This window comes from Balaenoptera acutorostrata, chromosome 11, assembly GCF_949987535.1.
Source record: "Balaenoptera acutorostrata chromosome 11, mBalAcu1.1, whole genome shotgun sequence".
In the NCBI taxonomy this organism is placed as follows: Eukaryota; Metazoa; Chordata; class Mammalia; order Artiodactyla; family Balaenopteridae; genus Balaenoptera; species Balaenoptera acutorostrata.
Window position 1 is genome coordinate 61377178 of NC_080074.1, and position 142824 is coordinate 61520001.

The 142824-nt window shown below is 46.6% G+C and overlaps 4 protein-coding genes and 2 long non-coding RNA genes across 8 annotated transcripts in view; 4 read left to right on the plus strand and 2 right to left on the minus strand.

The window, feature by feature from the left end:
- Positions 1 to 35008: 35008 nt before the first annotated feature.
- PPP1R1A (protein phosphatase 1 regulatory inhibitor subunit 1A) lies at positions 35009 to 42666 on the plus strand. Of its 2 annotated transcripts, none has more exons than XM_007179524.3 (7): positions 35009 to 35228; positions 38751 to 38811; positions 39811 to 39848; positions 40215 to 40248; positions 40841 to 40996; positions 41881 to 41987; positions 42535 to 42666. In XM_007179524.3, exons 1-7 carry the CDS (start codon positions 35145 to 35147, stop codon positions 42538 to 42540), a joined length of 486 nt encoding a protein of 161 aa, XP_007179586.1. In that variant the 5' UTR covers positions 35009 to 35144; the 3' UTR covers positions 42541 to 42666. The 2 variants fall into 2 exon arrangements, with proteins under 2 accessions (XP_007179586.1, XP_007179585.1); XM_007179523.3 differs by having other exon boundaries at positions 35011 to 35228; positions 40185 to 40248.
- A 971-nt stretch (positions 42667 to 43637) lies between these two features.
- Positions 43638 to 71043, minus strand: PDE1B (phosphodiesterase 1B). 2 transcript variants are annotated; one of them, XM_028165790.2, is made up of 16 exons: positions 70889 to 71043; positions 70678 to 70800; positions 53780 to 53893; positions 52703 to 52885; positions 52449 to 52515; positions 51986 to 52102; positions 49589 to 49729; positions 49076 to 49176; positions 48869 to 48994; positions 48650 to 48751; positions 47491 to 47611; positions 47099 to 47180; positions 46671 to 46779; positions 46110 to 46240; positions 45482 to 45601; positions 43638 to 45014 (listed from the first exon to the last, which is right to left on the minus strand). In XM_028165790.2, the coding sequence occupies exons 2-15, from the start codon at positions 70785 to 70787 to the stop codon at positions 45498 to 45500; spliced, it is 1608 nt and encodes a 535-aa protein (XP_028021591.1). In that variant the 5' UTR covers positions 70788 to 70800; positions 70889 to 71043; the 3' UTR covers positions 43638 to 45014; positions 45482 to 45497. The 2 variants fall into 2 exon arrangements, with proteins under 2 accessions (XP_028021591.1, XP_007179582.1); XM_007179520.3 differs by lacking the exons at positions 70678 to 70800; positions 70889 to 71043 and adding an exon at positions 58979 to 59136.
- Positions 62762 to 65399, plus strand: LOC103005730 (uncharacterized). The gene is made up of 3 exons (XR_450773.2): positions 62762 to 63118; positions 63445 to 63564; positions 64185 to 65399. It is a non-coding gene; the product is annotated as an uncharacterized LOC103005730 (long non-coding RNA).
- Positions 71044 to 71202: 159 nt separating the features above from the next.
- Positions 71203 to 75194, plus strand: LOC103004885 (uncharacterized). Its single transcript, XR_450772.2, has 3 exons — positions 71203 to 71351; positions 74001 to 74149; positions 74233 to 75194. It is a non-coding gene; the product is annotated as an uncharacterized LOC103004885 (long non-coding RNA).
- A 1122-nt stretch (positions 75195 to 76316) lies between these two features.
- NCKAP1L (NCK associated protein 1 like) lies at positions 76317 to 118350 on the minus strand. Its single transcript, XM_007179519.3, has 31 exons — positions 118211 to 118350; positions 117047 to 117157; positions 116227 to 116319; positions 112335 to 112391; positions 111688 to 111830; positions 110767 to 110857; positions 110539 to 110676; positions 109678 to 109726; positions 109426 to 109582; positions 105249 to 105305; positions 104861 to 104957; positions 104333 to 104442; positions 104029 to 104161; positions 103548 to 103629; positions 103309 to 103367; positions 102947 to 103092; positions 100533 to 100665; positions 100124 to 100243; positions 97873 to 98018; positions 97433 to 97564; positions 93979 to 94197; positions 92326 to 92456; positions 89852 to 89949; positions 89626 to 89719; positions 89392 to 89474; positions 89016 to 89096; positions 85533 to 85626; positions 84509 to 84625; positions 83747 to 83856; positions 81793 to 81882; positions 76317 to 77722 (listed from the first exon to the last, which is right to left on the minus strand). Exons 1-31 carry the CDS (start codon positions 118310 to 118312, stop codon positions 77591 to 77593), a joined length of 3405 nt encoding a protein of 1134 aa, XP_007179581.2. The 5' UTR covers positions 118313 to 118350; the 3' UTR covers positions 76317 to 77590.
- An 18546-nt stretch (positions 118351 to 136896) lies between these two features.
- Positions 136897 to 142824, plus strand: part of GTSF1 (gametocyte specific factor 1) — a 16057-nt gene continuing 10129 nt past the window's right edge. Inside the window, exons 1-2 of the mRNA XM_007179518.2 lie at positions 136897 to 136940; positions 141770 to 141870. Of these exons, the coding sequence (XP_007179580.1) occupies positions 136925 to 136940; positions 141770 to 141870 (117 nt within the window). The 5' untranslated portion in view covers positions 136897 to 136924. The remainder of the gene's footprint in view (positions 136941 to 141769; positions 141871 to 142824) is intronic.

The window sequence follows — 142824 nt, forward strand, 5'->3', positions numbered from 1 at the left end:
TTTGACCACCCAGCCAGCCAGCCTCTTCAGACTCCCCGCAGGGCCCTGGCACCCACCCACAAATGGAGTGAGGAAAACCCTTCTCACCTTAAGCTGCTGTTCTCAGATTGGCCTGAAATGCCTTCCAGGGAATACCTGTTGGGCATTTAGGGGTTTTTCTGCTCTTGAGTTTGCAAGGTTTCCCATCACTTGTCTCTGTTCTCTCCCTTCTAGACACCAATAACACATTCTCATGTCAGAAGGTGACTTGCCCTCATCCCCTTGCATTTTGGAGTTTGTGAGGATATTGTAGCCTAATTTTGTTATAATTATTGTTCATGATTTGGGGATTTTGCCATTTAGTTACTCTGTCTTTAAGTGGGAATTCGGAAAAATTCTGAATCTATGCTACAGCTGCCCCATTTTCTCAGAATCCCCTAAAAAGGGGCTAGTTTTTTAAAAGCCTTAATGCCATGCTAAGGAGTTTAGAATTGATCCTGCAGGTAACGGGCTGACAAAGATTTTTAAAGTGAAAGCTGGCATGACTTGATATGCTTTTTCAAAAGCTCATTCTGGCAGAACCATAGGTGACAGAAAGATTGGAGGCAAGGATTCCAGTTGGGAGGTTAGTGTACATAGTTATAGCAGCCTGGACTTAGAAAGTGGCAATGATGATAGATGGAATTTAGAGAGTCGATGTGTCAGTGCCCCTAACAACATGACATGAATATTGCTTGGGCACGCTCCTTCTTAGGGAATATATATCCTTTTATTTTCAGACCCCCCCCCCAACAACAACAATAACATTTTTAAATTGAAGAAAAATTTACCCCTTTATATATAATCTAGCCACAATTACACAATTGCCTATCCAGAGTCATCTCCTACTGGCCTCCAGCACATCCTTTCTGTAGACTGAGGGGATACCTCCTCATGACCACCACCACCAATCCCCACTAAGCCCCACTCTCAATTGCCATCGTAGGAATCACCTGCCGCCTCCTCCTTAAGTCAGCCATATCCTCTGCTTGTCCCCTGAAGCCTCCTCACTCCTCCTGTGGCTCTTTCCTTCTTGCACCTGGAGTCTATATTCAACACAACAGAGATCACCTATGAAGTGGCCTCCACTTCATCTTCTCTCCACACTGCTCACCTGCAAGCTCCCTAAAAGCCCAGAACAGTTCACTGGTGTATCCCCCATGGTGTTCAAAGGAAAGAATGCACAACCCAAACAGCCTGGGTTCTTCTCCCAGGGGACCAGACTGCAGAGCTCAGGCCATGACCCCATCCTCCTTCACCCCAGGCCTCACCCAATGCTGAACCCCAGAACCACCTGGAGAGGAGGACACGCTGCCCCACGACCCCAGGTCCTCCAGGACCTCAGTGCCTTGGTTATTCTCCCATCAGAGACAGCAGGAGGACAGCCCACCTTCCTTTGGTGCATGGTCCTGGTCTCAGGCTTCTGACCCTCTGTCTACTGGTCTCTCTCTCAAAGATATTCTTGACATTGGATGGCGCTTCGTGGGATTTAGTCAAATAAAGAACAGAGCCTGTGCACAACCAGAAGAGTGATTCAAGACCGCTGCTCAGGACTCAGCACTGCCTGCTTGCAAGTCTCTAGGCACTTGGAAGCAACAGGCCTTACAGGGAGACCTCCGTATTCCAGCAAGGTTAGGGAGGGACAGGAAACCAGCTGGGGCAGGAGCGCCTCTCCTTTGTCCACAGAAGTGGGAACTGAGAAGAGATTTCTGTTTCTTTCCATTATTCATTCATTTGACAAACACACACCAAGTACCTTCTGTGTACAGGGCACTGTGAAATTACAAAAATGAAACAGGCTAGGGCTGGACTGGACTGGATGAGGGGAAATCTAGTTTAAAGGCAGGCGTGGCCTGAGATGACCTCCGGAGGGAAAGGAAGGCCGCGGGGACCGTCAGGCTGCTCCCACAGCACCCTCTGCTGTTCCGGATTTGCTGCAACTGTCAGACAGCGGATCCCCCGGGATATGCCTCCCCCAGAGCACTTGCATCCTCGTTCATGAGAGGGCAGCCTCCACGGGACCAGCGAGGGCAGAAAACACACAAAGCTGGCAGGAAACTGTTCTTAATCCAGTGTTTCTCGCAGGCAGAAGTGTCCTGGGCCTGGGGAAAGGAGGAGGGGAGGGTGAGGGGATGCGAACACTGTCAGTCCAAAGCATGGACTCAGCACCCTCCCTGGAAAGGGAACTTTCCACTCAGGCCCGGTTCCAGCCCCCAAGTCTCAGGCAGCCTTGCATCAGCCAGAGAGCGCTGGGAGAGCTGGCAGGGGCCAGTCCACCCACTGGGACGCCGGAACTGGCAGGGGCCTGAGAGGGGTCTAATGAAATACACTTGCTTTACACAGGAGGGGGCAGAGGCCAAGGGAGGGGTGGTGGCTTTCCAGAGAGAGCCAGTGAGCCAGTGGCAAAGCTGTGAGGAGAATCCAAGTTCTCCCAGCTGTTCGGCAGAAACGTTCCGAGGGAATGACATTCACAGACTAAAGGTAAACACGTGGCCAGAGGCTTCCTGTGGACGTGATATAACCAGGGACCAGAAATGCACAGCTTACAAGCATCAGCTGCGGCAAACGTGAAAAACATTCTAAGACAAAGGGAAGGGAGGTAGGACCAGGTGACTGCTTAACAGATATGGAAACCCAGGCTGTGGCCCTAGAGAAGCCCCCCTCCAGAACCACAGCACACAGTGCCACTTTCTGGCACTGTTATTAAAAACGCATCTCCCCTGCCCTCCATTCATACTTTGTACACTGGGCCAAAGTGAATGGCAATGGCCAGTTAGATCAGATCAGTAAAATAATGAGCCACTGCAGTGATGGCTGGCACTTGACTGAAAAGGTCAAGTGAATCCATCACAATTACCCACGTATTTATCCTGTATCCTCTCCTTCCCTCCACCGCAGGCCAGTGCTGCCATTTGCACACAGGTGGACAGGGAAGGACACTCCTGACTGTAGACGAAGAGAGAACCAACAGCTCTCCCGCCAGCCCTCTCCCCAAGCCCAGCCCATAGCATGTCTGCGTTCTAAAGCCCCCAGAGTCATTGATTCTAGACTGTCTTTCTCCCACCCCCATCAGATTCCCTCCCCTTCTATCCTGGGCGCGAGGGGCATTCAACCCAGACCCTGTTTTAAATAAATGAAGCAATGCATCCTCCAACTCAGCCCCCCCCACCTCCACCATACATCTTTCATTTCCAAGAACACTGCCAAGGAAACAGAGGGAGACTCTCAGGAATAGGCTCCCTTGGAGCACCGATTATGATCAACACTGAGTATATAAGGCATTTCACACGCAAGTTGACTACCACCCTATTCATGGGTTGAATTGTGTCCCTCAAAAAGGTCTGTTGCAGTCCTAACCCCTGGTCCCTCAGAATGTGAGCTTACTTGGAAATTGTATCCTTGCAGATGTAATTAGTTAAGGTCATACTGGAGTAGGGTAGACCCAACAAACCAATACGACTGTTGTCCTTAAAAGAAAAGAGGAATTTTGACACAGAAACACACAGAGGAAAGGTGACGTGGAGACACACAAGGGTAGCTGGTCATGTGACAACAGAGGCAGGGACTGGAGTGATGCATCTAGAGGACAAGGGAGGCCAACGATCGCCAGCAGACACAGAAGCTTGAAGGGGTCATAAGAAAGGAGACTCCTCCACAGCTTTCGGAGGGAACGTGGCCCTGATGACACCTTGATTTTGGACTTCTACCTTCCAGAACTGTGGGACAATAGATTTATGGTTTTTTAAGTCACCCAGTTTATGGTACTTTATTATGGCGGCCCTAGGAAACTAACACACACCCCCATTCCTGGATTCATCCTCCCATCAGGCTACTGGCTTCATCTTCTACCTGGACATTCAGACCCTTTGACACCCATCACCCATTTCTCCCACCTCCCAGCCCCTGGCAACCGCCAATCTACTCTGTTTTGTTCTGTTTCTTTTTAGATTCTCCGTATAAGTGAGATCATACAATATTCGTCTTTGTCTGATGTATTTCACTTAGTGTAATGCCCTCAAGGTCTATCCATGCTGATGCAAATGGCAGGATTTCTTTCTTTCTCACAGCTGAATAATTTTCATAGAATATTATAATATATTCATATAGTAAATAATAATATTGATATATATGTCTTAAATTTTCACCACACAGGTTTTTCACTTCCTTGGTTAAATTTATCCCTAACTATTTTATTCTGTTTGATGCCATTGTAAACGGGATTGTTTTTTAAATTTCTCTTCCTTATAGTTTGTTCTAAAAGAATTTTTAAAAACGAAGTTTTTCACACATGTTAAAGCTGGCATCTAGAATTTTTTATTCAGGGTTTAAATAATTGCAAAAGTTATATATAACAACTGACATGTAATCTAACGGCTCACCCCTTCACTGACATCAGATCTTTGTTCAAATGCTGCTTTTTCAGAGAGGCCTGTCCTGACCAGCCTGTCTGAAATTGCAACTTCCCCCCACACAGTCCCTACTTTATTTTTGTCCTTAACATTTCTTTTTTTTTTCCAGCTTTTTGAGGTATAGTTAAAATGTAAAAAGTTGCACATATTTCATATATACATTTTGGTGAGTTTGGACATAGGCACAGACCCATGATATCACCACCACAATCAATGTAATAAATATATCCATCACCTCCGAAAGATTTCTTGTGTCTCCTTGCAGTGTGCGTGCGTGTGTGTGTGTGTGTGTGTGTGTGTGTGTGTGTGTGTGTTAAGGACGCTTAGAATTTTAGCATGAGGTCTACTCTCTCAGCAAGTTTTTATGGGCACAACGCCATATTGTTAACTATTGATATTATGTTGTACAGCAGATCTCTAGAACTTATTCATCTTGTAGCATTTCTCACTATCTAATATACCATATAATTTACTCATCTGTCTCTTTTCATCACTAGAATTGAAGCACCATGAGGGCAGGGATTTCTGCTATTTTCACTGTTGTATCCCCAGGGCCTAAAACAGATACTAGAACATAGAGGCATGTTCTATGAATGTTGAATGTTGAATGAATTCACCACTTCCACCTACCTCTCCATTCTCATCCTGTGAAGTTAATGTCTCCATCTTCTTGTTTCGTGCCAGTCTCAGCCTATCAGTAAGCAATGTTGTGGCTGGACCAGCCCTTGTGGTTCTTATTATGATTGCAAGATGCCCCTCAGCAATAACCATCAGGAAACTTTGGGGAGAAAAATTTATTACTTACAGGACCTGGAAATTACACGGCGCACCTAGGACCACATAATGCATTCATGACAGGGGCAGGGGGTGACGCAGGCCTGGAGTTCTGCTTTTATTGAGGTCGAGAGTGCGGGTCTCTAGGGTTTCGAGAGCTCACTATTTATTGGTGAATTTAAAACATAAGCGCCGGAATTTAAAGCATGGGAAGAGACAAAACAAGTGACCCAAAAGGCCAGTTATCAAAACCAGCCAAGTTCTCTAAAACAAAGGCACCAGGGAGGTGGCCTGGTTCTTTAGTCCTGCAGCTAGGAATTGTGTTTATTCAGGATAGCCATCTTTGAAGTGGATGCCCTGGCAATAAAAGCTTAAGTCAGGCACGTGCGTTACTGAACCAGGAACTAGATTCCTTTGCCCAACACACAGCAAGCCAAACGCTGGGACACCAAGAGATTTGCAGCAGAGAAAGGGTTTATTCACAAGGCAGCCAAGTGAGGATAACAGATCTCAAATCTGCCTCCCTGAAGGCAAGGAGCTTGGAATATTTATGGGACAGAGAAGCAGAGTGGTCTGAGGTATGGGGAAATGTGTTTGGAGGCAGGGAAAAGGTGAGGCAATCGGTGTTCTGCGCAGGCATATCTGAGTTATATACTTCTTCATGGGATGCGTGTTTAGAAAATAGCTATGTTAGCATGATCTGAGGGTGGAGTTTTTGGCCCTCTGACGTCAAAAGGTCATGCATTGTACACTTGCACAGGCCCAGTTTGAGGGTCAGGGTCCCAACACAATTCTATATGTAAGGAGCAGGAGTAAAGACATATCTACCAACTTCTTATCTCTGAAACCAATTGAATTGATTACAACAAGAAAAATAAATACAGATGTGTAAATTCCATTTTGGATGAAAATAGAAAGCACTTACAACCCCAAATAACACTTTCTATGACAAACTTCTGCCAACTCCAGTGAAACTGGAACCAAATTGAGGGAGAATGCTAACACAGTGTCCCATAATGACAGATCATGGGCAGAGCTGGCAAAGGACAAGTTCGCTGAAGACATGATATACTCAGAGGAGTAAAATCGAGGACACCTTATTTATAACTAGATCCACTAAGTGTATAACGACTGCTCCTGCAAAAAAGAACTGAACACCTAGAAAAGAAAAACATGATCAAAGACAGTGTTTCTTAAAGATAAAGAAAACTTGAATCTGGCTGGGGGGAAGGGGGGAATGGGGAGTTGTTTAATGGGTATAGAGTTTCAGTTTTGCAAGAAGAGAAAGTTCTGGAGATGGGTTGCACAACAACATGAATATACTTAGCTCTACGGGACTGTACACTTAAAAATGATTTAGATGGTGTCACCTGAAAAAAAATGCACAACCTAAAAGTTGAGAATTATGTTTTATTCGGCAGACTTGCTGAGGACTTAAGCCCAGAAGTCAACCTCTCAGATAGCTCTGAGGGCCTCCTCTGAAGAGGTAGGGGAGGAGCCAGGATATATAGGAGTTTTTGCAAAAAAAAAAGATAGTCAGAACATCAAAAGATTACTGTTAAAACAGTAATCTCAGACAGTTAAAACAGACATCTCCAGTTAATAAAGTTAGCACTTTTCTATGTATGGAAAGATTCCTTTGATATGAACCTTAACTATCTAGGGCCACTATCGTGTTCTTGCCCATCCGGAATCCACTCAGGGTACACTGCTGGGGACAGCTGCAGAGGCTGACAGCTTGCTGGCACGCATCCTGTTTGTCTCCATCCAGAGTTCCCTCAGGGCTCACCACGGGGGAGGCAGGGCAGAGGCTGCTGTAGTGGCTGATGGCTTGATGGTCACAACACCTTTTGTTTGCTGATATGGCAAGCGGCATTCTTTGTCCACATGGTAAATTCTGTGTTATGTGTATTTTACTATACTTTAAAATTTAAATTAAAAACTAAAAATTGAATCTACAGATTGAAAGGAAAAACTGATTCAAAATGATCAATGCTGAGACTGGCCTAGTAAAGTTCCTTATCTTCAAAGACAAAGAATCATTAGGCATTCAAGCAAAACTATCAAATACCCCGCTGAGGTAAGGAAAAAAAAAAAAAAATACACATACATATACATAATTCAGGCTGGCTCCAGACTTCAACAAGAAAAGATAGTGGAGAAATCCCTACGTAGTCCTCCAGGAGAAGAAAAGTGAGATCCAAGCGTTTTGTGCTTAACTATTTTACTGGGCTAAAGGCAACAGACAAATATTTCCAGCATGCAAGAATTCAGAGAATTTCATTCCTATGAACCCTTTCAAAAAAAGTATTAGGCAATAAACTCTAGCCAACCAAGAGAAAACTAGGTAAAAGGATTAGCTGTGAGTGTTAAATCCACTTTAATGCAAGAAAAAAGCTAAAATTGCTGTGGGAATTATGGTTACAAAGCAGAAGGTAAATGTTATAAACTATGAGAATGTAACCAAAGATCAGAATAGGACTGGTAGAGATAGAAGACAGAGTGGCGTTAATATAAGTAGGCAGACTTACACAACTGGTATAGGTGGAGTATCAAAAACTATTTTTAACCTGCTAAATCAAGTAATAAAGATAAAGGAAATTAGTAGGAAAATTAATAATAATAATAGTATTATCCATGAAAATCAGATGGTGAAGAGGGGGGGAGAAAGGAGAAGGTACACTATTTTTTTAATTGAAGTATAGTTAATTTACAATATGGTGTTAGTTTCAGGTGTACAGCAAAGTGATTCAGTTATATATATATATTTTTCAGATTATTCTCCATTACAGTTTATCACAAGATATTGAATATAATTCCCTGTGCTATATAATAAATCCTTCTTGCTTATCTATTTTATGTACAGTAGTATCTGTTAATCCCATACTCCTAGTTTATTCCTTCCCTCCCTTTCTTTCCCCTTTGGTAACCATAAGTTTGTTTTCTATGTCTGTGAGTCTGTTTGTTTTGTATATAGATTCATTTGCATTATTTTTTTAGATTCCACATATAAGTGATATCATATAAATACTTTTTCTCTGACTTCACTTAGTATGATATTCTCTAGGTCCATCCATGTTGCTGCAAATGGCAATATTTCATTCTTTTTTATGGCTGAGTAATATTCCATTCTATATATATATACCAGAAAGTGCACTATTTTAATCATTGCTAGTAGAGGAAGTCAACTCTAAATAATAAAGCATTGAGTATATCATTTGAAGTTATGGTTATGAAGATAATCAATAGGACTATAAACAAATTATAAATCTTTCTATTACCAGAAGAGCTACACATAAAAGAGGAAAGAGAAACACAAATCATATAGCAAAACACAGATGATAAAAAAATTGTTAAAAAGGGATAGTATTAAGAAGATAAAACTAGTACCAAAACACCTTTCATATGAATAAATAAATAGCACAAATTCATGTATTGAAAGCAAAAGATTCTTAGATTGGATCACAAAGCAAAACCAAACTATAAACAATGGATTAAAAAATATATCAATAATAAAGTAAGTGCTTCATTTTGTCTTCCTTCCAACTTGCCTGCACTCCTGCCTTCCTCCCCGGTAATTCATCACAAAAGCCCGTAGGTAGAGCCCAGCAAGGTAGGCATCTGCATGGTCAGAGGATGGGGGATTGCTAGAAAGCTAGAACATGGTGTTGGAACTGGAGTGAGATGAGGAAGGTGTCTGCCCACGGGTACAGGGGACAGGGAGGAAGTAGTGGCCTGGCATGGGATGTCAGAACTCAAGCAGGGTAAGGAGCGGGTCTACATGCTTCAGGGTGACTGAGTCTGAATTCTGTGATGCCAAACTATATATATATATACACACACACACACACATATATATATATGTATATATATATACTCACACACACATCTAGCTGTAAAATGTGCATGTGTTATTTATTTGTATCAACACACATCCATACATACATATGTACATAGATGCATACATACATACATACAAATGCCCATTCCTTAGCTTTAACCATTGGGAGGGCCTGGAAGCAGCGACATCCCAAGAACAATGAGCATACCTAGAGCCGATATCTTCGTTTCTAAGTACCATTAAGAGAACAAAATTCCTTGAAGAAATGGCTGAGACCAGGGTTGGGGTAGAGAGAGTACATGATGAGCCTGGAATGCCTTGTTGTGCCAGAAAGTTAAAAAATGCTCAAAGAATGATGGAGACATATCGAAAGAATACAGAAGCTCCAAAAGGCTAGCTTAATTCCCTTACTGTCAAATTGTTTCAGACTAACCAAGTTCAGTGGAAAAGAAAAACATTATAAAAGATTATAATTACAATAATCATCATAATAACCATGATAAATAATGATAGTAACAGGATAATAATTCATTGACTAAATAGAAAGTCATGAGTCCATATTAATATAAATAAGTGAATAAATAAATGGGGAAGTGAGAAACTCTGCTGTTTTCCTTCCAGCAGAATGACAGCTAATGAATGGAGAAGGAATGATTGAACTAGAAAATCACTATTTGGCAACCACTACAATAATAAAGAATTCAGCCAAGAAATATCAATGAGTGCAAAACTAACTGGTAAAAGTTTGATGAGGAATAGGATATTTACATAGCCTCAAAGTACCTTGCCACAAAATACTTATTCATTACAAAGAGGGAAAAGAGTAACTCCCCAGAGGAGACACCTGACAGACTTCACATTAATCAGTGATCAAAGTTAACATCACAAAAATAAGACAAATCGAAATTGTGTCCCATCTGATAAAACGTAAATGTGAAGAATACAGTGTCACTTCTTGATATTCCTGACAAAAAAATGCAGAACCTGAATCTAATTATGAGGAAAAATCAGATGAGCCCAAACTGGGGAACATTTTACACAACTGACCTGTAATCTTCAAAAGTGAAAATGCCATGAAAATCAAGGAAAGACTGAGGAACTGTGACAACTAAATGTTCTGCAGAATCTTGGATTAGATCCTTTTGTCATGGAGGACATTAATGGGACAACTGGCAACATTTAAATGGGGCCTGTGGGACTCACAGATACAGAGAACAAACTAATATTTACGGGGTGGAGGGACAATATTGGGGTGGGGGAGTGGGAGGGGCAAACTATTGGTTGTAAGATAGGCTCAAGGATGTATTGTACAACTCGGGGAATATAGCTGATGTTTTATAACTGTAAATGGAAAGTAACCTTTAAAATTGTATTAAAAATTAAAAAAGAGATCAATGAAATAAAATAAACGGGACCTGTGGTTTAGACAGTAATAAGGTATTAATAGTATATAAAATGTAAATTTTCTAGGCAACCCTCCTACACTGTTGGTGGGAATGTAAATTGGTTCAGCCACAATGAAGATCAGTATGGAGTTTCCTTAAAAAACTAAAAATAGAGCTACCATATGATCCAGCAATCCCAATCCTAGGCATATATCCAGAGAAAACCATACTTGGAAAAGATACATGCCCCCCCGTGTTCATAGCAGCACTATGTACAATAGCCAGGACATGGAAGCAACCTAAATGTCCATCAACAGATGAATGGATAAAGAAGATGTGGTACATATATACAATGGAATATCACTCAGCCATAAAAAAAAGAATGAAACAATGCCATTTGCAGCAACATGGATGGACTTAGAAATTATCATACTAAGTGAAGTAAGTCAAAGACAAATATCATATGGTATTACTTATATGTGTAAGCTAAAAAATGATACAAATGAACTTACAAAACAGAAACAGACTCACAGACTTAGAAAACAAACTTCTGGTTATCAAAGGGGAAAGGTGAGAGGAAGGGATAAATTAGGAGGTTGAGATTAACATATACACACTACTTTATATAATATAGATAATCAACACGGACCTACTGTATAGCACAGGGAACTCTACTCAATACTCTGTAATAACCTATATGAGAAAAGAATCTGAAAAAGAATGGATATATGTATCTGTATAACTAAATCACTTTGCTGTACACCTGAAACTAACACAACATTGTAAATCAACTATACTCCAATATAAAATAAAAAAAATTTTTAAATGTTAATTTTCCGATTTTAGTGCTGGTATTGAGGTTATGATGAGGCTGTCCTTGTTTTTCAAAATTACACAAAATTCAATAGAAAAGAAGCCAGAAATATTGAAAGTCAAAGGAAGGGGAAAAGCACATAGGCAAATTTTTTAAAGGAGAATATTGATCTTAATATCAGATAATATTTATGTCAGTACAAAGACATTAAATGAGACAACGAAGAGTATTTATATGAATAAGGTTTGCAATCCACAATAAAAAAACTTAACAGACACAAATATTTCTGCACCTTCTAAAAGAGCACCAAAACTTGAGGACAGGCAAGATGAGTAGTTGGAGAGGCTCTAATTACCTGTCTCAGTCCCCAAAGGTCAAGTAGAGCAGAAAAGCATGGCTATGGGGTATGTAAGTAACTTAAATAGTAAGAGAGAGCTAATTTAATACTCTTGAAAACAGAGACTATTCCTTCATTTCAAAATCTAAAAAAAAAAAAATGCATAAAAATTATATCATGGTAAATAACCACAACAATAATTATGACTAACACTTCTATAGAACTTAAAGACGGGTCAGGCACTGTTCTAAGCACTTTACAGATTTCAATTTTTTTAGTCCTCATAACAATTCTATGATGAAACTTGAAACAGAAAATTTGAATAAGGTCACGTAGCTGATACAGGGTAAACCAGGATTGGAACTGAGTCAGTCTGACTCCAGAGTCCACACTCTTAGCCAATACTTTAATAAACTCTAAAATGTGGAAGAAATGCAAATGGACATTCTCTAATCATAAAACAATAAAACTAGAACTAGATAATCCCCCCCTAAAAAATTCTTATCCAAATAGGAATTTATAATCTTCTTAAACAACTGTTGATTTAAAGGGGAAAATAAAAATACTCTGTAATTGCCTATATGGGAAAAGAATCTAAAAAAGAGTGGAGGGCTTCCCTGGTGGCGCAGTGCTTGGGAATCCGCCTGCCAGTGCAGGGGACACAGTTTCGAGCCCTGGTCCAGGAAGATCCCATGTGCCATGGAGCAACTAAGCCCCTGCGCCACAACTACTGAGCCCACGTGCCACAACTACAGAAACCCGCACGCCTAGAGCCTGTGCTCCACAACAAGAGAAGTCACTGCAATGAGAAGCCCGTGCACCACAACGAAGAGTAACCACCACTCACTGCAACTAGAGAAAGCCCGCACGCAGCAACAAAGACCCAATGTAGCCAAAAAATAAAATTAATTAATTAATTAATTATTTTTAAAGTGAAAGATTATTTTGCTTCAATATGTACAAATAAAATTTTAAACCTGAATAAGATGGATTGTTTTCTAGGAAAATATGCAAGAAATTGATCCTGGAACAGGAATCCTAGAGGTCCTTGGAGATCCCTCTGGACCCTTCCTCTCCTTGCTGAGGAGGAGAATGAGGCCCAGAGAGGGGGAACGGCTGGCCAAGAGCCACACAATGAAGTAATGGCAGATTGACCCTTGGACGTAGGTGTCCCAACTAAAAGCTAATTTTTTAAAAAACAAAATAGACTTTTTCAAGTTTATAAGACTCGCTCAGGTTATGTCAAGTGACATTGGGAGGAAGGACGACCAGGAAAGCATCTCAGGAGGCCTAGTGGAGTGCTGTGCAGGGTACAACCGGGGCTGGGCCGTGAGCCCCTCCGGCGGCTCTGGTGACAGTCATCTAGCCCTAAATATCAGCCCAGGACAAGTACTGCACACATAATGACCTCTCTCTGTCTCGCTGGTGTCTCTCTGCCTCTCCTCTCCTCCTCCACATCTACTGCTTTTACATCCCGTTGAGTTGTCGTTCTCTCCGTCTCACATTCCGAATTCACTAAGAGGGATCTCGTTGACTTGGTTAGGGACCATCCAGTATGGAGCACCGGAAATGGACACGTCTCTCACCCTGGCCTCCTCAGAAGCCACTGGTCTTCCCTATGTCCAGCCTGGTGATGGGTGCCTCTGGATAAAACCCAGACTTCCTCACCAAATAGGAGTGGCCAGAGGAACAGGGTCAACTGACACAAAGTTGGGAACTTGTGTGTAAAGAACCACTGTGACCTCTTTTCTCAGAAGGGAGCTACAGGCCTGGCAGCCGGGCTCCACTCCTGTCCATCTTCTGCTTACTCCTGAACCCTTAAGTACAAAGGACAAGTCTTCGTCTTGAAGGGATAGATGGCGGAGGGTGGAGGCTGGTCTGGAGCCTTGGGGTAGGATTGCCAAACTTGGCCAGCAAAATACAGAACACCCAGTTAAATGTGTTTTTCAGAAAAACAATAACTTTTTAGTTTAAGTATGTCCCATGCATATTTGAGACATATTATACTAAAAAGAAATTATTCACTGCTTATCTGAAATTCACACTTAACTGAGTGACTCGCATTTTATCTGGCAATCCTACCTGGGAGAGCAGGGATCCAGTCTGTTTTGCTCAGTGTTGAATCTCAGGTACACATAACATGCCTGGTATATAGCAGACACTCATACAATTCTTGTTGAAATATTCAATTATTGAAGAAGGCCTCTCAGAGGTCCCTCCCTCCCCATTAATGGTAAACATATCCCCCAGGGCCAGCTTTGACCGGACAAATTGACTCATTCAATTTACCAGACTGGAGCACTTAGCAAGTGTCAGGATCTGTGCTAACTAAATTGAGATTCAGAGATAAACCATGGCTCTTGTCCTCAAAATGGTAATTGACCAGTAGGAGCAATTGATCTAAACAGAGAATTACAATCGAGTGTGATAAATGCTAAACAACAAAGGCCATCAGGCCAGGGCCAGGAAATTTTGCTCACCACCATATCTCCAAAACTTGCAACATGGCAGGCACTCAATAAATAGTAGTGGGATGGAATCACAAAAAGGTGAAGATATGAACAACATATCATGGGACCACAGAGGTGCGCAATTAACCAAGAGATTGGTCATGGTGAGAAGGTGGGGTTCACTCCAGGGAGGAGGTATTATTTGAAGTGGATTATGAGGTAGGAACACAGCTGGCAGATGGAGAAGAAAGAACATTCCTGACAGAGGAACAGCTTGAACAGGAATAACACTTCAGTGAGCAGGGAATAATTCAAAGGGCCGAGAGATGAAGTCAGAAAAGTGGAGAGCCTCAAACACATGGCCAAGGAGTGTGGACTTTATCCAATGGATAATGATGGTCATTAGAGACTTTTGAGTAGGGAAGTGGCCTGAACTTCAGGGATTCCTCCAGCAGCAGCACAGAAGATGGACTAGAGTGGAGACAGACTTCAGGCCAGAAGGGCAGTGAGAAACAGTGAGAAATAGCCTAGACTGGAAACGGTGGAGGCCCAAACTTGTGGATTATTAGGGGTATTAGCAAATAAGCCTATAGGGCTGCAGCCGTGTCCTCGAGGACACTGTGAATGCCCTCCCCGTCCATGCCCTGTTCCTAAGTGCCCCAGGCTGCAAGAGGGGTGGTGGCCAGTCAGTGGGGGAAACCGGGGAGGAAGGGGAGGCAGGAGGCAGCCCAAGACAAGCTTCCTTCACTTCACAGCCTCACCTAAGGAGAGAGCAGCACCCGGGCCATCACAGGATTCCGGCCAACCCCCGGGCTCTTCCCTCTTGCTTGCAGAGGGAGGAGAATGCCCCAGCTTGGCTGGCACAGCCCAGAGCTCTCTGTGATCTACAAGTGGGACTTTACCCTCCGTGGGAACCCCACATGCCCAGCAAGTCGTGCTCCCTGCTGAGGACAGGAGATTCCATCACGGGGCGGGTAGCAGCCCTCACCTTCCTGGAGATGATCCAAAAAACAGGTTCCGGAGAGATCTTCGAAACCTCCAGAGAGGAGGGCACAGGAAGTCAACTAGTTCAGTCCTAGGCCCAGAAGCAGGCCTAGGACGTTTGAACATAAACCCCCTCCTAATTTCAAAAGTAACAAAGAACAAAATTTAAATACACTTTCTTTTAAAATAAAATACAAGGAAATGAAAGTCCAAAATTCTTCTCTTTCCAATTTCTTATTCTGCTCCAGGAGGTCTCACTCCAAAGGAATCTGGTTTTGTCCATTTGCCTAGACATACCTGTTCCTAAAGATTATCCATTTCCAGGCTTCCCTGGTGGCACAGTGGTTAAGAAGCCGCCTGCCAATGCAGGGGACACGGGCTCGAGCCCTAGTCCAGGAAGATCCCACATGCCGCGGAGCAACTAAGTCCATGCACAATTACTGAGCCCGTGAGCCACAACTACTGAAGCCCGCGTGCCTAGAGCCCGTACTCTGCAACAAGAGAAGCCACCACATTGAGAAGCCCGTGCACCGCAATGAAGAGTAGCCCCCGCTCGCCGCAACCAGAGAAAAGCCAGCACACAGCAACGAAGACCCAACGCAGCCAAAAATAAAGAAATAAATTTAAAAAAAAAAAAAAAGAAGAAGATTATCCATTTCCCGCAAGGTCACTTCTCTGTTTCCCCCAACCGGCTGCCAAGTCTCTGGCTGGGCCTCCCCACCTGAGAAAACTCTGACCTCTTGGGATGGGCTGGAGAGAGTGTTCTTTCTGCTGCTCCAGCTGTTTGGTGGATTAAGGTCTGATGTGAAGGGAAAGGTTGGGTACACACGCTCTCCTTATAATGTTAGCTTCCCAAAGTGTGGGGAGGGGTTAGGGACCTGTGTCTCCATCCTCTCCCTGGCCTGTGGGGGGAGCCGGATCTCCAGACCTCTAAGGTGTGACAGTAGCAGGGAGGGTGGTGAGACTGCAAACCTCCTGAGGATGAGGAGGGTGGAGAGCCAGGAGCATGGGAAGCGTCCCCTTGGGGTCAGGAGAAAGGCTCTTATGCCTAGAGGCAGGGGGCCAGCTGCATCCTGGTCTTTTCCCCCCATGAAATGTGAGCAGTTCCTCCAGCACCTCCAACGCTGACTTAGTCCACCCCCAAGTAGCTCCTGGGTTCTGCTTTTTCAAAGCCAGCGTAACTGGGGCACAGAATACTATGGCACCAGCTCCACATCACAAAACTTAGAAGCACAAGCATTTCCTCAGGCTCCAGGGCAATTATGTGCCCAGAACCTAGTGCATGGCTTTTTCTGGGGTTCTTTTGCCAGGGGAGGATGGGGGCCAAGAAACGCTTAATGGGGGTTCAAGGTGCAAGAGAAAGATGTTGTGGAGATGCCTCATGAGTGCATACTTCACGGAGGGTCTCCAGTGCTGCTTCGGCTGCCGCTTGGGGAAGAGCCTGTCTCATCCATGCTCCCCTTGAATGTGACCTTCAGTGGGCAGCTCATGGCAGCACAGGGGCTGGAAGGTGGCTCGCTCAGCCGGGGCAGAATGCAGTTGAAACACAAGAGGTGATGGCCAGGCATGTCCATGACAGTCTCCTCCTGACACGTGGGGGCACTGAACTCAGCCAATCAAGTTGCCAGTGCCAGCACCGCGCCATAGCGGAAACTCAGTGGTACCCAAGAGAAGAGCACCTCGCCAGGATGCTCTCAGTCAGTGCCAGCTTTTTCCCAACATGTGAGCTTAAACCTCAACTGGGAGAAACCTCCCTCGGAGAGGTTGATTTGGGCATTGTTTACCATGGGGTGAGGGCCAGGGCATGCTTACTATCTCTTCTCTCAAAGAGGGGCCTTTAAGACACTTCTGGGTCTTCCCTGGTGGCGCAGTGGTTAAGAATCCGCCTGCCAATGCAGGGGACACGGGTTTGAGCCCTGGTCCGCCAAGATCCCACATGCCGCGGAGCAACTAAGCCCGTGCGTCACAACTACTGAGCCTGCGCTCTAGAGCCCATGAGCCACAACTACTGAGCCCGCGAGCCACAACTACAGAAGCCCACGCGCCTAGAGCCCGTGCTCCGCAACAAGAGAAGCCACCGCAATGAGAGGCCTGCGCACCGCAAGGAAGAGTAGCCCCCGCTCGCTGCAACTAGAAAAAAGAAAGCCCGCGCACAGCAACGAAGACCCAACGCAGCCAAAAATAAATAAATAAATTAATTAATTAATTATTTTTAAAAAAGACACTTCTGTCATCTTGCGATACGTAGAAATTTAAAATAATGCTGCCAATAGTACTAATTTAACTCAGATGGGACTAGAGCTATTTCTTTCCTGTATGAATTCCCCTTAGTGTGCGTTTCATCTTCTCAGTAACTATGTGGAGGGTCAGTCCTGACTCTACAAATTCCTGGGCTTGGCCCCTCAGGATGTGAGCAATACACACACACACACACACACACACACACACACACACGCACGCACACGCACACACGCCCAAATAACTGTGACCCTTTGAAACTTATATAACAACACTCACAGTGCTCCACCTGGTCCTTTCTTCCCTCATGCTGGGCAAGCAACTGTTTACACTAGTTTCCCGGGTCCACACTCCCTCTAGCGGCCTCTCTCCTCTTTGCATCGTTGTTAAATCTGCCCATTCATCCTCCCTGATCTTGAAATGAATAAATATTTTGCTCTTTTCTAGTTCTGTCCTTAAAAGCATTTAGGTGTGGAAACTTCCTTTTTCTCTTCAAACATCTCAAGCATGCCCTCTAAAAACTCAAACTATTTCCCAAGAAAATCTTACCTTTTCCCCCAGCTTGAACAACAGAACTTCCTTCTTTTTCTCTTTCCCTTTCTTGCTGACTTTTCTCACCACAAGACCAAGACTTGTATCTCTCATGGACCCCATGCCTCCTTGACGGCCTGAGTAAGTCTGCTTTCTAGAGACAGAATGTTCCAGGTACAAGACTTGTTCGTTTCTCTCTTATCTTTCAGGTTTGCGATAATTCCAAATTGAGTTTTCTCCACTTTCACGCACATTGGCATTTCCTCCATTTAAGGGGTCCTGGTCCTTTTTATTGGTATGAAGTCTACCACACCTCTGTGGTTAACCCCACAGCAGGCGTCTGAAATACACAACTTCTGAAATAGGCAGCGCTTGCTTTATAAAGGTACAACCCGAAGCCAACTTGAGACTGTGTAGCAGGAAATAATTCTAGGAATCTATGGACAGTCCATAAATAAAATCCCTCCATGGTTCCTTCTGTGGCCCTCAGTGAAGTTCATAACAAAGTAGACAATCAGGATCTGGGACAGCCAACCTAGCCTCACTTACTAAAGATTAGCACAAATAATCTGAAGCCAAAATTTAAGTCTTGTGCTCTGTACCCACGTGGAACTGGGGTAATTTCATTCCGGCTTCAACTGTACCTATAAGGCTGCAGGTCAGAGGTAACTTCAAAGCCTTTTACCTTTTAAAATCCACTGTACTGTGTCTCCCAAGGCTAGTCCTTGATTTTATCATCAAGGCTCCAGAAGGGAGCCTCCCCACCTCTGAATCCGGCCAATGGAGAAAGCGCCCAGAGAACAGAGGGCAAAAAGGAGACAAAGTATCAGTTTCATTAATGACCGGATCAGCTCCAGACAACCCACAGCACTCTGACCTCCCTGGCAAGCTGAGCTGGAGAATACAATTGAGACACGAGTCCAAAAGGGGCCTCCTCTCTTTCCTGCCTGCCTGCCACTAAACAGAGAGGGAAACAGCAGACATCCCCCAGTGGAGAGGAGGCGAGGGGAAGCCTGTCCAAGTGTGTATGTTTGCATCAGGAGAGGGTAGCAGAGGAGGAGGATGTTATTTGGGAACATTCCCGTTCGTGCATTAACTCCGCTTCCTGGTGAAACATGGTCCAAGAAATGTTCTGCCTCACCAGCTGCCATAGCATCTCGCCCAGCAGTCACCCAGAATAGGAGACCCTTTCATCTTGTATTACTTTTCTTTTTTTGTAATTGAAGTATAGTTGATTTACAATGTTGTACTAGTTTCAGTTTCTGGTGTACAGCAAACCATTATGGTTTTTCACAGGATGTTGAATATAGTTCCGTGTGCTATACAGTAGGACCTTGTTTATCTATTTTATATATAGTAGTTTGTATCTGCTAATCCCAAACTCCTAATTTATCCCTCCCCCATCCGCTTTCCGCTTTAGTAACCATAAATTTGTTTTCTATGTCTGTGAATCTGCTTCTGTTTTGTAAATAAGTTCATTTGTATCATATTTTAGATTCCACATATAAGTGATACCATATGGTATTTGTCTTTCTCTTTCTGACTTCACTAGGTCCATCCATGTTGCTGCAAATGGCATTATTTCATTCTTTTTTATGGCTAATATCCCATTGTGTATATATATACCACATCTTCTTTATCCCTTCATCTGGCCGTGGACATTTAGGTTGCTTCCTTGTCTTGGCTATTGTAAACAGTGTTGCTATAAACAGTGGGGTGCATGTGTCTTTTTGAATTAGAATTTTCTCTAGATGTATGCCCAAGAGTGGGATTGCCAGATCGTATGGTAGCTCTATTTTTAATTTTTTAAGGAATCGCCATACCATTTTCCATAGTGGCTGCACCAACTTATTGTACATTCCCACCAACAGTGTAGGAGGGTTCCCTTTTCTTCACACCCTCTCCAGCATTTGTTATTTATAGACTTTTTGATGATGGCCATTCTGAGCAGTGTAAGGTGATACCTCATTGTAGTTTTGATTTGCATTTCTCTAATAATTAGTGATGTTGAACATCTTTTCATGTGCCTACTGGCCACCTGTATGTCTTCTTTGGAGAAATGTCTATTTAGGTCTTCTGCCCATTTTTTGACTGGGTTGTTAGTTTTTTTTGTTATTGAGTTGTATGGACTGTTTGTATATTTTGGAAATTAAGCCCTTGTCGGTCACATCATTTGCAAATATTTTCTCCCATTCCAGAGGTTGTCTTTTCATTTTATTTACAGTTCCCTTTGCTATGGAAAAGTTTATCCGTTTGATTAGGTCCCATTTGGTTTGGGTTTTCTTGTTTGTTTGTTTGTTTGTATTTTGCTTTTATTTCTATGGCCTTGGGAGACTGACCTGAGAAAACATTGCTACGATTTATGTCAGAGGGTGTTTTGCCTATGTTCTCTTCTAGGAGTTTTATGGTGTCATGTCTTATATTTTAAGTCTTTAAGCCATTTTGAGTTTATTTTTGTGTATGGTGTGAGGGAGTTGTATTAGTTTTCTAATTACAATTTCTAATTACCAATTACCACAAATGTACTGGCTTAAAACAGCACAAATTTATTATCTTGTAGTTCTGGAGTTCAGAAGTCTAAGATGGGTCTCACTTAGGCTAAAACCAAGATGTCAGCAGGAACACAGTCCTTTTTGAAGGCTCTAGGGGAGAATCCATTTTTGTGACCTTTTCAGCTTCTAGAGGTCACCCACATTCCTAGGCTCATGGCCCCATTCGCTCACTTTCAAACCCAGCAACATCCAGCCAGGTTCTCACTTTGCTATCAATCTGTTTCTCTCTTCTGAATCCCTCTTCCACACTTAAGGATCCTTGAGATTTCATTGGACCAAACCAGATAATCTAGGGTAATCTCCCTATTTTAAACCAGTTGATCAGCAACGTTAATTCCATCCAAATCCTTATTTCCCCTTTGCCACATAATCTAATATATTCACAGGCTCTGAGGATTAGGACATGGACATCTTTGAGGTTTTTTTGTTTTTTGTTTTTTGGGAGGGGGGGGTTTTGGCCTCACCGCATGGCATGTGCTATTTCCCCGACTGGGGAATTGAACCCACACCTCCCTGCAGTGGAAGTCTTAACCACTAGACCACCAGGGAAGCCCCGTGCGTTGTTTTTTGGGTTTGTTTGGGGGTTTTTTTGACATGGACATCTTTGGGGGCCATTACTCTGCTACCACACATCTCCTGCTCCTATGGGATTGGCCACTACTCACACCCCCTAGTTCTTGGTACCACAGGAATTGGTTACCCCAACCAGAGGTCCCAACCATCCAGCTAGATGCTCAGGTCTTTATCCTATCCCAACTGCTCTTAGAGGAAGATGGTCAACTGAGTCCCTCTTGTCAAGCCTGTTCTGTTTTCCTCAGTCATCACCGGAACCAAACCATAGCCTCTGGGACCCTATTATCCAGACGCCCATCTCCATTTGACTCTGTCTGTTCCTAATCCAACCCAGTCCTCTGCCTCTCTCTCCCAAACTCTTTTACTGTGCCCTCTAGAATTGCTGATCTGTGATCAGCAAACTCCTTGAAATTGCCAATGTCTTGTTTTGAATGTTCTCTCAGTTGCCTGATCTTAAGTGACATTTTAAGATTTCCTAAGAATCCCACAGTGCCTACAAGACTCCCAAGTGGAAGCTGCTGTCTCCCTTAACACCATTAACCTCAGAGCCAGAAGGTGGGAAGGGACGTCCTCCTTGCTCCCCATCTCTGCTTCTACCCCACTGCCCCTCATTGACTGACACCCTCAGCACTTGGTCTTCCTCTCCCCACCTGCTCCTCTCACCATTCCTGATGTTCAGCATTCACACAGATGACCTGTCATCCACTCTGGTTTCTCAGCCCTTGACTTTTGTACCTCAGCCTACTCTTTGCTACAGTAATCTCCTAAATCTCCAGTTCAAGAATCCCATCCTCCGTCTACAACCTCTGGACCTTTCATCTCCTTTGCTCTAGAAGTCCAGCTGTAACAACTCTTTCACCTTGTCCGGACCTCCAATCTACTGACTCTGCTATTGTTTCCATGTAACTAATGACTACATTTCCCAGGCTTCCTTGCAGCTAGATGTGGCCATGTGACTAGACTGTGGCCAGTAGGATATGAGCAAATATGATAAGGGCAGTTATGGGTGAGATCCTTGATAGAAGAGGAGTGTGTCCTCCCCTTCTCTTTGCTCCCCTTCCCACTGATGGGAATGAGATGAAGAGGTGGGAGCTGGAGCAGCCATCGTAAGCCACTAAATGGAAGCCACATATTAAAAAAAAAGTTGTGGGACTTCCCTCGTGGCACAGTGGTTAAGAATCCACCTGCCAATGCAGGGGACACAGGTTTGATCCCTGGTCTGAAAGATCCCACGTGCTGTGGAGCAACTAAGTCTGTGCGCCACAACTACTGAGCCCACGTGCCGCAAATACTGAACTCCCACACCTGGAGCCCATGTTCCACAACAAGAGAAGCCACCGCAATGAGAAGCCCGTGCCCCGCAACGAAGAGTAGCCCCCGCTTGCCACAACTAGAGAAAGCCAGTGAGTGGCAACGAAGACCCAACGCAGCCAAAAATAAATAAATAAAATAATTAATTTTTAAAAAGTTGCAAAATAGAAAAAGCCTGAGTCTTGAATATTGTGGAGCCACCATAGTACCCCTGTTTAACTTCTGTTAAAGCTGCAGTGTTATGACCTTATTACTGCATCTGAACTGGTATCTTAATATACTTGTCCACTTCATCTTGCTAGCTCACTAAATATAACCTCCATATAATCAATTATTCAAGCCAAAACCCTGAGTCAGTCTTGATTTGTGCTTTTCCCTCAATGCCCACATTAATAAGGCCTTGAACTCTACCTCCAGAGTACATCTTGACTTCCTCCCTCTCTCCCGTCTCCCTAGTTCCACCACCATGATTCATCACTCAGATGTCTGCAGTGGCCTCCTGACTAACCTCTCTGCCTCTACTCCTACCCCTTCCAAACCACCCTCCATTCAGCATTTAGACAAGTGATATTTTTAAGGTGTGTATCATGCCATGTCAGCCAGTCTGCTACTTAAACCCTTAGGTGTTTTCCAGTTGCACATCATGTAGAATCCAACCCCTTTCCCAGGGCCTACAGGTTCCCGCCTATATCGCCCCAACCTCTCACGCTCCACTCTCCTGCTCAGCACCTCATGGCCACGCTGGCACCCTTCATGGTCCTGGGACACACAGCGTCGTTCCCAGCTCAGGGCTTTCCTCCTCAGGGCTGTTCCTGCTGCTTAGAACCCCGTTCTTGCTCTTTGCTTAGCTGACTCCCGCTCATCCTTCAGGTCTCAGCTCAAATGTCTCTTTTCAGACAGAGCTTCCCTGGCCACCCCATTCAGTGCTTAGCCCCACCTCCCTTCCCATCTGTTACTTCTGTCACCTCACTCTCTTTACTCCCTCATTGCACTTACCATGGTCTGAAATTATCTTATTTATACCCTTGTTTACTTGTGTATATGCTTTCTACCTCAGAAAAATGTGAACTCCATGAAACCTGGGAACTTGTCAATCATTAGTATTCACCATTTTCTCCCTGATGCCTTGAACAATAATAACTGGGCAAACAGAGTTCAATGAATGAAGCCGAATTGAATTCATGAGTGAACTGAATGAAGGAATGAATGAATGGTGAAATTAGCTACTCCTTTCCTAGGAAGGAGCAAGTAAGGGACAGAGAGAAACAAGAAGGGTTCACTCAGATGCCCACCCCTTGCGGAAGAAGGGAGGAAAGTCCTCTCCTCTAATGGAAAGGGGCACAGGGAGGGGGCGGCAGAAAAGGGTCTCCCTTCCTCGGAGTGGTTGGGAAGAAAAGATCCTGGGAAGGGCTGAGAAGCCTTTGTTCAAAGGCCCCGTGCTCTCTTCCCCAGCCTCTACAGGGTTTACGCAGAGATGAAGAGACCACATTCCCAGAGAACAAGGTACAGCATCAGAGGTTCAGGCACTGCACTGCAGAAGCCTGAGGTTGTGTCTCGGAAAGGGCTTCTCAACACATGCACAGGGAGGGGGACCCCGGAATTGGGAATTTCTTTTATTGGGGGTGAGAGAAGGGTCTTTAAAAAGAATATTCCCCATCACTCCTAGACTTCCTACACAGAATATGGAACTCCATCACGTGGAGGCAAGAGGAGGGACGGGACAACCTCCACGGAGCTTCCTGCTTGCACCCTCTCACCCGAGGAGACAGGAAAGCTAAGGCCTCCGGTCATCTGGCCTTGGACCAGGACAGACACTGGTTCTCTCCACTGCCGGTTCCATCTCCCCTGTTCCAGGGGCCCTTCTCCTCCAAGGGAAATCACAGAATCTTCCATTCATAGACACTGATGCACAGTTTCAGAACAACCCAGGATCCCAGAGAATTGAGTTAGGAAGAGTCATTAAAGGTCCAGCTTTGGGCCTAATGTAAGGAGCTCCCAGACAGCCTCTGGGTACTTCAGAGACTGAGCTCTCCTTACACATAATGCAGCCTTTCCCAGGCTTAGGCAGCTCTGATTATAAGAGGTTCTTCCTCCCAGCCAGCCCAAATCTGTCTCCTTCACACCAGCGTTGCTAGTTCAGTCTGGTGGACCAGCACGGATGAGCTGGTTGTTCCCATGTGACAACCTTTGAAACATACGAAGGCAATTATTCTAATAATAAATGCTGCCATTCGATGAATGCTTACCAGGCACTGTGCTAAGCATTTTATGTATATTATCTCATTCAATCCTTGCAGCATCCCTAGCATGTACGAATTATTATTCCCATTCTGGGGATTAGGAAATAAACTTGAGAAGTAAAGCCATCAGCCCAGGGTCACCCAGGTATTGGAAGAATCAGGATTTGTTCCAAGACCCATCTGACTCCATCCAAAGCCCATGCCCTCACTTCTCCTGTTATGCAAGATCACCCATCCCTAACAGAGTCGTCTTTAATCCTGGCTAGACAGCACCAAATCCTTCAAGCGTTTCTTCTCTGAGAAGCTCAAGGCGCCCATCTCCCCATTTTCTCCGATAACTTCCAAGATCAATAAAATCCTCGTGTCATCTAGGCTCAGACCCTCTTCCTGGAGACTGGAGAATGGAAAAGGAGGCTCTGCTTCTGGGACAGCAGAAAATGGAGTCTTCCCAAAGTTCCCCCACTGGGCCCCAGTCTCCCCTCAGTCCTCAAACACAGCCCTGACCGCCCACCAGTTTCTGCTACCCTCACCTCCTTTATCACCTGTCAACTTCTTTGTCCCCCAGGATTTGTCCATCTGGCTCCCCCTTATCTCACGCCTCTTCTTCCCCAAAGTCCTACTCATCCTTAAACAAACCCAACTCCAACTCCCCCTCCTCCATGAAGCCTTCTCCAGCTCCTGCTCCTTCCTCAGTGCTCCCAAAGCCCTTATTTCTTCTTTTTGCGGCTTTATTGAGATATAACTGACATACAACATTGTATGAATTTAAGGTGTACAATGTAGTGATTTGATATATGTATATTTTGTGAAGTAATTACCACAATAAGTTTAGTTAGCAGGTCCATCACCTCACATAGTTACAATTGTGTGTGTGTGTGATAACTTCTAATATCAACTCTCTTAGCAACTTGCAAATATACAATACAGTATTAACTATAGTCACCATGCTGTATGTTACATCCCCAGAACTTATTTATCTTATAACTGGAAGTTTGCACCTTTTGACCCCCTTCACCCATTTTCCCCACCCCCACTCCGGCAACCATCAGCCTGCTCTCTGGTTCTAGGGGTTTGATACAAAGCCCTTTTTTCTGCCTCTGCAGCGGAAGTTGCTATTTTGCATTCCATCACATCTGTTCACAGCACTGGTTAGGCTTCTCCAGGGCAGTAAGTGTGGCTTTTTAATTAATTAATTAATTTGTTTGTTTGTTTGTTTTTGGCTGTGTTGGGTCTTCGTTGCTGCGCGCGGGCTTTCTCTAGTTGCGGCGAGGAGAGGCTACTTTTCGTTGCGGTGCACGGGCTTCTCATTGCGGTGGCTTCTCTTGCTGTGGAGCACGGGCCCTAGGCACACGGGCTCGGTAGCTGTGGCCCGCAGGCTCCAGAGGACAGACAGCAGTTGTGGCGCACGGGCTTAGTTGCTCCGCGGCATGTGGGATCTTCCCGGACCAGGGATCGAACCCGTGTCCCCTGCATTGGCAGGTGGATTCTTAACCACTGCGCCACCAGGGAAGCCCAGAAAGTGTGGCTTTAATGTCCAAGCCCATTACAGTGTAGGTGTTTGGTAACTGGCTGTTACTGTCAAATGCAGGCTGACATCTTTGATCCTTCAACTGGAAGAATGGTGGTTAGACTGCAGAAAGTCAGAAAGCAGGATCAACATTGAAGAGCCGCTTGAGATACCGGGAGAGCTGAGCCCCTCCACGTGACCCAGCACCTGGGCGCCACCTGGTCTCTGGGAATTGAATAAAACAATCCAGTTCCATGAGTCCAAGGAAGGAAAAAGGGTTTGAAGGAGGATCTGCTGCCCTCTGGTGGCCATTCCACCTCAGGTCCGTTCACTTGATGTCCTCTCCTCCACACAGAGAAGGTGCTGGTATGAATTTAAAACCTGATGCCTCTCTCTCCCGGCACAATTGTAACTGTCCCAGATGCTTTTGTAACAGAATATTAAAATTAGAATTTCAACTGGGCACCAAGATACAATAGATGGAATTTCAAAGAGAGGCGCCAAATCATCATAGGAAAAATTTCAAAAGAAGTGTTTAAGAACTAGTTTCTGACCCCCTCAGCCAGATCAAGGAGACAGAAAGGCATCATTATAGAGAGAGAAGGTGTTAGCGAGACAGTAACAAGGAAGGGATGGCGTTAAACCAGAGTATGTCATATCTTGCAGAAGTAGAGTACCAGGCAATAAGAGAAAGCGTAACATGCCCTGGACAAGCTTACGGTAAGAACCAGAGCAAACATTTCAGAACCCCTCTCTGTTCTCTTTACTGATGATTTGAAGAAAGGTGAACTATGGCCTCCTAGGTCTTCATGTGGAAAGAATCGGTCTCAATAATTAATGATTTTAAAAAGAAAAAAGAATGCAGAAACTATTATCAGAAAATGAAGCAACCATAGCAAAGATAATAAATCAATCTTAAAGACACCCAGTTCTCTTTCAAAGGTAAAGATCAGCCTGAAGCACGTTCTTGAGCTGTTCTGTAGGATCCAAACCCCCTCAACCACTCAACCACCAGATTCACTGGAGCCCAGGGAATGACAATACTGACCTTTGCTGACCCTTGTGACTTCACTCAACGAGGTGCCTGGATTTTGTCAGCCTAGAGTGCCCTTTGCCTCATGTCAATGCTAAAATCTCCACTCCAAGGGCAGGGATTGCCACCATTTTGGAACGCACAACGTATGTTTGAACGTGTCATACTGCACAAGCGCGTCTGGAACTCCACCTCTACGTGGAAGATCACACTCGCCCGTTCATGAAAACGCATGCACCTTTAGCTTAAAACTTCCCTGATCCTGATGTTTTGGGAGACAAGGCTTTGAGAGCTATCTCCCTGTCTCCTTACTTGTCACAAGTAATAAATGTTTCTGCTTTAATCAAAAGTACTTGGCGTGTTCATTGGCTAAGCACCCCAAGCGATGAACCCATTGCGTCCAGTAACAAAGGGAGGATTTTGCAAGGAGGAAATGCATGGAGGAAGCTGTGCTGTGAGCCCCATCCCCTCTCTCCCAAGGAAGGGAAGGGGGCCTGCCCCCTTGCAGCAAACCTAGTGGATGCTGGCACGGGTTACCCCAAGAGCTGAATACGTGGCCCCTAGAGCGGGGAGCAGCATGTCCTGGGGCCTGGATGCCTCCCAGAAGTTTAGAAGGAGAGACAAGCACCAGGGGACCGCCTGTAGGCAGGCTGGCTGAGCTGGCACTCTGGGACAGCCTGGGCTCCCAGAGTTTGCCTGGCAAAGGGAGAACCAACTACGGGTCCTGGGGGGAGAAACAGGTGTATCCCCATGCATCCATCTTGGGTGCTGTCCAATAGGGCTTCCTCAAGGGACAAAGAGACCCCAGCAGCTGAGGAAGGAGGCTCAAGTTCCTGGGATAAGGAAACACAGGTGAACGGAGCAGATGGGAAAGCTCTGAGGAACCAGGAGAGCACCCATGGGAGAATGGTCACCAGAGAACATCAGAGAGGAAGGGCGAGGACACTGCCAGCTGAGGGAGGAGGCGGCTGAGTGCCAAAGGGTGTAAAAACTCACCTACCCCTTCCTGCCTGCTCTGCACCAGCCCCACTGGGCAGGGCTGGGTGGGGATTGGGGAGGGAGAAGAGAAGCCAGCCACCCGCCCCTTTCCCGGCTCCAGCTGAAGGAGGGCCCGGCAGTCCACAGAAGAGTGATGTTAAATAGAATATTATGCTTAGTGAAACAAGTCAGAGGACAACAAATACTAAACGATATCACTGCTATTTGGAATCTAAAAATGATACAAATGGGGCTTCCCTGGTGGCACAGTGGTTGAGAATCCGCCTGCCAATGCAGGGGACACAGGTTCGAGCCCTGGTCTGGGAAGATCCCACATGCCGCGGAGCGGCTGGGCCCGTGAGCCATAATTACTGAGCCTGCACGTCTGGAGCCTGTGCTCCGCAACAAGAGAGGCCGCGATAGTGAGAGGCCCGCGCACCGCGATGAAGAGTGGCCCCCGCTTGCCACAACTAGGGAAAGCCCTTGCACAGAAATGAAGACCCAACACAGCCATAAATAAATAAAAATTAAAAAAAAAAAAAAGATACAAATGAATCTATATACAAAACAGAAACAGACTCAGACATTGAGAACAGACTCATGGCTACCAAAGGGGAGAGGAAGGGAGAGAGGGACAAATTAGCAGTATGGGATTAACAGATACACACTGCTCTACATAAAATAGATAAGCAACAAGGATGCACTGTATAGCACAGGGAATTATGTCCAGTATCTTGTAATAACCTATAATAGAATGTAATCTGTAAAAAAAAAACCAAAAAACTGAATCACTATGCTGTACGCCTGAAACTAATGCAATATTGTAAATCAACTAGACTTCAATTAAAAAAAAAAAAAAGACTAAGAATAACAAGCCAAAAAAAAAACAGTTTTGGGTTTTGGTTCATACTTTGGCCTGGTCATTCTAATTTCTGAATTGAGCCTGTCTCTTATCTAAGAGTGAGCAGAATAGTTAAGAGGCTTTCCTGGGTTTTCTCCCAGGAGCAAGAGAATAAATTCTCCCTGCCCACTGGCCCAATAAAGTATAAAGGATGGCATCATGAAATCAAACTTATCAGGTAATCAAAATGCAACTTTATTCTTTTATTACATGAAAAGTTGTGGTTGTCATATAATATATAGTATATAATAGACACAATAACATGTACAATATACAATACAGAGTATGTATGATATACAATGTGTAATGTAATGGGAGTTACACTCTCCCTTCCAACGGGACTAAATTACAGGGACCCAGGATTTTCCCTTCAAAGTCCCCTCAGCCTTCTTGACTCCAATCTAGAACAGGCCTACTCCCATCCCTTTGCCTCTATACCACCAGTAGCCTTTCTTTCTAGGCCTTTTGAGACCCAGTCCAACCCCACCTACGGGTCCTGAGCACTTCCTCTACTTCTGGGGAAGGGGGAGGGACCCAGAGCCTTGGTCTCCTGTACCAGCCCTGGCACAGCCTTCTAGAGTACTCACCACCTCGCTGACCCGCCAGGCAATCTCACTCTCTGTAGTGGGCCGAAGAGTGTCTCAAAAAAATTCACGTCCACCCAGAACCTCAGAATGTGACCTTATTTGGAAATAGGGTCTTTGCAGATGTAATTAATTAAGGATCTTGAGATGAAATTATCCTGGATTTAGGGTGGGTGCTAAATCCAATGACTGATGTCTTTACAGGAAGAGGAGAGAGGACACAGAGAGCACACAAGAGGGAAGAAAGCCATGTGAAGACAGAGGTAGAGACTGGAGTTATGCTGCCACAAACCCAGGAACACCTGGGGCCATCAGAAGCTGAGAGAGAAGGAAGGATTGTCCCCTAGAGCCTTCAAAGGGAGCATGGCCCTGCTGACACCTTGATTTCAGACTCCTAGCCTCCAGAGCTGTAAGAGAATAAACCCCTATCGTTTTAAGCCACCCAGTTAGTGGTACTTTGTTACAGCAGCCCTAGGAACTAATACACCATCTCCCCCTGTCCTTCCGGCTATAGCAGTATTCAATGGCCAACCCCCAGCAAGAGGAATGCCAAGGCTTGGGCTGGGGCCCAGTGCCCTCTGCCAAGCTTGGTAGGAGTGGGGGAGGAGGATGGGCTGTGACTTTCAAATGACCTTTCTCCATCCACTCTCCCCTGCTGAGCAGCCCCAGGAGAAAACCAGGCATCTGCTCCCCGGCTACCTACCGTCAACAACGCACCCAGAGCCCAGGGGGCCCTTCCCTCCGACTCCCAGTAACCTACCTCAGTCCCGTCCTGTGGCTAGGGAATTTTCCATCCCACCCCCAAGTTAAAGTCAGTAGATTTAATCATTAACAGGGCGGGTGTTAATTAGCAGGGTAGGGTGATCATCCATGCTGATGAGGACACAGCTGGCCATCAAGAACAGCTGACCAGACAAGGGTGGGAAGAGCAGAATCCAGCTAAAAAGGGGCAGGGGGTGTTCTGCAGACCCCCTCCCAATGCTGAAAGTTTTGAAGCCCCCATTTCTTCATCCCTGCCTTTTCCAGAGTCAAAGGAGAAAACATTAGCTAAGATGATCTCCTCTTTACTCGTGTTCCTTTCACAAGAGCTTGATGGGTGCCAGGCACTGAGCTAGGTGTTCTGTGGACATCACCTTATCCCACCTTCACTAGGATAGTAGAGATACTGGTTAGTTACAGATAAAGAAACCAAGGCTCAGAGAAGTTAAACATCTTGCCCAAAGTGGCAGAGCTAAGATTTGAACCCAGGAGACGGTTATCCGAGCAATCAGAGGTCATATTGACCTTCCTCCTTCCCTGATGCACCTCATTCTTGTACTTTCACTTTGCAGTATTTGTCATTTATAATTACCTAGTTACCCTACTCCACCCGGAGCCCTGCTAGGCTGTAAGATGCCAGCGGACAGAGACTGTACTTGTTTTGTGCTCCACTGTATCCCCAGTGCTTAGCACAATGCCTGGCACATATAAATACCTGATAAAGATTGGTTGGAAGTATAAATTCAACCTGTTAGAGAGCTGGGGTGGAAGGCGAGGGATTGGGTCTTCTAGACTAGTGATGATCACAGGGTTAAAATGCATTTCAAGAGGTCCTCTGGTCTATGCCCCTGCTTCAGGTTCAGCCGTTGCCTCCAAATCTGGCTTATTGGGGAAAACACTGGCATGGGTTCAAGTCCTTGGGAGAGCTGCTTCCTCTCTCTTGGCCACAGTTTCCCCTCTCTAGCTCAAGGAGGTTGGGTTGACTGATCTTTACGTCTCTTCCACCTCTACCAGTTTGTGGTTCAAGAAGAGGCAAAGCATTTTGGAAATGAGCATCCCCTCGGTTTGAATCACCAGCTCTGGCCGCATTCCCAACAGTGCCAGCTGCAAGGGGGTGTGCACCCAAGCCTGGCAGAATCTCAGCAATGGGTTTTTTCACAGGCAAACCAGGACTCATGCAGCTGGAGGAGGCTGGGTCTTCCAAGTCATCCCCTGAGAGGCCACACACCTACTCCAATGGTGCTGCTGGGGCTCACAAGAAGTTCTGGAAACTTCTCTTGCAGAGATGGCTTCTAGGTGGGCTTTGGAGCCCCAGGGGGCAGACAGCCTCACTGCAGGATACCCACACCTCAGTTCTAGATCCAGTTCTGCTCCTCACCTGGTTTCCTTCCTTCTTCACAAGGCACAACCCCTAAAGACTCTCACTCATTTCCAGAAGAGCAAAGCCACCCCAAATGACAAAGATTCGCTCCCCAGTAAGGATTTTTCAGAGCAGATGCCACCAGTTCTGAGATGATTCTAAAAGAGTTTCAAGAAATGTTTGAGAAACTGCAGCAAATTGGTAGGAGCATATGGCTTCCCAGGGGACCACTTGGATAGGGTCATTACTCCTTTGGGTGTATAAAGTCCTCAGAGCTGAATGCATGGAAAGTGCTCATGCATCATGTTTTCTTTTCTTTTTTTTTTTTTTTTTTTGAATTTTATTTTACATCATGTTTTCAACAGGCAGGAGTTTAGCCCTGCCACACTGGCCAGCAGGGAGACGCAAAGGTAAGGTAAGGGCTTGGCCTCCTGGGTTCTAGTCATAATTCCTGCCCTCCTTCCTGGTTGCGCGTGGGGATTAGTGAATTAATGCAGGAGAAGGTTAGTGGGGGGTGAGGATGACAGACAAACAAAAGCAGAAATGCTGAGAGCCACAAAGAGCAGCCACATGAAGCCAGGGTCCAGCTTGGAGAGTAGGGGCGGGTGCGAGCTGGGAAGCAATTGCATCACTGAGTCACATCCCTGTAACCTTAAATATTTCATGGACCCAGAAGTACACCACGTGGAACAGCTGCCGCTCCTCCGGTGGGGCCAGGACTGCGGCAGGGACGTGAACGCTTGCACACACACAAGCACACCTTGCACAGACACGTGCAAGCCAGGGAAGGGCTGGGACGGGGCAGGCTCCCCTCTTACTCATTCTAGGAAGGGCTCCAAGAGCAGGCACTGCAACCCCCAGCCTCATGTGCAAGCGACCCACGTCTCCTTCCACCCACAAGCCCAACAGACACCACAGTCACCCACCCAGCTCCGGGCATAAAAAAGGTCAAAACGAAACCACAGGCCTTCACAGACAGACCCCTTCCAGCTTGTGCAGCAACCCCAGGACCAGAGGCTGCAGCCAGCCACACTCCGCTCCCCGCTACCCATAAACGTTTTACCCACCGCCCCCCCAGGCGCCTCCCAAGCCAGAACCAGGAGCTGCCTGTCCTCCTTCCCCGCTCTCTCCCCTCCTCTGCCTCTACCCCAGCACTGGCTGCTCCCAGGAACCCTTGTTCTACACAGCCCCCATCAGCCATCTCTCCAAAGCCTGAGCGCTCTGGGCCCTCTCCTGACCTGGAGCTTTCAGCGGAAGGGAGTCTGAGAATCTGGAGCTTGAGAAGGGAAACGGAAGGGTGGATGTGAGGCTTTGGGAGGAATTTCCATGACCAAACCCAAGTTTGAAGGGAACACGGCAAACTGGGTGACTGGGGTGGGTGTGGAGGGTCTTCTTTTGAGAACCTGGAAAGGTGACTCCCCTAACTCTGCTGTCCTGCCAGGAGATAACGCGACAATAGTAACAGCAGCTATCAATTAATTGAGGACCTTCTATGTGCCAGGTGCCTTACCTCCTATGATACTCAACCTTATCAATTAGGGACAATTCTGCCCATTTTACAAATGTGGAAATCAAGCCTCAGCGAGGGGCATCTGAGTCCCCAGAGACAGGGGTGTGGGAATCCTGGCTTCAAGTTCCAGGTTCCAGGGTCCTGGTGGAATGGGGTAGGGGAGGGACAAGTCACCTATTTAAAAGACACCTTGGACCCTGCTCTGTGTATGTGTAGTTAGGAGATGGGTGAGCGGAGGGAAAGCCAGAGAGAGCAGCTGGGTCCTATTGGTTCCCCTTGTCCCCCACCCTAACCTTATCCTCTTGGCTTCAGTGCCTTCATACACCCTCCTTCCAATGTCACCTGGGAGGAGGGGAGCAACTGGAAGGGAGGGATCTGTGGATCCAACCAGCTGTTATCCAGACTGGCCCTGCTACCTCAAAGAGAGCACAAGGGGACCATGCACGTGTAGGCTGGGTGTAGGGGGTCATTCCTGGAGTCCAAGTGACAGCAAAACAGGGGTGAATTAACAGCAGATAGAGGTCTGGCTGGCCCACTGGGTCCCTATAACCCCAGCCTTGCCCTGAGAAAAGTGAGCCAGGCCTGTTTTGTGTAAAGGGATACAGTTAGGGGTAAGGGCAGGGGAGGTTATTTTGGGAGGTAAGACGGAAAGGGGCAATGTGAAATCCAGGCCAAGGAAAGGCTGCCTGGAAGAGGAGGCAACTGAGGATTTAGGCTGACCACTTAGAGGAGAGGATGATCCCAGGGTTCCCAGAGAACCAGGCATCAATCTGTATGGAACGTGCCAGTTGCTCAGTTTAAGACTAAAGAAACAGATCTCTGGCCCTGGCCTCTGCCCAGCCCCTCCCTCAGAACTCCCTGTGCCTATTTCTTCTCCTCCCCCAAAGATGCATCCAGCCCTGCCCCTCCTCAGTGCCCAGCACCTCTCCTCCCTCTACCCAGTGGCCCCCAGCCCCTGGCAGAGTGCCCACCAGCTCCGGTGAATATCCTATCTCCCTCACTCACTAGTATTGACATCTTGGTCCTACACCAAACGAGTAAGTTCTTCACACAGTCTCACCTCCATCCCTTCAGTTACAGCAGATCCTTTTCATTATTCTGCCAATAGTGGAACCGGAAACCAACCCCATCTATAAACAAGCCACCCCACCAAAGGTGTTTCCCTCCATCCCCGGGGAGCATTCTCCCCTGGCAGGCCTTTCACCTGCTTTACATCCCCAGAATTTAGCAAGCAAGAGGAGAAACCTATTTCACAAGCATTACTGGCTCCCCACCCCCATTTCTCCTTCTGCTGAGTCCCAGATGGTCCTGCTCCCTGAGCCCTCCACCCACTGCCATCAGCACTTCAAGACAGAGGCTCTGGATACCCTCTAAGGTCTTCTGTTCCCCCTCTCGCTGCACAGTGAACCCAGACCTGTGCCCAGACCCCACGCCTCCCCTCCAAGTTTCCACCTCCGCTCTAGCGGTTTCCTCTCAGTGGAAAGTCCCTCTCCTGATCTAACTTTAATCCCTCCTGCTGCAAGCCTAGATCCCCTTTCTTTCTTTTCTCTATGAGGCGACCCCTTTAAGATCAGAAAGGAAATCTTCCTCTAGCGTTTGCAGTCTCCTCTCTGGCAGCGCCCTTCCACATTCCCAGCCCCTCAATTCTGCCCCGGCCTGGAGAAGTTCTTCGTGGCCGCTCCCCACCTCCACTCCCCTCCCAGAACTCTGAGGATCTCCGGATACCCATCCGGGTTGTGTCCACTGCGACCGGGACCCAGGTTCGCCCGCCAGCGGGGCGGTGACCCCCGCCAGCCGGCGGCGCAGCCACCACGGGGTTAAGGCTCCGGGCGTGGGGAAGGGGAGGGGGCCGGGAGGGGCGGGTGCCGAGCCAATGGGCGGCCGCGGAGTCCCCGGGGCCGCGAGCCGGGAGCGCTGAGCCGGGAGCCTAGAGCCAAGCGCGCCGGGCTGGGGCCGGGCCGGAGCGGAGCGAAGAGGGAGCGCTCCCGCCCCAGCCCCGAGTCCGCCGCCTGCCCGCCCGCCGCCGCCGCCGGCCCAGCGGCCGCCGCCCCAGCCATGGAGCAAGACCACAGCCCCCGGAAGATCCAGTTCACCGTCCCGCTGCTAGAGCCGCACCTTGACCCTGAGGCGGCGGAGCAGGTGCGGAGCGGGGCGGGGCGGCAGGGAACTCGCCCCACAGAGGACGAGGGACCCCCGGACTGTGCGATCCGAGACCCCCGCTCAGTCCTCCCTTAGCGGTGCGCCCCTGCGAGGGCCGGCGCGCTGTTTGGGGGGGTCTGCTCTCCCCTCCCCCACCGTGGAAGCCCCGTCTCCCCGTCTGTGCTTCTTCGAGACGGACTGAAGGACGAGCGCCTGCCCTCGAAGCCGGTCCCCGCGAGAGTCGCTCCCTGCCTCCCCAGCCCTGGGGGAGGGGGCTTGCCTGAGGACACGACCCCTCCCCCCTTCGCCAGTCTTTCATCCCCCACCCAGTCAACCCCCCCACCAGAGTTTCTGAGCTCGGTAGGGGCGCCCAAAGGTGTCGGAGGGCCTAAGGGAGAGGGCAGGTAATGGAGGGAGTTGAAAGAGGAGAAAGAGCCCCCCCCAGCCCTCTCCTAATTGGGGGCGACCCTGCCGGACCCCAGAGGGTGAGAACAAGAAGGGGCTGAGGAAAACTGCGAGGGCCGGGCTTGGGGGAGAGGAGTGGTCGTGTCTGCAGGCTGACTCCGCCGCGCTCTGCAGGTCTGGACACTGGGTCCTTATTCCCATCTCCTGCCCTTTGGATCGGTAATGGAGGGGGGGGGCGGGAAGGGGAGGGCATGGAGAGAATGGCCCTGGGGAGCGCGAAACGAGGGCTTTCTCGGGGCTGGGGTCCTAGCTGGGCGTGGGCAAGGGAGAAGCACTGTGCTAGCCTGGGCTCAAGGGGTGGGAGTCCAGGGCCCTGGCCCAGCCTCCCGGCCTGGCCTATTTTTAGCTCCGAGCAGCCTGGCAGAGGCGGCAGTGTATGAGACTGTGAGCAAGTGTGTGTATCAGGGAGAATGAGCATGTGCGTGGAGACGGTGACCACCCGTGGTCGCTACTACCGCCCATTTGCCAAAGATTTGCTCATTTGCTCATTGCTCCATCTCTTTTCGCGTTCTCTATCCACTTGCCTAGACATCCCTGTTCCTAAAGACTATCCATTTCCCGCAAGGTCACTTCTCTGTTTCCCCCAACCGGCTGCCAAGTCTCTGGCTGGGCCTCCCCACCTGAGAAAACTCTGACCTCTTGGGATGGGCTGGAGAGAGTGTTCTTTCTGCTGCTCCAGCTGTTTGGTGGATTAAGGTCTGATGTGAAGGGAAAGGTTGGGTACACACGCTCTCCTTATAATGTTAGCTTCCCAAAGTGTGGGGAGGGGTTAGGGACCTGTGTCTCCATCCTCTCCCTGGCCTGTGGGGGGAGCCGGATCTCCAGACCTCTAAGGTGTGACAGTAGCAGGGAGGGTGGTGAGACTGCAAACCTCCTGAGGATGAGGAGGGTGGAGAGCCAGGAGCATGGGAAGCGTCCCCTTGGGGTCAGGAAAAAGGCTCTTATGCCTAGAGGCAGTGGGCTGGCTAAGATAACCTCAGACCCAGGGAAAAGGGCACAGGAGTGTGAGCTACGGGCTCAGGGGTGAGGTTCCAAGCAGAAATGCCTTCCACTGGCACAGCCAGTGCTCACTGCCTGACGCCTGCCTCTGTTTGGTGTTAGATGTGGCAGGTGTAGGTGTGTGTTGGGGGAGGGCAGGCCAGCTGGCCCAGGGCTCTGGGGAGCAGGGGAGGAGGATGAGGCAGTGCTATAGAGCCAGAGGGAAAAAGAGCTGGGACTTCAGCCTGCTTTTCTCTCATCTTCAGAAATCTGTGACTGCTCAGCCTGAAATTCTACCTGCAGTCTAACTTCAGCCCCCCCTTGCTGTGTTACCCAAGTGTGTAGGCAAAAAGCTCCAGGCTTGGCAGGAACACCTAACCCAGACTGACATGAGAGGGCAGCAGGGGTTGGAAACTCTGAGTTATGGAGCACAGAGTGGCAGGCGATGGAGGGGTGCCCACAACTACCAGGTCCTTGGCATAACTGGTTTGGAAAGAAATCAAAGGCAAAGGCACCAAATGTCCTTGAGAACTAGGATTTGCGATCGGGGCAAGGAAAATAAGAGACCGCTTACTCATTTGCTAGTAGTTCAGGTGCCTGGGAGGTACTTCAGGAAGTCTAACTTTACTGCCTCCTGCTGTAGGACATCAAAATTCTCAAGGACTCTGAGTGCTTAGAAATCTTGTCCAAGGCAAGGAAATTGGTTAAGGGACCTGTCCAAGATCACAGAGCCCAGCTGCCCTCTCAGAGGCCCTTTCTGTCAAACTTGCAGACTCCTTCTCAGGCTCCCAACCCCCATTAATCCCCACCCCCACCGCACCCTCTCCCTGTCTCAGCTCCCCTCCCCCAGGGCAGGAAAGAAATAGAGAGGAGTCCTCTCTTAGGAGAAGGATGGCCTCACCCCACATGCACGAAGCACACTTGCCCACCTGCTGGCCCCCAGCACGTTTGCACCAGGAATAGCCAGAGACGGACTCACAAATAATGTCTATGCAGTGCATGCTTGTATGCACACACAAACACACACACTGAACTGGTATTGCCAGGGACCTTGAAATGCCACCAAAAACAGATACTGCTGGATTCTCCTAAGAAAACAGTGCCTACCCCAACCTACCCCCATTCTGTGTACCCATTTCTTCTCTGAGGAGTCCTTCTCTCAGATTAACCCTGCCCCCAGCTAGGGCTGATACCCACTTTCTGCCCTGGAGGGAGCTGCAGGGACTCCAACCCCACGGTACGCTTCACTTTCAAGCCTCCAGAGAAACGGAAAAAACTACGTGTCCCAAGAGTCCTTGGACTGACTTCAACAACAGTCAACTTTATTGGCAGCAAGACAAAAGGACAGAGGCGGGGAAAGGGGGCTCAGAGGCCCAGCAGTCAATCCGCTCTTATCTGTTACTTCCTTAGAATGGGACCCCAGAGCCCAGGATAAGATTTTTCAGCTTAGCTTTAGTCCCTGACCAGGGTCCTGCCTCACGCTTCTCCTCATATCATATACCATGACAAGGATTTCTCCAGGCCGTATTTCCTGACAAATCAGAAAGGCAGTGTGTACAAGGATAGGGAGGAGATGAGGGAGGGAGGGGCATGGGCCAGGTGAAGGCATGTTCAGACCTACCTTCTCTGTGCTGTCCTCCCAGGCTGGGTGGGGATCGAGGGGCGCTCTCCGCAGGTGCTGGCCCATGACAGGTTCATGTCCGTTTGGGGAGTGGGCTGGGAGACCAAGGGGAAAGCTTTGTGCCCTCTCGGGTTATTTCTGACCATTGATCCAGGATGGACGGAAGGACAGCAGGCCAGAGATTGATGCATTAGCACAGATATAGCTGCTGAGATGGAGAGCTGGGGCCAGGACCCGGGGAGATGCGGAGACAGAAAGGGGGTTGGGGGAAGCAGGGAGTGGAGGTGGTCTTCTGGGTCCCCAGGGCAGAGGGACGGGCCCAAGAACATCCACCTGGAGACCGTGGGTTCAGTGTAACGTGGCACTTTTTGAGGTGTGCTAAGTGGGCGGCCTGGATTATGTTGCTGAGCGTGCGCGGGGCTGTGATGCTTCCACGTGTACTTGACCTCTTCCCTCAGATCCGGAGGCGCCGCCCCACCCCTGCCACCCTCGTGCTGACCAGTGACCAGTCATCCCCAGGTAACCCCAGGATGGGTCGCTGAAGGGAGTGGGGGCTGCTGAAGACAGCTGGGTCCCAGTGAGAGAAGGTGGGTGCTAGACAGGAGGGTACATCTGAGGAGCCCGCGGTCTCCTCAGTCCTGGAGGCAGGGAAGTGGTGGCTGGGTTAGCAGGAGGATTTCCTCTGCTTTGGAAAGACAGAGCAGTGCTAGGAAGGAGACAACCTGGTTCCTAAGCCCCCCAGGAGTTGGGGTGGTCAACGGAGTGTTGGTTGCTGTGGCAACAGCCTTCCAGGTTTCTCCAGCAACTGAGAGGCTGCTGCCCCCACCGCCCGAGGCAGTGACAGCTGTGAGGGGGAGGGACCGTCGCCATCAGCTATTCTCATGGCCCCCAGAGGGGAAGGGGAAGGTTAGAAACAGCTCAGGGAGCAGCTGGCATTCTGGTCACCAGTGTCTCCATCAAGGTCTGGGGAGAGAACAAGGTCTCAGAGAATGTCAGGGGCGCTGGCGAGAGAGTGGAAGAGAGGTAGTGATGTTAAAAAGCCGGACTGGAATTCAGGATACCTGAGTCTCCAACTTTCCTCCAGCTACTAAAAAGGACTGTCCTGGGCCCTGCACAGGATAAGTTTGCTGTTCTCTATCCGGTGTTCCCTCCTAGGCATGTTTCAGTTCTGGATTGGGGTGGGGGGCTGATTGGAAGGAGACAGGGAGGAAAAGAACAAAAGGACCACAAATCCTGCCTTCGAGAACCTCCAGGTCTGAGGCAAGGATGTAGATGCAGACTGACCACAGAGGCAAGGACACGACTAGAAGCAGGAGGTAAAGCCAGCCAGCAGAGCAGGAAGGAGCTGGAGGGAAGAGGCCAGGGACAGCCACCATCAGGGCCAGCTTCCTAGGGGCAGATGTGAGGCACGGATCAGGAAGGAGGTGATTGCAGAGACTCCTCCCCTTGGGAAGTCAGTCTGCGGGACCCCCTGGATTTCCCATCCTCATCACTTTCTCCTTTCCCTCCTTCCCTCAGAGGTGGATGAAGACCGGGTCCCCAACCCTCATCTCAAGGTGAGCTGGCCCCTCCCGCTCAGCCCAGCACAGAGAACCCCCAGACTCATTAGAAAATTATTACTCAACGCCCCCATCTGTAGGACCTTTTGTCTCCCTCTTTCTTGTACCCCCCGCCACATGTTCTTGAGTGGATGTACACACATGGTCCTCTACGTTCTCCCACACACCGTCTCCTTGCTCACCATCATGGGGGTGGGGGCCGAGGAAGCAGGGGTTTTCTTCCCCCACTTGCTGAAGCCCACACCTACCCCCAGTGTCCAGTCCCAAAGCATGGCACGGCAGGGAGGAGGGCGAGAAGGGCGAACGCCCACCTGTGCTCTGTGCCCTTCACAGTCCACTTTGTCCATGTCTCCACGGCAACAGAAGAAGGTGATGAGGACCACACCCACAATGAAAGGTTCGGAAGACCCTTCCCCGCTATGCCTGATGCTGAGCAGTGGCCGGGATGACCCCTTTGGAAGGAGTCCTTGGGAAGTCATTAAATCTGCCTTTATTAAAGGAGAGTTGTTGCTGGACCACGCGGGGCTGCATTCCAGCTCTGCCACCCACTAGCTGGGTGGCCTTGGAAAACCTGCTTAACCTACAGGGGCCCTGAATACTACCTCACTTTGGCAGTTAAATAAAGTATGTGAACTCACCCGGCATAGTGCACAGCACAGAGGAGGTACTCAAATATTTCTTGAATCTAAATTGAGTCTTTTCTCCTGCCCCCAAAGGAGACCAGGTATCCCAGCAAGTCAGGAGGATCTTTTGATCTTAAAGGCTCTTCCTTTCCCCTCCCTTCCCTTTGAAAAAAGTACATTTTATTGTCTAGCTTTAGTCCCTCCTTATTGCCCAGCAGATGTCCCTCCTTGTTCAATCTCAGACAGGAAAGTCAAACCACACGGGCAGTGTGTGCTGGCCCTCTAGTGGGGCTGTCAAATCTGAGGGTCCATGGAGGAGACTGGGCAGTCACATCCATTGCTCCCTCCCTTTCTCTTCGCCCTCAGAGCTCCAGATGATGGTTGAACATCACCTGGGGCAACAGCAGCAGGGAGAGGAGCCTGAAGGAGCCGCTGAGAGCACAGGGACACAGGAGTCCTGCCCACCTGGGATCAGAGACACAGCAGCGGAGTCACGGCTGGGCACCTCTGGGAAAGCACACAGTACGTTCAGGCTGGGGAGTGACCAACCCCAGGGGAGGCCAGCCTTACCCATTGTAGGGAGGGGCCTAGCAGTAGCCAGAAACTGTCTTGAGAGTATGGATTCTTTGCATGAACGGTGTGTGTTTGCATCTCTTCATCTTTCTTTACTGAATGACACCATCCCCTCCCAACTTGGACTGCAGAGCTCCCTATTGTATCGGGGGAGCCCACCGGAATGGGAGCAGCCTTCACGGGCTGGAATCCTGGCTCTGCCACTTTATCAGCCCAGAGGTCTTGAGCAACTTAACCTCAATCCGTAAAGTGACAATGATGGCGCCTATTGCATTGGGTTGTTTGTGAAAATTCAATGAGACTGGTCCTTAGCCCAGCAGCGAACACAAAGTATGCAAGAAATGGAACCTGCATGTCCACGAGTCCTTATCCCAGATGCGGGCCAGAAGTCAGAATTTTTCCAGTTTTATGAAGGTGACACGGTATATACCATATGTTCCATAATACCCCCAGCAGAGCCCCCTGTAATCAAACACATGAATATTTCTGCAGGGACATGAATGGTCACACTAAGTGGGATAAATAGGCTATCAAAAGCTCATCTCTGTTCAGGTCAGGTTTAGCCACACTTTGAGATAATACCCAAAATTTTAAGCTTTTTTTTAGAGGGTTTTTTTTCGATTTCCGATTGCAGATTTTTAAAAAATAGTGAACCTAAGTAGTCCTTGTGACCAGAGAAAACCCTGTTGGTCTTGCCCCGTTGCCCTCCGCTTGGTCTTGGGCTCCTCTCAGGGGTCGTTGAAGTATGGGCTACAGTGAGCAGAAACAGCTCCCTCTCTCCAAGCCCTCCTGAGTACTACCTGTCCCTCCCACCACCTGTTCTCCCTCCTCAGAGCCTGCAGAATCCATCCCTAACACTCAGGAGAAGGGCAGTGAGAAACCCAGCACAGAGGAACCCTCAACCCATAGACCACCACTGGATTCCCAGGGAGCCAGTTCGGTAAGACCCCAGGGCTGGGCTGCCCGGTCTGCAGGAGAGCAGGCTGTGTGGAGAGGGTGAGGGCTAAGATCTGGAGTCAAGGAAAAGGGGGACAAAGGACCAGCTTCAGTCACTGAAAAGCTGTCCTCTGTGGCCAGAGGATTTGCATCTCCCCAGAAGGACAAACAAAGAGAAATGGGATAAAAGTGCAGCAGGAGGGATTGAGGTTAGACTCTGTCTGAGGATTTCTGGCTCCTGGAATGGGTGATGGAAGTAGACCACGGATTTTCTGATAAAGGGCATTTGGAACCCAAAGGGAGATCCTCACCTGTCCAGGCTGGTGAGCAGTGGTCCTGCCTGGAGTGGAGACACTGATGAAATAACCCCGTGAGCTCTGATTTTACAGTCTCCCCTCCCCTGTGTAGACTGGACACGGGGCCAGGGACTGGTGTCAGACATTAGAAGTTAGATGCCTAACGGGATGGTTGGGCACACCAGCAGGGGAGGGGACAATAGGACCTCAGGCCTCTCACTCACCTTCTCTTTCTACCTGCTTCCCTCGCAACAGGTCTGAGAGTGAAGGAGGTATCTTGGAATCAAGACTGCAGTTGGGAATGCACGGACACTGGATTTATTTCTTATTTCTTCACTTTTGGGGAAAATCTCTTGTTTTTAAAAGTGATAAATTTAGTGTTAAGTCCTTGGTATTCTCCTTCTTTCCCAACTTGGAAAATCTGTTCTCCCTCCCGTCTTGTCCTGCCCTCTCTATAGCCCCCCTCCCTCTTGCCCAGCTGCCTCCAGGAAGGAGGAAATAAGGAAGCTGGGCAGGAGCCTTGAGAAGGGAGGATTTTTTTCCCCAGCCTTGCCCTGACTTGCTAGGGGAAGAGAGCTGAGGGTCACATAGGTAGGAGGACTGACTTCCGGGGTACCAAGAAGGAAGGATGGCCCCAGGCTCTCTTCATATTGAGGAAAAGATACAACCACCTGGCAGGGCTGCCCTGAAGCCTTGGAGCCCTAAGGCCCGGCTGGCTGCGACGCTGCTTTGGGCGCCATCTGCTGAACAAAGCCGGGAACTGCACCCTGGCACTTGGCCCATGGGAAAGAGGCGGGGCGTTGCGTGGATGCCTCCCTGCCTGCCCTCCAAGCCTCAGTGATTCCCAAGCTGCAGGATGTGTTCCCTCTCCAGCTGTGCGGAGACCACCACCCAGATTCCAACCTGTTAGCCAAGCTAGATTGAGGACACAGTGGCTATTCACGAAGAGGCCCTTGCTGGGAACTGGAAAGTTCACCTCTCCCCCTTGTCCAAGACACCGAGGGGCCAGGGTAAACGGCAAAAGCTGAGCAGAAGTGAAGAACCTTCCTCAGACCCCACAGCCAGGCCTCTCCTGTCTACTGCTTTTGATTTTTCCAGGCAGTGGAGGGGAGAGGGGAGGAGGGAAGGCAAGATTCACCCCTCTTTACTGAAGTAGTGTGATGGAGAGAAAAAAGAACTTCAGAAGTGTAAGGTCCCCTTCTGCCACCCTTGCTGTGCACCTCAGGCAAGACCTCACCTCTCTGGGCCTCCATATATAACAGGATGAACACTGCACCAGGGTTTCATCAGCTTGAAGAGACAGTGCACGTGAAGATGCCCAGTGCACTTTCACCCGGCAAACAACACACACAGCCAGGCCAGGTCTCCCTTCTTTATTGATCTCTGGCTATAGCTGGATTCTGGGAGACCAAGGGCGCGGGTGAGTCACATGCGTCTCTGCCCCACTCAGGGTGGGGTAGGAGGGACAAGTGGCAGGTGGCAGGTCTAAAAGACCATGGATATGACTTCACAGGAACAGGGCCCACTGTACAAATGCGTGGTTGGTACAAGACAGGAGGAGGGCAGTCACCTGGACTTGGGCCCTTCCTGGGACAAAGCGGGGTGAGAGGAGCCTGAGGAGAGGAAGGGGCAGGCGCCTGGCTGGGCTCTCTCCAGAGGACACGAGAGCAGCAGCCCTGAGCCCCTGCCCGTCTGCCTTCCACCCGCCACTCCCCACTTATCCTGGGGAGGGCCCTCTTGGGCCGGGGCTAGGAGGGGGAGGGACCCTCTCTGTCAGCAGCACAGGATTACTGGGTTACACCTCACCCTCCTCATGCGCCCTTGACCCCAACCCAGCTCTCCCGCCTGTGCTCATAGGATGTATCCTGAAGGTGCTTTGCTGGGGAGACTTCAAAGCACTTTACAGACATTGGTCGGATGGGAGCCTCCCAGCCCCAGGGGAGAGGAAGGAGGCAAAGGGTTCAGGACTCAGCCAGGGCAGGTGACAAGCCCCAGGGGCCTAGACCAGTCCCGAGTCCTTGGGGACCCCAGGAAAGGCCTCCTCTCAGCCCCTGGTGGCAATGGCTCCTCTTCCCCCGGTCACCATTTCAGAATGGGAGAGAGGGAAGATTGCAGGGTCTGGGCCAGGGATGGGACTGAAGCAGTGCAGGTCTGGGGTAAAGAGGATGCCCCCCATTCCCAGGCCCTAGAAAGGTACCATGCCCTGAAGGAGCCCACTCCCCTACCCTCACATAGGGCTCTGAAAACCCCCAGCTTCCTATCCTATTCCAGCCCTTCCCAGGGGAGGAAAAGGGGGACCCAGACCTGCCAGCTAAGGTCTGGGGTGGGGGCTGAGGAAACCCCCAAAATGTATTGCTTAGAAACTTGGAGGCAAAAAGGATGGGGGAGGACCCAGGGGGCTGGCATCTCCAACCCTCCCCCTCAGGCCCTGGGAAGCCTCCAGGAAGCTCCCCTCCAGCCGATCATCTGGTCATAGGGAGAGTCCAGAGGCAGGGGGGATGGACACAGTGACCACTGGGAGCCTGAAGTTCCCCAGTCTTGCCGCCGGGAGATTAAAGTGCGCCCCAGTGGGTGTCGGATGGGGACAGGCCCTTTCCCCAATCCCGCAATCTCTGGCATTTGTCCTTCGGGTGGGTTGTCTGTTCCTCGACGTCCACGCTCCCTTGGAGCAGATGGGGGAGCCAGTCCCGATGGATGGTGCTGATGACATCGAACACTTCGGACCCGGTGAGGACCTGCAGGAAGAGGAGACACCTCGGTGCTCTGATCTCCGCCTTCATCTCCAGCCTGACTTACCTTCCTCGGGTCCCACCGGATCCCCACTCAGTCCCGCTTACAGTTGAGCAAAAAATGCCCTGCAGAGGAGCTCAGCCAGGGCGCGAGCGGGGCTGGATTGAAAGTCATGCCGAGCTGACCTCCCGGAGCCTCGGGCCCTGACTGCTGCCTCTCCCCAAGCCCTCACAGAGGAGCTGCTGAGCCCCACTCCCCTCCTCCTGCAGGTGGGCGGACTCTGCTCTGCACTCAGGCTCCGGCTTGGGTCTGTGTGTGCACTTCCTCCATATCCCCGTTGGGAAAGAGGGAAGGACCGCCTTGCATCCACTGAACCCCAGAGATGACCCTTCAAAGAGGCCTGTGGGACACCCCGCTGGCCCGACTCCCTGCAGAACTTTAAGCCCCTCCCCGCGCACCGCGACAGGCTCACCTGGGCCAGCCCCCGGCTAGTCCAGATTCCCGTTCTGGCTGTGCTCATCGTCGGCAGGGGAGGCTGGGGCCTCTTCCTCACAGGGGGACAGCTCATCAATGGACATCTGGTTGGTGACGCCTGCAAAGGGGCATGAGGGAAGCTGGGACCAGACCAAGCAGTATGTTTCCCCCAAACCCAAGGAATATGTGGAGACAAGTAAGGGATTCTCACACATCCCCCTTCCTTCGAGCTGAGCTACGTTCAACCCATGCCCACCCGGGGAGAGCCTCTCCAAGCTTGCTAAAATGCACAGCCCTCAACGCCCACGTTAAGGAAGAGATGTCCCAGCCAGGGCCACCAGGTTACCACATCCACAGGGCACCACTGACAGACCGCAATGTGCATGGGGTCCCTCGGGTCGTGGCATGTGGCTGTTCCTATCGTCTCTCAAGTCCGCATTCTAGAACAGTCCAGGCCAGTCAGCCAGTCAGTTGTTCCTGGGGTCTTACTGCAGCCTAGTCAGTTCCCTTCCCAACTCAGGGAAGGAGTCAGACAAAGGGTTGCTTGACGGGCTTAAGGAAAAGGGACCCGCTACTGCTGCATCAGCCACCCTCCCCGCAAGGCCTCATCCTCCCAATGGACCCACCGCTTGCCGCCCGTTCCTTCCATTTCTGCTTGTTCTCCTGAATGTATTTGGTCCAGGTAGAGCGGAAGCTGACCACGTCGGGGTTGGGGTCTCCCACTTCCACATCCAGAGAAGGCTGGCGCCACTGGAAGCTAAAAGCCGGACCCCCAACATTGCAGAGGTCAGGCCCTGCCCACCCCAGAGCCATCTTCACAGCCCTCGGAGTAGAGGGGATGGAAGACCAGGAGGCTCAGGGGGCCTCATCCTTCTCCTCTTTTCCCTCTGCTAGGCACCTGCAGTCCCCATCCCTCTCCACACCTTCCCTCCTACTAGAAGGAAAATAAAAGCAGATTAGCAGGAAGGCAATAAAGACAGAGCTAATGGGAGAGATATAAATACGGTGGAGGGAACACAGGTGCAGACCACACTCCCTGCCCCCCATCCTTCCGCCCCTGTGTGTGACTCGCAGTAGAGGGGCTCCCACTTTTGGGGTCGCCTACTTCTCCATGCCTGCCATGCCTGTACCTCCTCCCTGGGAGTCGGTGCTCTCTGTGGGTCCCCGGCTGCTGCGGCCACCCTCACCTGGGCTGGGTTTTAGACTTGGAGTCTTCATCCCCCGTGGGCTGGACACTCTTCTCGGCCACATCAGTCAGCACAGAGAACGTGGGTTCCACGATGAAGTCAATGAAACCTGCAGTGCAGGGGTAACTCAATGGAGCCATCTGACCTGGGGGGCTGGGCAGAGGATACGGCCGGCACAGCTGTGCCCCCGGCTGCATGTAAAACAGGGTCACCTGGGGCTGAAAAGTTCCCGGTGGGGGCAGCCTTTGTGATGATGTCTTCGCGACCCCAGAGAACTCCACCCCAGGACCCCATGCTCTAGCACAGCGGGCTTGCCGCTACGGGAAGAATGGCTTTGAAGGATGCGGACTTGGAGAGGTCCTGACCCGGCCCAGCCAGCATCCTTTAGCCTTCGCAACTCTCTCCTCCCTGCGGGAAGGGACACTCACCAATCTGGGACTGTGCCACGAGAGTGGAAGTGCGGTCACAGAGCGGAGAAAAGGGCAGGCCCAGCTCTGCCTCTTTGTCACCCTGGGGGAGCAGACAGGGCGGGGAAGCACCTCAGTCTACCAGATCGAGGTGCAGCTGGGGGTAGAAGGGGCTGCCGGGGGAGAAGAGGGATCTGTGTGCCTTTGACCTGGAAATGAGTGGCATGCAAATGCCACTGCCAGCAATTACTGTTAAGCTTTTCGGAGATGACATTGTATCCCATGGGTTTGGGATCAGGTTGGCAGCGGCAGGCCACTGAATGAGGAGCTGGAGTAGGAACAAGGAACTTGGAGAACAAAGGGGAGAGAAGGCCCCATGGAGGGGGGCGGGGGCGGGCAAAGAGGCCTCATACCTGGCGGAAGAATTCCTCCATGAGGGCCTTGGTCCAGCGGCTGTGAACCGACCACTGCTTGGTTGGGTGGCTGATGTCAGCAGTATGGAGCAGTAGAGACAGGGCCTTGGACTTATCAATCCTGTTGGGGCAGATGGCAAGGGGAGGGAGAGTGATCTTTTAGGAAAAGGAAGCCTGGACCATTCCTAACTTCCCATCACACGCCCTCTCTCAGATCAAACTTCAAACACCCTGTGAGGCTAGACACACACACACACAAACACACACACACACACACACACACATTTACATATGTATAGGAAGCAGCCCAGGCTCTCAGAATCAAAGGGCCTGGGTTCGAATCCCCACTATACCTATCACACACTAGCTGTGTGATGAAGAGCAGGTTACTTAAAATTTACATATTTCATTTTCCTCAATCCTAAGTGGAAATAATAACAGAATCTGCCACATAGAGTTGTTCTGAGAATTAAATGACATACAGCATATAAGTATTTAGAAGAGTGTCTGGCAGCTAATAAGTGCTCGGTAGATGTAATCTATAATTATTATTATTATAATTATTATTATTATTTCCCAACAATGACACACTCTGACACTGCACACTCTCCCACACGCAGACACCATACATTAACACACACCTTCAGGACACACAAACACAGTCTGTTCTCCCTTACATTTATATACTCCCACCCACTTTTAAGCAACATTAGATGTAATTATGGCATTTCTTCTGTGCTTTTTTTTTTTTAACCTCACATGACTCTCCCAATAGCCCTATTAGAGTAGGAACTAGTGGCAAGCTATTGTGGAGGGAGGCATTACATTTTCACATTTCACAGATACAGAAATGAGTCCAAAGAGTTGAATGCTTTTCCGTTACATTCCAGAGTAATCCTGACCTGAAGCTGCCCTGAGAACGCTCATCTCAGACCCCCAGCCCAAGCGCTCTCCAATAGACCGGCTGCCTGGGCTGTACACAAACCCAGGGCCACGTGCACACACATCACATACACGAGGTACACTCAGATAGCTGGAGCCAGGAGAGTTTCTATATCCAGGTAAAGACTTGTCACACCCTTTACCCATGTGGATGCCCCCCCCAATTCACACACCCCTCACTCTGGCCTATGCCCAGCCACACCCCACAATATCTCACCTTTCCAGCTGCTGCAAGGCTGTCTTCATGGACTTCACTTGCTGGAAATGGCAGGACATGTCTGTGGCCAACACCATCTCGATGACCAGGGCCCGCAGCTCTCTGAAAGGACAGAACCCAAGTATTGATCAGCACTGCTACGCAGGAGTTCCGGGAAGTGGGAAAAGAGGGTTGGGGTGAGGGGGTCTCTAGGGATGCCCACTCCTGGCTTCTGCTCACACGAACTCATCCTTGGTGAGGTTGATGAAAATGTTCATCTCGTCGTCCTGCATCATTCGGAAGACAGAGCTGACGTGGTGATTCTCCAGCACGGAGCGATCATTGTACAGGATGGCGCATTCTGACCTGCAAAGCCCAAGTCACCGTGTCCGGCCCTCTGCACCTCCACTTGGCCCCTCCTGCCCCTGCCACGTCCCCATCCCTCACTTGGTCTGGATGTGGAAGCTGTTGGTAGTGCCGGTGTGCTCATAGTCGTGGATGGCTGCAGCAAAGATGATGGCCAGCACCTCGATCTCCGACAGGCAGTGCTGGGAGAAAGAGACAGACGATGAGAGGGGGCGGACCCCCTGCCAGCCCCTGCCCAAAAACCTCCACACACAGGCAGGACTGCTCAGCCCAGCCCTTCCATTCTTCGAGGCCAGCTCTTGGGCTAATGCAGCCACGTTTCTCAGCTCCCGGAATGGCCAAAGACCTTCCTCCATCCCAACCAGCAACATTCCCATCACATGCCGGCACATATCCCCAGCGCTGCCCATGAAGTTACGGTCCACCCAGGAACACTCTAGAGTGAGTAAGCCCAATCTGACCCTGTAAAGACTTTGGGATGCCAAAGGAGAGGAACCAAAGAGAGAAAAAAGGAAATGGGAATAAAGTCTAGACTTCCCGGTTCTGCAGCCATAAGACCCTAAGTCACAGAAGAGTGATTTCCAGGGCACCTACCACCATCCCTGTGCGGAGCAAGAAGCAATGGACCGTCTGGGTAACATCAGCTGCATGGATCTGGTTATGGTAAGGGTTCTTGTACTTCCCATAGCCTGTCTCCAAGGCATCCAGGAAAGTCATCAAAAACACAGTGGGAATCTACAATAGGACGGAGCAAATCGAGATTTATGGAGGATGTGCGGGAATGGCAGCGGCCGAAGACGGAGGTCAGCAAGGCCCTTTCTTTGTAAGGCAACAGGGCATAGGAGAGCGCTGGCTCCGCAGTTGGGTGAACCTGGGTTCACATCCTGGCTCTACCACCTGCTGGTTGTGTGACCTTGCGCAAGTCACGTGCCTTCCTGTGCCTCAGATGCTTAACTGCAGAATGAAGATAATACCACCTACCTTGAATTTAACGAGATAAGCACAAGGCACTTAGTAAGTGTTCTCTAGAGAGTAGCTATAATTATTATTATTTCCCTGGAGATTTTTAAGAAGAGGAAAGAAAGTTTCCCTCCTACCTTCCAACCACTTCACCCCATCCCCAAGCCAATACACTGGAGAGGGGCTCAGAAGCAAACGAAAGAATAAGATGACCCGGAGAGGCCCCTCTAGCCAGATGTGGATCACCCCCTCCTCTGAGAAGCCTTTCCCCACCCTTCGACCACCACACACACACACCCAAGCACCAGGAGCCAGAGCTCTGTCGGGCTGCGGGCTACTCAATCCTGTCTCGGTCTCTGCATATGCCCTGGTGTACGTTTGCTTCCTTCAAAGGCCCAAGGTTCCCAGAGGGCAGGGCTGGTGTCTGTACCTGTCCCTAGATCTCTGAGGCTGCGAGGAGAGCGGGGTTCAGGACTTGAGGAAGCTTCTGTAGAGATGCACAGTAGTGACGAAACAACAGAGGATGTTCCACTAGTCAGTCAGACCCTAACATCCCGCGCCCCAACCCCTGGAGGGCTGTGCCCCAAATTCAGGGAATTTTAAAGGACTGTTTCCATGACAACCGCCCTTGCTTTTGCGTTGCCATGGTGTCCCTGGAGGAAGGGAAGGGAAGGGAAGGGGAGGAGCATGGGAGGGGCTGGGTGCCCAGGAAGGGAAGGTGGAGCTTGAAAAGGGCGGCTCCAAGGGGTTCTCTACTACTAGAGCAAGAAGGCTCCTCTCTCTCTAACTGCCTTGGAGCAAGGTGGGCTGGGGCTAGGCCAAACCCAACGTGATGCAGTTACTCTCGGAGTTCCCCGAACCAGTCCTGCCGGGTGAGGAAGCACCCGTAGGAGAACTTGGTGTCTGCAGTAAGCCTGAGAACCAGTCTGGAGAAACATGAGCTGGGAAAAGTCTTAGGAAAAATAAGAGCCTGCTGTTCTCCGTCCTGGAGAGGGCAGGATTGGAAAGAAGAAGAAAACGCAACTGCAGAAGAACAGGGCTCAGGGAGGCACTGAAGAAACTCTCAGCTGAGCATCTCAGGGAAGTTCTGGAAAGCCCCTGGGAGTTGTAAAGGGAGGAGTCAAGGGTCAAGGAAAGGCTCTCACACACCAACAGTCTGTTATAGTGGAGTGGAGGCACAGGTGGCCGGGTGGCCTTCCAGAGCCCTCTGGGAGGGGCCCTCCGGCTGGACTCCTTTGACCCCCCCCCCAAACCCCTCAGAACACATATGCTCTCCTCCACCCTAACGCCTATTGTCACCCCCACCCGAGTGCTCACCAAATATCCCCATGGCGACTCCTCAGCCCCCCTCACCCTCCACTTCCGAGTGTGGTTTTTCCACGTGCAAGTGATTTTTTACCAGCCCCTGTTCCCAAAAGACGCTCCCTCCTGGCACAGGATCTGAAGAGGACGTTAATCCTGTACACTTCCTGGCCAGCCAAGCTGAATGGAGCAAATGAAGTTCACACCCTCCCTCCCCTCCTACAGCCCCACCTAGCCTTGCCAAGAGCTGACCCTCTCCCTAAAATCCCTTGGACAGAGACTAGAGCTGGAGGGGGAGGGGAGGGAGAGGCCCCCCCTCCCCGGAAACAAATGGAGAGACGCTTGTCCTGCAGGGCACCAGCTGAGAGCATCTGGCCTCTAAGCCTCCAGCGTCCATGGGCAGGAGCAGGAGGGCTGAAACAGGGAGCTGAACTTGCAGCCAGCCTGGAGAGGACAAGTTAGGGGACAAAGCAAAGGGCGAGAGTGCAGAATCCTAGGCTGGACAGTTGCAGGGCTAGAATCTTCCCCTAGAAAGCAATACATGAAGCCAGAGGCTGGGACTGCAGCAAGTGAAGGAAAGGCTAGACCGGGGTGTGCACGGGGCGACTTCCCTGACAGTGAGACGGAGCCAGGGAGCCTGTGGAACCTGCTGCTTGTTGGGACTCTTTGAGAACAGGGTGGTGGGAGTGGAGAATCCTACCCAGAGGCAGGGATAGGATGCTGCCCGACCTTAAAGCGGCTGATGAGGTTGTGCCGAGTCAGCAACTCAAAAACAATGGTCCTCAGGGCGTGGTCATCAGCTGCCCGGTTCAAGGAAAAGACATCAAAGCACCAGAGATCCAGGTTCTGTGGAGAAACAAGGAACTAGGCAGGGAGACTCCCAAGGGGGACATCCCCTGCAGCAGCAAGGGCTGCAGGTAGACTTCAAGGAGGACTTCCCAATGGTTACAGAGGCTTGGGAAGCAGGAAAACAAAGCAGTGGTAAATAGGCCTCTTTCTTCCCAGATATCATTCAGTATGGGAGTGACAAGAAGTCAGGCGTGTGCCTCTTGAGCGGGGAAAAGTTGTTTTGAGGAATATGGAAACAACAGTTAAAAGGGAAGGCAAAAATCATCCCGTAAAGAGTCTGAAAGTCCCAAGGACTCTTCCACCCCCGCAAGCTTCTCCTCTTGCCTGAAACCCCCGGGATCACCTTGAGACAGTTGAGGACCGCAGTGGAATAGGTGGGGCCCACAGAAGTGTACGTTCTCCGGAACATCCTGAGGGAGAAGAACGGAAAGGAGCCCAGGTGTGAGGTCTGGGAATGGGGTCGGATCAGGCGGGGCTGTGCGGATAGGCCGTGGGCGTGTGGGGCTGGTGGTACAGTGGGGTCCTGGAAGACGAGGGTGGCTGGGAACGAGGGACACAGCGAGGGGTAGAAGCGGGCAGGGCGTGGGTGAGCCTCACCGTTCCACGAAGATCCCAGCCTGCACCGCGTGCACGATGCTCCGGAACTTGGGCTTCTCCTCTGCTCGGCGGCCTTTGGCCCGGGCCTGCTGGGTGAAGGTGGAGGCCAGCCAGTCCCGCACCTCCGAAGGCACTGCGTCAGACCGCAGCTCCTGCAGCTCATCCTCCGTGTCCAAGATTTGCCTGAGGCCCCGGAAGGGGAGTCACAGAGGAAAGACGGCAGGTGCTTCCACAGCCTAGAGGCCCGGGCCCAGCCACACCTTGGAAACTCTCACACCAGCTCTCTCCCTTCTCTGACCCTCCCTTTCCTTTCTTTCGCTAAGTCTTTTTACTTCTGTTTCTCTATCTGATGTCTCCAATAATGAAACAGGTCACTATGCGAGGTAGTGAGCACCCCAACTCTGGAAGTATTCAAGCAGACAGTGGAATGGATACCACCCGTCGAGGATGCTACAGACCAGCAGCACTGTCCTCCAGAAATAAAATGCAAGCCACGTATAAGTTACTTTAAATTGTCTAGTAGCCACATGCAAAGGTTAAAAAAACAGGTGAAATCCATTTTAACGATAACATTTTTTTAACCTAATACACGCAAAGTTCTATCATTCCAATGTGGAATCAATATAAAAATATTAATGAGATCGTTGACATTCTCTTCTCAAAATCTTGTGAAATCCAGCATGTATTTTACATACACACACATCTCAATTCACACTTGCCAGGTTTCAAGCCCCACAGCCATGTGTGACCAGTGGCTCCCACCCTGGGTGTGCAGGTCTGGAAGGCCTCCGCACTGGGAAGAAGGTTAGGACTAGATGAGCTTCAAGGTTCCTTCCAGCTCTGGAACAGTGTTCTCTTCTTGATGTCTGTGTTTGTCTCTGTCTCTGCAACTCTATGCCTGTACCTCTGCCGATATTTCTACTTATAGATCTATCTGCCCTCCCACCCCTCCTCCCTGCTCTGGCTGGGTCAGGTTTCTGTCTGACTCCCCGGCCCTCCCTGAATCACTGTCTCTGTCTGGTATCTTTCTCCTCTGTGTGTGGGTTTCTCCCCGCAGCCCCATGTTACCACTCTCACCGCGTCTCATTTATGTAGACGGCCTCCAGCAGGGAAGCTGTGTACTCCAGGTTTTTCTTCAGCTCCTCAATGTTTACCTCCCCATTCTCCAACTGCTTCACCATGTAGCGCAGCCTGTAGGGGCCCGGGTACAGATAACCTGCTTAGGTGCTGCCACCTTGTCAAGAGAACAGGATATCTCTAATAGGATGCATTTTACAGAAACAGCCTCAGTCTTCCATAACCCATTAATCTTTCTAATAGATTAACAGCAGCTGGGCTTCCCTGGTGGCACAGTGGTTAAGAATCTGCCTGCCAATGCAGGGGACACAGGTTCGATCCCTGGTGTGGGAAGATCCCACATGCCGCGGAGTAGCTAAGCCCGTGCGCCACAACTACTTGAGCCTGCGCTCTAGAGCCTGCAAGCCACAACTACTGAGCCCACGTGCCACAACTACTGAAGCCTGCACGTCTAGAGCCCGTGCTTCCCAACAAGAGAAGCCACGACAATGAGAAGCCCGCGCACCGCAACGAGGACCCAACATAGCCAAAAATAAATAAATAAATAAATTTATTTAAAAAAAAAAAGAAAAAGAATCCGCCTGCCAATGCAGGGGACACGGGTTCGAGCCCTGGTCCGGGAAGATCCCACATGCTGTGGAGCAACTAAGCCCATGCGCCACAACTACTGAGCCCGCGTGCCACAACTACTGAAGCCCGTGCACCTAGAGCCCGTGCTCCGCAAGAAGAGAAGCCACCACACTGAGAAGCCCATGCACCGCAATGAAGAGTAGCCCCCACTCGCTGCAACTAGAGAAAGCCCACGTGCAGCAACAAAGACCCAACGCAGCCAAAAATAAATGAACAAATTAATTAATTTTTTTAAAAAAGAATTAAAAAAAGAACAGCAGCTAATGTTTTTCATAACAGGCCATTGCCACTGCCTGTACTAAGTTTACCTAGCCCCCAAAGTTAAATCTCGGGCTCTTCCACGGTCCCCAACCCCCCTGACCTCTCAACGCCCCCCTTTTAGTCAGTGTTTCCTGAAAACTCTTGTTTAGATTGCCCGGGGCGCAGCAGAATTAGGCAGGTACAAGCTCCCAGGGTGATGTTTTGGGGATGCGCTGTTTCATAGTCTGAATAACCAAGAGCTGAAACTGCTTATTTCCCCCTAAGAGAGGGCTTTGGGATCAACAGCCATCAAAAGAGCCCCAGCATTCTTTCATTATGTCTTTTGGTCTTGGCGGGGAGGGGGTACATGTCCACAGCCCCTCTGTCCCTAGCAAGGATGGCAAAGACACAGAACAAAGACCAATCTGAATGCTTTCGCCTGGCCTCACTCCACCCCGGCAGAGCTAATCGATTATGATTCCAGAATCCATCAACCAGGACAAAGCAGGGTTAACCCCTGCCTCCCCAGTGCCACTCCAGAGAGAACCTCTGGCCAAGGGTGACTGTACCCATCCCCTACCTCTGCCCCATGGCAGCTTCCCACAGAGCCAAAGTGGGGAGGGTGGGGTTGGAGGTCTCACTTACTGGATGCTTTGCCTGAAGGAACAATCCCTCATATTTTGCACTCATGAATTCTAGGGGATTAACAGGGAGGCTTCTTAAAAGTCCGGTTTGTGACTGCCTGAGTCCAGCCCAGGCAGTCACAAAGCAAACAGAGCTCTCTGACTTTAGATGGTGATTTTAAAGAAAGCGATGAAACATTCCCCTCTGGCTCCTTCCCCCAGCCCTGCCCCACCCCATCCCACCTAAAACCAAGGTGGCGTGAAATGGTGGCCAGCACAGTTCCCCACTGAGAGGGGCTTCAGAAACCCAAGGTCACCCTATGAGTCAGGGAGGAGAAGAGAATGAGTCAGGGACCGGAGGCTGAAATTAGCATCCATTCCCAGGGATGCCCGGGGAGGGAGAACAATGGCATTCCTGAACAGAAGCAGCTCTAGAATCCCGGGGTCTCAGCAGCTTTGGAATAGGGGCGTCCAGAATAGCCAGCCCCAGGAAGCGTCACTGGCCAACTCTCACCTCAGGGACCAGCAGTCCTGGCCAAAGACAGGTCTGAATGCAAATGGGGCAGAAGGGAAAGGGGAAAAATGGGTGGGGAAAGAAGTTGGAGGGTGACGCTGCAGCCTCCTCGGTGGGCTATCTTCAAATATCACTTCCAGCCTTCCTGCTGCACCATCTCCATGTGGAGAGAGCAGGTGGTTCAATAAGGAAGAGTCCGGGTTCAGTAAAGCTCAGCCCCAGCTCAGGCTTCATTAGGGAGGAGGAATAGAGGCTGACAACATAAAAGGCTTTCCAGGGGGCTTCCCTGGTGGTGCAGTGGTTAAGAATCCGCCTGCCGATGCAGGGGACACGGGTTCGAGCCCTGGTCTGGGAAGATCCCACATGCCGCGGAGCAACTAAGCCCGTGCACCGCAACTACTGAGCCTGCACTCTAGAGCCCGCGAGCCACAAGTACTGAAGCCTACACGCCTAGGGCCCGTGCTCTGCAACAAGAGAAGCCACTTCAATGAGAAGCCCACACACCGCAACAAAGAGTAGCCCCCCGCTCGCCGCAACTAGAGAATGCCCGCGCGCAGCAATGAAGACCCAATGCAGCCATAAATTAATTAGTTAATTAATTAAATTAAAAAAAAAAAAAAGGCTTTCCAGCCAATGGGCTGGAAAGGAGCAACTGAGAGCTGACCAGAGATCACAGAGGAAAGAGATACACTCTGCCATTGGGGCACACGGCTTCCCTCTCCTGGTCAGTCCCCATGGCCAGGGACCCTCAACTCCGGGGACGCACAACCCAGGAAGAAAAAAAGGCCTCTGGTCCCATCTCTTCCCAATCCCAGCCCCAGTCTTCCATTTCGATCAGCCCCTTTTACAGCGGAAAACTCGGCCCACTAGGGGTCAATGCCCACCACCAAAGTTCTTCTTTCTTGAGCCACCTAGGGAAACACGCATTCCAGCACAAGCTCCCAAGTGAACAGCCAAGCCCATGGGTGCTCATTTGCATGTATTTGCATAATCTCTGACAATGCTGCCAGCTCTACATTCTAAAAAGGGCTTTCTCCTACATTATCTCCTTTTGTCTTCACAATGGGCCTAGAGGGAGGGAGAGAGGGAGGCGGGAAGGCAGTGCTGCCCCGATTTCCAATGCAGAAACCTAGGCTCCCAGCACAACTCTGGGAGGCAGGACTCCTGGATGCAGACCTTTCACTTCCTGGCTCTGAGTCCTGGGCAAGTCACTAATTCTTCATCAGTGTCTATCAAAGTGTGGCCTGTAGACCACTGCATCTGAATCACCTGGGATACTTGTGAAAATTTTAGATTCTGGGCCTCACTGCACACCTATTGAACCAGAATTTCTGAAGTTTGGGTCCAGGGATCTGCATTTTTAACAAACATCCCAGATCATTCTCATTCACACTAAAGTTTGAGAAACTTTATTTTCAAGCTTCAATTCCTTCGTCCGTTAAATAGTGAGGATAATAGTAAACCACCTGTTAATAAGAGGATTAAATGAAAGAATGTATGTGAAAGGCCTGGCATATAAAATGAGGCTCTTTAAACATGATTTGAATTGGAATTAACTGACCAGCATCATGCTGGTCCAGCTCACGCCTCACTCCCTTCAAGTCCAACAAGCGCCTGCCTTCTTGATCCCAAGTCCAGATGGAGAAGAGTGAGCCTAGTTTGGATGGAGGCTGGTAATTAGGAAGCCCCCTAACAGAGGAAATGAGAGGATGATAATGACCATGACCTCTCCTTTATCATTACAAACCTGACTTGAGCCTCACAATCTCCTCATGGGGGAGGTTATAAGACTTGTCCAAGGTCACACAACTTGTCAATCTCACTCAGGTCGGCAAGCCTACAACTCACTCTACTGGAGCCTAACTGTGTCCCAAACACCAAAAGCGAGGCTGGACCCCACTGCATCACAGCTCCTTCAGGGTCAGTCGTCCATCCTTCCTGGGGTGATGGTGTCTGCAGACACCATCAGACCCCCAGGAAACTGGGGGTGTCTTGATGGCACTGACAGTGACTTTTCTATCCTGGCTGCTGCACCCAGAGCACATAGTACATGCTCGGTAAATGTTCATTAAACAATAAAAGGGAAAGGGAGCAGATTAATCAGGTCGGGGGCTATCTGCCAGCACTCCCAGTTGAGATCTCAGGGCTTGGGGAGCAGAGTGCGGTTGTAGGCTGGCTTTCAACACACCCCTCCCTCCAAGTTCCTCCCATCTCCATCTCTCGATTTCGTCCAGGAGCTCTTTTACAGCTCCTGTTGAAATCTGAACCCAACATGATCCAGACACCAGAAGGAGGGGGGGAGGGAGGAAAAGAAAGATTAAAGAATAAATCTGCCAAATGGGGAGGCCAAGGAAGGGACCTGGACTTGGGCAGCTGGAAGGATCCAGGTGCTGAACTTCTCCCCCCTGAAGTTACATAACTCTCCCCACGACACTTCCTGGCCTGGCGGGGGGCCTCTCTGTTCTAACGCCCTTCCGAGTTAGGATCTCCACAGACCCCCCCCAAAGTCCACACCTTGGCATTCATCTGCTTGGACGAGCAGGATGCTCACCCCTGTCCCGTCCTCGTCCAGACCTAAGGAAACCTGGAAGCTTCCCTACAGCCCTTCCACTCCACTCCTAGCCCTGGTTCACCACCACCACTTCTTTCTCCTTTATCTTCAGTCCCCATACCACGACGGGAAAGCCTCAGGTCCTGACTGCTGGAGGCCCCAGTCTCTCCCAGCTCTAGGCAGCCAGCTGGAAAAGGCAGCTCTGAATAGTAATAATCCCAACGCCCCAGAAGAGTGCAGCTTCCCCAGCCCCCATGGGATGATCTGACGATTTCCAAAATCCCCTGCCACTACTTCCAGCACCCACACTCCCTGAAAGATCACTGTAAGTAGGGGGCTTAGGACAGGGCAGCCTCAAGCTAAGAGGCTGGGAGTTGAGAGAAGAATCCTATTTCCCTCTGGAGGTTTTAAGACCAGATGAGGAGATATTGGAGGAATATGAGGTCCTAAATGATGCTGGGGGGTCAGGAAGGAGAGAAAGAGGGGAAACACTGCTAAGTCACCTGCCACTGCTAACACACACACACATAGTATATGGGGCTGTCAAGTCTTGGTCCCTCCCCTCCACCAAACTACAACTGGTAGACCCACAGCAGCCTGTCCTCCTCCCCCCATCTCCCTTCCTCATCCCTGGCGCCTACCTGAGGATGGGGCCCTGGAGGTGACTCCTCGGCACAGGAACAGGGCTTGCCATGGGAATCAAAGTTTCCTACTTCAGAGTATCAAAATGCTGCCCCCGGGCCCCCTGGGGCCCTGAGGGGAATGGCTCCCTCTTGGGTCCCTGACTTCCTCCTCCAGGTCTCAGCAAAAGTGACTGACCAGAGGGAATTTGGGGGAGGGGAACAGGAGGAGCCTGGCTGGAGGAAGGAGTGATGAGGCAGAGACCCAGCCCACAGCAAGTGGGTGAGAGGCCGCAGGAAAAGTTTCACATCTGAATCAGACTGAAAACAAGAATCTGTTCTCAGAAGAATCCCAGAAAGGACAGAAATAGTACAGGCCAGCCCCTTGCTCTGAGGAGGTGGGGCTCCTCTTTGGGGAGAAGGAAAGGGTTAGCAGGAGGCTTAAGGGTGCAGGGACAGGGAACCATCCTGAATTTGTGCATGAGAGGAAGTCTGCAGTGAAGGGAAAGGGCCCTGCAAGAGCCCCTCAGCGAGGCTAGGGCAGATTCGGCTCCCTCCCAGGGTCTTTTTCCGCGGCCATTCTTCAAAATGAGCTTTAATCCACCTGAAAGGATGGAAGCAAGACCGGAAGAGAACTAGAAACTGCAGGAGAAGGGCTCGCTAAAGCTAGGGATCCGGGGATCCTTACCCAGAGATCCGCTCAACAGGGAGGGAAGCCCCCGCCCAAGTAGTGACTGAAAGTCAGAAGGACTTGCTCATCGAAACCGAGAGGCTGGGCAAGTTTCTTTAATACTCCCAGCCCCAGTTTCCTCATCTGTAAAACGGGGACTGGGGAATAACCGTGAATTAACTGGAGAGAGGTCAATCCAGCCCAGAGGGAGAAGAGAAGTGATGGGATAGCCTAGAAAGTGTCTGGGAACCAAGACCCCTCTTCCTCCTCCTGGCTTTGCTCTCGCTCAGGTTAGGAAGAAAAGAGCCCGGCCTCTGCGGCGCGAAGTGGACGTGCGTATACAGCTCCAGCCCGCCTCCGGATTGGCTGTGGGGTGACGTCACCAATACAAGTGCATTGGGGTCGCGATTGGTCAGCGGAGGGGCGAGGCGGGGCTAAGGAGGAGAGCCGGAGTGAAGCCAAACGCAGCGGGTGAAGAGAGTTCTGCTCGATTACAGTCTCCTTAATCTACGGCCTAGGGCTGGGGGTAACGTAGGGATGAGGAAAAGCGACTAGAGGGGATGAGTATGACAAGACAAAGAGAAAAGAAAAGAAACGGGCCAAGAGCCAGGATTTTATGATGGGAAGTCTTGCTCCAACCCCGCACACACCTGGCCTCGCACCCCTCCCCACCAAAAGCAGGGAGGAATTAAAATACCTTGTCACTGTGCCATAGCCTTGAAGGCTTATAAACAAATGAAGTTTGGGAAATTACTGGGACCAGCGGAAGTGGGCTTCAGCAGCAACAAGAAGCAGCAATGCAGGTTAAATGTCTACAAAGTTGTGTTCTAGTAAACTCCTGGTAGCCATGCAGCGCGGCCGCTGCGCTAGGCAGTGTTTTTAGAGAGGAAGGACTAGACCCAGAGTCAGAGACCTAGAACTGCCACCCAGGGGATGAGGGACAAGTTATTCAGCCTGCTCCGTAGACAAGCTCGCTTGGAGAGATACAGATGGGGTGGGAGTGGGGCCAGGTGGTACACCAGCAAACACCAACCCAAGCCAGCTCCCCTCCCTCACCTGACTCCAGGCCCAGCCCCCTGAGCCAAGTAGGCACTAACCTCAACCATCCTACTGAAAGGTAGAGATTTCTTAGACTAGAAAAGCTCTAGAGAGGATGTCTTGTCCATCCCTCTGCTCTCTTGCCCAGTAGAACCAAAGATGGTTGGACAAATAACAGCTTACCACATCACCCCACGTGCATACATGCTACATCATCCCAGCGTGCACCCCGTACATGCTCATCCCAGCCTATTATCTACTGTTCCTAATTAGAAAGGATATTGATCAACCACCATCCCTTCCTGGGAAAAAAAATTGTCCCACGTATCCACTCACCCACACATATACGCACATGCCACACTCTACCTCTGTCTGAGCTAAGGAGACTGTTCCCTGGATGGGAGGCAGGGCATAGATGTAATGATCCCAGCATGAATTTTCCTTCAGCCCTTAAATGTAGTTTTAAAATAGCAAGGAGGGGCTTCCCTGGTGGCGCAGTGGTTGAGAGTCTGCCTGCTAATGCAGGAGACACGGGTTCGAGCCCTGGTCTGGGAAGATCCCACATGCCACGGAGCAGCTGGGCCCGTGAGCCACAGCTGCTGAGCCTGCGCGTCTGGAGCCTGTGCCCCGCAACGGGAGGGGCCGCGATAGTGAAAGGCCCGCGCACCGCGATGAAGAGCGGTCCCCGCACCGCGATGAAGAGTGGCCCCCACTTGCCGCAACTAGAGAAAGCCCTCGCACGAACCGAAGACCCAGCACAGCCAAAAATAAATAAATAAATAAATAAAATAAATTAAAATAGCAAGGAGCCCAACTATAATGCCTCCATCCCTGGTCCATCCCCACCATTCCCCACCTGCACTGAAGAACAGGAGCTGGAATAGGGGATGAGCAAAGCATAGGAGACTCTGCCTGTGGTCAGAGAAGAGGGGTGTAAGGGGGAGTGGGTGGAGGGGTGTTGGGGAAGGGATTACCTGGCTGATCTAAAGGCTCCAAAATCTCAGAAATTGAAAAAAATCAAGGAAATCATTTAAATCCAATAGAAAAAGGATATGAATTAAAATCAGGAGATTTTTGCCTGGACTTTAGCACTATGTGTGACCTTGGACAAGACACCCTGGGCTCCAGTTTCCTTGTCTGTGAAATGGGTAAATACACGCTTCCTAGAATTCTCACAAGGATCAAACGAGATCATATGAGAGCACCCTGGGAACTATAAAGTGATGCATAAATGCAAAAGATTACTATTTAGTTTTTATTTTAGTTAGTTCATTACAAGTCCTCCATGAACAAAGTCTAGTTCATTACAAGTCCTCCATGAACAAAGTCCCCCGTGCCCACCCTTGTACCCAGGGCCCCTGATGTGGAAAAGCCCAGTCTCCCCGCCACCACCATTCCAGATGTCTGGGTCTCCTCCCTGGCTCCTTATTCCAGGGACCAGGGAAGCAGCGGAAGCGGAAGCTGGGGACATGCAGAGCATGGAGCTCCAGAAACCAGGAACAAGCAGATCCCCACCTTACCCAAGCACTGCTGCTCCCCTCACTCCCCTGGCTTCCCACTGCTATACAGGCAGCCCCAGTTCTGGCAGCTGGCTGGGCACCGTGGCGGGGGTGGCTCCGGAGATAAAAATAGCCCCCCCCCCCGGTGACAGAGCTGGGGTGCCATCCCTGGAGGCGGCAGGCCTCAGGTTGACATGGCAGCGGTGGTGAGAGATCTCCAGGTACTGGACAGAGGAGCTGGATGGAGGGAGGGTCGAGGGAGAATTGGGCAGGGCCTGGGGAAGGCTGGTGGGTAGTGGGGGAAGGACAGGAGCCAGGCGAGTGGAGGGAGATGAGGGAGAGGGGCAGGAGGTATTAAGGGGGCAGGGAAGGAAAGAAAGGACACTTGAAAAGCGCTGCTGCAGAAGGTCTGGGAAACACTGAAGAAGAGGGGGACGAGTCGGCTCATACCCTGCGTGTGGCTGAAGGCAACTCCCCCTCCGCCTCCTGACCAGACGCCCTTTCTAACACGTGTTCCTAGCAACGGCCCAGCACAGCTTAGGTCAGCTGAGGTGGGGGTAATCTAAGCAGCTGGAGCCTTAGCCCAGACTAATAAGGACCCAGATACCTCAGCTGCCTGCCCAGCACACAAGTGAGTCACCTCTCCCTCAGGCTTCAGCCCTTGAAAGAGGGAGGAAATAGGAGGGGTGGGCAAGAAGGTCAGGGGAAGGCTAACCAGAGAGGAGGCTCCCAGGACCCAGCCCAGAAGACCTCTGTCTCTGGTTCACTTGCTCACTCCTCCTCGCCCTCCCTGCACTATTTAATTCTGCTCATTAACCACCTCCGCATGGACCACCCCACCGGCCCTCCAAACCACATCCCAACAGATGTTCCCAGCAGATGCCCTGCTTCCAGGGGACCTAACAGATGTTGAAGGCGGCCTTGGATGGGAGAGTGAGTTGGAAGCTTGGCAAGGTACTGACTGCCAGTGTGATGGGAGCAGCTCTAGATTGTGAATCAGCAGGATTTGAGTCTGGTCTCAGCCCTGCCCCCCACCTCACCAACTGTTTCTGGGCCTCAGTTTCCCCCTCTGTAACACATTATGGTTCTCAGAGTCACTGCCTGGGTGGGAGGCACTAGGGAAGTAGGATGCCTGGGTCTCGAGTCCCTGGTTGGAGTTTATCTTTCTGACTGGTTCACTGCTTCCCCCAACTTAGCCCTAACCTGATGCTTTAAAGGAGGAGGGTGGCTTTCTTCTTTACCTTAGGAAGGTTACATTCTAACCTCCATGAACTTTCCAGGAAGTTCTCCTGCATATCTATCTTCAGTCCATCTCGCTGCAATGAAAACAACAGCATTTTCTTGGCATTTCAGAGAAGAACAGAAAGGAAGAGAATGGGCAGGACGAAGGAGTCTTTGGGGTGAGTCTGGTGCAATTTGATTTATTATATTTCTTTCAGATTGGAATTTCTAAAGCTACTGCTTGTAGAGAGACGGTTGGAGCCTGATGACACTGTTGGCATGTGTGCTCACTCAACCCAGGCCCCGAGAAGTTTCCAAACAAGGTGGGCGCAGCGGAGAGAACTAGGCAGATGGTACCAAGTTAGATGATCAAGAGATGATAAACAGGGGAGCAGAGAAGCCAAGGAATAGGAAGGAAAGAAGCTTCTCTAGTCCCCAGGTCCTGCCTGCCAGAGAATCATTAAACCCCCTGGAAGCCAAGCTCCCTTCCCAACCTAAATGGTGCCAACACCAGCTGGCAGGCTAATCCCACTGCAGCCACTGTAATTATTTGCAAGTCTGACTTCTCATTGCAGCTGCGGAATCAACTGACCTGGGGGCCTGGCTGGATCCAACAGTACCACCTGAGTACCCCCTTTCTAGCTTTTCTCCCAGCCCTGAGCCCCCAGGCCTCTCCCTGGATATGCCCTTTCTCCCCCAAGCCTGCTTCTGCACCAAAACCCCATCCCAGCTCCCTCAGTGGACCTCTGCCAGGTCTGGGATGCTGAAGTCATAACCTAACCTGCTGTTTTCTTCCCAGAGAGGGAGAAGATGCCGCTGGAACTGAGGGGAGAGGAGCAGCTGCAGGGCTGGGGACATGGGAGACAGAGGGGCAAGAGCACCGGCACTAGGGACCTTCCTGCAGTGAGTGGATCACAGCTCGCTTTTCTCCTTTTCCCTTCTCAGTAGTCCTTCTTCCCCTTCAAGTCCCATCTTTGCCCCACTCACTATTCCCAGGATTCTCCCCCAGTTCTTGGGGACCATTAAGTCTTCCTCCCTTCGGGGACAATCTCATTATATAACAACTTCCAGTCTCCCAGTGGTCTCGCCTGCAGCCCACCTGCTGCCCTGGTTCTGTCCCTCTTTCTCTGCTGCTATCCTGAAGAGAGTTGGAAAATAGCTACTCAACTTCCATACCTGCGAAAATCAGCCCCCTGAGATCCAAAGGCAATTACCTGGCTTCCTCCCCAGAGGAGCTGGGAGGATGAGGTCACTGAGAAGGCGAAAGAAAGGCCTTGCAGAATACAGGAGTTGAGGCTGGGCTCATAAGGCGGCCCCAAAGGGTGCCTGCAGCAAACTTGCCCTGAACCATCACTGCAACAATGCCTGAGCCTGGGGAAGCCGGCGGGGGAGGGGTGCGGTCCTGGCTCCTGACCAAGAGAGAGAGGAAGAGAGACAAGAGAGGAGAGCAAAATAGAGCCCAGCAGAGAAAGAGAAACCAGAAAGAGATGGGAACAAAGGAGGGAAGGGGCAGAGGAAAGGCTGCAGGAAGACTCAAAGAAGAGGAAAGCAGAGGGAGCAGAGAAGCTGCAAACAAATCCTTGATGATCCCCTTAAAGACTCAACAAAGAGGGAAAGATCTGTTTCAAGGTTCCCGGCTCCTCCATCCCAGTCTGATGGGAATAGCCAAAAAACTAAAGAGGAGAAGATGAGACACAACCCCTCACTGCATTGACTTCAGGAGCTCCCTGGCCCGGGGGCGGGTGGAAAGGGTCTAGAGACATCCAAGCTTCCTGAGTCTGTCTGTCACCTGGCCTTCCAGTCTGATAGCATCATCCCCAACCTACTTCACCCTCCTCCTGGCAAAAGTGATAAGTGGCAACCTCAAACGTGGGGTCTCCTCTGTCTTTTTTAACCGGCCTCCTGGGGCTCCCGGGCAAGCAGAGTGCTTTTGGGTTCTAAGGGACTTTAGAGATTCTCTAGAATAGGATGTGTCATACCTGGTCATATCACCCCCAGGCCTAGAGATTTAGGATAAATGCCAGAGGGGAATTCCTCCAATGCTCACGGAACTCACCAACTCGGTTCCTAGGCTCTCACACCCACCAAAACTTAAAATTGCTCCATCCACTTCTACTTTGACCAATCGGAAAGAGATGACAAGGAGTAAGTTTTTCTCTTTTCTTTTGACCTCAGGGGCCCATACCCTTTGTGGGACAGCCCTCTTCCCACCCCACCCAGCCTTCTATTCTCTAAGCTCAGTCTCCTGCCTCACCCCCTCCAGACAACCACTCATCAGCAAGACTCTTCCAAATCAGGTCCCAGACACCAGGACTCGAACCTATTAAGTCATTCATATTCCTGCCTCTTGAGTCTTTATTTTCTCCCCATCCAAGCCAATGGCCACCCATTTATTCCCATTCCCCTGCCTCTTCACACAGCAAGCTCTCCCATGCTGAAAGAACTTCAGACTTTATCATTTAACAGCCACTTTCATATGGACGCTACCAAATAAAGAACAGAGACACAGAGATTATGTGACTTCAAGATCATGCAGCTAATACTTGGCAGAGTGGAAACAAGAACTCAGGCTCAAGTCTCCCAACATTCCCTCTGCTCTTCCACTGCCACCACTCTGGTTCCCGGTCCCCTCCAGCCACCTGTTCTGACCAGAGGTTTGTGAAGTTCTCCCCTTGGTCTAAATTTGAGTTCCCGTATCTCTGCACCTCCCGCTCACCTTACTGCAGGTGTTTTCCACCCTCTACCATCGAGAGATGCCTCATTCAAGACAAAGCTGGTGGGGGCAATAGCTGCCTCCTTCAAGACAATAGAGGGGGATATAAAACCCAGGGAGGAGAGATTCCCTTTGCCATGGTTGGATATAAAGGAAGAAGGGCCAATCCAGGGAGGAAGGCACTAAAAATCATTCCTGCCGAGGCCTGGGAGAAATGATGCTCCTTTTTCTCCAGAGGTCCAGGGAGCCAGTTTATCCTGCAATCTTCATGGAAACTCCACAGCCATATGCAGAGAAAGGACAGCAGCACAGTTTTCAAAACTGGTAAGAGCCACAGAAGATCAGTCCATGGGGCATATACAAAATGAAGACAAAAGGTGGGATAAATCAGTGAGGCACCCAGCCCAGTCCCTGGGCTTCTCCCTCCTGTGCATTCGATCTCCCCAGGATTGTCCAAAATTTGGGTGTGTCACAAACACATACACCGGATCACACATACATGTTATCCCATTACCTATACACACACTCACATACACACGTACATCATCTCATTCACACATAGGACAATTTCAGGTATTCAGGTAAGCGCGTGTTTATTATCCCAACATATTTATTATCACACATGCCATTTATAAACATAAAAACAGACATCGTCATGGAGCTCACACTCCACCAAATGTCTTTGTCACGCACATCAACCTTTACCCAGATTCATATGTATACACGTCAGGCATTCACAATTTCATCCTGATACGTCTCGTTCATATATCCAGATTGTTTCTGTATCCTCTCTGTAACTCCTTCAGTTCCAGGCTTTGTTCTGAGGTCCTCAAAAGAGAGGACCACACCTTTTGTACATCACCCTCTAAAAGCAACAACAAAAACAACCTCTCCCTTTCTTCCATCCCCATGCCTACTCCCCTCACCCCCTACACACAGGAACACACGCAGCGCAGAATCAGAGACAGAACTGGTCTCTCTGACATATACAGGTATATTCATTCATTCATTTGTTCATTCCTTTATTTAAGAGCAATTTTTGAGTGCCTATTATGTTCTGGGTCCCACACTAGACTCTGATGAAACAAAGATGGGCAAAAATAATCCCCAACTGGGTCTTTGCTCCAGGTCCCCTGAAATGTCCTTGAACCACAGCTTAGGACATTGGGTCTACACCATGGGAGCCTGAGTGTACACCATGTGGAGAAAGGAGAAGAGAAAGGGATTGTGTCTATACTATCCCAAGGAAGAGGGAAGTTCTGTCTGTAAAATTCCAGGAGGAACTGGAGCAGAGAGAAGAGAGTGATGCTTGTACTATCCTGGGAGAGAGAGAGAGAGAGATCATATATGTGCTTTTCCTGTGTAGGTAACCCCCCACAGGAAAATATGAGGCAGATACCAGAATGGTTGAATTTTACCATTTGGATGGGTGTGGCAAAAACGAGGAGTAGGGTGCCTTCTCTACTCTCCACTCCATCTGTTGGAGTTGGTCCATATTACAAGCTCCACAGAATCAGGGACTGAGTCCATTTTGTCCACCACTATATCCCCAGCATCCAGCACATCACCTGCCCCACAGGGGACACTCAATTAATAGTTGTTAAATGAATGAATGAGCTAAGGATGGCAAACCAATCTCTGCTCATAGCTTTTCTTGTTTCACAAAAGACACTAAAAACCCTTTCAACTTCTACTGGCCCTTCCCCACACTCCTCAAGGCCCTCTGGTCTCAGAGAAGGGTGGGCAGGCAAGTCCAGTCCTCCATCTTAAGGTTAGAGATGCTGAAACTCATCTGGCCAACCCATCATCCCTGAACTGCCTGTCTCAGCCTCTCTCATGCCTCAGCCTATTAGTCTGCTTAGGTAGGAAAATCTTCCTGCTAGGTAGAGGTGAAATCCCACACTTTGAGACTCTCCAGCTAATATGCTCTAGATTCTGAATTTAGCTTTGGCAGAGTGCTAGTACGGGAAACAGAATTCCTGGATGCCCTTCCCAAGAAGAAATTGCCCTGGACAATTATATTCCTATGGGCTTCTTTAACCAGAGGAAAAAACACCAGGCCCAGGTTCCCTAAAGAGAATCTTGATGTCCCAGATTAGAAATTAAAAGGGTCGTAGGGGTGGGGGAGATAGGATATGCTGAGCATGGGAATCTATATATTCCATCTGTCTTCATTTCTGTTCAGTATCTAGTCCTGAGATGATCACGTCCATCTACCTCTTTCCAGACTAAATAGCTCCTTCCCACCCAGGCCTATTTGGGGACAGTGGTGACTGGGGGTGAGGGTGAGGGTTCTATTTCCATTTAAAGGAGGAAATGCCCTCTTTGCTCACCTCTTCAGAAACCACTCGACCCTTAGAGTTGTTTCCCTCTCCTACCCAGCAAAAGTCCTAAATCCTTTTATTTCCCTTCATCTGATTGGCAAAGCACACACACACACACACACACACACACACACACACACCCAATATTCAAACAGGGCCAAATCTAGTAAGCTATCAACTTGGGATCTAACTTGATATCAAGATCTGCCTCTGCTTTGAAAAAGTGAGACTGGGAGGCTATTCCTGGTGATTAACATTGAGGAGATAGTAATTTTCTGGGTAAGTTATTACATGTAGCTAGCACTCTTAAGGACCAGATTGCTGAAGTGAGTGAAAACCAGAAGTCTCATCAATAAGATTAGTGATCCTCGTCCACAGTGACCTCCTGTAAGGACACCTCAGCCAACACACTCCGTAGGGCCAGCTGCCTCTACTCCCTCCTTTCCCTGGGTTTCAGTGCCTCCTTGTGAGGGTCCTCTTCTCTTGCCATTGACCACTTCTCACACTAAAGGAAGAAATAGCAATTTGCTTCCAGAAAAGACCTGTGGTTAGAAAGGTGTGGGAGAGAGTGAAATGGTAGAACCTGCTCATTTGCAGCTGTCCCTTACCTGGAACGGAGGCAAGGGAAGTACATGATGAGCCACTAGTGCTGTGGGGAAGCATCCTGGGACACCTTGAATTCTGCCACTTATAGACCCTGTGGGCCCTTCTCTGCCTTTTGACCACTTCCCTACCTACCCTTCTTCCCAGCTTAGTTCCTGTTAACAGAGCAGTGTTTTCTGTCAAGAATCACCCGGGGCTCCTCCCAACAAAAATCAGTTCAATCCGGTTTTCCATTTCTTCATCCCAGAACCTCATTCCAAGGCTGCAGTTCATGGAGCCCGCAAATTGCATTGGTCAGAGACAGCAAAGGAGGGGACCGAGAAGCACATTTGTTGCCCACTATGCCTCCATTCTCCCTAAGGCCTCTCTAAGCAGCTAGTGTGTAAATCAGACCCACGGGCCCAATATAAAGGCGTCATCTTAACACCACAGGTGAATGCTTTTCAAAAAACACAATCATAAACATCTATCCATATTCTACCCCCATCTCTCCCTCTGCCGGAGCCCAGAAATGAAAAACTTCAGTGCTCACCATTGAGAATGCTGGGGAGGAACTGGGTTTGGAGGCTGTGTTTCCTGTATTTCCTCACCAAACATCTGCAGCCTCTTTCCTAGGGCCATGGAAAGTCTTAGCAGGGAGAGGAGCACTTCCCTAGCTCTGGTTAAGAATCAACAGACTGCGGAGATTACCCGATGGCAGCTGACAGGGAGATAAACATGATGCATGGCTTGTCTTTGACCCAATCCTCTCCTTCTCTGATGAGCAGGAAGAAAAGTTCCTTTCCTTCCCTGGAACTGGAGTATGGGACACCGGAGTCCTCCCCTTTCCCATTTATTCCTCCCCACATGCCCTCTTCCTGCAACAATAAGATGCCTAAATGTGCTTGGAGATCCTTGGGAGACCCTACAGCAACAAAAAGGTTTTGACAGTTACCTTGCACCTGTCAACAAATCTCTCTTCACCACCACCCCAGCTCCCAGGTAGGGGCTTCACCCCTCCTCCTCCAGATCCCAGGTCGGGGTTCCACCCCTTCTCTAGATCCCAGATGGGTCCCCCATTATTAATATTCAGAGAGGTGAGCAGCTCAGGTATGGGGTGCCCCGCCCCCGCCCGTCCCCTCCGCCCCCCACCCCGTTGGATGCAGGAGGCGGAAACCACCAATCCCAGTCGAGATACATATGACCCACAGGTTAGCACAAGTATCCCCATGCAGTAGATCTGCAACTGTGTGCAATCACTCTACACACATCTCTGTGACCCTGGGACAGTCATGCACACACATGTGATGTGTCTCACATCTGCACACCCCTGCACATGGATACGTGTGAGTCAGCCTGGCACCTCCTGAATGCTGCCTGTCCGCGGCCCTGCCACACCGCAAATATTGTGCCGCCTCTCTGCGCTGCATGTGTCACCCGGGGGGTCCGCGGGCACATCGTTAGCTCTGCAACTCCTAAACCCGCTCCAACCGGCCGGCTTGCTCCGCACATGCCTTGCACATGTGGTCTGGCCACGCGTGTCAGGGCAGCTTATTTCCTCTCACCTGCCAACATGTGTGCCCGAGAGAATCCAGCGGCCCGGCTCCGGCTATCCCCCGCCTTTCCAGGCTCCCTAAGATCCCTTCCCCCAACTCCCCTCCCCGGGGACTCACAGAGACCGAAGCTTAATCCACATCTTCTTGCTGGGGGCTGACTTCAGCTCCAGGTCTGACGGGCAGTCCGACTGCAGCATCTCGGGAGGGCTGCTGGGGGACAGCTCCATGCTCAGCCTCTGTCTACGGAACAGAGGGAGGAGACAGCCCCGCGGCTCAGCCTCAGCCGCTAGCCGGGAGACCCGCGCCCTCCATCCCAGCCCCTTCCCACCTGCGGCTGGCGGGGACCAGCCAGGCCGGTGTCTCTAGGCTCGGCCCAAGCTGGCAGAGCTGCAGTTCCTGAGGCTCCTCCTCTCCCGCTGCCCAGCCGAGCTCTGGGCTCCCAGTCCAAGCCCTCCGCGCCGCCGCCGCCGCCGCCGCGCACTGCCGGAGCCGCCTCCTCGCCTCTCTCCTCCTCCCCGGGCCGGCTTCCCCTCCCTTTCCCCCCTCCCTTCTCCCCTGCCTGCGCGCTCGTCTCTCACTCCTCGCAGCCTCTCCTCCCCCTCCCAGAGGAACGCTTGGCAGCCTGGGGCACACACAGCCGGCAGCGCCCAAAGGCGAGTGCACGCACGCTGGCGCCGGGTGCGGGAGGCTGCGTGTGCCCCACGCGGGTGGATGTGAGTGCGTGTTCACGGAGCGCAGCGCAGGCGGCGGGCGGCAGGACTTCGCTCTGGACGGTGCTGTGGGTTCCCTGGGTGTGTGTTTTGAGTTTCTGTGTGTGTGCGTGCCGTTTCAGAGCCGCCGGTGCGTCCCAGGCGTGAAGGAGGGGTCGGGGACGAGTCCACAGCTCTCTGCCTGGGGTCCTGGGCACTCGCTGAGTGAGGCCACCCACCACCAGCACCCAGCCCCAGACCAGACCCTGGCATGTGTGGTCCTGCCTTTGAAGCGAGAAGTCCAGCGTCTGCTCTGAGTGGCCACGGTAGCCCACTCCTCTGCCCCCGTTCCCTCAGCGCGGTCTTCCTGACACGCACCCATCATGTGGCCTTCCCCCTGGTGCCTCTCACTACCCACCTGGCGGGTGGGAGTTTCTCCTAAGCTTAAAGCTTTCCAGAGAGAATTCACAAGAGCAGGCCGCACCCCATCTTCATTTGGCTATAGATAACTCCATAAGAGCCAGGAAATCATTCCTATCTCATCTCAACCCCTGCTGTAGCTTTCCAGTTTATTTCCTCTTATTCTGTCTTCTGTGAAAGAAATCTAATGGCTAAGGGCCCAACACAAAACAGTTTAGCTGCTTAAAGCATCTGTAGAATGTATGATCTGGAATTTGAACTCAAGACTTGTAACAGGGCAAAGCCTCTTCCATCAAATTGAGTCCTACCTGGAACTCTGGCAGGAACCACCTTAGGATTCCTTAAACTTCTCCTCCTTAATGACCACCTACTTTGGCATTGGGGAAAATCCTATATGAACAGAAAGTGGAGATGTATTCACTAACAAATCCATGATCCCAGAATGTGAGTTTAATTTCAAGAACTCTGGAGGTTGGAAGGAGGGGCGATAAGGAAAAGATATGTACTCCATTCTAAATATCGGGTGGAAGCTCCCCTCTTCCCAAGCAATGGAGGAGAAAAGAACAGAAGTGGCAGCGTGAAGAGTCCCAACATAAAATGATTGCCTTCTAGGCAATTAGGTTAGGTCAGGCCTTCAGACCTGACAGGACAGAGAAGTATCAGCAGAACCAGCTCCCAGGAAATACAGAGGCAGAAGGAGAGAGCAAAGTCAGAGATGCAGAAAAAAGCAGAAAGAATACTGAGACTTCAGCCTCTCTGGCCGTCTAACTTCAGCACACACCGTTTCCCCTCCTGGCCAGTGGAACTGTCCCAGCCAAGACATAGATGCCTCTGAGATCTGACTCCTACACAATCCAGCTCTCAAAACTTGAGAGCAATCACCTTCCTTATCAACTGAAAAAGAATGGGCTGGAAACCATAATTCTTTTTTTTTCTTTTTTTTTTTCTTTTTTTTTTTGGCTGCATTAGGGGTCTTTGTTGCTGCGCGCGGGCTTTCTCTAGTTGTGGCAAGCGGGGGCTACTCTTTGTTGCGTTGCGCTGGCTTCTCATTGAGGTGGCTTCTCTTGTTGCGGAGCATGGGCTCTAGGCGTGCAGGCTTCAGTAGTTGTGGCTCACGGGCTCTAGAGCACAGGCTCAGTAGTTGTGGCGCACGGGCTTAGTTGCTCCGCGGCATGTGGGATCTTCCCGGACCAGGGCTCGAACCCATGTCCCCTGCATTGGCAGGCAGATTCTTAACCACTGCGCCACCAGGGAAGTCCTGGAAACTATAATTCAAAAGAACTGCAAAATAAGATTACAGCTAAAGAGCTCTAATTAGGAAAGTAGGATTAGAGCTAAGGAGCTCCCCAAATTAGGCAGGTATTTCAAGTAGAAGAGGTGGGAAAGAGGCAGGAGATGTACTTCCCGAGGGATCTCTCAACGTTTCTTGTCAACACAGTGGCATATCCCATCCCTGCCCTCTCAGGCCCCCAGGTCCTAACCCAGTTTAAGAAAAGGAAAATTCACTCACTCACTCACACACACACACACACACACACACACACACACACAAATTATTCAGGAAAGATACTTCAGAGTCCATCTAGTCTCACCCCATCCATTTAACAAATGAGAAACTAAGCCCAGAAAAAGTATGTGGTCCCACAGAGTCAGTGACAAAGCCAGGGCCAAGTCGCCTAAACTGTTTCTAGTGCTTTTCTGTTCTGTGGCTCTCTTTCTCTTTCTTTATCCCCGGCTCTGGCATTTAACCTCAACCTCATCCCTCTTGTTTCAATCCAATCCCATTTCTGCCTTACCCTACCTCTAGAGAGGTAAGAAAAGGGTATGTCCGCTGCATTCATAGGCTCAAAAGACCACCACCGTTCTTCTCTCCCTGTCTTTTCCCCTTGTCCTCCACCCCCAGCTTTCCCAGGCTCCTTCTGCCCAACCTCATCCCTCTCTTTTTCAGCTTCCAAACTGCCTCTGCCCCAGAGACCCTGCCTCCTCACTCCCCTAACCCCAGCCGACAAGCTTTGAGTTTGAAAAAAAAAAAAAAAAAAAAACGATGCTTTGGCAGCGGGTGGCGGTGAAGGCTGGATGTGATCTGCCTCCTACAGGAATGCTATTTAAAGGGGCAGCCTCACAATCCTCTCCCTCCAAAGTGACAAGAGAAAAGCCTGCTCCTCAATCTCTCCAGAGCTGCAAACTCAGCTCAAGTTAACTTCTGACTTCCTCAACCTGCACCCTGGCCTGCTGCTTCTGCTTCCTAGTTAGGTGGGAGGGAGAGCACTTGACAACTCATCGAGGTGTGGGGGCTGAGGGGGGATTCATCCTCATCTCCTTTGATGACAGGTACTTAGGAGGAGCAGGAGGCCCTGTGGGGCGGAAGACTGGAAGAACACTCGTCCCCCAACCGCGTGAGTGCATTTCACCCAGGTGCCAGCTTCTTCTCAAAGTCAAACTTTGTTGGAGGAGAACTGATCTAGGCAAGAGGATCTAAGGTGAGGGAAGTCTTGTCCCTAGCGGGGACCTCCTTCCCTTCTGGGTCCCCGTGCGCGAACCACATTTGTTCTTTTCCTCCCAGGCAAAGTGCCAAAGGGTGAGATTCCCTCGGCCAGGCCCCGGCGCCCCCTGCACATGAAGGCTGCCCTCACCCACCCACTGGACTGAACAGCGTAGTGGGGGAAGCACTGTTTTTACTGCCCAAAGGAACGGAAGCTCCTCTGCAAGCATCTCGCCCGGGGTCTGGTGGGAGGGATAATTCTATCTCATTGCCGCAAACAAGTTAATGGAGATTTTAATGAAAACACTGCACTGATGAAAATGCTGAGGCTAGAACCTACTCTCTGCCTGTGAGACAAAACAATCGGGGTCAGAATTTCTCCTTGATAATTCATTCTGCAGTTCCTTTTAGGCCTACATAAAGCGAGCTGGGGATCTGAGAGCAGAAAGCAGTTCATCGTTGATTGCATCCCAGACTGTAAGAGGTCAGAGACCCTCCTGGCCAAGGAAGTAAACTGCCTAAAATGCCTATGGGTCCTGTTACCTCATCTGTCCTCCACCTCTAGACAGTCACCTTTTGTTTCAGGTGGTAAAGGCCATATCTCCTCACCTTCTCCTGTTTTTGCTCATTCTAAGGTCTCTGGATTCTAACAACTAAGTCTTCCCAGATGAAGAGGCAGTCGGGGCAGGTAGAAAAGGTCTAGGACTGAATGTCATATTTGGGTCCCAGTTCCAGATGTACTGCTAAACATGTGACCTTCATTAAGTCATTTAACATCTCTGAATCTGCTTACTGACCTGAAATAGGGAAGCCTTCCCTGGCTACCTTGCAGAATTGTCTTAAGGATGTGAGAGCACTTTGAAAATTTTTATGTGGTAGAGAAGTGTGTGTGTGTGATTATATGTTTATAAAAAGATATTATGTCATTATTACAGATATTATGTCTACCCTCTATTCCCCTGCAGCAACTTGTCTTGCTGTTCTCCTTTAGAAAAGGAGGACAGATTTGTGTTGCCAGGGGTTAGGGAAGGGGAAGGGGGTTGCAGGAGGGACATAAAAGAACAATATGAGGGGTTCCTTTTTTTAATATTTATTTATTTATTTATTTGGTTGCATCGGGTCTTAGATGTGGCATGTGGGCTCTTCTTTGCGGTGTGTGGGCTTCTCTCTTGCTGTGGCACGTGGGGCTCAGTAGTTGTGGCACACAGGCTCTCTAGTTGTGGTGTGCGGGCTCTAGAGTGCATGGGCTTAGTTGCCCCGTGGCATGTGGGATCTTAGTTCCCCGACCAGGGATCGAACCCACGTCCCCTGCATTGGAGGGCAGATTCTTAACCACTGGGCCACAAGCGAAGTCCCTGAGGGGGTTCTTGCAGTGATAAAACTGTCCTGTGTCTTGACCATGGTGGCGGATGCGTGAACCTACATGTGATAAAGCTGTACAGAGCTAAATACACACAATGAAACGAGTATTGGGATTGATAAAGTGCTGTTGGCAACTTGTGATTTAAAAAAAAGATGTAAACGTGAAAAAAAAATCCTGGTTATGAAAAAAAAAAAAAATCCTGGTTATGATGGCATAGTATAGTTTTGCAAGATGTTACCTTTGAGGAAAACTGGTAAAGGTACATAGGATCACTCTGTATTATTTCTTACAAGTGCATGTGGATTAACTATCTCAATAAATATTTTAACTAAAAAAAAGTTATTATGTCTACCCTCTATTCCCCTGCAGCAACTTGTCTTGCTGTCCTCTGGGAGGCTCCTCTTAGCGCTTCCACATGTATATGGAAAAAGGATCTCCCAGCTCCTCAACGAGAAGATCCCAGCAGAGATATACGAGGGTAAGGGTAGTTGCTCAGATATTTCTGAGCTTTCTCTTCCTCATCAACTTTGCCGTCAGTCTCAGTAGGCCTGACCCCGAATCACTCCTTAGAACATAATGTCCTTTCCATAGCACAGAAGGACAATTCGCTGACGCACGAAGCAGGACCCTCTGATGCTTCTATCCTAAAGAGTAGACAACTGTTGCTAAGAAAAACCTGTGTATTGATTATGGCTGCCAAGTTTAATGAGTATTGACTAAGCCTGGGTCTCGAGAAATAAAGATCAAACACACAAATATCTAAAAATAGCTAACAAATAGCTTTAATGAACTCCCATGGATTTCCTGAAAACCAAAAATCGCTTCCCTTTTATCATGGAAGTATAGACATGACCCTAATTAATCAATTAGTTAATTATATTTGCCCATTCCAACCACTCTAGACTTGTGACATATATGATCTGTTGCTCCAATCCTCCCTGGCACTGGGTGCACAGAAGTGCTGGATGGGGGCCACTGTTTCCTGCCACGGAGTTAACTAAACCTAGTTTAGTGCTATCTTGAATGCCCTGGGCTTTGTGACACTTGAAATTCTAATTAGTGCAGAAAAGGGCTAAGCTGAAACAGCTTGTACTCCCTCAAGTATACCTACTCTCAGGGCCCTGTAACCTAATGAGGTCTATGAAATTTAAGATCTAGAAGAGAAATCCCTGCCTGGAGCAACAGCTGTACCCAGGATGACAAGGGGATTTGGGTTAAGTTAGTCCCTCCAAACAGGGGGGAGAATACCCCCAAATGCTATGTGACAGAAACTCACATGACACTGGTCCAATTAGTTGTCCTGTGACCTACAATTAATCTAGACTGACCCTCTGCTCTGGGTTGTGGCGATGTCAAGGAAAAGCAGGAAGGGTTAAAGTTAAACAGATGAGAGGACTTAACTGGTTACCTACAAGGTGTGGTAGGGCAGGTGAAGGGGGTTTGGGGCAGTGAAAATCTCTCAAGAGCACTTCCTCGTTGCCCCTGCAGGCTGCAGAGCTGGAAGCAGAGGAAGAGACTCACGGCTCCTACAAGAGCTCCCACAAGGGAAAAAGGGGTTCCTTTCCTACTACTTTGCAGTAGGGGCAGGCCGAACGCTTGCTGAACACATTTGGAAAAGGAAGAGAGGAGATAATCATCCTAATGAATGTGCAGGAGACAGAAGCAGCTCCAGTGGGAGGATTATAGGCTCATTATGGTTTAATATGATGATTGATCATCTCTGCCTGCCAGCTTATCCTATAATAGTGATGAAGGTCGAAGAGACCCATGCCAGTCAGAGCTCAAGCTCTAGTCCCCAGAAGACAGAAAACATACTTGTGTGTCAAGATTTTTTCATTGTAAAAATTCATACCCGTGGCCCCAATCCCCTAACTTTTTTCCATTAAAAAATCCTCCACTCCCCGCCCCAGTGGGCCCCACTTCTCTATGATATCTCAGCCCTGGGCTGTTCCCCCATATTCCTCTTCACCAACTCTGGCTGATCCTCTCTCTAGTGACCCCACCCCATTCCCACCCTTTGAGAAAATAGCCACAGTTTCCAGTGCAGCATGGGCTGAGGTAGGTCCAAGGGGCCCTTCAGTGGGTACTGGCCGACACTCGGTTCAGGTGGAAGGCCCGGGATACCTCCCGATAGGCATTTCGAAGCAGGACATATGGGAAACAGGACTCCAGCATGTCCAGGGTCAGGAAGGAGGATTCCTCCACCACCTGGAAGAGAAAGGGCCAAGACAGATGAGGACCCCAGGTAGGGCATACCTCAGTGACACCCTGTTCCTCTTCATTCAGTTCCCTGGGCCCTCTGGGGTGCTTAGAGTTACAAGTGAATGGGGTTCCCAAGGCACTCTCCCCCCCGTTCCTCCCACACTTCATTCCACTCTAGGAAAGCAATGTGGCCTCTTCAGCTCCATTATAATGGCCTCTGTGCCCCTCCTCAGGGTTATATAAAGAGCTCAGAAGCAGAAAGCAGGAAAGAATCACTTCTCTAGCAATGGAAAAGCTCCCATTCTCTCCCATTCTGGATGCTAAAATACGTGGGTGAGCAGCACAGATGCAGGTAAGGATGGATAAAAGAGCTAACGACAAAGCTCTGCAGAGAAAGAAACAGTTACCACTACAGGCCAAGAAAGAGGGGTCTGGAATCCACATGGGTCCTCTTGTGCTGGGCCTCCGTCTCCTCCCTCCCTTAGTGCAGTGCTTGGGGAACAGCAAGGATGCTGCATAAAGGAGCAGGCATGATTAATTAGTTTAATTAGAAGCCTGTGTGCTGCGGTAATCCCTGCAGCCCGCAGAGCCAAGCGGAATGATAGATGGAGATACCTGGGTAAGACGGAGGGAAGCGGGGCAGGGGGATAGTAGCGAAGAGCAGCACAGCCTAGCGTTGGGCCAGAGGACCCTCTTCCCTAAGGAAGGAACAGGGTGTCTTTCCTTCGGTACTCTCCTCACCCAGAGGGCCCCCTTCCCTAAGGAAGGAACAGGGTGTCTTTCCTTCGGTACTCTCCTCACCCAGAGGGCCCCCTTCCCTAAGGAAGGAACAGGGTGTCTTTCCTTCGGTACTCTCCTCACCCAGAGGGCCCCCTTCCCTAAGGAAGGAACAGGGTGTCTTTCCTTCGGTACTCTCCTCACCCAAGAGGTTGTGGGACTAAAAGCACACTCTGGAGAGAGATGTCCCATATCCTCTGGCAGTTCACACAGATGGGCCTTCCCAATATGTCTGGTGTTTCAAGTCCTGAAAATTCACTCAGGGAAGAGAATCTACCATCTCTACTCTAACATGTTTCTCTCCCTGAAGCCCTTTCAAGTTTTAAAATTTGTAAGATACTGCAGTTCTCAAACCATGCACACACAGAACACACAACAGCCTCAGAAGAGCAGACACCACAGGCTGAAGGAAAGGAAATCTGCCCGTAAAACTGTAGCTCTGATCTTGGGCTGGATGACAGAAAGAATTTCTTGCTACACACAAGACTTTCAAACCTTAAGCCAGGAGAGAGATACGATCTCTTTTCCAGGACATGACCCTTGGGTACGGGGAAATGAGTGGTGGCTTCAAGAAGGATCCACTTGCCCAAGACTTCTAATCTCCGCTCTATTAAGCACAGAAAATCACAGGGCTCCTAACTGGAGGAAATTCATGGTAGTGGAAACAGCCCTAGAGTGAAGGCCAAGAAATGGGTTCTAGTCCCAGATCTGCCCATATATTCTGGGGGAGACCTTGGATGTCATCTTTGCCTCCCTCTCACCTATGAATTGTGAGGACTGGATTAACTGCCAGCATCTGATCTGGTTCTGACATCTAGGATTCCATGATTCTATGAGAGAGTCATTCCTTCCCCCGTGACACCCAAGCCAGGAGCAATCTGACAATAGTGGGGGTGGGCACTGCCCAGGCTTGACAGCCAAGACAGAACGACCCCACGGAGAGAAGTGCCTGCCCAGGATTTGGGGCTACATGAGTAGCCTCTTAACTCAGAATACAGCTCCTTCCCTTCAGTCACTTCCAATTTCTCTGTGGAACCATTAGCATTTAAATTGCTTTGCAGCAGGTAGGCCCTCTGTCTCTTCCCTCCTACAAAAAGTGCCTGGTCCTAGCTCTGTTCCAGCCACTCCGCAGGCCTGTGATGCCATAAGGGGCAGACAGCTTCCCACACTTTGGGGCGGGGGGAGGGGGGACTCAAAGCAGAGGGAGGAGACAGCACTGAGCGGCAATACAGCATCACCTCCAGCCTCACAGAGGTGAAAACTGCCCAAGGGAATGAACAGGCGTGCCTAAATCATCCAGAAACTAAACTAAGCAGCGGAGAGAGGGGACTAACATTTATTTAGCCTCTCTTATGTACTAGGCACTTTTATACATACTGTCTCATGAATCCTTGCCCCTCTATCATAAAGATAATTGCCCACTTTCATGGCTGAGGAATCAGTCTCGGAAAGGTTACTTAACTTGCCCTAGGTCCCACTGCTCTGAAGACTGTGCTCTGTCTAGCATACTACACTTGCCTTCCCTCTGCCCTCCTTTGCCTCCTGTGCCTTCTCACCCCTCACCTCACCCCACCCCCACCCTCAGGTCCATTCTCTTCTCTTCTCCATCATAATCCTTAATCAGCCCAACCTAGGCCTTTTTCAAGCTGGAGAAACTGAGACACAGATACCACTCAATGCCTGTGTATTTAAAGAAGGAGACCCAGGGGGAGTTCCAGGCTTGCCTGCCCCTAATATTTGTCGGCCTGGCCAAGAGTACAAATGGAAGCCCATATACCATATGACTAAATAAATCAGACAAACTATTCTTCCTTGTGACCTTTGCAATATGTAGTCGTCTCTCAATATTCACGGGGTACTGGCAGGGGATTTGTTCTAGGACCACCCCTGGAACTAATTCAGGGGATTCAGATACCAGAATCTGTAGATGCCCAAGTTACTTATATAAAATGGCATAGTATTTGCATATAACCTACAATATCTTCCCATATACTTAAATCATCTCTAGATTACTTATAATACCTAATACAATGTAAATGCTGCATAAACCGTTGTAAATACAATGTAAATGCTTAAATAGTTGCTGGTGTGGGCAAACTGAAGTTTTGCTTTATGGAACTTCCTGGAATTTTTTTAAAAATATTTTCAATCCACGGTTGGTTGAATCCATGGCTGAGAACCTGTGGATATGGAGGGCTGAGTGTACGTTTACAATTTCATGGAAGACAGGTTTGAATTAAGAATTCTTAGACCCCCCAGAGTTCTGCACCAGAATAGGGGGAAGAGAGGGAATCAGCCTCCAGCCTGGCCCCCTTCTCCTCCCAGCCCCAGTGTGGGGGATCTGTATACACACATAAACTTCCTGTCTGCACATCTAAACTCCAGCCATACATTCCGTGGGCTCTAGAGCACAGTCTGCCTCAGTAGGATGGACTTGAAGAAGCTCAGCACAAGCCCTACAAGCGGGCTGGAGCTGCTTAGCAGAGAATTCTGAGGCCCTAGAAATCTTTAGTGGGGGCTTCAAGGTGGGACACAGGCTCCAGGTGGGCATGTCCTCTCCCTGTAGGCCAGAGGGGGGCCACTTAAACCCAGGGCCCCAGACAGGAGCCCTTCCTGTCCACGTCTAAGTGCAGCACTAACCAAGGGAATCAAACTTTAGAGCAAAAGAGTAAGCATGTTGAAGAGGGAAACAGGGTCAAGAGGAAAAGATTTTTTAAAAGTTAATTGGGTCAGAGTTCCCAGAACTTTCTGCCGAAGTAGGGGAAAGGCCACAGCTTGGGAAGACAGAAGAGACAGCAGGAGCTGTCTGATTCATGGCCCACCTGGCTCCCTGCCTTACAGCTTTTCAGCTAAAATCCCATCCCTCCTCTGAGCCCACATCCCCCTCCCCCAGTTCAGCTGTGTGCTACTCAGCACCTTCTTCATGGTACTCTTAAGACCAAGAAATACCGTGGTAGGAAGTGGTCAAGTAAAACCAAACATGTACTGGACAGATAGTTATGGATGAGGGACACAGCTGCCCCACCACGTCAGACTCAAGAACACTGCAGGGAAAGGGGCCCAGTTAGCTAGGGGCTGGGAAGACCCTGTCCTGCAGAGAAGTCCTCGAAGACTCTACTACCTTGGGATTACAGGACAAGTCTAGAATGTTAGCCAGAACGTAAGGCCTAGACCTCCTCAGGCAGAATTAAGTTCTTAGTTAATGCTTTTGGGTAATAACAATGGCTGGGAGCCAAGGACCCTAAAGAGGAACCTCCTTCTGGCCCTTCCTCTAAGACCAACTTACACCAGATACATACCAAGCGCATGAGCAGAGAAATGGATTCCCGATTTCTGGTTTTAAGCTTGTCAGTCTCCTGGCCCAGCTGCAGGAGGCTGACGGAAGCTACCTGTAAGGGAAGAATTTGTAAGGAAGCAGATTTTTATGGTCAGAGTAGGACAGGCTCAGACTACAGAAATCAACAAAAGATCAAGGAGGTGAGTTAAGAAGTGCCGGGATGTTCCTGGAGGCTCAGGGTGGGCAAGCGGCAAATCCCCCGGGTTTCAGAGATGCACACTGCCTCTAAACTAGCCAGTGCAGACAACAGGAGCTTGCTGGGGATGCTGGAGGAGAGGCTGCAAGGGGTGAAGAAAGAACCTGCAGCAGAGGCAGGTAATACTGTATGCCAGGAGATTAATCTCTTTTCCTAGGCGGCCTCCAGACACCACTATCATCAGACTGTTTACAGCTGACTCCCCACCCGACCAGAGACAGAGCTGGGCCTCTGATTCAGACACAGTGTTCTTGGTATTCTCCTCCTGTCAACTCCCGAATGGCTGTCCTCTTCGTTCACCTTCAGGCCCCCAACAGATCAAAGAGGGAGAAAGAAATGTCACTAATTGCATCCCAGGCCCAGGTTACCTGTATTTAGCAAACAAAGAGGGTAAAAGGGGAAAGGTGGCGGCGGCGGGTGTGGGGGGTGGGGGGTCGGGTGATTCCCTTCTCACTCCATCTTAGAGATCTGGTATGAATCCTCTTTCTATCCAAGATGCTCAGAGCCCATTTTGTGTGCCTGTTGTCCCAGTTTAAATAGAGACCCTCTCACTAAGCTTCCAAGTCCCTGGCATGTACTTCTCAGGTCAAGAGTGTGATTCCCTAGAGCATATGATCTACTGTTTCCTCCTAAAAGGAGACAGATAAGGACCTAGTTTTTAAATCAGGACCATGCTTTGCAAAAGAATAAGCTCCCTATTGCTGAGAATGCTCAAGCAGGCAGTGGGTACTGGACCATGTTTCAGAAGTGTATGGAGGGGATTCCTCCATGGAGTATTTAGAATGGGAAGCTCTGGGGCCTCTTTGAACAAAGGAAAGAGATTACTTATTCTGTGATTTTCCAGAGGCAAAACTTAGATCAATAATGATAGCTACAGGGAGTCAAACTTTGGCTAAAAAAAATTTTAACAATTTTTTTCAAACAAATTGGACATAACCTATAGTAAAATCAGCTGCTTGATTGTAAGTTCCAGTCCCTAGAAATCTAGACCAGTGATTCTCAAAGTAAGATCACAGGATGGGCAGCACCAACATTACCCGGGAACTTGTTGAAAATGCAAATTTTCCAGCCCCACCTCTAATCTACTGAATCAGAAATTCTCCAGGTGATTCTGACTTACAATGAAGTTTGAGAATTTGAAAAAAGCTTGACTTTTTATCAGTATTAGAGTTGAAAAGGGCCTTATAGATTATAAAACTCAGCGTCTCTCCAACTTCACTGTGCATCTGGTCTCCTGGAGACCTTGTTAAAAACAGAGGCCTGGACTCACCCTAGAATATTCTAATTCAGTAGGTCTGGTGTAAGGATCAGAAATCTGTATTTTAACAAATTCCTCAGGATAATGTAATGCACACCAAGGTAGTGAATCATGGATTCAGTTTAATCTTTCTATTTAATAAATGGGAAAACTGAGGCCCCAAAAGTTTGGGTCTTCAGAGATCACACAACTGCTTAGTGGCAGATCCAAAACTAGAACTCAGGTTTGCTAACTCTTAGTCCAATGCTCCTTCCAAGTATTTGGGCAGAGGCTGAAATACCAGATGTTAGAGAATCTAGAAGAAACCCCTGCCTTTCACAAAGTGGCCTCTCACTACTTAATGAATAGGATGGGAGGTTAGGCTCCAAGGCCTGCTCAACAATAACTGTCTATGGATTTAAGTCAAACCAGTTCCCACCAGACTTTGCAATCGTCCATTCCTTATAACGTATATCCACTCACCACCAGAAATTCCTTGAGGTGAGTTTCAATGTTCTTGTTGTAGAGGGTGAAGAGGGCAGCAGACACCTGGATTATGGCTTTGGTCAAGCAGTGAATATTGTTGCTGTAACCTAGGTTATTATTGACAAAGAGGGAGAGAAAGGAAAGGAAAGTGAGCCACCCCAGGCGACCCCAGCTGGTAACTTCTCGTTTTTTCAGGCTGGGCCATCCCTATTTGACACCAAAAGGACTGGAAGGCATTTGAGGATTAGGAGAAGGATATTCCTATGTAATTTCACTGGAATTGAATTTTAGGGATAGTTCATTCTCGAGTGCTTTTTGAAACAGAACTTTACATCTGAGTCAGAAGTCTGTGTTTTCCAGATAAATGTCTCCGTCTCATCTCCCGACCCCAGGACACTAACCTAAACTGCACTGGTCCCTCAAACCTACTCCTGGGCTTCCCTGGTGGCGCAGTGGTTGAGAATCTGCCTGCCAATGCAGGGCACACGGGTTCGAGCCCTGGTCTGGGAAGATCCCACATGCCGCGGAGCAACTGGGCCCGTGAGCCACAACTACTGAGCCTGCGCGTCTGGAGCCTGTGCTCCGCAACGGGAGAGGTCACGATAGTGAGAGGCCCGCGCACCGCGATGAAGAGTGGCCCCCGCTCGCCGCAACTGGAGAAAGCCCTCACACAGAAACGAAGACCCAACACAGCCAAAAATAAATAAATAAATAAATAAATTTATTAAAAAAAAAAAAAAAAACCTACTCCTTACTTACCATCCTTCTCAATGCTATAGAAGGAAGCTGGGTCCATGGCAAGGAGGGGGAGGGAAACGGCAAGAAAGATCAAGAGCAGGCAGGCCACCTTATATTCTTCCTCAGGGGATGACGTATCTGGAAAGAAGGAAAAAGGAAAAGAGAGTAAGGTCAGCAAACAGGAGTTTTCTTCCATGGGGTCTTACTTCGCAGAATTACTAGGAGGATCACATGAGAAAATATCTGTGAAAATTACTTGCAGAGCACTATAGGCAAGTCATGACTGCTGCAGGGGACAGTACTAGCCTCCACTGATGGCGAGAGGCCTGAGTCCTGGAGGCCTCCCCTGGTGACTGAGCACAGCTCTTGGCAAAGGGCTCTGCTGACACGCAGTCTGAGGGCACTCTGTCAGCTGCCTGATGGGGTACAGAGGCAGGAAGGAGAGGAAAGAGTCTCACCAAAACCGAGCGAGAAGAGGGAGAGCCAGTCTGGCAATTTTAAAAGGGCTTACTACCAGCCCCCTGATTCCATCCTATTCTGAGTGTGTACAAGTACGAATGTGCTAATCCGAGGAAATGTGTAATGGAAATATAAGAGACAAGTGTGAGTCCAGGGGAGGAAGTGCATGGTGTCAAGGTGATTTTAGGGGAGGGGAGAGCACAAGATCATTCTGGGGAACTTGGATGCTATACCACACAACTTAGTATGAATTCACGTCTACTGTGTATTGTTCGCTCATCGTTTCATTTGCATGACTCATTTCCCCAACCAGATTGTAAGTTTCTTTGAGCACCTGCTGAGTACCAGACTCTCACTTAATACTTTTTAGCTGATTGACAGATCAACTGGTTAGAATCTGACTAGAAATCTAAATTGCCTGTGGAAGTATTTTCTGGGGATTAGAGACTATGCTTTAAGTCTTTCCTTAGCTCCAATTTTATAACCTCTGAATTCACAATCCCAAATAAAGGCTTCTTTGAGATTGACATTTTTCCACCCCAAAATAGGGCCCAAGCCCTCCGTTGCCCCCTTTCACCAATCTTACCAGTTTTCAGATTGGCAATGGCAGCCACCAGAGCTGGGTCAATGTCACAGCCCACCCCTGCAGCAGATGCCAGCTCAAAGACACTCAGGGTCACCTGGTAGAGAAGAAAACAACATTCTGGAGGGTATCCCCTGGAGAGAAGTGCTTGACAGAAGCTACAGGCAGTCAAGACTCCCGGATCACAGACTTTAAACTTTTGGTGTCCTATCATCTTTTCTAGGTATTCCTTTCATAGATCTCCCTAACCTACACGGGAAAGAGGAAAAAAAAAAGAAAAATCCAGTGCTTTAGCTTGGCATTCAGATTCTCCACAGTACAAATTTATTTTTTCAACCTTATTTCCTCAAATTCTTCCTGCAGTCAATGCAGCCAGGGTAATTTATTCACTGTCTCCAAGCTACAACTTACTTTCTTACTTGCATGCTTCGGTTCACGTGCTTCCCTCTTCTAGAGTGTCCTTTCTTCTTGAGAGATGATAGAAAATATATATATTGGTCCCTGCCCCTGGTTCCTGACACAGGGCTCCTAAAACCCTTATAATTTCCTAAGTGATAAAAACACTAGGAGCATTTTTTTGTTCTTATGCGGCAACTCTGGGTGCACTCCTGAACAGCTCCTGGATGGCGGCTGGTCACCAGAAAGACCAAGCTTGGTTAGAAGCTGGGAATTTTCAGCCACACCACACCCCCACTTCTCCAGAGAGGGGAGCGGGCCTGGAAATGGAGTTAATAATTGATCATGCCTATGCGAGGAAGCCTCCATAAAATCCCAACAGTACGGGGTTCAGAGAGCCTCCAGGTTGAGAACACATCCACGGACCAGGAGGGTGATGCAGCCCAACTCCACGGGGACAGAAGCTCCTGCCCTCAGGATCCTCCCAGACCTCTGCCCCATGTATCTCTCCATCTGGCTGTTTATCTTATATCCTTTATCACATCCTTTAATAAACTGGTAGATGTGTTTCCCTGAGTTCTGTGAGCCACTCTAGCAAACTAATGGAAAACAAGGAGGGGGATATTGGAACCTCCGACCTACAGCCGGTTGGTCAGAAGCACAGGTGGCAACTTAGGTTTGCAGCTGGCTTCTGAAGCGGGGAGTAGGTGCAGACTTGTGGGAGTGAACCCTTAACCTGTGTGATCTGACACTATCTCCAGGTAGATAGTGTCAGAATTAAGTTTCAGGACACCCAACTGGTGTCACGGAGAACTGGTGTGGGGGAAAAACCTCCACACATTTGGTGACCAGAAGTGTCAGAAGTGAAGTGTTCTGTGCGAGAGGAAAGAAGACTCGCAGGAGAGAAACACGCAGGTAAGAACTGGGTTTCTCCCTACATAGGAAGGAAAAAAGTCTAGCGTTTTTCCTGTTTACCTCTCCTCTACTTATATCTAAGTGACACCCACACTTGAGGCCTAACTCAAATCCCATATTCCCTATGGAGCCTCCCTGTTGGCTTCAGCCCAAGCTCATCTCTCCCTCCTTAACCTGGCACCGCTTACTTCGCAGAGATCACACGCAGCACTTGGTATCATCAGTTTTCTTTCCAGATTGGAGGTGAGACGTATGGCTTATCTCATCAACTAGATTACAATTTTTTTTTTAACCTCATGGAATAGAGAGGGGAGAAAAAGGCTTTGGAGTGAGAAGATCTGGGTTCAAATCCTAGCACCACCACTTACTAAATGTGTGGCCTTGGCTAAAAGTTACTTAACTTCTTCGAGCCTCCATCTTCTCATCTGTAAAAGTGGGATAATGATACCTACCTCACAGAGTTGCTGTGAAGATTAAATTAGACCACATGTGTAAAGCATCTACCCTAGTGACTCACAGAGTCACCAAGAGACTAATAACCATTATCCCTTTCGCTCTACTTCCTTTCTCTCAAAGCCAGGAACTCTGCATTTCTTTTATCCTCTCTAGGTTTTAACACAATGCTAAGCACATAGAAAGCATTCAGTTAATACTGATTGATTGATTCCTGAATCCCTCACTGTACTTAGAATCAGGTTCCCAAGATGTAGCCCCAAACACCCACCCACAAAGTACTCAGACCCCTTTTGAGGTTTAAAAAAAAAAAAAAGGACTTGAAAATGTTCTGAGAGAACACGGATAACTGTTTCAACAGTAGATAACTAAGTAGAGTATCTTATGCAAAGAACCCCACAGACATAACAATAAACACACTGCCTGTGGTGCTGGACACAGGAAGTTAACCTCAGCCACATCCTGCTCTGCCCTTTATTTAAATTCCCTACTAACTAAATAACCCTGCTTGTGGCACCCATGACTTAGGAGATCAAGGACCTGGTCCATGACCTGTGGTCTTCTGGAGGAAGAAAGTGATCATTGGAGGAGCTTCTGTTCTCTTCTCCTAATCTTCTCACCCCTCTGAGGCAGTAACAGAATCTCTGACGGACAGGCCATCGCCCGCGCCACCCGACCTGCTTATTCTCCCAGGCAGGCAGAGCCTAAAGCTCGGAGCTGCCTGGAAGATGCCAGCTAGACACACTCCTGACAGGCCAGAGCGTTCAGCCCCGCCGCCAACAGCTGCCCGAACCCCAGGCTCACCATGACACCAAAGACCTGGCCTGAAGGAGCAGCCCGCCCAGTGAAACGTCACCCCCTCAGGGCCCGTGACCCCTTGACCCTCATCATCTGATTTCAGCCAGAGAGAGGGGAAATGTTCACAACTCTTTTGACCTCAAGGTAAAGGAAGTTTTTTTTTCTAAGTTTTCTTTTTTTTTTCTGACTACTTCCTGTTAACCAGTTTCCTCTTCTCACAGACCTCCCTCCGTTAACGGAATCAATTATAAGAGAAGTGCCCTGCCCTGTGCATTTGAAGGTCCTTGTTCCCAGCCTTCAGCTGTATTTCCTGCAAAACATACTTGTTTGTTCTAGGTGATTCAAAAGGCAAGCTGACGTGAGGTGGGGGAGGGGGAATGGATGTTTAACTAGGGTGCTTACAGAGTCCCCTCCGCCTTTCCCCATCTCTAGAGGAAATGAGGCCCAAGGCAGGTGACACACGCACAGAGGAACCAGAATGTTTCAGAACTAGGAGGAAGAAAAGGCCAGAAAAAGAAAGGAAAATCTGAGGGCAGGCAGGGTGGGTAGGAATGGAAGAAACAAATTTTACAAAAAGTACCTAGGCTCCTGACTAAAGAGGGGACTTGTCTGCATATAGTTGGGTATCTAATTTGCACATCTTAGGAGAAAAGCTGTAGGAACTATCCTAGACCTTACTCCTCTCCCTCCAGTAACGTTTCCCTAGCCCCCGCAGGATCTCCCCAGGGCTCCCCAGCTGTGCACCCTCTCGTCTGACCAACGCCCCTCCCTCCACAAAATCTTCCCCAACGTGTTTCTATTCAAATTCTGGCTCTTCTCTCTGCAGTATTCTTCAGAGCCCTCTCTCCCTTACAAGATCCTAGCTCCATCCTTTTTCAACAACAAAAATCTCCTAATTAGATTCCACTTTGCACTCTCCCATACCTTGATATCTGTGTCTGGGGTGACAAACTCCTTCAGGCACTCAATGGGACCCATAAGAAATGGGCAGTGGGAGGAGAAAACCTGGAGGAAAGAGAGTACAAATGAGTCCAAGGGACAGTGGCCGGTGCCTTCAAACAGGTGGAAACAAAGAAACAAAAAAGGGGCCTCAGCTTAGATAAGAACTTAGCCAGCTTCCCATGCTACTTCTCTCCTCATGCGTCTAGGTTTCTTCAGCTCATCTAGCCTCAAAGAACTTCCAGGACCTCTAGCGAATTAAGCTCTGTTCTCCTCAATGCTCACCAACCCTTTCCACAACTTCTCACACAAGCCCTACCCAAGGCTTTATGCTGTGGCAGCCCCCTCTCCCCCAGCTCACCTCCCGAAGTCCCTCTTGGGCCATGGCCCTAAAACTGAGGATAACTCCAATGATGGTCATACGCTTCAGCACATTATCAGCCCCTGAGGAGAAAGAAGAGCGTTCAAGAAGAGAACTTAGGAGAATGGCAACGGTTTTGCTTCTTCAGACCCAGCCTAGGCCCCAGAGCCCCCAAAACCCATCATCCACAATGCTTTTCCCACAGTTCCTTCTCCCTTTAGGAGACGTGCTCACCCATCAGCTGGGGAAGCAGAGAAGCCATCAAGTCTGCCTTGCTAAAGTTGGATCTGATCTGAACAAGTACATCCATGTTTTCCACCACCAGCTTCTGCAGCCAGGACACAGAGCCATTAAGCACGAAAAGATGAGACCCATGGTACATCTTCCCCCCGGCCTCCTACCCCTACCCTTCTTCCCCCGGGGGCTGGACCTTCTTCCCGGGGACTTGCTTCCACAGTACCTTCAGCTCCACAATCTGAGAGGTCACATGCCACATCAGGTTTTCACTCAGGAACTTCATGCCATAGGGGCCCAGGAGTTCAGCCAAAGCCCGCAACTCTGGAATAGAGTTACAGAGGTCCCAGGTGGGACTCAGAGGACACTGGTGCTTTTGCACAATAGCTATAGGGTAACGTGAACACCTTAAGTGTTTTTCAGCAAGGAAAGGAAGTGGGAAGTTGGAGAGCAAACATAGCCTGAAATCCTGTATTCAGGTGACAGGTCTGGCCTGCCTGTGGGACAACTTACCCTCTCCCCACTGGTACTCACACCAAGACGTACCACAAATGATAACTATTTACTTTTCATTCCTATAAGAATCTAGACTTTCCCAGTCCCTTTACATGGCACCTGGGCTTTACTCTTGCTGCACTAGCTGCACTAGCTTTATCAGATGTTAAGCCCCTCTCTGAGCCTCAGTTCACTTCTCTGTAAAATGAAGAAATTAATATCCACTCTGAATACCTCACAGAGTTGATATGATAGCATAATCAGTACACATCCCCAGACTCCCAGCTGTCTTTTCCCCTAAATTCTTCTTCCCTCAAGTCTGCCCCATTACCTTATCCCTCCCTACCCAGCCTGCTTCTGGCCCTTTGTGAATTAAATAAAACCTGGCTGAGGAAATCCCATGTTAGAAACACTAGTGACAAATTCAGACAGGGAAGAGCTCCAGCTATGATATTTGGCTATGGGCGGTCCCAGCAGAGAAAACCATAAAGACCAGAAGTAACAAGAGACCAGTAGAGGAAAGGTGAGTTTAACATAGTTAACAAGAGTTCAGAGGGAAAAGGAAATCAAGGCTCCACACTCAAGTGTTTAAAGGCAGGACCAGTTGATCTCCACCTCTACCATTGACAAAGGAAGTGGAACTGGTCACAGCAGCTGACACAGAGCCTCATGTGGAATAAATACTAAACATTTTTAGAGTCACCTATTTATAATAGGAACAACTGAGCTGAGAACTAGAAAAGGATTTCCTAACTGGCCAACTTAGATAATTCTAAAATGGCTGACAGAGAGGCAGAAGGGCTGAACTGCCTTCTCTGGAGAGAAGACACACTGATCTACTGATTTGGATCAGCCAACTCTCCTTACTCTAGTCCTCTCTAGGCTAGTAACCCTAGGGCATCCTTCTCTATCCATCTATCTATTTTTGCAGCAGCATTGCCCCATCACCATGGTAACCCAGGGAAATTGGGGTGGGGGTGGTAAAAGGGGGAATCAGCATTACCTCCTGCTGCTCGTCAGTTGTCAGCGAGACCTAAAGCTGATTTTAGATGCTGCCTACAGTCTGTGGGAGGAGTTGATAAGAAGGGGACATCTGAAGCCTCCAGCAGGTAAAGGGTAGGGTCAGCTCACTGATGGAGTCAGTATGAGGGTAAGAAGAAGGTAGAGCTGGAAAACAGAACTGTATACTCTGACTTTCATAACACCCCCCAAGGAAGGGGAAGAATGGGAAGGGCAGGGTCATTGAAACATCTCCTACCTGTCTCAGATACCACGCGGGGTCCATGATTTATACGGAGGTGAGAGGAAGCAGGAAGCAGTGGGATAGTTCATGAATCAGTCAGTCAGTAAAACAAATCTATTAAAAAGGATCTGCATGGCTTCAAGCCCTCTTTAAAAAGAGGATAACTTCCCAACTCATTCACGACACACTCATCTGCCTGCCTTGAGACACAAAAGCACTTCTATACACTGGGAAGCAGCGTGACAGAGTGACTAAGCACCCAGGTTCTGGAATTTGACTGCCTTGAGTTGAAATCCCAGTTCTACTATCTATGAATGATGTATGACCTTAATCAAGCTCCTTAACCTCTCTGTGTCTCAGTGTCCTCATCTGTAAAATGGGGGTAATAAGAGTACCTACCTCAAGGCTGCTGTGAGGCGTAAAGGAGTTAAATACATGTGAACATTTAGAACCAAGCCCACATTAAATGTCATCCATTATCTCATCATCATTATTAAACATCAGCAATCCAAGCACTAGCTAAGGCTCTAAAACTTATCCCTCAGGGAGAAGATGCCATGACGTCAGACCACTGTTTAATAATTCCAAACATCAGAATGTCCTCCTTACATTTATCCTTTACCCCTCATTATATGTCCTACTCTTTACTCTTTGTGGAAATGGAAAATAACCATTTACTACCCTTCGAAGAATAAATCCTTTCAGTGACTTGAGTGCCCCTGCCTAGCTCCTAACTCCCCTCATCCTCCGTCTCCACCTTCAACCCCCAAGCCACTCCTCAGTTCTGGGTCTCACTTGAAATCTCTTTTTACTGTCCCTAAGGTAGAATCTAGCAGAGATCTAGGAGAGTACAGAATGAGCCTCTGGGAAGGTAGGAGAATTTAGATGGGATCCATAGGTTAAGATATTGTATTGAGGGGAAAGGTTTGGCTCCCTGACAGGAGACCAGGCTCTGGGCTCACCAGAGATGTCAGAGAACTCCTCTGCGCTGAAGTTCTGCTCCCCTTCTCTGGGGAGGCTGATGAAGGCCTGCATGGCTGGTGAGAGGATAATGGTTCCACTGCTCGCCTGTCTAAGCAGACTTTCTAGGTACCTACAAGGTTGGCAAAAAAGCACAGAAGGTTAGTGTTCAATCCTTTCTCCCTACCACCACCACTGGGCTCAGGAAGAGAAACTCCACCAAAGGCTGGGGTGGGGAGAAGAGACTCAAAGAAGACAGTACAACACTCTAAATAACACCCCAAGCTGTTGGCTCAAAAACAACTGGCAGTAGCGTGGTTCCGCTTTGCCTCTAATCTGCAGGGCATTTGGCTGTGCTGTCAGACGTAATGGTGTGTACGCCCTACCACCTTTTCCAGCTACTGCACACCCCTCACCCTTGGCCTTCCTCTGTCAGGTGAGACAAGCCTAAGCTGACAAGACAAAAAATTTCTACTAATTGGGCTCCTCTGAAATATACTTAGCCTCAACCTCTCCAACGAGAGTGTTGGACTAAGGGCCTAGGACCCTGGAAGCAGGTCTCAAGTCAAACCTCCTGGACAGAGAGAGGCCCCGTGAACACTTGTCATCCAGTCTCCAAATATGCCCTCCTGACCTCTGGGCAAGCTGAGAAGGCCTCCAGCCAGTGTCAGCAGAGGGCGTGGCAACGCCTGCCACTTACCCAGGCGCTAGCTCCGGCCCTAGGTCTTACAGAAGTCACAAGCTAACCAGGGGTAGGTCAAAACCAGCATTCAAACGTGAGGGTTTTTCCTTTTAATTTGAATTAGTTGTCAGATTTTGGAAACTGAGAGATTTTACATTAAAATAAGGATTTAGTGGGGCAGCGATCAGATGGAGCTAAGTGGCGGCTGCCGCCTTTTAGAGGGGCATGCCCTCTCCAGCTATTCAAAGTCCCCACCTAGCCCACAGCACCCATTTACCTTACCTGCCAGGCCCCTGTTGGCATTTTATTGTAAACCTTGTCTCAGTCTTTCCCCCTCCTCAGGGGGTTCTTTGCAGCCGGGCTCCTGCCGAGCTGATACTGGATTAAGAACGCCACCCAGTGGCTTAGGGAGGTAGGAATCCATCTCCTCTCCATCCTTAACCCTCAAAGGAAATACTGCTGACCCCTGCCTCCTCCAGTCTCGGGGAGAAGGCCCCTTTCGCTATGAAGAACAATCTACTAGACGTGACACGGTCATGTCAGGAGGTAAGGAGCAGGTAAGGAGACAGTGCTCCGGAGAGATGGTGTGCGACAGAATGGTCTCCAGGGGGGAGAAACTGGACAAAGAGAGAAATAAAGAGAACTTCAGAAAGAGGAAGAGAGATCACTTGAAATGAAAACAGTAAGAATCCAGAAAAGGAAGGTTAAGGACGGCAGATTAAGAGGAAAAGGGTCAAATTGCTACAGAGTAGATCAATGGATGTTACATGGAAGCTTAGAAAGAGGCCTCATGGTGGACAGAGGGGATCTGAGTCTGCCCCAGCTTACAGCTCCAGTCCTCGGGCAGAAACAAGCTTCTGTTTGGGGGTCTATGACCCTAGGAGCTAAAATGCCTGGTCCCGAGGTCCTACTGCATAAAGGAAAAAGTGCTAACAAAGAAGTAAGGCAGTGAGAGAGGATAAGCAACACTGACCAATTTGTGTAGAGAGTGGTGATAGTCTGTTCCCCACACGAGTCCAGTGGCTGCGTCTGCTGCAGGAGGGCGTTGCGGATGACTCTGGACACATCTGCACCCAAAAACTGGGCCAGTGACTTTATGAAACCGATGTACGCTTTGACTCCTGCCAAGAGCTCAGAAGGCCTGGCGATCTCCTGGGTTGTGGCATTGTAGCCAGCCAGCCACACAATGGCTCTAGGTGACAAAAACCATAATCACAATCATAATGACAAACATAGTAACAGTTATCACATTTATACTGTGTTCTGGGTGCTGTACTATGATTTAACTACACGCATTATCTCATGTAAATCTCACAGCAACCCAATAAGGTAGGTACAATTATTATCCCCATTTTACGGATGAAGAAACTGAGACACAGTAAGCCACTTGCCATCTGTGAAGACCACACAGCTGGCAAGTGGCAGAGCTGGGACCTGAATCCAATAACATTTGATTCTCAATCACCATGCTCTTCTGCCTCCAACGGAGAAATTAAATCAGGTGGTAAAGGACCTGGGTTCCCAAATGCCATCTAACTGTACATGCTTGCTTACAACCTCCTGCATTCTCAGGGCCAGCATTTGTCTTTTCTCCTCGGAAAAAATTAGTTCCAATCACTGTCAGAAATGGAAAACCACACCCAGAAATCCTTAGAAGTGCAGTGCAATCCCAAGTGGCCACAGGATGCCAGGTGGAGAGAAAGTACACTTGGCTGGCACACATCTATAGCCAACCTTAGAGAAGGCAGAATAACTGTCCACACTGTATTATTTTAGGGGCACACCAGGAACACCCCTCCTCACTGGACTCCCAGCCCCTTCCAAAATACCTTCCCCAGGAACCTGAGAATTCACAATTAGAGTCAGTCCTCTGCCTGAGGCTTTCTTCCTTGTTAAAATGTAAACAGCAGGGGAAAGAGGGACATTAGACTTTGCCAACACAAGCTTTTGTCAGTCATCTGCACATCAGTATGAAAGAGTCCATCAGGTTCTCCCTAAAGCCATAGATGTTTGGGAGTTTTTTGTTTGGTCTGTGTTTTTGGAAAACTGTTTATGGCAGGGGAGGGGAAGGGAACAGGAGGGCCTACTCCCCAGATGAAAAGGAAAAGAGAAGAGGTACCACTTGAGGAAAAATACTACGGAAGGGACAGACGGGAGGCAAGCCTAATCTATTTTAGAGTTTTCATTGAGGCCAAACCTTTAGGCCAACTTCCAGGCTTTAGGAACCATGATGCCAGTGACATGCTGCTCCAGGGCCTAGAAACCATTGCCAGCTTCTGAAGGTTTACGCATGGATGATTATCAAATTGTCATCTTCTTGACATTTTATATGCACCTGAGACACTTCCTTCCATATAGCTAAAGCGTACGGAATGAAAACAAACTAATTTTACTGTCACCCAAGCAAAAAACTAATTGAAAAATTAGCCTGCATCTCTGACAGTCAAGGCACAGACTCCTAAACTGTTCTCCCTACTCCTGTCCTTGGCCCCCCTAGTGCAGACAGAGTGAACCTACTGAAATGTGGAGTGAAATCATGTTCCTGCTCTGCTCAAACCCTGCCTAGGTTCCCTGTCTCACTCAGAATCAAAGCCAAAATTCTTACAATGGCATAGAGCCACCTGAACAGTCAGTCTGCCACTCCTCCAGCCTCTCTGACCTCACGTCCTACCAGTCTCCCCCGGGCTCACACTGGTCTCCTCCTTGTTCCCTGAACATACCAGGCATGTTCCCACCTCAGAGCCTTCGCACTTGCTGTTTCCTCCGCCCAGAATGTCCTTTCCCCAGATAGTCACCCACTTGGCTTCCTCAATTCCTTCAGGAGTTCACTCAAATGTCACTTTCTCAAGCAGGCCTTCCCTGGCCACCCTATGTAAAATTTCACCACCACCACCGCTACACACTTCCATCTCCTTTTCCTGCTTTAACTTTCTGCTTAGCACTTATTTTCTAATCTACTATATATCCTATATTCTTATTTTGCTTGTCTCTAGGGTAAGCTTTATGTGGCCAGGAATCTTTATTTCTTTTGTATACTGCTGTATTAACAGCTTCGAGAAAACTGATGACACACAATAGATGTTCAATAAGTACTTGTTAAGTGAATGAATAAATATACTACGTATTGCAAAATGAAACACAGAAGACTAGGAGATTATTCATAAAAACTTTTTCCCCTCACTCCCCTAATTTGCCTACTATAGTGCCCAATTTCAATATAAGGACTGTTCCTGCAGCTTCAGGGAGCAACAGAATGAGAGGCAAAGTGGAGGGAAGGGAATTTATTTTGTTGAGGCCTATATATGTCACTCATTATTATCTTTAATTCTCTACCAATTCTCAATTACAGGTAATTCTCATTATAAGGTAAATATCATTATCCTTACTCTATAGGGTAGGAAATTAAGGCTCAAACAAGTTAGATAACCTGCTCTGATGTCTTAGCTAACAGCATCAACACAGATCTGCTGACTGCAAAGGCCCCACTCACCCTACTAAATCAGTGATGACCAGTTCTGGTTGTTCATCAAAACCACCTATAGAGGGACTTCCCTGTTGGTCCAGTGGTAAAGAATCCGCCTTACAATTCAGGGGACATGGGTTCGATCCCTGGTCAGGGAACTAAGATCCCACATGTCATGGGGCAACTAAGCCCACGCACCACAACTACTGAGCTTGAGCGCCTCAACTAGAGAGCCCGTGTGCCACAAACTACAGAGCCCACGAGCTCTGGAACCCGTACACCACATCTACAGAGTCCACATGCCCTGGAGCCTGCACGCCACAACTAGAGAGAGAGAACCCGCACGCCACAACTAGAGAGAAGCTCATGCGCTGCAACGAAAGATCCCACACGCCTCAGTGAAGATCCAGCATGCTGCAACTAAGACCCGACGCAGCCAAAATTAAATTAAATAAATAAATAAATAATGAAATAAATCTTAAAAAAAAAAAGAAACCTATAGAGGTTTGGGGTTCTTTTATTTATTTGTTTGTTTGTTTGTTTATTTATTTTTGGCTGCGTTGGGTCTTCGTTACTGCGTGCGGGCTTTCTCTAGTTGCGGCGAGCAGGGGCTACTCTTCGTTGCAGTGCACGGGTTTCTCATTGTGGTGGCTTCTCTTGTTGCAGAGCACGGGCTCTAGGCGCACGGGCTTCAGTAGCTGTGCACACGGGCTTATTTGCTCCACAGCATGTGGGATCTTCTTAGACCAGGGATCAAACCCGTGTGCCCTGCATTGGCAGGCAGATTCTTAACCACTGCACCACCAGGGAAGTCTGGGTTCTTTTCATTTATTTATTTTTAATAGAGATGCTTGGGACCTATGCCAGATTGACTGCACCAGAATGACCACCAAGATGGATCTAATGGAACCCAACTTTGAGAACTACCATACTAAGCAAACAGAAGACAACAAAAGAGTGATACCTGTTGAGTCTGGCCTCCAGATGGCTGCTGAGATACTCAGAAGGGAAGATGGTGTGTTCAAATACACAGAAGCTGTGTACATGATTCATTGTCAGTGCCAATTCTGTCAAGTTTAGGTGTAGCTTGTCCATGCTGGGTAAAATTGAGAAAGTAAAATGAGCCTCCATTACAGGTCTGGCACTGCCTGCTAGTATCTGGGGAGGATCTGTCAGGCCCATGACCCTCAGACCCCTTTCATCTTCTGGAAAAACTCAGCCTAGAAGAGTACACATTGATGGTGACTTCAAAGGCAAAGTAGAAAATTCATATTTAAGCGCTTTTCCATATCTGTCATTCCCCACCACCACTTCCGCACTCTTTTGCTGCATCACCTTCCCTCTTTCCTGTTCTCCCTCCTTTGAGGTAGTGCCCTGCTGGCCCCCTAAGGCCTAGGTCCTCACTTGGTGACAATGCTGCGGTTCTTCCGGTGACTCTCAGCTCCTGGTTTGTCCCTCTCAGGCTCTCCTTTTCTCGGAGTCTGCCTCTGCTTCATGGTTTTCTTGTTTTTGGCCTTGCTGATGGTAGTGGCACAGTGCTTAGGTAGAAGCTTTAGAAACAAACACAAGTGAATGGAGATATGAGATTCATTCCTAAAACTGCCGAGTAATCCATCTAACAATAATAAATAGGTCCCTCCCTTATTGTCTGTTCTTTTCTCGTTCTGCCTTTCTCTCTCTTTCCTTCCATGCATCTCTTCATTTGGAATTACTCTTAGAGCACGATAGCATCCATGAGAAAACTGGTTTTCTTGATAGTCACACTTGTTTTTTTAAAAATCCAAGCTTCTACTGTTTCCAAAAAATCAAGTCTACCTTGATGGGCAAAGGTGCGTCAACCTTGAAACTATGCAAAGCTGTCTGTGGTAGATTCTGAAAGTAGTTCCAAAAAACGCAACTCCATTAGTAATGGCAACATCACTATTTATTCAAAATGATAACTTTGGAGGTGCCAATACTCATTTGCAAAAGTTTTGGTGTGTGTGAAAATAATACATAATGTTTTAGTCAACCCTGATACAGCACTGAGCAAATATCTTTAACCGTGTCCTTTGCATGTAGTAGGTATTCAAGTTGAGCGATGAATATACCCATAATTGTACTTGTTTACATATCTTCCTTGCATTAATTATTTAAATTTCTTTCAAACATGTATTTGTACACTTTTCTCCCTTAAATTGGGACGTTCCCCAAGGGCAGGAATTGTGTACCTTTCCTTCTGGGACCCCATCCCAAAAACCCAGCACAGGGCTTAGTGCCCAATAAATACCAAATAATATAGCAGCTAACATCTATTGAGAATTGCATACCAAATATTTAACATACGCTATTTCATTTCACCTTTATGATACTTCTTTTAAGAAACTATTTTTGGACTTCCCTGGTGGCACAGTGGTTAAGAATCCGCCTGCCAATGCAGAGGACACGGGTTCGATCCCTGGTCCAGGAGGATCCCACATGCCGCGAAGCAACTAAGCCTGTGCGCCACAACTACTGAGCCTGCATGCCACAACACCTGAGCCCGTGCACCACAACTACTGAAGCCCACGCACTCTAGGGCCCGTGCTCTGCAACAAGAGAAGCCACCAAATTGAGAAGCCCACAAACCGCAATGAAGAGTAGCCCCCGCTCACCACAATTAGAGAAAGCCCGCACGCAGCAACGAAGACCCAACACAGCCAAAAATTTAAAAAAATAAAAAGAAACTATTTTTATCCCCATTTTACATATGAGAAAATGGGAAGGTTAAGTAATAATATAACTGTGCATATGTACACACACACACACGTACACATGCACATGCACACAACCTGACTCCCCTCCTACCAAAGTTGCTATAAAGCCTGACTCAAACCCAGGAAGGGTGGGTAGTCTAGGAAACCTGAAAGAATCCAGGGCAACAGCGGAACAAGTTCTTCATTTTCAAATTTCCTATAAACTTAGGTTGAGCTAATCATGACCGGGTGCTATGAGTCAGTCAACGGAGGGGAGGGGAAAACAACAGACAAAGACACAAAAGTAAAGCAGAAATTTCCAGCTGAATATCAGCAAACAGAATCCAGAAGCAAAGTGAAGAATAACACTATGATGGTGAAGTATGTTGAATTAGTGATTCAATATTAAAATCCATTAACATAGTTCAAAATACTAATAAAATCAGGAAGGTTGACTCCTCAAAAAAAAAAAAAAAAAAAAGACACAAAAGCAGCCCTGAGGATAAACACAGAGGAGGTGCCTGAAAATGTTCAGATAGCTACAGATTAGGGTGCAGATGGACAGAAAAGTGAGACAAGACAGGTGATCTGGGGCCACTGTTCTAAGTATGTGTACACAGGGCAGAGAGAGGAGGGGAAGTAAATTAGAAAGTTAACTCATCTCTTGGAACACTTCAAATGAAAGCACAGATTTTGTTGCAGTGCAGCTGTTCAAATTAGAGTATTTTTAGACACCTCTATTGAGCCCCAAGGGAGTAAAGACTGACGATGGGACTACACTAAAAAAAGAAGCCTGCCATAAACTCATGTACACAAAAGCCCTAGCCCTACCTGAAAGGGTTAGAGAACTTGGTGTTTGAGAAGAAGATAAAGGTAGATAGAGGGGAAGGCGCCAAGGGACTGCAGAGGGCAGACTGAAACAGAGAGAGGGCTGAGCCTACCTGCTCACTCAGGTTTCGCTGTTCAGCACAGACCTCCAGGACACAGTTGCTGGTCTGCTTGGCCAGCTCTTCCAGGAAGGAGTTGCAGTGATGAAGACCATGGTTCTTCAGGTGGGGGTACTTTGGGAAAGAGGACCCAAGGAAGAAACTGTCATCACCAGGACAACCACTTCTTCCTCATAATACTGTTCTGAGCCCCAGCCTGAGCCACCCACTCCTACAGAAGAAGAAAATGAGACCCACAGAGAGTACACATTCTACATAAAGCTGAGACATTTAGGGACTTGCATCGGATACCTATGTTTGTACCCTTCCTGGGACCAAAATCAACCCTTGGAATTGCGTTTTGGGGGAATAAGAATGAGATGTGATTAAAGAGATGACAGGGTTTGGAGTTCAGGGTACTCACCTCCTCTGGGCACATCTCATGAGTGCAGTGGACAAAGTGAGCACAAATCAGGGGAAAAGCAATGGCATAACGCAACATGGCAGGTTCCTCCAGGGTCATAGCAAACATCTTCTCAAAGGTACGAAGATGAAAGCTGAGGAAAAGGGGGAAGGACACTTACAACCAAGGTTTAGGAGCTGGTCCCTTTGAGATAGAGAGAATATTCATTCTTTCAACAAATATTTATTGATATTCACCCCTCCCTCCTTAATTTCCCTACCCTTAAGGTAGATGGGAACCCAAGAAACTCAACCCTTTCAGACTTTTTTACTGGATCCCAGGACAGGTTAGTATTGGGTTGGCCAAAAAGTTCGTCTGGTTTTTTTCTGTAAGATGGCTCTAGTAGCACTTAGTTGTCTTTAACTTCATTTGAAACAACTTTTGTTAGATTGTATTATGACAGCTGTCATTATCAGCATGCCTTTAAAAAAGAAACTTATCAAAATTGGTGAATTTTTGTGTAGCCATTTTAGTATTGAAGATGAGAGAAAAAAAGCAACATTTCTGGCATATTATGCTTTATTATTTCAAGAAAGGTAAAAACGCAACTGAAATGCAGAAAAAGATTTGTGCAGTGTATTGAGAAGGTGCTGTGACTGATCAAAGTTGTCAAAAGTGATTTACGAAGTTTCGTGCTGGAGATTTCTCGCTGGACAATGCTCCATGGTCGGGTAGACCAGTTGAAGTTGATAGCGATCAAATTGAGACATTAATTGAGAACAATCAATGTTATACCACGCGGGAGGTAGCTGACATACTCAAAATATCCAAATCAAGTGCTGAAAATCATTTGCACCAGCTTGGTTACATTAATCGCTTTGATGTTTGGGTTCCACATAACTTAAGCAAAAAACAAACCTCCTTGACCATATTTCCACATGTGATTCTCTACTTAAACATAAAAAAAGTTCCATTTTTAAAACAAATTATAAAGAGCGATGAAAAGTGGATACTGTACAATAATGTGGAACGGAAGAGATCGTGAGGCAAGTGAAACGAACCACCACCAACCACACCAAAGGCCGGGCTTCATCGAAAGAAGGTGATGTTGTGCATATGGTGGGACTGGAAGAGGGTCCTCTATTATGAGCTCCTTCCGGAAAACCAAATGATTAATTCCAACAAGTACTGCTCCCAATTAGATCAACTGAAAGCAGCACTCAACGAAAAGCGTCCGGAATTAGTCAACAGAAAACACATAATCTTCCATCAGGATAACGCAAGACCACATGTTTCTTCGATGACCAGGCAAAAACTGTTACAGCTTGGCTGGGAAGTTCTGATCCATCCGCCGTATTGCACCTTCAGATTTCCATTTATTTCGGTCTTTACAAAATTCTCTTCATGGAGAGAATTTCAATTCCCTGGAAGACTGTAAAAGGCACCTAGAACAGTTCTTTGCTCAAAAAGATAAAAAGTTTTGGGAAGATGGAATTATGAAGCTGCCTGAAGAATGGCAGAAGATAGTGGAACAAAAGTGTTAATACGTTGTTCAATAAAGTTCTTGGTGAAAATGAAAAATGTGTCTTTCATTTTTACATTAAAAACCGAAGGAACCTTTTGGCCAACCCAATAATACCTCCTTCCCTTTTCTTGTACAAAATTTGCTATTCCTCCCTCAGAACCTCTGCATGATTTGGGCCCTGATTTAGAAGTCCCTCAGTATTACTAATTCACATCCCTCTCAAAATTTGACACTCAGGCTCCAGAAAACTTTCTCTGATTAATTTCATGAGACTGATCTTTCCTCAACCCTGTATTCTCTCAACATCATGCACATTTGCCATTATTATGTAGATGTCCTTTTCACATGTGGGTATTATACCTCCCCACTCATGCTGAATGCAGAGAGCAGAGCCAACATATTGTGTTGTGTGTTTGATCCCTCAAAGGGTAGAGTTATGAACAACGGTGGTCACTTAGTAAAGGCCGAATGATACCCAAGGAAGACAAACTCATTTGCATTCTCTAAAGACCCTGTTCCCCAGCCCTCCCAATTATTTTCAGTCCTCTCCACTAAACTTCCAAGTTTTCCATGTCTCTTTTAAATCACAATGTCCCAAGAATAAAAAGAAGAAGGAGGTTCCACATATAACCGTGAGGAAAAGACAATCAATGAATTATCCCAGAGAAGAGAAGGCTGTGTAAAGTCCAACTGGCTTTCCTAAAGAAAGCCAACACAAAAGGGAATCAACTTCAAATTCCTACCACTTGACAAAAGCTGGAAAGAAGAAGCTGTGGAGTTTGAGCATCCGCCTTTAAAGAGATCTCAAAGAAAACAAGACTTTCCCGTGTATCTGGGGGAATTAGAGTCCTCCACAGAGGCCAGGCAAGAGATCAGGTCAATTGATAAAGAGCTCTGAGTCAGGACATACCAGAAAGTAGATAAATCAGAAGTTTCCACCAGCATATTCTCTACTGAGTCCAGCATTTGAGAGTGAAAGACAATGAGGTTCATCACCTTGGCTAAGTCAGGGTTCTCGTGCAGGTGCAGGGGAGCCTTAGCCACACTGGTATACGCCTATGGTTGGAGTTCGGAAAAGGGTGGAGAAAAACAAGATAAATGAAAAAGACTCCCAGCCTTGGGACTACAGTTTGGCTGGTATTTGTCCTGTCCAATCAGCAGTTTTCAGTGTTGAATCATTCCATACAGCAGAGCTTAGGAGTTAGAAAGAGAAGGGATTGTGAGGGAGAAAAATCCTTGAGAATGGGGGACCATTAACAGAAACAGACCTACCTGTAGACGGAACCAGTCCAGCCTCAATCCAGAAAATTCAAATTTTTCTCCATTATCAACTGCAAGAAAAATAGAAGTTTAAAAGGAAATAATAAAACAGCACCTCTATCCAACTGCATGGAATGGTATAATAGGTCCTCTTCAAAGTCATCTTGGCTATTCCCTGGCTCAAGAGATCAATATTTCTAGACAAAAAGATGTTTGCCCTCACTCTTCCTCTTCCAATTCCCTCCAGTTACCTTGTTTGAGATTCAGAGAGGAGAGAGTATTGACGAATGAGGACATTATGATGGACTCCTCCTCAGGACACACAGACAGGTTCTAAAAGAGAAGGTGGAGTTACCGTCAAGGAGGTATAAGTTCCACCAGGAGAGAAACAAGGACCACAAGGCTCAGTCAGTGTATGAAGGTAGAAAGAGCTGCCACGTGCCACAGACAAAGAGAAAGAGCCAAACAAGACATGGAGGAAACTCCCTGAGTTCCCTGCCATGCTAACACCCAACTGCCCTTTACTTTTCTCTCCTATTTCTATGCAGCCTCACTTGGGGAAAAAAATTGCTAAGATTATTAGTCCTTTTTTAAATTTTAACAAACGTAGAGGGGAAAATCAGGCTTTTTGACACACAATCTACAGAGCATGAGATTCAGCCAGGGTGGCCCCCAGGGGAAAATGACCAGGGATCACCCCAAAATTTCCAAAGTATCATCAATTAAACATACTTGAATGATGTCACTGAGCACAAGAGCATCAAATCTGGCCAGGTACTGAAGGTGGTATTGCTCTATCACCTTGATGTGTCTTCGGACCAGAGCCCTAATCTCCTCCAACAAGAAAAGCAGTTCTGCAATGCTCCTACAAAGTTGAGGATGAGAACAGAGAGCTGTATGAGACTGAAAACGTGACCCGAAACAAAGACAGCGACAACAGGGCAGAAACTGAGACCTCCTGAGGTCATTTGATGTCCCCCCATCCCTTTTCCCAGTCCATCTAAGGTCAAGATTCTTAACCATGCCAAGTACTAACGAGTCAGCGTAGTCCTCAGGGGTCTTCGTCTTGGTGACATTTTCTGCGTGGCGAACCAGCCAAGTGACCTCATCACGAATGAAGGACAGGGCCATGAAAGCAAAAAGGGCCTAAGGAGGGGACAGGGACTATGAGAATTTTCAACTTTAAAAATGGATTTCAAAGCACAGAGAAAACTATCATGAAAATATGCATATGGATACAACTGTGTAACCATACCAACAGTGGTATCCAATATTAAACACAGAGACTCACAAAAAACTATCTGTCTTCAATTAGTTCACAGTCAAATAGAGGATAAGACAAGTACACAAATAGCTATAATATATGATATACTATGATAGTGCCCAAAAAAGAGATACAAGAAGTTTTAGGGTACTCTAAGAAGATTCAAGGGAATCAGCATATACATACACAAACAGAACAAAAAACTCAGAAATGCAAAAACTCATGAATGCCAAGTCATCCCCCACATAGGAGTCTTTTATCACTGAACATCGTCCCCCTCCCAACGTTTCTTTCTCTTGCCTTGGGACCCAGTAGTCCTGGTTCATCGGTTAACACAGTCTCCAGCTCCTTCACAGCCATCCGCAGAAATTGACGCCTTTGAGAGTGAAACTGGCCACTGCGGAAAGAAAGTGGAAACTAGAGAATACTGCCTCTCCCACCCTTAAAAATCTTCCAAAGGCAGTGCAGAAGACAGCTGCATTTAGGAAGGGGTGTTAGCTAGGAGGAAGGTTCAATGCCACAGTTAGACCTGGTAAGAAAACACAAGAATCTGTGGGGCAGTAGCAAGTTCTTGGGTTGAGACAATAAGGCTGTACAGAAACTTGGGTGAGAACAAGGAGAGGAGAGAACAATCTCAGGAGAGATTCCTATTCCATCCCCTCTGGAAGAGCTCATTCCCCGTCTTTACCTGTTTGCAATTGCATGTTCCTTGCTTTCCTTTACGTCTGCCACTCGCTTGCCATACCTGAGGATTGACATACGCACAGAAGGGTTGACCATACCACCAGCTAAAGGCCTCGTCCCACCTTCCCAGTCCTCAGAGATTCCAAACTACAGCCTGCAGGGAGCATGGGCAGCCCTCACCATCAGGATCTTTCCACACCTTACTTTTTACCCTGACCTATTAACAAGAGACTCATAGAGCTTAGAGATTATCTAGTTCTCATCATTATTTTGCAGATAAAGAAAATAATACCTGCAGAAGAAAACTGACTTGCCCAAGGTCACATAGGGTTTTGTTTTTGATTTTGTTTTTGTTTTAATTTTTTTTTTAATTTTTACAAGAGATAAATAGACTGACACCAAGCATTGTACATGGATGACCACAACAAAAGCAACAATGATTGCCATTACAAAACATGAAACACACTCATACTATGTCATAATATTGACATTCAGTCCAGTAATGCTCCACTGTAACAGCTCCTTTACTTTGCAGGGTCACATAGGGTTTTTGTTTGTTTGTTTGTTTGTTTTTTAAATTTATTTATTTATTTTTGGCTGTGTTGGGTCTTCGCTTCTGTGCAAGGGCTTTCTCTAGTTGCGGCAAGCGGGGACCACTCTTCATCGTGGTGCGCGGGCCTCTCACTATCGCGGCCTCTCTTGTTGCGGAGCACAGGCTCCAGACGCGCAGGCTCAGTAGTCATGGCTCACGGGCCCAGTCGCTCCGCGGCATGTGGGATCCTCCCAGACCAGGGCTCGAACCCGTGTCCCCTGCATTAGCAGGCAGATTCTCAACCACTGCGCCACCAGGGAAGCCCTCACATAGGGTTTTAATGGCAAAGCTGGGACTAGATTTCTTGTCCTGTGCTCCTGCCTTGACACCTTCAAGCTGAAGTACTCTTCCAGGTTTGAGGGAAATACAAAGAAGCAGTGCATAAATATGACACAGGCCCTGCTCTCAAGTAACAGTAGTTACTCCAGCTCTCCCCTGGGTCCCATTCCCACCCATCTTCTCTTAGAATTTAACCTTATCAGTTACCCTTTTGTCACTTCAATCTCTCTCTCTCTCCACTGGTTTATTCTCTTCTCCCAATAAGCCTCCCTTATTCTAAAAGGAGCCTCGCTTGACCCTGACAAGCTACTGAACTTTGCTCATTCTCCCACACCACCAAACTCCTCCAGAGAGACACCTTTACTCTTTTTCACCTCATCTTTCACTGACCCTTGAAGCCCATATGACCTTAGACACTAAACAAACTGCTCTCTCTAAGGTCACCGTCAACTTCTGAATCACCAAATTAGATGGCCTTTTCATTGTTCTTTGTTTATCCGTAACATTTGACTCTCCTGACCATATTTCTTTTTTTCAACTAGTGACCCATGCTCAAAAGACCCACACTACTTTAGGCTCTGTGCTCTCTATGTCCCTTATATCTGTCTTCTCTTGTCCTGCATCTGTTGCCACCACATTAGTTGAATTTATAACCTTTCGTTTCTCTTCTCCAAACCACCCCTTATTGAGCTTAGCACAGAATCAAAGAAATTTAGAGTTGGAAAGTATCTTAATCAAATCAGGATTCAACTCCACAGCATTCCTGGTGGGTAATTATTTCATCCTCTACATGGTACGATGGAAAGTGAGAGGATTAAGAATCAAAAAATCTGGAATGATTTCCTAATTCCATCTCTTATTAACTGAGTGACACTGAGACTGAGCTTCTATTTTCTCATTTATAAAAGAAGATATTGGGACTTCCCTGGCGGTCCAGTGGTTAGGACTTGGCACTTCCACTGCAGGGGGGTGCGGGTTTGATCCCTGGTCAGGGAACTAAGATCCCGCATGCCGCGTGGTACAGCCAAAAAAAAAAAAAAAAAAAGAATATATTAAACATATACCTGCGTATAAGTAACATGAAGATCAAATTAGATCATTTATGTCAAAGAACTCCCTAAACTATAAATCTTACATGTTAGTGTTGTTCTTAGTGATGGGGAACAACACACGCTTCAAACATCCCTTCCATTCCCCAGAAGCGGTAATCATTAGAAAGTTTTTCTGTATATCTGTATCTATTTACCTCCTGTAACTTCTAATTATTAATCTTAGATTTACTCTCTCTTAAATCTGGCAATGAATTTTTAATAATACTCAGTTGTTGAGAGTATGAGGAATAAGTATTCTCATAGATGGTAGATAATACATCTGTTTGGAGGACAATTTGGGAAGAGCTATTAAAATTTGAAATATGCATATCCTTTACCCCAGCAATTCCACTTGTAAGAATTTACCCTATAGAAATGTTCACAAAGATATATGCCTAAGGATGTTCATTTCAACATTGTTTGAAAGGTTTTTTTAAAAAAAAAAAAAGAAATAGGAGGGAGAGAGGGAACACTTCAAATGTCCATCAATAGTGGATTTGGTAAATAAATTATGTTACAACCACATAATGAAATACTGTTTGACTGTTAAAAAGAATAAGTCTCTATAGACTGATATGCAAAGATATCCAAAATACAGTAAGTAAAAAAAAAAAAACAACTTCAGAATATAATGTAGAGGGGCTTCCCTGGTGGCACAGTGGTTAGGAATCCGCCTACCAATGCAGGGGACACGGGTTCGAGCCCTGGTCTGGGAAGATCCCACATGCCGTGGAGCAACTAAGCCCGTGTGCCACAACTACTGAGCCCGCGCCTAGAGCCCGTGCTCTGCAACAAGAGAAGCCACCGCAATAAGAAGCACGCGCACCGCAACAAGGAGTAGCCCCCACTCGCCGCAACTAGAGAGAGCCCGCGCACAGCAACGAGGGCCCAACACAGCCAAAAAAAAAAAAAAAAAAAAGAATATAATGTAGAATGTGGATCCATTGCTTTTTATCAATTGCTTATATAAGGTTGAAAATATATGCACACCTTTACATGTTCATATATATACACAAGCATCTGGAGGACATGCACCAAACTATTCTGGGAAGTGAGACTGTAGTCAACTTCCTCTTTGTATTTTTCACATTTCTGGTGTTAGTTTTGCAACTACAAAGATAATAAAGGTATTTGATCCCTTCCTTAATCCCACACCTCCTTCTCATTATAGCTCTGTCTCTTTTCTTCCCTTCAAGGTCAAACTTCATGGAAGAGTTACTTACTAAATTCCTTATCTCCCATTTGGTTCTAAACCCACTGCAATCCAGGTTTTGACCTCAGCACTCAACTGAAGTTATCCACAAGAAGGGGACTAAGACCATCTTTACAGCCAAATTCAACAAACATTTTCCTGTCCTCATTTTATTTGACCTCTCAACATCGTCTAACATATTTATAGATAACTGGTCCTTTCTTCTTAGCATGTCTTCTTCCCTTGCCTCTGTTATTCTTCTTCTCAGCACCTCTCACTGATTTCTCTGCCTCTGCTGGCCCTTAAATTTCAACGTTCTCAGAGGTTCTATCCCAGTCTCATCCCACTCCACACATTCTCCGTGAGTAATCTCACCTACTCCCATGGCTTTGATTACCATTTTGCCAACCTTTATCTGAATCCAGATCTCGCTACTAAGTTCCACAATCACAAGGTAAAAGGTCTACATCTAACTTCAATGTGCTACAAATACTTCAAACTCAAACTGCTTAAAACTGAATTCACAACCTTTCCCCCACAAACCAGCTTTTATCATATGTGCTTTATCTTAAGGAATACCAAGTATCCAATCCAGAAACCTTGACTTGATCCTCAATTCCTCCTAATTTACTTAATTAACCCCTGCTTCTAGTTTTTTTCCACCTAACTTCTTTTCTTCCCTGCAGCCAGAGTGACTTTTTCTAAAATGCAAATATGATTGTGTCACTTCCCTGTTTAAAAATCACTCAATGGGGACCTCCCTGGTGGCACAGTGGTTAAGAATCCGCCTGCCAATGCAGGGGACACGGATTCGAGACCTGGTCCAGGAAGATCCCACATGCCGCGGAGCACCTAAGCCCAAGCGCCACAACTACTGAGCCTGCGCTCTAGAGCCCGCAAGCCACAACTACTGAAGCCTGCATGCCTAGAGCCCATGCTCTGCAACAAGAGAAGCCACCGCAGTGAAAAGGATGTCAGGAGGGGCTAAAAATCCCTAAAGAAGATTAGTTGGGATCTCATATCTCACCCTTTCAAACCGCTAAACAGATCCTCAGTGACCTTGTGCACTTGTAGCACATCCTCCCGTATGAGGGTGATGTACAGGGAACCCTGCAGACACAGCTTCCACAGCTTCTGGCACTGGCTATTGGAGTTGAGGCACCCGTGACAAAGAAGAAACCCAACTGTGGGTGGGTAAAACAGTGCAGAGGAAGACTTTTAGAATTTGATCTCCATATAACATGCTATGTCTGTTCCCACCTCATCCCACAAAACTTACTGACAATCCAGCGCTCCATCACTTCCACAGACAGGTACTCACAGGCCATCTATGAGAAGAGAGGCAGAGATGGTCTAGCAGTTATTTAACCTGGTCTACGCTAAAGACTAAGGCAGTCAAGACAAGGGCAGTCAAGCTAGAATTTGAGTATCAAAACCAACTTTTATTTTACCAGACTGGATAAGGGCACTTTGATAAGCCAATATCTGGGAAACCTGCCAATAATGGAGGTGAGGCACTAGAAGTGGAGTGAGGAAAAAAGAATACAGTTGAGAAAAGAAAAAGGACCTTGGACTGGAAGTGAGGACAAACAAATGGTTTGACATAACTTCTCTTCAACAATTCAGGAGGGTAATACTCAAAAATCTCATGATTTCCCTCTCCCTTGGATTCTTTTACCATGTAAAGTATACATCACTCGTTTGGTGCTTCTCATACTCTTGTACCGTCAGTTGTATTTTTATGACTACATGGCATATCTTCCTACTAGATTATAAATTCTTTGAAGCAAGGACCTTGGGCCGATAGTGGTTGAATAAAAACATTTGTTAATTAATTGACATCTATGCTCAAGTTCCTGCTGGGCTGAATAGGTGCCTAATGACTCAGTTTCATCCATTCATTCATTCTATGAACATTTATTAAATTCCTTCTGTGGGCAGGCACACACTAATCCTGGTCCAAAGAAAAGCTCCAACCCAACTATGATTTTTTTAGCCACAAGAGGTGATCAACTCAGAGGCATATCCTAGAAGAGTGCTAAAGCACTCTTAGGCTGATATTTCCTGAAAAGAAGCACCCTCTAAAGAGATGGCCTTGGAAAGAGAATGCTTCCACTGACAAGAGGAAAAGGGAACTCACTGTGTCTGAATTAGCAGGGTTAATCATGGCTGCAGGGGTGCTGATGAGACTTAGAAGCTGGGCACTGCGCCACTGCTCAGCCCCCTGGTTCCTTCGGACAAACAGAAAGTGCAAAGAAAGCAGGGCTCCACTCACAGCCTGTGGAGGAAAACAAATGAATCTTCAATGTCAATGATGGGGACAACATCCTTCTGCCTGAGGAATTCTCCACTCTCTCAAGAAACTTGCCTTTGTGTGAGGCCCAAACTCCTCTGTCAGCTTCTTCAGAGGGTGGTCATACTCCAAGACCATCTGACCCAGACGGGCAAAACTGGGGTCACTGGAAGCATAGGAAAAAGGAGTTACAGCCCTCCCTTAAACATGACGTAAACTCTCATGTTTGCATATAGGATAACGATGTGTACATAGTCTGGTATTCTCCACCACCTCCAAAGATACTAAACTGTGAATTACATATACAGATAACCCACTCCAGGCCCAGGTATAACTAAGATAGAATCACATGATTTGGGGCTGGTCCATGAAAGTATCTTCCTTATAAGCACCTGAAATAAGGTTGGACACATGACAGGTATTCTATAAATTCATATTGATTAGTCACAAATCAAGTAATATGGCTGGACCCAAATCTGTATACAACCCAAAAGAATATATATACATTCAAAGCGAATGGTAAGTCATGTGCCTAGGTATTCATGTAGGCACATGGGAATACACATCATACATAGAACAATGTTCCACGGCCCACTCTGATCCCTCTGTTCTTTATTTTTTTCAGCCCTTAAATACTTTTATTTGCACTAATGGAAAGGCAAAGAATTGCAGATAATCCAAAATCCATTTATATTTGGCTCCAAATGTATTTTCATACATTACTTACCTCTAATGGCTTTAACTTTACTAATATTATTCCTACCAATATTTAAAAGAATTTTCTTTGCCTTTCGCAATAACCTCAAAAGTAGAGTGGCAGCCAGCCCAGGATTAAAAACTCGTTAGAGACAGTGCAATTGTTTTATTTTGCCTGGGTTATCATATAGATTATAGATTCTCACATGAGAAAGCATGCCATCTATTTCTCTTGTATCCACCTTTACCTCATAGCACCATGTATGAGATTCTTCATCTTGTCACCTCAACTCAACTCACCTATGTCCATGCAGCATCTCATGGGCACAGTTGTACACGCCAATGAGTACCCGTCGATCCTCAATCCGTGACAGAAGTAAAATAACTGAGGTATAAGTCACTATCAAGTCCAGGTAACTCCGAGTGAAGTCAAAGTTGAGAGTCTACAAGGAAAATACATAGGAACCCAAGAACAGCTAGCCTATTAACCACTATTTCCCCAACCATTCCAGACAGTGCTAAACAGACTTTGGAAAGATCTATTTAGAAGGAGAAACTGACAAGACTGCAAATTCAGAAGGAGAAAATTTTAACAAAATTCAGGGGCTAAAAGTGAGCTCAAGATATAAGGAGGCCAGGAAATAAGGTAGCATTTAGAGGTTGGAGGAGGTAGAATAAGAAGATTTTTGTGTGAATTCTGGATTAAATAAATCACATTGCTGATCTGCTTGACATGTAAATACACTTTAACTTCAACATTTTTACAAAAGAATTATAGTCCTGGAATTAATAGCCATTCATTCATTAGACAGTATATATTATATTATATATATTATATTATAATCCTGGGGGAATAGCCATGCCTCCAGTCCCATCTCACCCCACACTGTCCCAACAGAGACAATTTCCGTGGCTCTAGGATAGAAGAGAATTGCCAAGAATCTTACGATATCAAAATGGCACTGGCAGGCATCAATCGTGTTGAGAAGTTCATATACATGATCCTGGGGGTAGAATCGGAGATGAGAATGAATAAAGAATAAAGAGAAGATGACATGTACTACCAGAATTTGAGGGGAAGGTTCTCTCCCTTGGAGGTCCTAGAGAGCCACTGAATAACATAAGAGAGGCTTGCTGAGTAGAGGGAGTTCCTCCTCCGTAAGCTGTCCATGGGCCCCTATCAGGCTACCCTACTGGATGCCCATGTCTCCACAGGCACAAGTCGCTACTACATTACGCACACTTTCCCTGATCTTATCATCCCAGTGCCCCCTTCCTCCACAAAAAAAGGTTACAAGATGCAGACCATCTGATAGGCTGTTTCTAAAATACCAAAAATCAGACCCATTTTTATTGATGAATCCCAAAATCCCAAAGTCTGTTCTTTGATTCTGTCTCTTATTCTCAGAAGTTAATCATTAACAAATGGGAAAACTACCCAACTTTCTACATGTTTCTGTTTACTGATCACCTACTATGTACTAAGTACTTACTAGGTAAGTTGCATATACTTCATTTCACCCTCATTTCAGTGTGAGAGGGATTCTTTTTCTTTTCATACATAATTTTACCTAAATAAATATGCAGTTTTACTGTGGACACTTTCCTCCCCGCAACATCAGCACCCACCGCCATCCTGCCCAACCCTCAGGTAAACCAGTTTAACAACCTGGTATGTCCTTTCTTAATTTTCATCCTATTTATATAATCCTATTCAGATAGGGAGAAAAAGAGAGAGAGGAGTCTTTTTGAAAATCATTTGTGTTAAAAATTTGAGATAATATTACACTGTTCTTGTCATTTTACTTTTCTTACTCAACCTTACCTCCTAAAAGTCCTCAAGTCATCTGGTAGAGCACTAATGTACTTCTTATTAATGGCTGCATAACAGCCCAAGGTATGGCCAATTCATTCCGTCTTTTTCCCACTGATGAGTGTTTGCTTTGTTCCAATTCCTGGCCCTATCCACTGCACATTGGTATTTTCATTTCTACAAAAGTGGAACCGCTAGATCAAAGGGTATATATATTTTTATTTTTAAAATACGTTGCCAAAAGATTTGAACAGGCTCTTTACAATTAAAAATATAAAAATGACGAATAAGCATATGAAAAGACGCCCAATAATATTAGTCATCAGGGAAATGCAAATTAAAATCACAAGAAGATATCACTACACACCCATCAGAATGACTAAAATTCGGGAGTTCCCTGGTGGTCCAGAGGTTAGGACTTGGCACTTTCACTTCAGTGGCCCAGGTTCAATCCCTGTCCAGGGGACTAAGATCCCGAAAACTGTTTGGATAGTGCTCAGCAAAAATGGGAAATGAATCATGAAACATAAACAAACCTTAAAAACATGCTGAGTGAAGGAAGCCAGACACAAAAGAAAACATGCTATATAGATTCTAATTATATATATGAACCCCTGAAAAAGAAAAACCTAATCTGGAAAGCAGACCAGTGGTTGCCTGGGGCCAGGAGTCAGGGAGGTAGGAATTGACTGAGGAAAAAAAGGTGCAGGGAAGCTTTGGATTGATGGACATTTTCTGTACTTTGTGGTGGTTGTTACACAGGTGTATACATTTGCAAACTTATTAAATGTATGGGGAAAAATGTTTCCAAGTTACCTTCCCCAAAAGGCTGTATCTAAAGTAACATATGGGGAAACTGGGGCTAAGAGCAGTTAAGAAACTCCCCAAAGATCACAAAACTAGTAAGGTAAAGTATCAGAATTAGAACCCGGAAGCCATGATCTTCTGTCTATACTACATGATCTCAAGACCTCTGTCTAGGTCTATGCTGCCTCCTTTGCTGGGAAGGCCTGTCTACAACTCCTTCCTGCAACCCAATTCCCAAGGGATATAACTGAAGTTTGCTTTCAGCCTCTCATACAACCAGTGTCACTATACTGTAAAGACAGAATCAGAAGGAAATGGATTTAACATCTGTTTGGCCTATTACTTTATTATATGCTAAACACTGTACTAGATGTTTTCAATGTGTTATCTCATTTAATTCTCACAAATACCCCATGTAGTAAATCTCATTTCCCCTTTTATAGATAAAGAAACTGGGAGTCAAAGAGTTTCTTGTCTAAAGCCATACAGTTTGTAAGTGATGAAGCTGAGATTTAAAACCAGGTCTGTCTGATTCAGAGCCTACCTACTTTACAATGCACAATACCTCCATGTCTCTATTTCCCTTCCTGCCCTGAATGAGGCATACTAGATTCCTTGGGCTCAGAACTTTACCACTGCAGCAACCAGAGGTATCCTAAAATCTCCTTTGGACAAATTTTCTAGTAATAGACTTTTTATATGCTTCCAGCATTCTTCTACTACCTCCACCAGTGCCAACCTTCTTCCTAATCACTACTCTCAATTCCAAATGAATTAACCTCTGACCTGACCCTCCTTCAGACCTTACGGTCTTCCATGTCCCAACTTCTCTCTTCATTGCATGATCTAATGAACAGCCTGGATTAGCTCCCTAGAGAAAACACAGGACACCCAAAGCAGGGTCCCATACTCTTGTACCATCTGAAGAAATACTATAATACCATCACAAACTTAAATGGCTCAGATGACTAAAATTTGTGTTATTTCTTGAATACATAAATAATAGGTGTTCATTGCAGAAAAATTAGAAAATACAGACATAATTTCAATTTATTTTTAAAGCCACTCATAATCTCACTATGTAAAGAAGTTCCAGCCTTATTTATATGCATTTTTATCTATGTAAAATATACATTTTAGGGACATCTCCTGTCGTAAGCTACATTGTAATTTGCTTCTATACTAAAGAACATGTGAAGAGCATTTTTCCATGCCGATTAATATAAATATGTGTTATCTTTAACAGCTGTATAATATTCATTTATGGACATATACTTTGAACTTTTAACTAAGCCTCTATTTTTTTGAATATATCAATTATCAAGTTGTCACTATCATAAATAATGCAACAGAGTACATTCTTGTACATATACCTTTGCACTTCTGATTGTTTCCTTAAGACAAATTTCTAGAATAGAATTGTTACATTTAAAAGTATATATTTTGGGGGCTTCCCTGGTGGCGCAGTGGTTGAGAATCCGCCTGCCGATGCAGGGGACACAGGTTCGAGCCCTGGTCTGGGAAGATCCCACATGCCGCGGAGCAACTAGGCCCGTGAGCCACAACTACTGAGCCTGCGCGTCTGGAGCCTGTGCTCCGCAACAAGAGAGGCCACCATAGTGAGAGGCCCGCGCACGGCGATGAAGGGTGGCCCCCGCTTGCCACAACTAGAGAAAGCCTTCGCACAGAAATGAAGACCCAACACAGCCATAAAATAAATAAAAATAAATAAATTTAAAATTTACTTAAAAAAAAAAAAAAGGTAAGCAAACATGGCAAAATACTAAAAATCAGGAGATCCAGGGGGAGAGTAGAACAATATTCATTGTACCATTCTTGAAATTTTTCAGTAGATTTGTAAAAAACTATTGGGTAAGAATACTTAAAATTTTAACTCAAATAATACAAAAATGTATAGTGTAATAAATTAAAGCCAATCATAATAATCCACCCCCAAAGGCAGGTATTTTTAACAGTTTAATGTGAAATATTCCAAATCTTTCCTATATATATATACTAACACTATGTGTATATAAGTTTATGTATCTTTTAAAACAAAAATAAAATTGTATCATACACTATTCTGCAACTCACTTTCATTTAACAATACAACTTAGATATCCCTCCATGTACCAATACATCTTATTTTTTCAAGAAACAGGAATAAGGAACATAAAAGAATATCCAAACACTGGGGACCTGGGCTAGAGAGAGCTCACCCGAAATTCCATAACGTCCACAAATGACTGGTAGTAGTTGGTGAGGAATCTAATTATCTCAGATTTTTCCCGATGTACTGGTCCTAAATGTTGCTGAGAGAAACAAAATAAAAAACACAAATTAAGAAGACAATTGATCAAAGTAACCCAAGAAGAACAGGGGTTGTACCTAAAACATTCTTAAAGAGGGTTAAAATACACTGACAGAGGAAGTTGGAAAGTCTTTGAACTCTGAAGGTTTTTAAACAGAGAATATTCTCTATCTAGGCAGGATGGTTGCATGCAATCCTGACTGGATATAGAGTGTGAAATGAGAGGAAATTTCAAGGTCTCTTTCAGCTAAAGAGGTTTATTATTCATATCAAAGTCAAAAGAAGCTGAATGAGAAGATGCTATAGGTAAGATGGTAAGAAATCTAGGGCTAACATTTAATAAGGGAGAAGTAAGGGGTATGACACTAGATGCATAACTCTAAGACAATAACCAAGAAAACACTGAGGGGGAAATAGGAACAACAATAAAATATATGCAACTGCTTCATCGATAGAGCTGTGTTTCTTGGTAAGAACAAAGTGTTCTTGTGAATCTTACAATGGAGAAAGGGGCAATGCTTTGCTCCAGTTTACCCTAGGAGAATCCCATCTTATCTCAGAATTCTTAAGACTACAACGACCTGAAGCCCTGTGGTTGAGCTTAGGAAAACTGAAAGAAGGCTACTCCATCCCCTGCCAAGTTCAAAGAGAGGCAGTCAAAAGAGAGTTTGAACCATCCAAGCACAGGTTATTTCAGAGAAAGGAAAGAAGAGGAACAGCATTCTCACCGTGCTGTTTCGGACATCTATGTTGGGAAATTTCTTGTTGATGTACTTGAGAGATGATTCCATGGACTTTTCCAGTAAGAAAGGGGGCTTGGATTTGGGGTCTGAACAAGTCTGCACAAATAAATAACACTATATTTCAACCCTTTCTCCCGCTCCTTGGAAACATACCTCTTCCTGCATCATGCATTCTCACACAATCTCTCTTAGGGAAAGGGAATCTGGGAATTAATTATAAAAGCATAAGAGTAGGTCAGGAACAAGTTCCAGGACATTAAGCCAACTATCAGAAGAGCTAAATAACCTCAGCATTTCGTCTTGCTGGGTAAAGCTTAACATCTGCTTGCCCGGCACAAAGAGGAAGCTCTCTCCTCACCCCTCAGCTGAAGCCGGAAGGAGTGAGAAAAGCAGCTGCTCAGGAGTTAGACTCTGTGGGAGAATCAGTGTCACAATTATGTCCATTATATAAGCATCTTATCCCAAAGGGCATTTATAAGGGGCATGGAGACAGAGAAACTATGTCCCCAGTGATTTGTTTTATTACGAAATGCGCCAAAGTCCCCTCCCCCAAGTCCCCTATTTTCTCTTCCAGAAATTTCCCACTCCCACCCGTCTTTATCTCTTAACTTCACTAGGCCCAGCCCCTAGCCCACCTCTTGCCACCAGCTTCTCCCAATTCCACAGTTCCTATCCTAAACACACATATATATAACCACAGCAAGAACTGTCTCAGAGTCTAAGTCCCTCAGAAGGTACCTACTCTTTTTTTAATCCAAATATCATATCTATTTTTTCCCTTTAGGGAAAGTACTTGTACGAAAAAGTTTTTGCCAGAGACCCAACTTTGGCTGTCTTCAGAGTGTGGGGGACCAGAATTCTAGACCCAGACTTTTATCCCAGAACACAGTTATTTCCCATCCCACCTCTAACCCCAGCAGGAAGCAAACACCCTCGTTGGGGTGAGAATCATACCAAGAAAGGGGGAAGCCCTGAAAAAAAAGCCTCCGCTTCTGCCTCCCAGCACTGGCTGTCCTACATAATCCGAGTGACTGAAGGCCACTTAAATTAGTGAGAAAGAGGAGCAAGCCTAACGGCTGGACCTGCCTCAGGGTTCCCTGCCTTACTACTGCCGGAATAGTTAGTACTAGTCCAGTTGCCTGTGCTTACCTTCTTGATGTTATACATTCGGATGAGAACCCCCTGACCTCGGTCATTCAGGATAGTGAGCTTCTCTGCTAATTTATGCTGGTAGGCAGAAGTCAAAGACATGATGGCCACGGAGAGAGAGAAGCATCCAGACAGCAAGGCCTGATCTCCCCAGACACTTTCAGCTGGGGTGGTGACACCCTCTGGGCGGAGGCACCCAGCCTGGTTGGTGCGCTGGTCTTCCTGTTGCCTCTACAATTGGCTCATGGCTGAAAGCAGTCATTACACCTCACAGGCCCTCCGCATCTTCTGTGCTTCCTCTTGCACACTCAGCAGGGGAGACTTCCTCTTTCTAGCTGTGCAGCATTTTTGGTAAGACTGTAAAATGTGTGGAAGTGGGGGAGAGGGGCAGGCTTTCAAGGCTCTTCACAGTCTGCCACCAACCTTTTTGGCCTTACCCTTCCACTAGTGCCCTATATAAAGCTCCACACCAGACAAAAAGTATCAACCACCCCGGGCCCATCCACCTTTATACTTTCCCTCTTTCATATCCCCATCAAGAAAGCCTATGTTATTCTCTCCTGAACCTTAAGCCTATTCACATTTTAGGGCCTAGATTAAATTCCAACTCCTCCAAACTACCCTATTCAATGTCAAACATTATATAACACTGTATTCCTTGTTATATTTTTAAGTATATGTCTTATCTCCCCAACTACATCATAAGCTCCTTAATGACAGGAATTGTATCTAACACTTCTTTACATCTCTCTAGCACAATGATTCTCAAAGTGTGGTCACATTAGCATCACCTGGAAACTTATCAGACATGCAAATTCTCAGGTCCCACCCCAAACCTACTGAATCCAAAACTCTGGGGTAGTATCCAGCACTCTGTTTTAACAAGCCATCCAGGTTAAATTCAATGCTCTCCCAGGTTTGAGAACCACCACTTAAGTACAATGATTCTTAAAGGTGCTTAAGAAACTGAGATCAATCCCTGTCTCCTGAGATTCAGGATTGGCAGGTCTGCAGTGGGGTCTAGAAGTCTGCATTAACAAGTACTCTAGGAGGTTTTGGTGCAAATGTTCCGTTGGACACATACTGAGAAACAATGATCTAGAACACCACCTCTTAGACACAACAGCCACTCAGTAAATATGCTGATTTATTTGTTGAATTATTAAGACTAAACTGGGAAATAGGCCCCATAAAGAAGAACCAAATTAACTGAGATTAACAAGGGGAAATTAATGACAGACTTTAAATCTTAGAAGACTAGATAAATTTTAGCACTATAATATTTTTGTCATTCCAAGTTAGGCCTTAACTCCCTAACTCAAGAAAATCAGCTCCCTTTCAAGTTTCTTTCAAGGCAAAAAGCAGAAAGTCCTCAGAAAATTCTAAATCGAACAGAATTGTCTTCATATCTACCTCCTTTCCAATACCTTTTCAAATAAACAAGAAGATGGAATAAAATTTCAAATATCTCTAAGGTAGACTTTGCATTTTCGGAAAACAGAATCTGTCTTCCAGCTTATTTACTGCAATTGAGTCCCTAGAAGGCTATGGGCCTAGCATAAGGTGATAGTGGCCCCAAATATTTGAATTACCTGCTGTTACCAACGAAACTCAGGTTCTACTAAAGAGATCTGTGAGGTTTCTATTGGTCTTTCACCTTGATGGAGGAGAATAAAGGGCAGGCAGTAAGACACCAATATCTACGGAGCTGACCAGCAGTATAGCAGCAGCCTCCTTATGGGTTCGTATAGTTCCTATTGGATCTTTCTCACTGGCATTTCTTATCCTCATCCAAAAAATTCTGTTAAAGACACTCCATGCCAAGCCAATCTTATGCTCTGCTGTCCCCTATTACGTACTCACCAGCTTAGGGGGGACCATGTTCTCCGTGTCCTATGTTCATTTTTCATTTCTGCCTTTCTCATTTATGTATGCTTTCCCTCTTGCTGACCCAAATCCCAGTCAATCTTCTGGATCTAGCACAAACAATCCCAAGTCCAGCCCTTGCTGAACTCCTACAGCACTTGGTCTATAGCACATATTTTACACCTAAATTAGTTTTCACCTTTAATTGCCCATTTCATATTATACTGCCACCTCAGCTGAACTGTAAGATTGCTAGAGCCTAGAAACACTTATTTGCCTATACTTGGCATATGGGAAAAGCCTACATTTTGGAATCAGACAGAATTCTGGGTTCAACAGTTGAGTACAGTGGACTGAGCCTTATGACTTAGAGGCTAGGATCCCAGGTTCTAGAGCCAGATAGCTTGAGTTCACATCTGAACTCTATCACTTAGCAGCTTTGATCCAGTGTCCCTGTCTGTAAAATTGAGATGATATTAATAGTTCCTATCTCTTGGGAGTACTGTGTGTGTTAAGTAAGTTACTGCATGTAAAGTGATGACTTGGTTATTTACTATGTACCAGGTACTTTAAGTGCTTGACATGTATTACATCAAACAATAGTAATAATGATACTCAAACACTTGCTAGCTTTTTTTTTTTTTCAGAGAAAACAACTGACAGTATTTACTGCCACTGATAAAATACAAACTGTCAAGCAGAAATGACAATTTTGGAAAACTTGTATCCCCTACTATGAGCCTGACAGATTCCCAATACTTAAAGACGTTCCTGATGAAATCAACACTTTCTAGCTTTGTAACTTGAAGCTATCTACCACCACTGAGTTGGTTTCCAAATCTATACAATGGCAGTAATCCCTCATACAACTGTGCAAGTAATTATATGACATGGTGTATGTAAATATTTGGCTCAAGACCTGGTACACTGGATTAGGAAGGCCAAATATAAATTTTTGATTTTTTTTAGCATGTAGTGAGCTTATGTTGCTTTCTGTGGAATTCTATTTGGCACCCCATAAAGAAAAAGGCCAGGTTTAAAGATGAGACTAATCATGCCAACAGGTAATGTCTAGAGAAACTTCACTGGAAACATTATGTGGCAGGTCCTGCTGGAAACTGGAGGAACCCTTCTAAGAGGAGTTTAATTACCCCAGAGCAGGGTCTAGTAACCCTGGCTACAAATCAGAATACCCTGTGGAACTCTTTTAAAGCCACAGTTAGCCAGACCCCATTCATGAAGATTCTAATCCAACAGTTCTGGAGTGGGGCCAAAGGCTCTGTCATTTTAAAACTACTCAGTGATTCTCATGCACAATCAGGCTTGAGAACCACTTCTCAAGACCTAACTATGACATCAAAAACTTCCAAACCTCTGAGAAACCAAAGAACATATGATGGGAGAAAAGGAATTGAGTAGAAAGTTGCTTCACACCACTTGAACAGAAAGTTGCTTCACATCACTTGACTGAAAGGTACTGTGCTTTCCCTCCCGTCAAACTTCAGCTATTTGCCTTGTTTTGCCTTACAGAAGGACTGTTCTCCTGTTCAAGTGACCCTGCCCTTCAGATTCTTGAGAGTCACTGCTTCAAGAATAAGTTCGGTCTAAAAAGCCTTTAGACTAGGTTTAAGTGTCAAGCTAGCATCAAGGTTGGAATACTCTTGCCAAGTCTAACAAATAGTATTAAACCAAACGGCCTCCATTATAGTGTTGGCCTCTCTACATGGGATATTCAGCTATCAATAATTAGGTGAACGATCCCAGGTCACCAATTCTCGAGGCCTATTCCTGAAGCACTCTTTGTTTATTAAGACCAGCCTTTCAGTCCAATCAAACTTCAAATTTTTCTAGGCTGCTGGCTAAAAATAAGGGTTTGAGGTTATCTAAAGACTACATTTAGGTATTAAAGCTCTTTTTCCATTATCTTTAAGAATCTTCATTGTAAAACAACTATACCCCAATAATAATAAAAAGAAAAAAAGAAGATGAATCTAAAGATAGCTATGCAGTATTGGATTATACTGCGCCTTTATATTCAGGGAGCCAATTCACTTCAGAGTAAGTGTTCACGGCTCTAATATAACCATTAATATGCATTGTAAGCTTTAAAAAAACACCTTGGCTTGTGTTCCTGAAAGGTACCTGAGTTTAAATCCCTAGACTTAATCACCTAAATGCCCTCAGGAAAATCTGACATTTAACAGTCTAGCTCTGTGCCCTTTGTCTATGCCCTAGGCATGATGTAAAGTAGAATCGAAATGGGCTATTCTAGGCACTTTTCTATCCCTACTGCTTATGGCAGTCTGCCTTGATCTTTTTCCCCCTTATCAGACTGTGCTGTCTCTGCTTTGCAGAAATCTCAACTGTAGCTGTTGCCTGGAAACTTGGGAGTCCTTGAAGTGAATGTCTGCGATGCTAAAGACAGCTAGCCATAAGGGAGTGTAGGCCTCCTATTGGTAGTAAAATGAGGCAGATTTGAGACTGTGTATTCTTAGTTCACTTCTAGGAGTCTTCATATGTTAATACCTACAACTTTAGAGATTTCAGATGGGCATTCTCAGATAATTATAAAGTAGCCTGAACTTGAATATGGTAATGTTCATTCTTCCAAATCCCTCTCCCCAAAAGTGTCTATGCTGACCTATCTGACAAGTAGCATCCTTGTCTGGAAAAGAGCTTAATTTAGACAGGTTTGGCAGAGAGATGGAAGGGGGCAGTGCTGAACAGTAAAAGAACCGGCTGCCCCAGCCCTTGCTTTCTCCAGCACTCAAGCTTATGGTGTTAAACTTCACCTTACCCCAGTACTGTGAGTTTTCCAAGGAATCCTGTTTATTTAACATGCTAATGAAGGGCAAAAAAAACGATCTAAAACAAGCTATACAATATGTACAAATACTAATTTTTGGCCTTCCGAGGCAGATAAGCAGTGAATTTGTCCTATTATCCTATTATCTAACTGGCTAGGCTATTGTTTAGTTATCCAAAACTTTCATAGGTGAAATTTGAGACACCAATATCTTTCACACTATTCTTTCTCTGAGAACAGAAAGTAGACCTATGTCAAGATTACTTGATCCTAAACGTCAGTATTTTCTTTGCCAACCAATGGCTCCTGCTATTTAGGCCTCATGGAGCTAGAAGTCTTGGAAATATGTCCTTATGACCCAGAACACAGGATGTCAGCCAGCAGGTTACAGTACCACCTGGCATCATGTAGAAAGGTAAGTTTTCCTGATAACTCTTAAGTCACTGGAGGGAGAAAACTAAGCTCAGAATATAAAAGGTTAAAGACCTTTTAAAAAAAAAAGAACAGGACTTCCCTGGTGGCACAGTGGTTAAGAATCCACCTGCCAATGCAGGGGACACAGGTTTGAGCCCTGGTCTGGGAAGATCCCACGTGCCGCAGAGCAACTAAGCCCATGTGCTATAACTACTGAGCCTGAACTCTAGAGCCCGCAAGCCACAACTACTGAGCCTGCGTGTCACAACTACTGAAGCCCGCATGCCTAGAGCCCGTGCTCCGCAGCAAGAGAAGCCACCGCAGTGAGAAGTCTGTGCACCACAATGAAGAGTAGCCCCCGCTCGCCACAACTAGAGAAAGTCCGGGCACAGCAACGAAGACCCAACACAGCCAAAAATCAATAAAGAAAGAAAGAAATTAAAAAAAAAAAACAACAACTTCTGAGTATACATAGCACCTGCAAGTTCTTAATGTTGGAACATGGTATGTCTTCAGCATTTCCAGAAAGGAATGGAGGGTAGAATACAGGCAAAACCTAATAGCCATTTAACAAGAACTTCCTCCTTTTAGAAAAATCCAAAGAAAGTTAAAAGATGGCTAACTGCAAATATAATGCTTGTCACGTGGTCCCAGTCAAAAGGCTCAAAGAACATGAGGCTAACTGTGTCAATAGAACTGCTATAGATAATGGTAAGTTTTTCATTTGGGGGACAGATAAGTGGAGTCGAGTTCTATTGCCCCCCCTCACCTTCCATATTTCATAGCTATGGACACCTTAGCCAAATGAGGAATGAAAAACAAAAAGAAGTTTCCACTCTGCTTCTATAACTTCTGGTCTGCTTTATTTCAGAGCCATTTAATCTTCCAAAGGTTACTTCTCCAAGTTTGGAACCAAGTGAAAAATTTTCTGACGCCGCCAATCAGATTCCTGACCCTGATGTCTGGAATGTAGGTAAGCAAGGGTGAGACAGTGAACACAGACCTAAGTGAAGGCTTGGACCCTAAGTCCTCTATAGCTAATAAGTACGGAAGCCCTGCAGTAATTAGTCTTAATACTCCTCCCACTAAATCCTTCACCAAAGCAATCAAAAGAGTAAATCTGAGAATTTCATCTCTCTCTGGAGAGGCAACCCAGTAAAAAGGAGTCTAATTAAATCTAAATTCACTTATAACAGTTAAAAGGTTCTTATCTTACCAATACCCAGTCACTTTCCATAGAAGTAATTTTTTACCTGTAATCTGAAAGGTTAGGATCTATCCTATCTCAAGTGATATCCTTTCTCCAAGATGCAGCATGTTATATTGGAGAATTCACTAGCTTTTCAGTCAGATCTAGGTTCAACTATCTGCTCTGGCCTTAAGGAAAGTTACTTCTCAAACACATCTTCTTCATCCATAAAAGGAATAATATCTACATCATAAGGTAGATTAATATTAAATAAAGATGTATGTATGTGCTAGAGCAATGCAAGCCCCTTTAACAGATAAAGTCCAAACTGTGTTAATGTCATGATTTAACACAACAGAAGTTCCGTTGTATACAATCCAGTGCAAGTATTTGGTAGGAATGGTGATTCAAGAACAGAGGCTCTTCGACTTTTGACTGTCACCTCCCACACCTGGCTTCCCAAGCTGCCACAAAAAGAGAATGGAGAAAGTACAGCACCTCTTAACCACCTCAGCCCAGAAGAGAATATTTCTACTCACATCCCATTGGCAAAAACTAGTCACAAGACCATACCTATGTCAGGGAGGCAGGAATGTAGGCCCAGGCAGAGCAGTCACTTCCCAGCAACAGCTATGGAAGGGAGACTCAAATCTCCTGCCAGCTAGCCTTCTCTGCAATAATGTAAAAATGCTTAGTACTTGTGTTACTTCATCCTGATTTCTTTCTTTCTAGATAACACACATCATTCTCCTTCATTTGTCCTTAAGACATTTGCTCCAAAAATGCTGGTTTGTGAAAGGTAAGATAAATCATCCTATAGAAGTTATTGGAATAGAGAGTGGAATACCTTTAATACCTTAGGAGAATGGCCACTAGATCATAGACATGGCAGATGCCTAAGCTTCAATTACAAATTTTAAAAGAGCTGTATTCATGGGCTCTGAGTATTTCCATTCCTTTCCTAAGGCTCCACTTAGGACTTTAATCCATCAAGGACTTGATTACACAAGGTTCTCAATTCTGTGTAAGATTTTCAAGGAAAAAAAAAACCCCAATTCCTAAAGCTACAAAGGGGAAAGAGCTAGTATACTATACATAGGCAAGGTCCCCAACCACACAAACTTGAAGGGCACAGCCAAGAGCTAGAGGAGCCCTCAGTGGAGTTACCCCCTGGATACACAGTGGGGAGGGAAGGTGCAAAGGAACTATATAAAACAGAAGCTAGCACAAAACCAGTAATTCCTACCCTGACATGTAGTAACATCAACTATTTTTGTTAAAGTAACTTTAATCTCCTAGAACTGGTTATCTAGACTAATTCTCTAGTTCTGATTTCCAGCTAACTTTCCTCCTTTGGTCATCTTCTACAGCGACTCAAGAGACATAAAAAAAGAGACTACGGATGATAAACATCCTAACAACCATAAGTCCCGGAAAAAAGGTAGAATAACTTTTTTAACATCACAGTTTTAACATATATTAACATAGATTTTTATATTAACATAGTTTTAACTAATATCACTAACATCGTATTCTAAATCTTCAAAGATTCTTAGACAAGCTTTTCTTCTTTAAACATTTTCAAAAAATAAAACATAAAAAATAAATAAATAGGGCTTCCCTGGTGGTGCAGTGGCTGAGAGTCTGCCTGCCAATGCAGCGGACACGGGTTCAAGCCCTGGTCTGGGAAGATCCCACATACCGCGGAGCAACTGGGCCCGTGAGCCACAACTGCTGAGCCTGCGCGTCTGGAGCCTGTGCTCCCAACAAGAGAGGCCACAATAGTGAGAGGCCCGCGCACCGCGATGAAGAGTGGCCCCCGCTTGCCGCAACTAGAGAAAGCCCTCACACAGAAACGAAGACCCAACACAGCCAAAAATAAATAAATAAATTAATTAATTAATTAAATAAATAAATAAATAAATAAATAAAAATAAACGTTTTCTATTCAAAGTCCTCCTCCTCTCACAATAGAATGCAGGGAAAGTCCTGATGGCTTTAAATCAGACTGGAGAAAGAGCTGTCTAGAACTCTATTTGAAATGCTATTAACACACATCAAGCTTAGGTCTTCCATAAAAACGCTTGCTATCAAAATGACACTGCCTCAATGTTCTCTTTCTATCCTTAGGTCAGAAGAACTGACGGGGAAGTTGTAGATTAAAGAGCCAGCAGATGGAAGATTTATTAAGTCTTTTTTTAAAACTTTGGGGAAATCTTTACTGTCAAGTTTTAGGTAACAACTCTTGTCACTGTTGGCAACTTAACATGTTTTTATTTATTTAAATAAAGAGTATTTTTCCTATGACAAGCTTCATTTGGTTTTTTATTCTTCCTTGTTGTCATATCATCATTTTTCAACCAAAGGGCTGGAGGGCTGATTTGCCTATTTCTCTTTGTAGGGGAAATACAGTCACCATGTGGTCTATAATGCTATTCCTTAGTTAGGTTCTTTATCCCCCAACTTTTTTCTCCTACCTCCAAGTCATTTACTATATGACCATCATATCAACCTTCTTCAATCAATTCTCCATACGAATCTTCCATGCTTAAAGGATATAGTTTTGGGCTTCCCTGGTGGCGCAGTGGTTGGGAGTCTGCCTGCCAATGCAGGGGACACAGGTTCGTACCCCGGTTTGGGAAGATCTACCAAATCTACCTTCCTAACTCTGCAGAAGTCAGTTTACACCCATGTTAAATGTTTTATTCTTTTTCACTCTGTTCATTTTAAAATGTCACCCCTTGCCCTTCAACTATTCAAATCCCTGTTCTAGCTTTTTTTTTTTTTTTTTTTAAGTGTCTGAGTATCTTTTTTTTTTTTTTTTTTAACAATTCTATTGACCCTAACTTTAGCAGACACAAGGGTGATGTTTTAATTTACTTATTTATTTTTGGTTGTGTTGGATCTTCGTTTCTTTGCCAGGGCTTTCTCTAGTTGTGGCAAGTGGGGGCCACTCTTCATCGCGGTGCGCGGGCCTCTCACTATCGCGGCCTCTCTTGTTGCGGAGCACAGGCTCCAGACGCGCAGGCTCAGTAGTTGTGGCTCACGGGCGTAGTTGCTCCGTGGCATGTGGGATCTTCCCAGACCAGGGCTCGAAACCGTGTCCCCTGCATTGGCAGGCAGACTCTCAACCACTGCGCAGCCAGGGAAGCCCCTGTTCTAGCTTTTTTTAAGTCCAATTCTTAATCCTCACCTCATTTAAACCTTCCTTGTCTCCGACCTCAACCAAACAACAAACCTTCGTGAAGGAAGGCAGAATCACATACTGCTTTATATTTGCTACCTCATTAGACTAGTGCTGTGTATCTAGGAGAAATTCAAATACTTGGTGCTTAAACTGAACCAAGACCCAATTTAAAACAGGTCAAAATTAGTTCCTCTTAAGCTGTAATTTTTATTGCAGCTAGCTAATCCTTTTAAAATAATGAGTTTGGGGTTTTGCTAGTTGACTGACTAGTTCAGGTATATTTAGACTTAAAGAAGTTTTAGTCAAATGAATATTTTCTGCCCTTAGGAGTCCTATCCCTACCTAAGTATCTTCTAGATCCTTTTCAAACGATCTTTTTTTTTTCTTCTGCTAAAATAGAAGGGAGAACACTAGACACTTTTAGCATCTAGCACATTCCAGTATATTTTGTACAAAGTGGAGGGGGTAGGGGACTACTGACTTTCTCACTTAGCTTTACATAATATAAACAAGATTTACTTTTATCTCTTGACTAAGACCTTACACATATTTTGAATTTTTAAAATTATACTTTGGTATATTAACACCAGACTACATAAAAACAAAAGGTTGTTTCCCAGGAAAAATGGCCCTAAAAGATAAAACTGTCTTCCTTTATCATATTTTAGCTATATGGAATCTTCCCCTAAAAGAGCATGCAGTCTTAACTGGGGGACCATATAATTTTTCCTCCAAACCAGGATTCTCTTGAGCTTGAAAAGGGGACAATAATTATCTTGGGATAACAACCAGACAAACGGAGTCAACCACCCTAATAAGTCATCACTTATTAGGCAGTTGTATCATTCAAAACATGGGTGCCAGATTTACTCAAATCTTGCTTTAAGAGGTTTTGAGTCCCTTGGGAAAAGGCACAATAGAATCACTTCTTTTGGTTTCTAACATAACATTTGGTCAAAGCTTCAAAAAGACCAAATTAACTTATGGAAAAATACTTTTTTAAAAAAGCAAAGTTTAAAAATAATTGCCTCAAAGCTAGATTCCCCAAAGTCCTAACTATTCCCCCAGGCTCCCATAACAGGTGGCTTATGTCTCCTTTTAACCTCCTTTCATTCTGATTTATTACTATTAAACTATAATATGCTTTAGGAGAGGCATGATCTTACTATGTACTAGTCCTATGCCCATACAAAATCAAAGCTGCTGAATGTGGAGAATCTATGCTTTATACCCATGGTGTAGTAAAAGAGATTCAGTACTCTGGGCTAAATATTTATACTGAAAAAAAATCAACCTTTCAAAACCCTTGGTAACCAGGTTCACTCATCTTCACAGAGAAGTTCTATCAAGGTGATTTAAATTATGTTTGTGTAACAGTAATAAGACTTTCTGGCTATAAAGTTTCATCCCTAAAATCAGGTTTTAGGGTTTCTACTCTTACTTTCACAGTATGAACTATGGGGAAAAAATTGCTAAGGACCATTACTCATGTCCTAGATACGTATCAAAACATATCTCATTGGTTCCGCATCTTTTATCCTTTTGTTGGTCCATACTTTATGGGCCTTTTTGTTCAGGCTTTCCAAGCAGCTGTGGTATAAAAAAGGGAAAGAAAACAACCTCAAATATTTTAGTCTCTTCTTCCCACGTATTCTCTTACAAGACAGATGATGTCTTACAGTTGCTGCAGCCCCTGACAAAATATACCTGTGCTCTCAAGTCAAATAATCAAGTATCTACTAAGTTTGGGACACTATGTTAAGAACTATAGTAGGGGCTTCCCTGGTGGCACAGTGGTTAAGAATCCACCTGCTAACGCAGGGACACGGGTTCGAGCCCTGGTCCAGGAAGATCCCACATGCCGCGGAGCAACTAAGCCTGTGTGCCACAACTACTGAGCCTGCGAGTCACAACTACTGAGCCCACATGCCACAACTACTGAAGCCTGCGCACCTAGAGGCTGTGCTCCGCAACAAGAGAAGCCACCACAATGAGAAGCCCCTGCTCACCACAACAGGGGAAAGAGAAAGCCTGCGTGCAGCAACAAAGACCCAATGCAGCCAAAAATAAATAAAAATAAATAAATTTATAAAAAAAAAAAGAACTGCAGTGGCCTTGGTTCATTATGAGGGAAAAATGTTGACAACTATAGTTAATATAAGGCAACAGTTCTCAAACTTCAGTGGATATCAAAATCACTTGGAGGGCTTATTAAAACAAAGATTGTAGGGCATCTCACCCCTGAGTTTCTGATTCAGTAGTAAGGCCCAAGAATCTGCATTTTTCTCAAGTTCCCAAGTGACGCTGATGCTGCTGGTCTGGAGATCACACTCTGAGAACAACTGGTATGACACACAGTTTAAGTGCTGGAAGGAAAGGAGGTTATAAGAAAACATAAGAACTTAATCCCAGGCAGAGCTTAGGAGAAGGCTTCAAAAAGAAAATGACCCTTGGGTTTAAACATTTGACATTCCTTAAAATAACATCAGAAGAAGAGTAGTATTGGAATTTTAGAACTGTTCCATACAAGACTAGCCCTTTACACAATTTTTAGAAGGTAAAATTTCCTTAGCGTAATTCTGCCATTCTACCATCTTTTCAACAAACTTTTAAGAAGTTTCCATTTTCTTACCTATCTATTCATTAAGCCTTGCCAAAACAATACTAACAATGGTTTGCAAACTTGGACTTACAATTTACATCTTAGATGCCAGCACCAGAAAGGGCATGAGGGGCTATTTGTTGCTGAGTCCCAGGGAAAGAAATTACCTAGAAGTCAAGGAAAAACACAGAGAACAGATTGCTCGAGTACACTGGCAACTATTACAGGCAACGTGGATTACACAGCTATATAATATTAACATATTAAGACACAGAATGAATTTAAAGACAAAAATAAAAAAGTCACTACTGGTTTTTCATTTATCCTGTATCATCCTGTGTTTGTGGAGGGGGTTGCTGGCTATTCTTGGCAAACTCCCATTAATGACCCTTTTTTTTTTTTTTTTTTTTAATGACCCTTTTTTAAACATAAATTTATTTTCAATGGCTCCCTGGTAGGAACACCTCTCCCTGCTACTTTGCCTGAAAAACTGTAACCAGCCCCAACTTCTCACCCTCCTCTACAGCAATACTTCCCAATCTAACCTCACCAATAAGAACATCTATTATGTTCCGCCATAGATCTCTTTTTGAAATATTTTGCAACTGCATTTATTGAATAATTTTCCTATTTTAAATTATACACTTAACAACCAATCAGAAATCATAATTAGATGAGGGAACCAGGACTTAGTTGATAAAATTTAAGCCAAAAACAAAGAAATTTAATGTTTTAGTCTTCTGATGGGCAAAAGTTTAAGTTTTATCATGCTTTCTGAAACACTGAAAATCTCTAAAGAATCTGAAAGACTACTGGGATTCCTTCAATCCTAAAAACTGAGAAAACTCATCTTCTAACAAAGTTGGGTTTGTTTTTTCAGTCATTAGCATACAGATCTGTCTCTTTACTCATTAGCTCAGTCTTTATTTTTAACTAATAACTCTAAAAATATAATTTATAATTTAGGGATAAATGCAAGCATATCCAGAGATATGCATATGTGCAAGCATATCCAGAGATAGAACCAGCAAAGATCAGATTCAGTTTAGGGTATTAATCCCAACTAGCTCTTAGAATGACCCTGTGTAAATGCCTTGGTCTCTCTTTTTTTTTTTTTTTTCCTTTTCAAATACATTCAACCTGGCTGGAAAATCAGTCTGAAGGAAAGCTCAGCAGGTATATCAGATAAAGCAGGAACTTTCTGCGTTGGAAAGGAATGAACAAAGCATTTAAGAATAGAAAGAATAGATGTGTGGTGCATTTTTATTTTAATATCTCCACCACTGAAAGACAGGTTTGGTTCTTTTGTTTGTTTGTTTGAAAGTCAGTGGGCTCATTCACTGGTGCTAAATGGAACAGCTTTATCAGTTGAGGATCCTGTCACCCTGACAAGGCATTACTGAATGCACTGAAGCCTGACTTTGGATTCTGGTTTGGTACCCACTCCCCGTCCTCTCAAGCTCTTAGCTCTTTCTTCCCCAAAAATTTCAACCTGCAGGTATCTGAATGAAAAGTTCAGATGGGTCACAGAAACAGTGTCAACAATTTCACCAGATTACCTCAATTTAAAGCCTGAAAAATCGGGCTTCCCTGGTGGCACAGTAGTTAAGAATCCGCCTGCCAGTGCAGGGAACATGGGTTCGAGCCCTGGTCCAGGAAGATCCCACATGCCGCGGAGCAACTAAGCCCGCGAGCCACAACTACCGAAGCCCATGCACCTAGAGCCTGTGCTCCACAACAAGAGAAGCCACTGCAATCAGAAGCCCTCGCACTGCAACAATGAGCAGCCCCCCACTTGCCGCAACTAGAGAAAGCCCGCGTGCGGCAATGAAGACCCAACACAGCCGAAAAAAATAAATAATAAATAAAGCCTGAAAAATCACATTTCATTTCAAGTCACAGTGGCCCCACTAATTCTGCATGAATAATGTTGTGATAAATCCACAGGTTTAAGGTTTAGGATTTCGTAAAGATTACGTTAAGATACTCCTAACAATCTGACATTGCCAAAACAGCAGCTTTTTCTAAAATGCTTTGTGCTAAGCTTGTAAGGAACCTTTCATTCTTAGCAATCATCTTTCAAGAAGCACTTTAGGGCTTCCCTGGTGGCGCAGTGGTTGAGAATCTGCCTGCCAATGCAAGGGACATCGGTTCGAGCCCTGGTCTGGGAAGATCCCACATGCCGCGGAGCAACTAGGCCCGTGAGCCACAATTACTGAGCCTGCGCGTCTGGAGCCTGTGCTCCGCAACAAGAGAGGCCGCGATAGTGAGAGGCCCGCGCACCGCGATGAGTGGCCCCCGCTCTCCGCAACTGGAGAAAGCCCTCGCACAGAAACGATGACCCAACACAGCCATAAATAAATAAATAAAATTAAATAAATTAATTTAAAAAAAAAAGAAGAAGCACTTTAACAGCTTGCTCCTCCTTCACAGGAGTCATCTAGGCCACCCAGGTGAAGAATAGCTTTTGTAAGTTCAAAACAGTGCCTAGGTCAGTGGTTCTCAACCCTGACTGCACATTAGATCATCTGGGTAGATTTTTTAAAATAACTATGCCCAACCCTTTAATTGGTCTGGGAGGGGAACGTGGCACAATATGTTTTAAAATCTCCCCAGATGATTCTAATGTGCAGGCAAGATTAAGAACCAGTATCCGGGCTTCCCTGGTGGCGCAGTGGGTAAGAATCCGCCTACCAACGCAGGGGACGTGGGTTCGAGCCCTGGTCTGGGAAGATTCCCATATGCCGCAGAGCAACTAAGCCTGTGCGCCACAAATACTGAGTCTGTACTCTAGAGCCCACGTGCCACAACTACTGAAACCCGCGTGCCTAGAGCCCGTGCTCCACAACAAGAGAAGCCACCGCAATGAAAAGGCCACGCACCGCAACGAACAGTAGCCCCCGCTTGACGCAACTGAAGCCCGCGTGCAGCAATGAAGACCCAATGCAGACAAAAATAAATAAATAAATTTATTTATTAAAAAAAAAAAAACCAGTAGCCTGCAACAAGAATGGCTTGGGCTCTGCTTGCATCAACGCATTTCTTTTTAGGGTCTTAATATGAACCAAAGGCTGTGAAGCACATTCTCTTCAGCCCAAGGGATGATAATTAAACAAAAAACAGGACTTCCCTGTCCGTCCAGTGGTCAAGACTCTGCGTTTCCAGTGCAGGGTGCTTGGGTTCCATCCCCGGACAGGAAACTAAGATCCTGCAAGCCACGTGGTGCGGACAAAAAAACCCCAAAAAACCCGATAACAATGTTTACATATCATTCATGTAAAGATAAAATGTCCCACGACACTTTTCACTGAAGCCACGTTAAGTTCGTGCTGTCAGGATAAGTTCTCCTAAATCATATGTAGGCTCCAGAAATCACTGAAATGTTCTAAAACCCCCAATATTTCAGCACCCAGACTGAGCTCCCAGACTGCCTACCTTGGGCAATACAAAAATTTGTCATATCACATCTTTTACTTCTTGGTTTTGAAAACTATTATTACCAGATCTACCTGTAGTGTCAATCTCTTCCTTTTTGCTGTCTAATATTCAAAGGCGACACGTCCTTTTTCTCAAAGCCTTCCCCAGGTGACTCTGGGTTCCACTGATTTCCTCCTAATATGAATTTACAGTCTCAACAACTTTTTTGGCATCTGTTACACTACCATTTAACCTTTCACTTTGGGGCCTATTTTCCTAGCACCTTGGAGACAAGAACCACGGCTTGCACCTTTTTTTTTTTTTTTTTTTTTTTTTGTGGTTTCACAGTTTCCAGAACAAAGGCTCACAATATATGTTTCGTTTTCCACTATCAAATTATAACTTTCTGGCCCTTTTTACCTCGAGCTCTCTCCTCAACTCTAAAACTCGCTTTAATCTGACTAGGGCATCCATCCTACCACGCATTCTCAGATAAAACCATTATCAACTTTTGAATTCTGAAATTCTACTTACAACGCGTGCTAAACAAAAACAACTAGGGCTTCTCTGGTGGCGCAGTGGTTGAGAATCTGCCTGCTAATGCAGGGGACACGGGTTCGAGCCCTGGTCTGGGAGGATCCCACATGCCGCGGAGCAACTAGGTCCGTGAGCCACAACTACTGAGCCTGTGCTCCGCAACAAGAGAGGCCACGATAGTGAGAGGCCCGCGCACCGCGATGAAGAGTGGCCTCCGCTTGCCGCAACTAGAGGAAGCCCTCGCACAGAAACGAAGACCCGTCCTTGGTGATTCATTTTGGGGGGCTGGCGTGGGGGGGGGGGCTGTTGTGTCTGCTTATCACCTTTTCAATTTTCCTCTTCCTTCCAGTCAAAATCTAAATTATCTTTCTCTCTGGACAACTTCCACAAACAAGGCTTCGTTCTCACCAGTACCCATCCATCGACCCCTAACGAGTCCCGGCCCTCCTCGAGCGCCCAGGTCTCAGCACTCGTTCTCCTTTCTAAGATGGCGACCCCAGAGCCCGGCAGGGCAGCGCGAGTTCCACCCACGCAAGGCCACGGTAATTCCGTGGGCAAGAGGACGACGGCCCAAGGTGGGGGGCAGGGGTGGGAGAGCCGAGGAAGGAGGGCCGAGGAGACCCTCTGCGGAGCCCGCGCCTCACTCGGTCAGAACCCCGCCTCCGTCACAGGAAGTGGAAGCCCCACCCCCTAACGTCAGGGGCCGGAAGTGAGCGTTGCTGGGCGCGGGCGTGGGGTGAAGGCGAGTGTGAGCAGAGTGTGCCTCGGCCAAGGTAGGAATGACGCGCGGGCCCCGGCTTGGGGCCTACAAAGACCTCACCTTTAGTGGGCTGGGATACCTTCACCTTCTAGTATCTTCCCTTTTCTGCCCAGAGCTTTCGGCCTGGTGGGTTCTCAGCGCGGCTGTTTTGGCAACCGGTGGTGCTGCCGCTGCTTCGTCCCCTCGAGGTCCTCCCTGGCTCCTGTGTCTCCCTTCTTTTAAGTTAACCATCTTCCCCACCTTCTCCTATTTAGTCCCATTGTTTAAATAGACTCTGCCTGTTTTGTTTAAAGGAAGAAAAATGATGGTTTTACCGAGACCCCAGCTCGGTTAAGAGTGTAACCAGTTGCTTCAGGCTGCAACCAGCCCCTAAGCTTGACTGCTGAGTGTCATTTGTCCATTACACCGCTGTCTAGTACTAGGGAAAACGTAAAAGACTCACTTGTTAACAGTTTAATACGGAAGATACTTAGATGGACAGGGCTGAATGATGAGGCTATAGGTTCCAGTGCCCTTAATCTTGTGTAATTTAGTCTTTTTGCCCCCAAAGGATAGGATGGCTCCCTACAAGTTGCTGAATCTGGCACTGATCGCTCCTTTAAATGACTTAAAATCAAGGAACATAGTGCTTGAGTCTTTCTTCCAATTCTCTTTTATTTTTGTTGAAAAAGTATAAACTAACTATGTGTAACATGTCAAAAGGAATGTCAGAATTTCTTAATCCAGACATGAAAAATATTTTTATGACAGTTTCACCGATGATTGTCATTTACAAATGAACTCTGCAGCAAATTACTAAACGAGTTCCAGCTGATCACTTGTATTTCCTATCATAGGTTCCAAGGCTGCTTATGTCATAGAATGGGGGGAAGGGGTGTGGAATTGTATGAGGAGGCAAAGGAGAGCTGGCTCTAGAGGCAATAGATGTAAACCTAGCCAGTTTTCAGAAGTTTCCTATGGAGATGGTTTTATATAAATTTAGTCTTTTCCATAATGATAAGTTTATTTAATCACAGAGCTCAATAGGGGGGAATCTCAGGTGGAAGAGGACTGAAACTAAAAAAACATTTGTCTTTTAATCTTCCACATTTCTGTTACAGACTTGCTCTTTTATGACTGTCAACTATAAAATGGACAGTTCTCGAGTCCTAACATTCAGAAGTTTTTCCTCAATGCATAGAGGGAATGAGTATTAACTGGAGAGATTTAAATTACCAAGTCTATCCATTTTAGCATAGGAGATTTGGGGAGGGGGTAAAGCATCACTGGAAGAAGTATGGTACTTCCTAATCATGTTTAAGAAAAGTCGTAGAAATAGTAAACTAGAACGTCTCTGGACACATTGGATGGATTGAGTGTATAGTCTGACACAGGCTTCCAGCATCCCCAGGTTCCCGGGGGAGAAGCAAGACTGGCAGCCTGCCCATCCTGTATTTTTGAGGACTTGAGAGGAGAGCTTTAAAATAGTACCCTTTTCCTTTGTTTATCCTGAAGTTTAAATAACAGTATTCTTGTGGGCTTGACTTGCCCCCTCTAATGTTAAATAGCATCAAACCCTAATAGATGGTAAACAGTGACAGGGTGTTGTAATGGCACTTAAAATAGACTGACATCTTATCACCTGAATACAGTTTTAGTAGTCATATTTGGTTTTTCTTAACTGTGAGCCCTAGAATTTATTCCAAGAGTGTGAATTGGGCAATGATGTTAAAATGGTTCAAAGTAGTAAAGAATGCCTTCAAGGGGAGAAACTTATTGAGGGGGAGGGAGGTGCTATAAGGGTTTTTTATATTGAACTTGGGTGACTTCAATTCTAGTTTGAATCCAAGTTTGACTCCACTTCTTAGGGCTACTTTTGATACATTTCATTTCTGATTCCCTGATCCACTGCTTTTTTTCCCCCCCAGCACTTGGATTTGGCTCCTTCATTTCCAACATGGAAGACACTTACAGTACGTACTTCTTGTTGCTTTTAGAAAATAAGTTAAATTACTAACATGTAGTTTTCTGTCTGACAAGACTTTTACTGTGTTGGGAAAGATTCACTTTTCTCGCTAGACTGCTGAGAAGAAAAGGTCTCCCCAGAGACTGTTTTAGTAATGTAGAGAAATGTCCAAATTTGAAATACGACACTTGAAATTTAAAGAAAGAAGTATGAGAAGTCATCAAGCTTTGAGAAAGCTGTGGTTGGGACACCACACCATAGTGTGTTTAACACCATAGTGTTTAACACCATAGTGTTAAACTATATTTTTATTAAATGAAGCATTTTCATTCCTCAGGACTTCAGTTTCTCCTGTTAATGACACAGGGATAGTCATTAACTAACTAACTGGTTTCTTTCTATTTTGTGGGATAATATGATACACATAATGTTGATGTACACTGCGTTTTTAGACTTAAAGAAATCCTAGGGAGGATTCTTGTTTCTCAAGTGATTCAGGAATCTAGATGGCCCAACAAATCAAATGGGAACCAGGAGACCTAGGATCATACAAGTGTAGCACCAAAAGAGACCTGAAAAATCATTTCATTCAACGTTCGAATTTTACAACTGAGAAAACAGAACCTAGGTTAATTGATTTGTCCTAAAGTTACATAGTTAGTTGGGGACAGAGTCAGAACCAGAGTCTTATATGTTGTTTGTATGTAGTGCCCTACTTGCTACTACAAAGCACCATGGTTTCTAGACCCTGACCAAGTTTGAGGAACATCTGAGTGGATGAAACTCGTCAACAAGGCCTCCCTTGTTTCCTACTTTCTGTCTTGTTCAGAATCTCTATAATTAATAAGTTCTAACTAAAGGGCATTTTAGTCCCATTCTACCTTCAAGGAAGAGTCCAATAGAATCTTTATCACCAACATGTAGAAACTACATGGAAACAATCTTTATTAAATATCTACAATAGAGATTCTGAAACTTTAGCATGCAGCAGAATCACCTGGGAGGCTTGTTAAAACACAGGTTGCTGGACCCCACCCCCCAAATTTTTGATTCGGAATGTCTGGGACCCAAGAATTTGCATTTCTAACATGTTCCCAGGTGATGATGCTAATCTGAGGACCATACTTTGAGAATAATGGATCGGATTCTCCTTGATCTTCCGTAGGGCTTCCTCCTTCACCCCCTTAATTTTTCTAAAAATATGTTAATTAAAATCTGAGATTTCCATGTGAGATAGATATGAGAGATTTATATTTATTTATTCTTGGAAGCTTACTACTCTATTAAATTAGAAAGCAACATCTCCCCTTTATATCTCTATTCATTACTTTTGTCAGTGGTGATTTTTTTTTTTCTTAGAAAAATATCACCTGGTTCTTTTAATTACTGCATTGCTACATAACAGAAACTTTTTTACATAGTGATAATCAGTAGATGTTTGTTAAAGAAAGAAGGAAATGGTGAATTTTGCTGTATGTTTACAATTTTATTTAAGTTTTGTGATTAAGTTTAATAAATAAGTTGGCTTGTGAAGAATCAACTCCTTTAAGTCTATAGCATTTCTGTTTATCTATGTCTTTCTTAATAAAGCTTCATTGTTTTAAGACTTAAAAAAAAGAAAAAAAAAAGAAAAATATCACCTGGAAGTAGGTTAGAAATGCACAACCTCAGGCCTCATCTCAAACCTGCTGAATCAGAATTTGTATTTTAACACAGTCCCCAAGTGATTTAAGATTTAACACCAGGAATCATGTTAAAGTGAGAAACAGTGCTTTAGAATATGTTTGACCTTTTTCCCAAAGTGACCTAAAACTCTAACGTTAATCTGATAGATTCCTGAAGATCTCCAGCGTCTTCTGTCTTTGGGCGGTAGCTCTTAGCTGATGATACTCTCGTCAAGTCTAGTTCCTTATTTCCGTGACGTTTCCTCCATTTCTCACCATGGGTTCTGGGCCCTATGCAAGTGTGAGGAACATCGGAGTCTACGCTCTTGGAGGAAGGTTGTCCACAGGGCCTGCTTTGTTTTCCAAATTAAGTTATATTCCCAGAAAGCCACTCAAGATTTTTGCTGAGCAGTTCGATAGTATTCATTACAACTTTAAATGCATATATACTTCGTGTAGCACTCTTAGGTATCTGCCCAAGGGAAATACTCGTACAATGCACAAAGAAGTATATGTTAGATTGCTAGTCACAGCATTGTATATAATAGTATAAAACTGGAAACAACCTAAATTTCTATCTGTAAGGGAACTGATTAAGAATCTATGGTACATCCGTATGCAGCAGTGAAACATTTCTTAACATACTGACATAGAAGGAGCTCTAAGATATGTTAAGTTAAAAGAAAGCAAATGGCAAAATAGGTACAGGAAATCTTGTCACAGGCTACACTGTGGATGAACTTTGAGGACATTGTGGGAAGTGAAACAAATCAGTCACAAAAAGACATACCATATGATTTCACATAAATGAAGTGTCTAGAATAGTGAAACTCATAGAAACAAAAAGTAGAATAGTGGTTGCCAGGGTTTACAGGGAGGAGGAAATGGGAGTTATTTAATGGATATAGAGTTTCAGTTTTGCAAGATGAAAATTTCTGGAGGTTGGTTGCACAACAGTGTGAATATACTTAACACCACTAAACTGTATACTTTAAAATGGTTAAGATAAATTTTACGTTATGTGTATCTTATTACCGTTAAAAATTTTTAATTAAAAATAAAATTTTAATCTAAAAAACCAGTTTAGAGCTGACCTAAGTTATCAGAGACCAAAAAGTAAAGCATTTTGGTAGGAAGCTATCATTATCAACTCTGATGAATACCACTGTATGGGCAGTAAAATGTGTATGAATCATAAAGTACGTCCAGTCTGTCAGCTGCTGACATGGCCTATCATTTGCTAGTGATGGAACGGATTAAATGAAGGAAAACTAACAAGAATTTCATCTGTAAACTCTTCCTGGGTGTCCTGAAGCTTCAGAAATATGAAAAGATTGCTGGTCAGGATGAGCCTGGCTGGCATAATAAGCCTGCTTGTCCTTTAAGACTTTTCGTTCCTGTTCATTCTGTCCTTCAAGTCACCTTTCTGGCTCATTTGCATCACCATCATGGTTAGCAATTTATCCCATGTTTACCACTCTTCCAGTGAAGCTGTCTGTTTCAATTCCCCACTAGCTTCTGATTTTCATAGCAGTCTCCTGGTTTATAAGCTTCTTATCAAATGTGAATTGTTTATCTTATTTCACTTTTATTATTGCCTTCAGTGTGGTGGCAACAGCATTTTATTAGGTTGCCTCTTGTCCTCATAATATATTCAGAATGTGCTTAACCATTTAATTTCCCTTCTTTAACCAGGCTTCTTAACATTTGGGGCTCAGCCTGGACATTTTGCAGAACGTAAGGATAGTTTTACACGTTCAGAGAAACTTCTCTAGTTTCTATTCACACTATTGAAATGGTCCCTAAAAGTATAGTCTTCTAAGGGTACTTTTAAATAGCGTGATATAGGTTAGGGGCTTTCTTTCACACAGCAGCCCCGTTAAGGTGTCTGCAGTTGTCTTAACTTAAGGTTCTCTTTTTGCAGATTATTCTACTTTTTTATCTGGCCAATTTGATAATCACTAGGTTAAAGAATTCTCTGTCTTTTTCTCATTATATTCCAAAATATGAAAAGTAAAACCACCAATCTGGTAAAGGTATTGGTTTCATTTGAGAGGTAACTAGATTAACTGAGATCAGGAACTACTTATAGAAGTACATTAAAGCAGGCAGACGAAAAAGAAGTCTATCAATGAATATTTCTCAAGCTTCCATAGAACGTATAACTGATATAGAGCAATGCTTACCAACTTTTTTCATGTCATAGCATACTAGTAAATAGATAGGGATGCTAGTGTAGGGGATTTACTACCCTCAACTTACCTAGGACTGGTTGGGGAATAGGGGACACGCGTGCAATGGACCCCCACGGCGGTGTATCAGTACACTGTCCATTCCAACCTTCAACATACTGGCTGGGAAGCTCTGGTTGAACTAGCTAGAGATAAGAATGACCCTGAATTAGCACTTTTTTTTCTTTTTGGCTGCGGTGGGTCTTCGTTGCTGCGTGTGGGCTTTCTCTAGTTGCGGCGAGCAGGGGCTACTCTTCGTTGCGGTGCGCGGGCCTCTCATTGCGGTGGCTTCTTGTTGCAGAGCACAGACTCTAGGCACACGGGCTTCAGTCATTGCAGCACACGGGCTCAGTAGTGGCGGCACGCAGGCCCTAGAGCACGTGGGCTTCAGTAGTTTAGGCATGCGGGCTCAGTAGTTGTGGCTCACGGGCTCTAGAGCGCAGGTTCGGTAGTTGTGGTGCACGGGCTTAGTTGCTCTGCGGCACATGGGATCTTCCCGGACCAGGGCTCGAACTCGTGTCCTCTGCACCAGCAGACAGACTCTTAACCACTGCGCCACCACGGAAGTCCTATGACCCTGAATTAGCACTTTTAGAAAAGGAAAAGATGTTTCATTTAATTTTTTTGTTTATAATAAGGATAACCAACAATGAAAACAACAATATTTATGTACAACCAAATCTGAACTAAGACCCACCCCATGATTGCTGGTTTTGCTGGACTTAATGAAGATTCGATGATAATGCAGTTTTATCTTCTCACAGTTACATTTTTATTTTCAGATGTTTAGTCACCCTTTTAAAAAAAAAATTCCAAGCCGTCGTTAGACTGTCTTGTTCAACTCTTACAGATTCTGTTGAAAAAATCCAATGTGCCGGGGATGCTGAAGTTTTACAAGGGCCTGTTAAGCTTTATACTTACCCTATTATTCTCTCTTTCAGTCGATACCCTGGACCCTGAAAAGCTGTTACAATGCCCCTATGATAAAAACCACCAGATCAGGGCCTGCAGGTTTCCTTATCATCTTATCAAGTGCAGAAAGGTAGGGTATTATTTTCTTAATTTGCCCTGTGATGCCCTCCTGAGTTCTTTTTAAAAGCCAAATCTTGTAAATATCAAATAATTTTAACATAAATGTTTTAACTGAATGCCAGAATTGCTTTGGGTTAAATACCAATATTTATAGAAAAGAATTTATTTCTTGGATATGTAAGTTTTTTCTTGTTTTGGTTTTTCCCCCCACTAGTGACAGAGCACCCTTCATAAACAGCTTCTCTAGAGTCTTCGCAGCCTTTGTAAAACAGAGGAAACACTAATTTTTGCTAGCAGTGAGAAATCCCTCTTGCCTTGTGAATTTGATGTGTTCATTGTCCTGATAAGGATTAAGTATTATAATACACTTATTTCTGATTTTTTTGTTTGTTTGTTTAGAAATTTTAGAGAAGCTGAACAGCTAGAGGTTAACCCAAGAAAAGATCATTCCTAAAAATAACTGTTTCTCCAAGTTTCAACAGTAAGCATCTTTGGGGGAAAAAAAAACAGCTCAAAGATTTTTTTTTCTCTGGTCACCCTTTTGTAGACTTAGCTGATGTAAGCTAGTTTAATGCTGATATATTAATTGAGGCAGTTTGAAAGGATTGTTAGAATATAGATGTCAGATACAGAGGCCAAAGTTCTGCCAGGATTTATGCTTGGAAAACAATTTTGGTATTTAATCTAAATCTGCATACAATTCAAGTATGCATTAACATTCTTCAAAGGATGTTTCTCTTGCAGTCCTGGAGACATGATTATAATGCCATTGTTGATTATTTCTCAGCTCCTTTTAATCTCTAGAGCAAGGATTCCTTAAGGTTGAACCTGGGCAATATGGACTAGCAAATACTACCACAACTTCCTCCCCTAGGCTCTCAAAAATGTTCCAAGGATAAAGGTTGGGAAAGGGATCCAAGTGGTAAAAAGACATTGTCATAACTCCCCTATTCTAATGCTCTTA

Coding starts and splice junctions, on each gene's coding strand:
- NCKAP1L (XM_007179519.3), bottom strand. CDS start 118,312: ATGTCTTTGACTTCTGCCTACCAGCATAAATTAGCAGAGAAGCTCACT. Junction 116,320..117,046: donor TAGATGTCCGAAACAGCACG/GTGAGAATGCTG, acceptor TGTTTCTCTCAG/CAACATTTAGGACCAGTACA. Junction 77,723..81,792: donor TTTCTCTGCTCATGCGCTTG/GTATGTATCTGG, acceptor TTTCTCTTCCAG/GTGGTGGAGGAATCCTCCTT.
- PDE1B (XM_028165790.2), bottom strand. CDS start 70,787: ATGGAGCTGTCCCCCAGCAGCCCTCCCGAGATGCTGCAGTCGGACTGC. Junction 52,886..53,779: donor GTCTACATAAATGAGACGCG/GTGAGAGTGGTA, acceptor CCGGGGCCTCAG/GCAAATCTTGGACACGGAGG. Junction 52,516..52,702: donor GCTGGGATCTTCGTGGAACG/GTGAGGCTCACC, acceptor CTTCTCCCTCAG/GATGTTCCGGAGAACGTACA.
- PPP1R1A (XM_007179523.3), top strand. CDS start 35,145: ATGGAGCAAGACCACAGCCCCCGGAAGATCCAGTTCACCGTCCCGCTG. Junction 35,229..38,750: donor ACCCTGAGGCGGCGGAGCAG/GTGCGGAGCGGG, acceptor CTCTTCCCTCAG/ATCCGGAGGCGCCGCCCCAC. Junction 40,249..40,840: donor GACCACACCCACAATGAAAG/GTTCGGAAGACC, acceptor CTTCGCCCTCAG/AGCTCCAGATGATGGTTGAA.